General features: G+C 39.1%; 4 protein-coding genes across 4 annotated transcripts in view; 2 read left to right on the forward strand and 2 right to left on the reverse strand.

Moving 5' to 3' along the window:
- Window positions 1-26,590: 26,590 nt before the first annotated feature.
- Window positions 26,591-29,062, reverse strand: LOC139735095 (uncharacterized). The gene has a single exon (XM_071645867.1). The coding sequence runs from the start codon at window positions 29,060-29,062 to the stop codon at window positions 26,591-26,593; it is 2,472 nt and encodes an 823-aa protein (XP_071501968.1).
- Window positions 29,063-41,343: 12,281 nt separating this feature from the next.
- On the reverse strand, window positions 41,344-104,857 carry LOC139735096 (kinesin-like protein KIF14). Its single transcript, XM_071645868.1, has 28 exons — window positions 104,769-104,857; window positions 101,795-102,041; window positions 101,154-101,342; window positions 96,855-97,109; window positions 95,709-95,916; window positions 95,127-95,179; window positions 94,251-94,389; window positions 93,380-93,496; window positions 92,798-92,919; window positions 92,122-92,294; window positions 90,972-91,189; window positions 89,240-89,430; window positions 87,693-87,795; window positions 86,680-86,822; window positions 85,595-85,667; window positions 84,797-84,871; window positions 84,064-84,153; window positions 82,073-82,283; window positions 81,705-81,796; window positions 80,233-80,385; window positions 79,641-79,738; window positions 78,375-78,650; window positions 77,431-77,656; window positions 73,828-73,986; window positions 71,993-72,130; window positions 45,847-46,106; window positions 45,193-45,218; window positions 41,344-41,741 (listed from the first exon to the last, which is right to left on the reverse strand). The coding sequence occupies exons 2-28, from the start codon at window positions 102,022-102,024 to the stop codon at window positions 41,344-41,346; spliced, it is 4,416 nt and encodes a 1,471-aa protein (XP_071501969.1). The 5' UTR covers window positions 102,025-102,041; window positions 104,769-104,857.
- An 8,230-nt stretch (window positions 104,858-113,087) lies between these two features.
- On the forward strand, window positions 113,088-117,561 carry LOC139735097 (proteasome subunit beta type-7-like). The gene is made up of 5 exons (XM_071645869.1): window positions 113,088-113,101; window positions 113,861-114,001; window positions 115,101-115,275; window positions 116,013-116,164; window positions 117,450-117,561. The coding sequence occupies exons 1-5, from the start codon at window positions 113,088-113,090 to the stop codon at window positions 117,559-117,561; spliced, it is 594 nt and encodes a 197-aa protein (XP_071501970.1).
- Window positions 117,562-143,654: 26,093 nt separating this feature from the next.
- The window catches only part of LOC139735098 (dopamine beta-hydroxylase-like), a 22,717-nt gene continuing 22,192 nt past the window's right edge, over window positions 143,655-144,179 (forward strand). Inside the window, exon 1 of the mRNA XM_071645870.1 lies at window positions 143,655-144,062. Coding sequence (XP_071501971.1) covers window positions 143,655-144,062 — 408 coding nt within the window. The remainder of the gene's footprint in view (window positions 144,063-144,179) is intronic.

Genomic DNA, 144,179 nt, shown 5'->3' on the forward strand with positions numbered 1-144,179 from the left:
ATTTCCGCGCAAGTTTTAGATTCCATTTGATTTCAAAAAAAAAAAAAAAAACACCGTAATTTGAGATAAAATAACTCAAATGTATGAAGACATATAAATGATGTGCAATAGCGATTATGAGAAACTAGTAACAAGCAAGGCTTGTAGGATGGGTCCAATATTATAATATAAGCGTTTAGTACAATATGTCAATGACGAAAAATGACGAAACATGCAAAAATATAATACATAGAAAACATAACAAAGTTTACGAAATGTACAGAATATTACAAAAATACTATGATCATGATTAAACTTGTTGAAAATATGACAGAAAATGTATAGAATATTATAAAATGTTCATGATTAAACTTAGGTATCAATGGTAAACAAAGTAACAATTTGATCAAACAAAATGTTATCACCCGAGCGAGGCATCATTGTGACTAAGTACGCAGAGGTTGTATCTAAAGTGATCACGGCAAAATAATTAAACGTGGGATTTTACTTCAAGAAACTTAAAGAACTTGATTGCGACCGAACAGAATCTAACTAATTCCAGAAAGAAGGGCCGTTACAGATATAATTGTGATGTTTCTCTATAATAGCGCCATCAAAGTTTCTCATCGCCGTCACTCGACCAATTTTTCTTCCCCGTGGTCTGTCAGTGAGGTCGTTTGCTGATACCGCGCCATGATAAAAGCCTCGAGTCGCAAATACGCGTCCGTCAGCGGGAGATGATGCGACCGTTCGCATGGCGGCTTGCTATACCGTCATTCATAATTCCAGGACCTTTTAAAGGTGGAATCCTTGTTGAACTGTTATATTTTGTCATTCTGTTGCAGGGCCCCCTAGGATAACAGTGTTTAAACCACTGATGGGGCTACCCTGGGTAAAGAAAACTGAATAAATAAATAAATAAATAAAATCCTTCTCGATGATCAAGGAAAGACTTTCAATAGGGAGCTGTCTGCTGCTAGAAATGTTTTACACCTCATAAACCTTCCAATACTTGAATGTAAGAACGGCCCAAGTCCAAATTCGGCTATCTTCTTTGGAGATCCCTTGCGAAGTAATGCTAATACAGATAGTAATTCCAATGATTGTTTTACCTTTCACTTTGTATACATAACATTCCCATATTTGAAAAATCCATAATATTTTTGAAGTTCTTTGCTGTTTCCTAGTTTTCTCGACATTTTCTCGAATGGACTTGGGTCTTTCTTATATTCAGGTGTCCAATTTCTTTTTTGAAGGAACATCATTAAAAGAAAATGAAATTTGTGGGTTGCCTTCATTTCTCATGTTTATAGCTGAGTAAGATGACACATTGATCTGACATCCGATTTGAACCTTCAAAACTACATACAAAACTATAATACGTATCAGAGATCTTTCTTCCTTCAGGATGCTGATGGTTATGCTAGGTCAGTCAAATGGAATGTCGTGGTCATGGATTGAAAGTTTGTTTTCATGTTGTAATGAATTTCTTTACCTAAAGGCAGCCCTTCATGGAATTAATGACTTGTGTTGAAATCTGACTGGAAATTGCTACCAATTAAGGTTTTAAGATATCCACTAGAGCATAAAGTAAAAACCATATAAACAAATATATGCATAATACTCACCTAACAAACAAACAAAAGGCCTGCAAAACCAATACACAAAACACATTGAACAACAAAATCGAACGATACAAAACAAAAACCAGAAAAGCAAATAAAAGAATACGCACCCATACATACAGCTTATCACATACACAAGACACATACACACACTCATGTAGCACAACACACTCAAACCGGCAGTTCATAATTATATAAACTTTTGAAAAGAACAAAATATGAACACGCATATATACACAGAAACACGAGCGGTCTCATTTATTTATCATAAACAATAATCAAATGTAACTACAATTACGACAACATTTGTATTCAGTAGCTTTGACTGTAATGCACACACAAATTGACATCATCAGTTTCAACGCGTTAATTCGTTTCGATATGTCAGAGCACTCCAACAACGTTCTTCCAATGAATCACATTGTCCTTTAAAGACGAACTGTTAGCGGAGCCTTATCGTTTCGCTGAAATACCCACGAACACATCGACACTCGCTGCTTCGGGCTACGGGTAATTTGTACTATACATCATCCCGTATTGAGCGCGCTAGAGACGGGGAAAATAGGAAGTGTACTTGAACTTTCTTTCGTCTCTAGCGGCAAAGGTCTGCCAGAAAATGACCTTGCTTCTCCTCCTACATGCGCGTTTGCGTTTAAGTTTGTTTGTTTTTTCCTTCAAGATTTCTGTTTTCTTCTGATACCCTCTCACTGAAATGACGAGGGGGGGGGGGGGGTGTTGGAGGATGGAAGGGGGAGGGGAGCTGTCTCATATCGTGACACCAGGACTCAGAATCGAAAACACTATAATCAGGACATCAGCCAGCATTTCATCAGCTTGATCCATAATTTGTTTTGAAGTGAGCGCACACATGCACACACTCACCCCCACACACATGTGACACACCCATCCCACTCCACACACATACCAACATACGCATATTGATTTTTATGTAGCACGAAGGCAAAATCATGATGTGACTTATTTTCACTTTATTCAGTTGTAGTACTGTCACGTGACCCAGCAGAGACCCTCGAATGGCCATGCAATCAGTGAGCCCATAAGAGTACAACTCCCCAACCATCGCCACCCCCCCCCCCCTCACACCCTCTCCCTCTCCATGTTGTAGAGTACAACGCTATCCGTCGTCTGCTCGGCTCATTGTTTCGCCGACTCTTCTTCATTACCACACCCTGATTAAGAAGCTGCCGACTTGTTACCTATAATCTAAAGAGACAAGGCTCGCGCATGAGGCTTGATGAGACCCCCAAGGGACCGGCTCAGAAATTGCGGGCAGTGTGTTTGAGCATTGTACTGTCATAGTAGGAATTTTGAAAGGAAGCACACATTCATCTCCTTACCATGAACTTCCGTGTGCTTGGCCTGTGAAGAAGAAATTGTACACAGCTATGTTAGGTTTAAATTGGTATAAATAAAAATTAGCAGCAGTCCGAGAAACAGCAGACCGCTGCCTAACAGCCATGGATAAAACATCGCCATTTCGTATGCAGAATCTTCAACACAAACACAAAGGTATAAAGGGACATCTGCAATATTGTACACAATACATTTTGTGAAAATGTGATCATCCATTGTCGAATTTGGGGGAGATTACGCTTATTTCACATCCTTTATGACCCCTAAGAGCTTTGACCTTCGACCTCATAACCAACAAATTAACGTTTTCTTTCTTACTTCATTATGAACACAGTCTGCAAGTTGAAAATTGGATAGCCTGTATTCAATTTTTGAGTTATTGGGAGAGTAAGCTTATTTTATGCCATTTATGACCCTATGACCTTCAGCCTTTGATCTCCTGTCCTCCAAGTTTCATAGTTTCTCTCTCACTTCATTATAAACACGTACACCCTGCAAGTTTGGTGAAACGGTCATCTGTTCTTGAATTATTGGGACATTAAGCTTATTTTTATTTTAGGTACTTTAGGACCCTTATAACATTTGACCTTTGATCTCGATGACCTCCAAAATATTTTTTTTCACTTCATTATGAATAGACAATCCAAGTTTGCTGAAAATCTGAACATCCGATCTCGAGTTTTGGGAGATTAAGCTCATTCTATAGCCTTTATTACCCCATGACCTTGGACCTTTTACCTCATGACCCCAAAATATAATTGTTTCTTCCTTACTTCATTATGAATGATACAGTGTAAGACGAAAACAACGAAAACATAACCCACATCAGAAGCACAGTGCTCAGCGATATCAAATCAGAGTTCCGTTCATCTACTCAAGATACTATTTTAACCAGTTTGCAATGCCTTCAGTGCCTTTGCAAGGAGACTGACATGTCACAATTTTTGCGTCTTCTATTCTAAATGTGCTTGTGCGTGTGTGTGTGCGTGTGTGTGTGCGTGTGTCTGTGTCAGCTGGGTCTCTGTCTGTATTTCAAGGCCTAGATTGTTTGAATTGCAAGCTCTGATACGTAAACAAAGATTTAAAACAAGCTATCATTGTCTACGCCAGATTAAAGAAGTGAGAACAAGCTAAATAATGATGTTGATGATCAGTTTTTAAATGCAGTTGCTATACAGTCTATATAGACCTACTCTCTAAAGAAAAATCGAGTGAAAATATTCACTCTTAAAAGAGTGAATACAAAAAGAGTGAATTTAGAGTGAAATTGGAGTGAATTTTTAGTGAAAATGTTCATTTTCGTTTCACTCATTTTGGAGTGACCTCAAGGATCACTCGAAGATTTTGGAGTGATCCCTGAGGTCACTCTAAAACGAGTGAAAATGAACATTGGCACTCAAAATTCACTCCAGTTTCACTCTTAATTCACTCTTTTTGTATTCACTCCTTTAAGAGTGAATATTTTCGCTCAATTTTTTAAAGAGAGTATGGACATCTTTATACTGAAATGACAACGTGATATTTGGACTATTCTGCTGTTATATAGTGTATGCATGTACTTGCTGAATAACAGTTATTGGCTGAGCAAATTCTTTTTTTCGTCGTTTTGAATTCAAATTAACGTATAAAAAAATGAAACGAGACAGACAGTCTTCGACATTTCACTCCTTTTCTGTTTCTTACTATACAGGGGCGGATCCAGGAATTCTGTAAAGGGGGGGGGGGGCGAGACTAATATTTCTGGTGCCACTTCCAGGTTTCATTCAATTTCTTTTTTCTTTTTATTTGTTTTGTTTTTAACGGAAAATAAAGGGGGGGCGTGCGCCGGTTGCCCCCCCCCCCCCCCCCCCCATCTGGATCCGCCACTGCTATATCATATACCTCTTCGGTATCGCAATTCGAGGAGATATTGAGAGGCGCCTAAATCTCGCAGCTTTCAATCGAGAACCAAAAAAAAAAAAAAAAAATCATAGCTAATAGACTCAGCAAGCACAACGTGACACAAGATAGTTATCCACACAAAATGATTTGAATTTTGAAAGGCACTGAAATTTTCGCCAACCTATTAAACAGTGGGACCGAAATGCTTTCCTACGCAACGACTATATAATGTCATCGGACTCAATTTAATTCCAATACTTTAAAGCAAAAGTTAGGCCTAAATGATAAGACTCAAAAAGAGTAATAAAGAATAAAAATAAATAGGTGTTTTGATAGGATGAGGATAGGTGGGATGATTATAGGAAATTTTTTTTAAGACACACATATTTACATCTTGTAGGCCTAGATCACATTCACGATTTCACAAAGCAATATATACGTATATGATTAAGAAAGGGATGAAATTAGGAAAGGAAAAGGAGAAATATCAGATGAAATTACAGAGAGAAGTAAAGAGACAGGGAGAGGAAACCATTCAACCATTGAAAGAACTTCACGCTGACAAATCAAGAGACGAAGCGAAGGATGGAATGATAAACTAGCTGCTCCTCATGCGGAAAACCAAGGCCGTCTCGAATCGTCCTTCGCTGGGAGCCCGAGCACACATCTGCCACAATAAGTGGGACCGTGGAGTAAAAGGGCGCTGCACTTCCGAGGCGGTGATTTACTTGCATTGATTATGGAACGCTTTTGTTCCAGTCCAGTCATTGACTTACGCATATATATAACATATGATATGCATTTTTAAATATTTTAAGCCTATAATGTTTACGTATTATATACAAGCTGTATCTCATTATGCATTTTCTGTGTCTTATTGGATAGGCTACATATTATACATACACACGCAAACACGCACAGACATACACATACACAAAAACAAACACACTACACACACACACACACACACGCACCCACACGCACACACACACATATATATATTATTTATATATATATATATATATATGTAATATAATATATATATATGTAATATAATATGTATATATAATGTATATATATACATATATATGTAATATAATATGTATATATAATGTATATATATACATATATATATATATATGTATATATATATATATATATATATATATATATTCATTTATCTATTCATTCATTCATTCATTCATTCATTCATTTCCGTACCTTTCTAATTATATATCTATCTATCAATCTAGACCCTATAATAGTGAGAAAGAATGGGATGACAAGGGATGTCTTAGGATGTCAACTGGATTAGTTGAAGCTTATGCTTGAGCTAGAAATATTGAACAAAACATGGAATGATAAGATGTGAAATAAAATAGAATAAACATGATGGATTAAACGTGATTTCAACATAACATTTGTGGAGCATATTTGGCGATTTCAATATTTTAGTATTACACTAAGTATACACCATAATACCATGAGAGAGAGAGAATCGAGTAATAGACAAGGAAGTAGGAATAGAGAAAACGCAATTGGAGCATGTGAGAAACGTGATGGTGAGTCCGGAAAGAAAGACTTCTAATGACGTTGACCCTATACCGGCAACTTTAATTGCCATCAAAAAGGATACCTATACCTGGGGGCGCTGTGACATTGTGGATAAGACTCCCTACTCCGGATCGGAGGACCCGAGTTCGAATCCCGCCCAGTGCTTACGTCCTTGGACAAGATGTTTTTACCCACTATGTCCCTGTCGACCCAGGCGCCAGGTGTATAAATGGGTACCTGGCAACGCTAGTTAGGGTAATAATAATGGAAGGCCCTCTGGTAGAGCAGTGGCAACGCTGAAGAGGCTATCTTTGGATAAATAAGACTTCATTATTATTTTTTTATTTTTATTATTATTATTATTATTATTATTATTATCATTATTATTATCATTATTATTATTATCATTGTTATTATTATATTATTATTATTATCATTATTATTATAATAGGTCTTCTAGGCCAATGTCACATTTTTGTCATTCCAAGTCCTATAAATGCTGCATTTGATTTAGCAAAATTTAGCGTAGATGACATGTTCGGTATTTCAATTTTATGATTTCTTCTTTCAAATCAATTTAGAGCATTCAGATTACCTTTAGCCACATTCTAATTAACACTTTAAAAGTTGAAGTTCGTAAACAGCACCATTTCGTTATTCGTTCATTCAATTTAGAATTATATAGTCAAGTGATCACGGACATGCTGCACTCGTTCATTCGAATTCATTTTTGGGCATCCAATTTAACATCTTCTGCAGACCATTTAACAAGCATGTTTATGCTTTGGTTCTTTCTTCATTTTTTTTCCAACATAGTTATTGTTCTGCAAGCGTCATTACATTTCATATTTTGGTATTCATTTCAGAGATTTTGGCAACAGTTCTTTTTCTCTTCAATGTGCTTATTGAGTCTTCCAGTCCGAAGATAGTGCATGTGGCCACAACGTATCTGGCCGTTGAGCGCTTTATTCCGAGTGTGTCGGCCAGTTCTAGGAAGTCAAGGTTATGATCATCAATGTTCCTATAATTCTTTTTCTGTCTTCTTGAGAAATACGTCTGTATCTAACTTGTGCTGTCATGACTGTAAGAAGATGAAGTTAATCTGTAGTATTGGTACATGTAGGCCTAAAATAACATGTATGAAAGAAAAGGGGTGTTACAGAATAACAAACTCGAGTTATATAGGGTCAAAAATATGATACTTTTACTGCTTAACAGTGCGTGGATATAAAACAAAAAGTCACATAGAAATACGCGTTTAAATGTTCTCACCTCTTCAAAATAGAAATAACATGACGTTAATTTGAATGAACATGTTTGGAATTTGACTGCCCATACGCGAAAATGAATGACTGAAATACCCTTTTCGGCCAGTGCTGGCGAATTTGAATGACTGAAGAGCACGTGCCAATTTGAATGCTCGTTTTACGAATTCGAAAGGCACATGTGCAAATTCCATTGATCGAAATGCTAAATTGAACGAACAACTTGCAATTTTGAATGACAGAATGTGCAGTGACGAGGATTTTCGCTAAATTGAATGAACCTTCTATCAAATGGACTGAAAAAAGTGCGAAATTGGCCGGGAAAACCTATATTATTATAAAGATATGTATGTATGTACAGTATGTACTCATATTTGGTTGGAATCAGTAGACAAGACGCAACTCTGTCAGTACTGTATTCCGGTACAAAGAGAGAGTTCCAAAAGTGACTTTAATGCGACAGACAGACAGACAGACTAATGAAAATATCTTCGGGCAATAACACTTTTTGAATGTGTGTTTCTTTGTTTTTTTTTCCCTCCTTCTCCTTCTTCTCCTGCAAACAAAACAAGTATTCCATTCGCATCACCATTGATTCTACATACAAGTATGCCATTTTTGTTTTCATGGGGCATGCACCACATATCAAAGAAATCAGAGAGTCAAAATGACAAGCTTGAACAGAAATGCTGATCGCATGTAATAGCGGAGTACGCGAAGTGGGACAAAACGAGCAGCAACTTGAAAAGCGCTTAGCGATTTTAGCGAGAGAGCGGGGAAGGCTAATAGCCATGGTTGATACCGCGACGATGAATTTAGCTCGCGCTGTCGCATGAAGATGTTCCGCGAAGTTAGGGTCGTTTTATTAAATTACCCTGAAGGTATGTGGGTATTTGGGTTAGTATGCCGGTTGCCACACGTTGATTGTTCCTGCCGGATACTGATTTTTAATGAGTGCTACATATAGGCGAGTGAAGTGGCAATTGTTACGTTACACTCAGGAACAAGCGCCTGTGCGTGATGCTCTATATAGTTCTGTCGCTATTTATACCGACTTTAATTCGAAACAGAGGTCGTGTTCTCTACCTCGAACGCCATGTTGAAGCGATTAAAAAGAAAGAAATTATACTTTGCGCAGCGCTTTGAAAGGCGACCAATGTTATTCATGAATATAGAGGTCAATTGACATTTTCTGCATGAATTGCCCGGTATGACTCGCCCATGAAAGAAAACGTGGGAATAAATGATTAATGTTAAAGAGATGAAAATAAGATAGGATAAAGAATAGAAATGGTTAAATGTAACTCAAGGTTGATGTTGATTTTTTTTTTACTTTTAAGGAAAGTGAATACAGGGTAATTTCTGAAACTATTCCTTAAAAGCAGTGAGCAAACAAGAAATCATATTTGATTTACAGGTAAAACTTCTAACTTTTATTCAAAGAGTAAAAGCAAAATCATCACGCAAAAGCAAAATTATGTTAAATCATGTTAAAGCAAAATCATGTTATTTCATATTTTCACGTTAAATTATTGAATGGTCATTGGAAGAAAAAAACAAGACCATTGTGATATCAGGATGTGATGGCAAGACATAGATTTTATAAACTACAGAATAGAGATAATGATACGGAATGGGTGTTACTGAAGGAAAATAAGAACGGCGGATCACTTTTTCAACCGTAGTAGATGCCTGTGATTAGATACTAGATGCTTTAAACACTTGAGATATTTCTTTTTTAACTAAAAACTTATGACAGTTTTGGTACATTGATTTCGTTAGAATTGGGAGATAGGTCCTCTTCGGAACTTTCGGTTATGCAATGTTGAATGCTATTTGGTTTAAGGAGAAAGTACAAATCTAACGAAAATCAAACAAAACCAATGAGAAAAAAAAGACAAATGCTTACAGAGTTGGTATTTCATTGCAAATCCTAGGTGAGTAACTAGTATCTACAAATTTCGGTCCTGCAGGCGATTTTTCTTTCTGAACTCAATACACAAAAGATGATAACTCTCTTGCAAATAGCGATGAATTTCTCAAGGATTGCAGAAGAAAAAAATGCAGAGTTCGAATGATATACTTTCACTGGTTTGGCTCCATATTCACTTTTGATAATTCACCAAGGAACTAAAAACAGTTGTTGCCTCTAATGACATGGACGATTCTAACCTCATTATCTCGAAAATGAAAAATGCGATTTGTCGTAATATGCTTATCTTGCAAAAGTGACACGTCCTCAAGCAATAATGATTCAATTTCGGTGTTTGTTTGTTTTTTCAAGAGCAAAAGAACAGAGTTAAGAGGGTTTTACATTTTCCTAGATAGGCGCCAAATGTCTTTAGATGATGGACGATCTTCAAATGAAAAGAACTTCACTCGAATCTTCATCTTTTCAGCAAATTCTCGAGGAAGGAGATTCAAAGTTTCTCCACCTGAGATTTGACGGCAAGGTATACTTGAAAAGAAGCAATCACTGGTTTGATGATATACAAAGTAATCATGTTATATCTATACTTTTATGATTTAAGAAAGGGTATATATAGTTTACAAATCATTGACATATCAACATCATGGTTCTATCTTTGATAGTCTACGCTCATTTGGGGTTTTAAAAAAACCACAGTGATTACCAAAAATCACGTTTGGCTTGTAAGGTACCATGATTGCCTCAGCCAGCGATCCTTGCTTGAAACCAGAGAGTCTGCAGGTCAACATCTTTGACTCACAGCTAGGGATTGACAATTCGAATAATTTACTGGCAGCTCGAACACTGTGTTCCCAGACAAGAAAGACTCTTCTTGGGTACAAAACTACCAAACTATAGCAATACAGAAACGGCCGCAACACGACACATACGGATGCGAAGCTGTGTTTCCACCGTTTTCCTGCATCGTGGGAGGGAAGAACGGCCGGGGGGCTCTGACGCCTTCAGCTCCGGCGATGCAAAAGTTCACAACCGAACAGTACGTTCACATTTCCAATCTTAGCCGCGGCATTACAACATGGTATAGGAAAAGAAAACACAAACGCATCTTCAATTAAAAATCGAGTGTAGTCTGCGTTTTGTATCAACTCGCTCACAAGTTCATCGACATGTTTTACTCATCAGATACGCCGCGGCGGCCGTGTTAAAAAAAAAAAAAAAAAAAAAAAAAACAGGAAAAGAAAAAAAACGCATCAGAGAACAAGACGGTAGAGACCAGGTTCGATATGAAGAGATTGGAAAAGCGTCAAAGGAGAAAACACGGGGGTGAAAGCACCGAACCAATGCCTCAGACCTGTGCCCGTGCAACGAGCGAGGCTCTACTCTCTCTTTGCGGAGCGCGCCGGTGGCGTTTTCGCTTCTGCGCACCATATTAAACCGCTGAGACAACATTGCTCATTAATGTTACGAGGCACGGTAAACGCATTAAAATTTCTCTGGCCAATACCTTACTCCGTCCCGTTCCGAACAACTACCTTTCCCTAAACATATGCTCTCTCTCTCTGCCCTCCTCTCCTTCATCCCTCTCTCTCTCTCTCTCTCTCAATCTCTTTCCATATCCATCTATCTTTCTATCCATCTTTCTATCCTCATTATTCGAGCGAGGATGTGCCGTAGAAAAAAAAGAGGGTTGAATGAAAGCGTTTGGTTGAGGAAGTAGAAACCAAGCAGAACATTTTTTTCTTTTGGCTGATGACCGCATCAAATGACTTGAGTTCCCCTTTTCACGGTTTTCTAGCAGCCTTGACCGTGAAATGGCGGTATATGCATTGCGGTCATTAGAGCATAATACGCCTTTCTTTGATGATGACACGACTGGAAATTTCTATATGCCATTGCAATAAACTGATGAGATGAAAATATTTCTTTTAGAAAATTAGTGCGAGCAAATTTTCATTTCTTTAAATGACCTTAATTGCAACCATACACGACGAATAATCAAAATTTTAGCTCCCAATCTTATGTAGAAAGTAGAAAGTACAAACCGCTGACAGAGCTATAAATTACTCTCTCAACAGTAACTAATTATTCTATTTTCATGCTTAGAAAAATGCTTGTAGTATAATACTATATTATTACTAAAACCATAATTGTTAATTACTTTCTGATCAGTAACATACTATTTTATTTTTATACTTCGATTACTTACGCATTGCACTGAAATAAAAAGTCGTTATTTCAAAACTCCTCGATTCATTCACATTTTCTACCGGATTAGAAACTGACTGACATGACCGAAGAGCGACATAATCATTCAAGATTTTTGTTGCTTGTCAATGTCTACGGTAACACAGAGCAAAATCGAGAAGGATGGCCCAAAAGTCTTGGTTTTTGACTACGACTAGAGGAGACGGTCCACTGGCGCGCCGCGGCGTGCGGTCTGCGATATAATATTATGGACTCTCACAATTCCGTATCTCACCTGACATGATGTTTCCATTTCATTTCATCACCATCACCCTAGAAGAGAATGATATACCATATAAAGTGTAACTCTGCTGCCGTTTCCTGTAAACTGTATCTTCAGACAGATAATACGGTGTTATTACAGTTCTCTTGTTGTTGGGTTTTTTTTTTCTCTCTTTTTTATTTTGTGATAATGTTCTAGATATTTCCTTCTCTGTAATATATTGTTGATAATGTTTTGCTTGGTTTTGTTTGTTTGTTTCTTTGTTTGTTTGTCTGTTTGTTTGTTTGTTTGTTTGTTTGCTTGTTTGTTTGTTTGTTTGTTTGTTTGCTTGCTTGTTTGTTTGTTTTTGATGGCCCACCATGGATAAGATTCTTAACTTTCAAACCAAGATCCCGAGTTTGAGTCCTACCAAGGACTTACGTCCTTTTGGACAAGACGCTTTTACCCAAGACGACCCTCTCGACCCATGGGTAAGATTGGGCAACCGTCGATACTAAAGTAGTAATATTGGGGCAATCTGGGAGACCAATACATGTACTGAAGTATATTGAAGAGATAACTTGTTATATTTGAAAGAATCTATCACAGGAAATCTGAACTGAATTGAATCAAATTGAAGAGGCTGCTATGGATGAATGAGACCATTATTGGCAGTGATTGTCGGGTTTGTTGTTAACAAATAAAGATCTAATGGGCCCTGCACAAATCGGCAACATGCAAAAGGGAAAAAAATGGATCACTGCACTGGTATTTAGTTTGCACAGTATAGTTGTAACCCTATAACTGATATTTTGTTTTTAAAGAATTTGTTTTGCATCGCTCTGTTCCGTTCTATCACCATATTCCATGCCGATCGGTCATCTCCGAGTCATCTTAAAGTAGATGAGTATTACATTTAGCAGATAAATACACAGATAACTGAATAATATACTATCTACACTGTAAAAACATCGGTGTTAGATTTAACACCACGGGTGTTAAATCTAACACCGATCAAACTTCAATAAAGGACCACACCCACAGGTGTTAAAAATGCACTGTGATGGTGTTGAAAAGTGTTCACCTGACACTTCGTGGTGTTAATTTGACACTGTACCTGGTGTTATTTTGACACTGTACTGGTGTTAATTCAAAAATGACACCACATGGTGTTGATTTGATATTTGTTGGTGTTAATATCAATGGTTTAACACCCGTCCAGCTTCAATAAGAGACCACACCAGCTGGTGTTACTTTGGTGTAAATTTATTTTCACATTTTTTCAAAAATCTAGTATTTTAATGTCAAATTCTTGATCGTCTTGTTTGAATTAAAAATCAACAAGAAGTGCAGTTACTAAGAAACTCTTCGAAAAACAGTTTAAAATTTGGAAATGACACCCGGAGGTGTTAATTTAACACCATAAATGAGCACCGAAAATTTAACACCAGCCCGGTGTTCACTATTTAACACCGGACTTTTTGCAGTGTATGAGTAAACAATATGGTAAGCCATTTATTGATGTATGTGTGTATTCGATAATGCGTAATTTATTTACTTTGCTTATATAGTCTCACGATTACTTACTAAGGCGTTCGTCAAAGGAATGTGATAGGCAGTGATAGGCATGAAAGACTGTCAAAAGACAATCAAGCAAGTCAATCGAAAGCGACTTGACACTTGCGTACTTTAGAGGATCTTTCCGCATTCTCCATCGTGGATACTACACTTTCTTGTAGAGATAGAAGAAAAAAAAAAGATAGACATCAGCGGCCAAGAAGAGCGGCCATGTCGTACAGGAAAGACACGAAGATCAAGATAAAAATAGCGACTCACAAACTTGAGCATCACGTAAGAGAAACATGTTCAGCGTTCTGTGAGTAATGATGAGTCGTTCGCTGAACCTGTTGTCTCAGACAGGCCATGATGGACGCAATGTATAAGATCCACACCATAAATCTTACATCCCACTTGAAATAGGTTATGACGATGAAGATAAGTGAGAAGCCGTTTAGCATTTAAAGGAAAATCAAGGTAGGAAAAGGCATGTTAAACCGATGTCCATTGTTTGTTTGTTTTTTATCAAAGGTTGACTCCACCGGAATCATCAACCCTCCAACTGACATCTTATCAATGAAATATGTTATCACCAAAAAGCACTCAAGAAAAAAAAAGACTTTCCTTCAGTTTCAAATTAGAACTTTTATACGAAGAACATGTGCTAAGAATACAGGTGCACAATAGCGAAGCGTATCCACATACAACTTGTACTCACTTGTATCTTCGTCAGAAACCAATACGCATACTATATAACTGAACGGGTCGCCGGGATGTTGCGGCGTAACCATCTGCTCTCGATGAATACCCTGTAGCAGGGCATCATGCATATAGGAAGATCTTAGTGATAGAGTTTTTTGAGCTTGTTTGTTTGTTTGTTTGCGTGTGTGTGTTTGTTTTGTGTTTGCTTGTTCGTTTGTTTCATTTTGTTTTCTTTTGTTTTTTGTTTGTGTTTTGGTTATGAATTCATTGTTTGATGACGTTCAGTATATAAGGGCACGATTCGACTTCGCTTCTTACAGATGGATGATCCGGCAACCAAATCGAGAGATTGGCACGGTCTAAAGGAAGTCGCACTTAAAAATCCACTAGTCTGAGTTTGAGTTCGAGTTTGAGTTTGAGTTTCAGTGTGAGTTTATTTCATTTCACCAGCAGGGTTCGCTCACTTCAGCCTGTGGCCACGGTGGTTGTTCCATTGTGAGTAAGTGTAGTTTAAAAATGATAATTCAATTACAAAAATGAAATATTCTGTTCATAGCAAGGCAAATAAAAAAAAGCAAAAGCAAAATATGCGGAATTATATAACGGGACCAAAAGGGAAATAGAAAAATCATAAATTAGATTTACTCAACAGAATCCCAAGAAGAATAAAGAAATATTCGATCTTACAAATCAATTCAGTATAGCTTTCTATATGATCTATTTACATCATTTTATATAAACAAAACGCTTTGTTCTACATCATTTGGAAGACTGCTCTACAGTTTGGCATTGCGATACGTCACACTTTGTTTCTTAAAGTTGGCCCTATAGGCTTGGATGTGGTAAATCTAATTTTAACATTGCTTGTCTCAAGTGTAAGCAGTCTGGTTATATAGAAATGATTTGCATAATCATAGCTGGGGCATGGTCTTATTGTCAATTTTGTACTATCATATGATAATTGTTTATCATTTCTTTCAGCTAACACGACTAATATGTCTATAATTCTGAGTTTAAACTGCGTTTGTTTGTGAAATCAAATTTTTTTCTTAAGATTGGACATGTTGCAGATCTCCACTTCAAATTCATGATAACTGTAAGTGCTCTTTCGATTAATTTCTTAATTCAATTGATACGTGTTTTCTCGCATTTCCCCCAAATCCCACTACGATGATTAATTTTACTCTGAATACTTGTATTATAGAGAGTCAATGCTATAGTACTTGTGTCTGTAAACTAGCTCTTCCATTGCAATTAAGACCTTCACTAATCTAATCACATGCAGCATTACACGAGCAAGTGTAGGCGGGTATAATCGTTTGAGAAACTGTGTTTCATTTGTTTGTTTTTAACACATAAAAGCAAATCTTTACATAAAGTACAAAACGTAAAGAGCCTGATTCCGTCCCAGCGAAAAATTCCACGTGTTATTGTTTGTGGACTAGATTGTACACTGGTAATAAAGATGCTTTGTGCACGATCGGTAACTACGGACCATTCCACAACAAAATCACTTTGTCCATGATTATGAACAAGCGCAACATTTTTAAAGAGGAAAACAGTCATGGTCTATAGTATCAAACGTCTTCTTTACCAGTTGTCTACGTCTATCGCGATTTTTAAATCTATTGTAATTATCCAGAAATTAGATTACCATAAGCATACAAGTATAGCCAATATGAATAAACTTATTTCTCTGTTGGCCTTGAAACATACAAATTTCACGGGGAAAGCAAGTTGCTCAGTGAGGAATCAATTTTGACAAGATGTATTACAGTTCTGGTGGTGTACATTTGCAGGGACACAAATCACTTCCCGATTACGCTGTTCGTGTTACCTCGAGCCTTCTTAAGATTTGATTTTAATTCATTTGTCTGTTTTCATTTTCAACAACAACAACAACAACAACAACAACAACAACAACAACAACAACAACAAAGATAGCGGCATTGTACCTATGCTTTGGAGCAACATTCATAGTACATCGTTAGTTCAATCCCACAATGTGCTTATATATGTTAGAAGATATGTGATGCTTCACATTTCGTACCTATATCTTATTTACGTCAATGCTTTACCGGTTGTTTTTTTTTATATTATATACCTTGTACGTTTGACATGTGCTGTCTCTGTTATTTTGTTTCAATATCAGTCATCAAGGACGAAGATAAAACAATTCGATGTTTCTACAAGAAGGCATGTACATGATGTATTTCTGTATCGAAGAAAGCCTTTGTAACAAACACTCAGTCTGGGCAGATCGCATGCTCCGTGCTCGCACACCTTTGAACTTAATGGACCCTTTTCCAGTCTGTTTTCTGAGATGGCGGGTCAAAACTTCGGTGTTTTTCTTTCTTTCTTTTTTAAGTTATTGACAGTGTTTTATAGAGAGCATACAGGCAACCAAGCGTGTCAGCTGTCCAAGATAAATGATAGGTATAAGGTTGGCTTTTACAATACCATATTGACTTTAAGCGCATACTAAACAGATGATGGTATGACTTTATGTTGGAATCTATTGCTAAAATGACATGAGGTCATAAGCAATTTTGTTTGCAAGAGAAATATAAAAGTAAGTTAGGACTATTCCAGATCGTTCTAAGGGCATTTTGTTCTAGTAGACTCATCTTCTGTTTTCTGCAATCGAGGTTGGAGTTATTCTCATACAATGAAAATGAGACAATATTTACCATATCTCGATATCTAAAACATAGTCAATGATTAGTCACAGTTAAAAAAAAAAAGGAGAGACCGTGTATAACAAAATGCAGACTTCATTCGAATCAGCAAAGAATGTGAAACTGACCGCAGAATTTATAATTTCACACACGCGAACACACACAAACACACACACACAGTCATGTAAAGGAGTATTCGAATGTCATAGAAGTTTCCTATAATTCATATAGATTGCAAAGAAAATTTTCCTGAGTGCCGATTATTCTCTTCTTATTACATTATTCGACATACGATGTATTTTTGAATGTCCTTTTTCTGATATTTTTCGCTTTAACGTTCACATTCTTTTTATTTCAAGACAATGATACGTGTTCATCTGTCTTGGCATACGGCACAAATGTATGGTGCGTAGCCAATGCACATTACATTCTGATTTTATCAGGCTTCTGATTTTACATGGACAGGCATTCAACTTGGGATCATGCAGCTGCTGTGAGTGGTGCGAGGCTGACAATCGTACTATTTTCGTAACCTTTACTAAATTATAATCGTACGGTGTCATAAGGGTTCACAAAGTTGCCAAAATTGAGATATATCATTTCCTTTTGTTTTCTTCAACAAACAGTTGATATACCGTTGGCGTTTCATTAAACTAATTATATTCATAAAAAGACGACCCGTATTGTAGCTGCAAACAAGATAGGCCCCATGTATATGATGTCGGTATATACATGTATTTAAATCTATAGGTTACAGTCGTAAACGTGATTTAGAAAGAAAGAAAAAATGGATATAAGAGAAGGCATGAAGTGAAGTCAGGCGGCAACTCTGATCGTCTGCATAAGTTTCGCTTCCAGACCTCTTCCCGCCAGTGGCCCGATCCTAAACTATTGAAACTTGACAAAGACGAATGAATTGGAACAAACGCAGCTACCACCACGAACGACGGCCAGACGAGAGGGAAGAACGAGTTGTCATTAGTAACAGGACACTCGTTCGAAAGAGACAGAATAAGTCTTTCTTTATTTCGTTCTCGTATTTTTTTTCTACATGATCTTATCCGAGGGGGTAAAAACTCGAATTCGACCAGAAATCGGCGTTTTATTTCTCCCTCCCTCCCTTTCCTCCCTTCACTAGCTCCTCCTCTCTCTCCCTTAGTCCGCCTTGGAAGTGGTCCCCTTCTTCCTGTGGTGCGCTTCGAATTGCCGATGATGACAAATCGCCTGCTCACCAGATTCAAGGACGCGCTTCAACTGACCCACTTCCCGATATATTTGGCGCGGTTTTCGATTGAGATGATTTAACCTATGCCGATGCTTTTCTTTTTCTCTCTCTCCGTCTCCCTCTCCTCCCGCTCAGAATAGGAAGTGGAGCAAGATACTCCACACGAGTTCGGCGTATTGGAAACATTCTTACCGTTGATTGGATCAGATTTTAAGACACGTACATAAAACGTAGAGATTCATCACGGACGGCTCACGTCTGTTTTTCAAACCGCATCGCAGTGTAAACGGAACCAATGGAAATGGCAAAGAAATGAATGTATACACTCTTTCGACATCATTAAAATGTATTCTTGTGGAAACATCGATAGTCACTTACTTCCCTCAGAGAGGCTGAGGAAAAGCACTTGAGGGAAAAGGGATAGACACAACGGCTTCTCGGAAGGATAACAAAGTTGAACTCAATGTCAAGTTCACTTGAAAGTCAGATACATATACCAATAAGCATTCAAACAGAGTGAGATATTTAGTGAATGTCAAAAAAAGGATAAAAAGAAGCACAAGTTGTACAGGGCCCTCTATGGACAGACGAATAGACGGAAGAGAGAGAGAGAGGGAGAGAGAGAAAAAAAAGAAAGAAGTAGATAAAGTAGATGGATATACATAGAGAGATATATAGTTTAACGCAGATTATGTCACGGAAAGATGGCGAGAGAGAAATTATACGACTATGACACTGAGTAGCACACAATAAGCAAACGGCGTGTTCGTACATTTAACTATTCTGGTTTGTATTTGTTCTTGTGTTTGATATGTGCGTATGATTGATCGTAAAAAAAAAACTACATATTACCATTATTGTTATTGTTATCATTATTTTTTTGTTCAACTGTTGTTTTGGTTCTGCCAAGAATTAGCTCGAAGCAAAGACTGGAAAAGAAGCTACATAAAAAGTAGTTAATGATTTTAGTTTATTTTTGGTGATATCATATTCCATACACCAAAAATAACGGACAAAATGAGACAATAATAAGAATAAAAAGAATGCAGAGGTAGGCCTTATAATGTAATTGTGTTAAAGTGTCTGCAGCGCTAGAAATCAATAAATTCCTCGCTTTTTGTGGATTTTTTATAATTATCTACTTCTTTGCAAAATAATAATAATAATGATAATAATAATAATAATAATAATAATAATAACAATAACGAAGAAGCTTAATAACCAAACCAACAATCATACAACCTGAGATTTTGACTCTTGGCATTTTGTTTTATCCAATCCAATCGTTCACTTCTGCCTGAGATAAAAAGGTTCATAAAAATACATTTTTGATATCATCCGTAAGATAAAAGCGATGAAGTTAAGGAGACAAGAATTTCTACTCTTTTGACGTATTCTTTTAAAAAGATGTGTGATGATGATCAATAATTTGATGGCTTGTTTGTAAAATGATAATTGGAAACGTAATTTCAAAGTTATTACAAAATGCCAAAATATTCAGAGGAGGACACTAGAAGAAAACAAAAATTATGTCCACATACAAAAAGACGAAGAAACGAAATTTAATGCTAACAATTTCCAGTGAAAATTAATCTTATTTATATCTTTAGACACGCCCCGCTGATATCGTACTGTCGTGATTTTGAGTTTATTTCATTTCACACTGTTCACTCCTTTCAACCAGTGGTTGCACTTCTGGAGATGAGAATTGGGCTTTTAACTTTTTGTGAGATAACAAGAAAACACTTATGAAATGGTACAGAGCATACCATTTTAAGAGGAATTTAAAGTTTATTTGATGAAAATCGGGTTTGGAATGACTGAAACATCCAAACACAAAGTAAAATAAAGCGATCATGATAAAATGTGGGTCCCACACTATATTGAATCGCTCTGTTTTGGATATCTCAGCCATTTCAAAACCAATTTTCATCAAAGTTAATGAACGTTGATTTCTTCATGGAATTACATGCTCTTTCATATTTCATAAGAGGTTTTCTCATTATCTCACCAAAAAATGTTAGAAACCTGAAATTAGGTCTCAACCAAAACTATAGGATCCCTTTAAAAAAGCAACAACATTACAAAATTATGATGATTAATTAATGTTAGTTGTCTACAGAACTTACGCTTCATTCATATTTTTGTTACTGAATAATAATGGTACTGCAAAATGAAATGGATTATAATCTGGCGCAAAGAGCTTGCTTGTTTTATCATAGCCTGTATTTCTGCACAAGATGACAATAATAATGACCAATGCGAATCATGTCTTTCCTATAAGAAGGCAGCACAAGACTGCAGAAGTAGTTGCTAGAAAGTTGGTGTGAGCCAAGAATCGAGACTTGTCCATCAAAGTCAGCTTGTCTTCTAGGTCTTGACAGCACTGGCTTAGAGCGAGATTTGGTGAATAATCGCATACCGTGTTGCGGGTAGGGTTCGCCCAGCGGGCAGGGTCTCCCAGCCATCACACGCTGAAGCGGTCCCCGCTTTCGGGCTACTGGCGGGCGGGATTAGGCGAGCTGTCAAACTAGATCGCCGCGGGGACGGATGAAGCTGCCGAGCGCGTTGGAGCAAGTCGGCCGCGCGGAGCTCCGCCCGTTTGCCAGGCCCGTCGTGCGTGGGCAGAAAGGCGTGCAAGGAAAATTACGCCTTAACCCTAACAGTGCCACGATGAAAGGACCGTAGTGGCACTGTAATGGACCCCACGTCTGAATGATGGCTACATGGGGTCGATTGACATCTGTAGCGCGCAAAAGAAAGACGGGAGGAACGATCACGGTTTAACATTTTGGGGAATATCCAGGGACTTTTGCTTGGATTTGCAGTGTAAACAAGTGCCGTTTAGGATATCGCGTTGTAATAGATATAGGCTTATTTCTTTGCTCTCACACCCAAGTCCTACACCATGTTGGTTTTCCTCTTGGTTAGGGCCTACTCTGTTTACATAGAATATTCCTCCCAAATACACACTTTGTTCTGTCTTGTTTTGTCTTTTTGCAGTTGTCTATTATCAGGGTGACGCATGAATAGTTCTCGGTCGCTTGAATGGAGAGAGCTGTATATATAGAAAAAGAAATCACAAAAGTCAGAAAAAGAACGCGCTCTAAAACTTTTTACAAACAACTTTTTATAAACATCGACAATGTGTTATATGATACTTTTGAAGTAGTCAGTATTGAGTTATATTGATTGGTTTACAATAAAACATACATACAACCATGATGAAGATTTGCACATAGGCCTATGACCTGTAGGTCTACCATCTTTGGCAGTCGACACCACCAAATCAAAACTTTGGTATAGCGCCCACATAGATGCCGGTCTGTACATAGAAATGCTTTGTTTTAATATCGTTATTGACATTGTTGCTGTCGTTGCTTTGTTTGTTTATTTGTTTATTTCACGCAATTTTACACGCACACACGCAACACACACACACAAACACACACACGCACACGGAACTTGAACAGTAAGTCTGACGAAACACACACAACTGTGTGTCTGACAGCAACAATACATCATTGCAGTCGTTGTTGTTTTCCCCCATCCTTTTTCACGCCAGAGCAGGTATAACTATTAATGGTTAGAGATCAACGTAGAATGATTAACGATCAGCGTGAAAAGGAAAACTTTGTTTGTGAAATATCGGTCGGTCATTAAACTCCCGGGCTGTATAATTTGTAGGCTGATTTCAGTAATAATTATTTATCATCGTGCATTGTTATTGCGCGCCCGTTATAGAATGGCTAGCTGTGCGGCTATAACGATCACAATGAATCCACGTTCCACGAGCTCATATGCTTTTCAGTAGACCACTCTTTTCTGTGGCTATCATTTTTGGTCACTTTTGCAAAGCATGCGTCATTTCTACTTTTACATCAAACTTTATGTTTGTATTTCTTACAGCTTAAAAATATGATTTACTAAGTGTGTAGACCTACTTTGTATTTAATCTGTTTGAATTACATTTTGTTGTTGGATGGAAACAAAGTGCAACTGAATTGAACTCAATTGTATTGAAACTTAAGTAATAACTGCACTTATTGTTATTCTTTCATGTGTACATTAAACGGCTTTAAAAAACTGTATACTTTCTTGTATGATTTTTGTACGCGGTAGTTTCATGCATAACATTGAAAATCTTTATGTAATCCCGCAAACCTCCACAATGTATGCAAATTAGATGAGATGAAGCTATTAGCACACGTGTCCTCCGTTAGCTTGAACAAAAATCATTCGGCATTCATTTTTAAGAGATCCCATACAGACCACACTTTTTAACCTTTCGCATCAAGTTAGCGTTGTATTGCAATAAATTTTTGGGCTAAGGACGATGTTTTCATTAAAAGATTTTTGGTAAATACAATTGAAAAGTCCGTCAATGATGACGTTGTCCCCTAGCCAGAGGTGCGAGTAAGTTTGGAATTGAAATCACTGTTCCATGAAAACAAGTGAAACTTGTGAAATTCCTCAAGATCCGTGTTCATCGAGTAGCCGTTAGGTGACAGAAAATAATAAAAAAGTAAAAACTTGAATAATAAGACAAGACCTAGTCATAGTTGCTGGTTACGAATGGAAGGAATTCTGTCCATCGCCCCCCCCCCCCCCAAAAAAAAAAATGCACCTGTCCATCGATGAGGAATACATGTGTATTTGACAAAAATGAAGCATTAGTTTGCAATAATGGAATAGGGTGATTATCTCATTCATTTACCCTTTCTGTTACTTTTCCTTGCCGTCTTTTCTTATTTTCCTGTCATTATTCACATTTTCTTTTTTTTTATTTCTGTCCTTCCTTCATCTAAGTTATCTCTTTCTACGTCTTATTGTCATTTTATCAATTTTCCTTCTTTCTTTCTTTCTTTATAATTTTCTCCTTCTCAAACCTTCTTCTAAGAGTGTCACCTGAGTAATGAAAATTGATAAAGAGAAATGTGTGGATATGAACAACACTAAAGGATAGTATATGAACACTTCTACGTCGACACAATAAAACTTTTTTGAAATGATTAATTTTAACGGTGAACATACGAATCGATAAGTCATAAAGATGAATTCTATATTATATTTATCATATAATTGTTCAAAGTGCATGATCATTTTCGGTGGCCATGATGTTAAATTTTCGGTAAAATGGTTTGTTTGGGTTTTTTTTCTTGATGTGAAAAGAACGATGTGACTAAAAAGACCTAACCTCCAGCATCACTCATGTGAAGAAACGAATATCTAGATTATGCTTTCCAAATATTTCATTTTAAATTTTCTATTTTTTTTAATAGATTGGATACGCCCACAAAACACCTTCAAAGTCATGTAAAGAAAAATAGCGAAAAAAAATCATAAAACATTTATGGAGCGTATTTAGATATTTGTTTCACCACATAAGTGATGCTGAGGAAACCATGCATCAACACTGTCAAGTCGACATGAATTACATTGCATTGCATTATGTTCTTTGGATAGAAGGCGATGAAAACCTTGATGTCGAAAGAGCGCCCTCTGTAGGCTGTTGGTTATTAGTTCAAGAGGACAAGACTACAAAGTACATGTATTATTTTTACTCCTCTTTCAGATCAATGAGATCGCTGGAATATGGAATTACAGAGTCGGGGTCTTCAAAACAATGCATTTAGGGTGGTTTAAATCAAAACAAAGAAGAACTTTGCTTCCTCAGTATAGTCGGTGTGTTGTTGGTCTTTTTTATTTTACAATAACGATGCATCGAATTCAAATTAGTGTTCTGAAGACGGGAGAAAAAAAACACACCAACAAATGAGCGGGTTCACTTTGCATCCCATCTATGAGTGTTTCAGATTTAATGGATGTCTAAAGTTATGTAAGTGTAAGTAGATTGTGTCATCTTCTCCAACTAACTTCATCTCTCAAACTAGCATTAGTTGTCATCACCTTAAGTTAGTGCCAAAGGACTTGGACTCGGAGGCGCTGACGTCATTGTTAAACAGTACTGAGTAGGACTTGTACAAAGTATAAGAAAAGGCAAGAACACTGTATTTAATTATTTTCTTGAAAACAAAACAAACTACAGAAGCAGGAGGACAAACAGACTGAAGAGGAAGGAAACAGAAAAGAAGAAGAAGAAGAAGAAGAAGAAGAAGAAGAAGAAGAAGAAGAATCAAAACTTTCTACAGGCGTCAATATTGATGAAAATACCAGCAGTGACTAGAAACCATTATTGTTGGTCCGTTTTTCCAATTAGTACTTCAGAACGCGTCATATCGCACTTGCCATTACATATACAAGATAACATAGATCATTAAGAGTCTTCAATCACAAATTATCCCTGGAAAAAAAAAGCGCGAAAGAAAAGAAAACTAGCTATTAAACGAAAGTGTCCAAAACCTGCAATGAGTGATGAGATTGCTGATTTTGCCTGCCATGGTGAAGGAATTCGAAAAAAGTAACAAGGATGTTGCTAAAAACCCCAACAACAACCACCTTGTATGAAAAACAAACAAACAAACAGACACACAAACTAAACAATCAAAAGAAGCGAAGATGTAGCACCCCACAACTCGTCCCGTGAATGCACGCCAGAATCAATCTCGCAACGCAAACCCCGTAAATTGCTTATTAATCTCTGGGGTTCAAGGTGAACACACGGAGGTAATTGAACTTTTATGACTGTAAATGACCCGATAATCAGTGAAGTTTCACCCTTCTCAGCTGCGGATGGAAGAGGCTTGCCTACACAGTGTGTCATAAAAAAAGAGTAATAGAACAACTGTATATCGCTTCGGCCATTAACTAGCATTATAGTACGCACGTGTATACATGTATAATATAGGCCTATAGTCATCTCCTGTTTGCCATGCTTTGTTATATACATGCGCAAACTATGCTTTCGATAATCTTAGTTCTTCCACATGCTATGCAGTTGTGTCATTTATCATTTCATTATCGCTTAGCATTATTCACCATTCACATTATTTACTTTTTTTTAGTCGTTATCTTTAATAATGGTCGCCTATTAAAGGGATGGTATACAGTTTTGGCTGAGATGGAGCTTGAGGTTTCCAATGTTTTTTTTTTTTGATAATTATTTTTTTGAGATAACGAGAAACATCTTATGAAATATTATGAAAGAGCATTATAATTCTCAGAGGAATTCACTTTATTTGATGAAAATCGGTTTTGAACTGGCAGCTGAGATCCTAAAAAAGATTGGACCAAACCAATTTTCATCGAATAAACTTAGAATTCCTCTAGAATAGTATGCATTTTAACATTTCGAAGTTGTTTCTAAGCATCTCGCAAAAAGTTAAAAGCTGAATTTTCACCTCAAGCAATACACCATCCCTTTCAGCATTTTCTTCGCTGTCATCGTCAGCGGTTCCTTTTACTTGGTTTCCAGGTATATATCGTCACCTCTGATGTAATAAAATGAATTGATCCACAATATGTGAGAGAAGTTTTACTGTTCTATTATCCATTACGTCACACTTTCGATTCATGATCGATGTCAAGGGCGTTTACAGATATCCACATACAAGGTACAAAAACGATTACTGAAATTCACTGAAAAGTGTTATTATAACCTTAGTATATGTGTGATGTATATAGCTAGGTTATATGCACGCAAAAGAAAGTAGACGTTGACTCAGTGGCTGCAATTACCGGACTGACTTTATTTCAGTCTATGTACATCTTTTATACAGTGAGTTCCATGGGAACGGAAGGGGTTGTGGTCAGCAGTGGTCAGTAAGGAATGCATCCAGTCTAACCACTGGCGTCTTACAGTAGATAAGAGAAAGATGATAGATAGTGTGGCTTGGGAAGAACAGAGAGTTACTGTTATCAGAGAGGAGAGAAAACAGGGCTGGAAGTAGAGAGGGTGAGAGCAAGAGCGGAAATAATAATACAGTAGTCTCAACCTCAGACTTGCATAAGATCAGTATATCACACTCCTCCCCCTTAGAATTGTTTTTGGTTTTTCCAAAAATGGTTCTCATCAATTTACACAACATTATTCAACCAAAAAGTGAAATCTTAACTTCTTTTAAATAACACTATCTTATTTGAACATTATCCCAAAACTGTGAAATGTCCAAACTTTCCATCTCATACATTATCTTATTAAATCGGTCTGTTCAACTTATGTTGCACTTTGTTATATTTCTTAAGTCACCTTTCTTATATTCTGGGAGGTATAAATGTACAATGTATGTGTGTACCATGTCAAATGTATCCACACACGAAAACCAAAACTATAATGTCCAAATGAACTGTCCATTGAGTTCAGCTGTGAAACAAGGAGTTACAAAATCATGCTTTCTTAACCTTGAACTTATTTTCGACGTTGATTTGTCTAAAGTGTCCGGCATTTTTACAAGTGTTATTTACAACTGCCTCCTCAATGTGGTATTGGCTCCCCATAGCGTTCAGGGTATTTTCGCTGGCGGTTAGACCTGCGAAGTGCTGGTGCTTCGTCATCATGGTCTTGCTGTGCATTGTTGTTCCCCTCCCCACGTGGATGAGGAAGGAACACATCCGCGGCCACATCGTCGTTGTCATAGCGACGTCGTATGTGCTCGATGTGTCGCCTGCAGATGCGATCATCTGCCAGCCTCAGCGTATATTGGACGCCGTCGATGGAAATGACTTCGCCTGGCATCCACTGTGGACCGCTAGCGAAGTTTCTCACGTACAAGCGATCTCCAATGCAAAAATCGCGAGCTTTAGCACGCTGATCGTGCTTCTGCTTCTGATCATGCTGCTTTCGCTGAACGCGCTCCTCCATGTTTGGTTCCACACAATCAAATCGCGAACGGGGAATGCGATTGAAGAGAAGTTGCGCAGGAGGTGTACCAGTGGTTGGATGAGGTGTGATGCGGTATGCCATCAGAAATCGCGACAACTTTGTTTCGATTGTGCCGTTGGTCATGCGCTTCATTGCAGCTTTGAAGGACTGCACTGCCCTCTCTGCCAGCCCATTTGATGATGGATGAAAAGGTGCAGTGCGAACATGACGGATTCCATTCAGCTGTAGGAATTGCTGAAATTCGTCGCTTGTGAACACGCTTCCATTGTCGGTGACAATAAGCTCTGGCAGGCCATGTATCGCGAAGGTTTCGCGTAGCTTCTCAATTGTGATTGAGCTGGTTGCCTTGTAGACTGGAAAGATATCCATCCATTTCGAATGCGAATCTACCAACACAAGAAACATACGGCCCATGAATGGCCCTGCATAATCCAAGTGGATTCGTGACCATGGCTTTCGTGGCCACTCCCATGGATGAAGTGGTGCTGCTGGCGGCAACTTTCGAGATTGCTGACACTCCTTGCAATTTTTCACTTTGCTCTCCAGGTCACCATCCATCCCAGGCCACCAGAAATAACTGCGAGCGAGCGATTTCATTCGCGAGATCCCCGGGTGAGCTTCATGCAGCTCTTCAGTGAGCTGATTTCTCCCTTGTGGAGGTATGACAACACGTGCTCCCCACATTATGCAGCCATCATAGACACACAGCTCATCTCGCCTCCTGAAATAAGGCGAAATTTCCTCATCACACTTTGACGGCCATCCACGAAGAACATATTCGCGCACTCGCGACAAAATTGGATCCTTCGCGGTCCACTGCCTGATCGATGTCGGTGTGACGGGTGTTGACTCCAGGTGTTGCATAACTAGCACATAGTCAGCTGGTTTGGGGATGCGCATACTAGGGTCCAGCTTTAGCCGTGCTAGCCAGTTCCTCCCCAGTAAATTCGGCCCATCACCTTCGACAACTAGCAAGGGAAGTTCCAGGTCCTGGGCGTTATGTCTCACATTTACTTGACATTCCCCCACTACTGGTATTCTGTCCCCTGTATAAGTTCTTAAAACCACATCAGATTGGGACAGCTGGGGTCGATGCTTCCACGCACGATACGTTGCCTCACTCACTATTGATAGTGTGGCTCCTGTATCAATCTCCATCACAGTGTTGTTTTTGGAAATCAACAACTCCAGCAACATTGGAGCCTCCTTTTTAGGTGATGCGTGCGCCTTGTGCATGAAGTACTCTAGCTCCTCCATGTTGTCCCTGGGTGGTGTCGACTGTTCCGCGCTAGTCTCCGCTACGTACTGCGTTTGGACCTCCTTCCTCTGCCCGGAATTAGTCTTACTCCGGCAGACTTTAGCGAAGTGTCCACGCTTTCCACAATTATGACAAGTGGCGTCGACTGCCTTGCACTTGCCCTTCTCGTGCCCCTGTCCACAGCGATAGCATGAGTTGCGGTGTTGAGCTCCGGTTTTTCTGTGTCCTGCCTGCTGCTTGAACACTTTGTTTGTTGCACCATTTCTATGTGGAGCCTGTGTGGATTGTAGATCACACACATTTCTTTCTGCCATCTCCACACTTGTCGCAATGTCAACGGCCTTGGCGAGATCAAGCTTCTTCTCAGCTAGAAGAATACGTTGGATCCGATCATGTCTGATGCCGCAGACTAATCGATCGCGAATCATCTCCCCTAGAGTAGAACCATAATTGCAGTGCTCTGCCATTGACTTTAGTGCAGCTATGAATTCACTGATTGTTTCTGAGTCTTTTCGGAAACGGCTGTTGAACTTGCACCGTTCAACAATCTCACTTGGTGCTGGGGTGTAATGCTCCGTCATTACCTGGACAAGTTCAGCATACTTCTTGTCCGCTGGCTTGGCTGGAGAAACAAGACTGCGGAGAAGACTGTAAGCTGCTGGCCCAATGACAGTCAGCAATGTAGCTTTCCTCTTCTCCTCTTCTTCAATTCCATTGGCTTTGAAGTACAGGTCCAATCTTTCTATGTATTGGCACCAGTCGATTCCCTCTCGGAATTCTTCTATATTTCCTACCAGACCAGCCATTTTACAGAAGTTTAATCCTCGTCGCCAGTATTATAACCTTAGTATATGTGTGATGTATATAGCTAGGTTATATGCACGCAAAAGAAAGTAGACGTTGACTCAGTGGCTGCAATTACCGGACTGACTTTATTTCAGTCTATGTACATCTTTTATACAGTGAGTTCCATGGGAACGGAAGGGGTTGTGGTCAGCAGTGGTCAGTAAGGAATGCATCCAGTCTAACCACTGGCGTCTTACAGTAGATAAGAGAAAGATGATAGATAGTGTGGCTTGGGAAGAACAGAGAGTTACTGTTATCAGAGAGGAGAGAAAACAGGGCTGGAAGTAGAGAGGGTGAGAGCAAGAGCGGAAATAATAATACAGTAGTCTCAACCTCAGACTTGCATAAGATCAGTATATCACAAGTGTTTGTGTGTTTATGAGTGTGTGAGAGATTTTGTGTTTCCTTTTCTATAAAATCTAATTGTTTTTGCGTGGAGATTCTTACTTTGAATTTGTGTTCGGTTTTGTTTTGTTTTGTTTTGTTTTGTTTTGTTCTGCATTGTTCGGGGATATCCGCTATTTTCAGCCAGTGATAAAAAATTCCTGTATTTTTTTCCATAATCAATTTTCATAATCAAAAAACAAATATGTCATGTGCAGTGAATGTGGTACGTCAATAAAAAGAATGATGCCACAATGTCGACGATAATTTTCTATTATTCTATTACTGCCACACCGTATACATGACTGTGCACCAGTAACCACCAGATACTGTCGACTTAAATTTTAAAACGCCATATGGAAAGCAGGGAGATAGGACACCAATTACGGTAGAAATAGAAATGAAGAAACTGAAAAAGGCGACAAAATAAAAGGCAGAGCAGACAGGAGATGGGCAGAATGAAAAGGAGAGAGAGGGAGAGAGAGAGAGAGAGGGAGAGAAAGAGAAATGGAGAGACAGAGAGAGAGATAAACAGACAGACGGATCATAATCATAGAATGAATGAGAAGGGAAAAATCAAAATTGGTGTGAGCGCCATCTGAGAAAGTCATTTGCGTGTCCAGGGTGAGAACGAGTCGAGCTGCGCGAAAATTGGTTGGTCGCTGCGACCGTGTCTCTCCCTACCTCGGCCTTGGGACTGGGGATGCTGGTGCGGACACGATGGGGGGAAAGGTTCGCTTGAAACTAAGTCAAGCGACCAGTCAGAAACTCTATTTGCTGTCTTTTTCCTTATGATTGTGACGGAGAAAAAAAAAAAACCAAATAAACAAACGAGCAATCATTCCTCGCGAAAAGTACACATTCCATCGACTTATTGACATAATTATGTTACAAGGATAATTTTATTCCCCCTGCTTTCTGAAAGAGGTTAAGTCAAGTGCTCTTTCGTTATGCTAGAAAAGGGGAAATAAATAGAAGTTCTTTATACCTTATTTATATTGCTGTCCATATTACGCCATTAAGTGTAGTACACGTCGTACTGTACAGGTGTATTTGTGCTTTCACTCAATCCACATACTGTATATACATGTACACAGTATCTACATTTGGGTTTCGCTATGCTTATAACCACTGCTGCGGCGAATGAAAAACAAACAAAAGCCCAGATCCGCATGCTGAAATGACATCAAACAGTCGTAAAAGATAAATAACAGAAGGGAATGAAGAATTTGTACAGAAATAGGTGATAGGTGACGTTTCGCAGACCACCTAATAATGACTGAAGTGTATAGGACTCTGTATTCGTCTGGGTGACATATAAAGTTGTTGTTTCCCATCTACGCAAGATAGTATCAGGCTTAACGTACGCAGAGCGTCTATATAATCAAAAATATAAAACAAAAAGACAACAGATCACTTCTTCTACGATTAACTAATCAAAGTAAGATTTGCCTTTGTTTCTACCCGAGTGGGGTAGTTTCGAAGTTCGTTCTAGTTCGAAAGGCATTTTCGATGATCTTGAGTCTAGACCGTCATCATGACGACATGAGGTCCACTCGGTCACTGTCGGTGGTTGGTTAACGAGGTACAACTGTAATTCACCGCGGTGCGTACTGCGCAGAAGCACGCACAAGTAGACCTACAAGTGTACACTGTACAAGGCCACCGTATCCATACGACTTTCGGTCGCAAGAAGACTTACCGACTTTGGATCCGAAATAAATCCTAACAGCCTCAGAATAAACAGCTTGTTTATTTCAGATCCAAAGTCGGTCAGTCGTGCGACCGAAAGTCGTATAGTGTGCCGTGGCCTCAAGAGAATGCGTGTATGTGCAAGATAGCGTCATCAGTGCCATATACGTTCACCAAAAATAAAAATAAAATGATGATAATACGCTAATTTTTTGGACTTATAGTATCAATAAAAATAGCAAAGAACTAAAAATAGTACAGTAAGGATTAATGGATATGTAAAAACTGAAATGACGTTGGTACAGAAAAATAATCAAAATGAAGGTCAACTGATGCTGGGAACAAAACAAGAGTAGAAGGACAAAATAGAACTTAGCTGCAGCCCTACACAGTATTACTCTAGGGCTGAAGCACACAACAGTTGTCGATAGACTTCAGGCTTCTTTATCGCACTTGTACAATGTATACAAGTGAGAGACACTACTGGTGTTATACAATTGCATTTGGGGTAAATGGACATGTGTATTGTCCATGGGTAAGCTTGAGTGTTGGGTGAACATCCTTCATTTCCAAGCAGGCTAGTGTTGTGAGTGTGTGTGTGTGTGTATGTGTGTGTGCATATAAGTGCGTGTGAGTTTGTGAATTTGTGTCCCACGTCGTCTGTCTCTGTGAATGGGGAATGAAATGTCCTCGAAATAGCTACATAGTGCAAAGTAAATTAATGAAAAATACCAAAGATTCATTAGTTATGATCCAGTCATGATGGTGATGTCAGACTTATGTGACCAAGATGGGCGAGTATTAAATGGTGCCTGTGCAAAATCATATCCTATGTGGTGGTGTTTTATACTATGCTGGCATCCAAAAGGTCATGACCCTTACCATTCTTCTTTGGCTCATTTTGTTCAAATTTGACTGATCTGTCGACAACGGTGTATTTCTCTTCGGGTTGATGTCCCCTTCAATATGTCACAGATCAAAATACAGTGTATCAGTTGTAGCACACTGGACAGGAATGGACACTGGGAAACAGTTTGAGACATACAGTAGTATCCCCTCCACTTTCTCTTTTATTTTATTTTTTTTCTTTGCTTGATCTAGCAGCTGCAGTGAAGGGGTAAGAAGGAGAAGAGGGGGGGGGGGCTCCTATGAACTGTTGAGAGGTTGCTAGGAGTGGCGACATTGAATTCAGAGAGGAAGTCTATGGGGGTAGCTACGCCCCCTTTCCCCTTCCCCTGACAGGACGAGATAGAAGAGGGACCCAAAGACTCGTGACAGGAGCCTCATGCCAGGGACGGGGCATTTCGGGGGTGAGCGGCTGGACTCCGATGGGCGAGCGGTCTGGGCTTTTGTGATGGACGCAACCATCATGGATACCGACAGAGAGTCTGGCTAATAAAGGGGCGGGTTGAGGCAGGCATGGGGCAAGGATGAGTGGGGGAGGGGATAGGAGAGGAGAGATGAGGGATTGCCTTGTCTGGTAGAACATGAAGCCCTTCTTCTCTACTTACACCCCAAATATGCCCCAGCATCCCCCCCCCCCCCCCCCACCTTTAGATGCCAATGTGTGTGCATCAGCTATATATCAGATATTTTGTTGTATCAAATAAACAATGCAAAACAGGAAGTAAATTCATTGGGACCAGATAAATTAGTTTGTTATACCAGGTATTTTGTATATATCAGATCACTTAGTGTCCACTGTATTTTATGTAGCGCCTGTAATGGGGCGTGAATATACATTGTACTCTTGGTGAAATCCATTGTAAAATACCTGTACATTGAATGTATGCATCATTTGATGAAAGAGTTAAATCAACAAAAAGAGGAGAGCGCCATAAAGTTGTATTCCAAAAGGGGAGTCCCCTACAGTTGAACTTATAAACTGCATAGCATGTGTAGATATTTATGTGTGGATAGAGATGTAAATGTATACAGTATTACGTAAAATATGTGACTACCATTCTTTCATTCTACGTATGTTACATGGTTGCCATTTACTCTGGAGTAAGTGTCTACAAGGTAATTGCTACCTCTTATGTACCGGAACTGTAAGAATCATTGGTCCCCACCCCCCCCCCCCCCCCCCCCCCCCAATGGGAGCAGTGGTAGACAGGCCCTTGGTACCTGTACCTTATCATGTCAACTGTGCTGTGGGGGGGGGGGGGGGAACAGTGGACTCTCGTTAAAACGTCCTTGGGACCGACATTTTTCTTTCGTACAAAAGTTTTTGTATATCGAAATTTCATTATAACCAAACAAATAAATCCAAAAAAGAAAGAAAGAAAGAAACCGGTAATGTAGTGGTCTAAATTTGTATTTCATTGTAACCGGAATTTCGTTATAACCGTGTTCGATATAACCGGAGTGCATTGAATATAAAAGTGAATAAACAGATATATTGATAATTCAATGAAATAAAAAGGAATGACTTGCTGAAAGGGTGTTGATCAAGTGTTTGCATTCATTGTACATTCTATACTTGTGGAAAGTGATTGTATCAAACAGGGCCTTATGCTCCCAGGATTGGTTCTTATCAAACAATGGATCTGAGACATGGCCAATGCATGTCAACTGTAGCATGTATGTACTGTCCTCCTCCCCTCCCCCCCCCCCCACCTCAATTCTAAATCTAATAACCCTCATTGCACAAGTATTGCATTGGGAAGAGGGCAACACAGCACAGAAGTTTGTGAGGATGGGGGGGGGGGGTAGGAATCCCCCTTCACTCCAGTTTGGTTTACATGTACAGTGTATTATATGTCCTATAACCTTAAACTTAAATTGGAGTCTCGTATAATACACTAGACATTATCTAGTGTGTTATTACAGACCATGTTAATGAGACACAACTTCTATAAATAGGTGGGTAGGGTAAAAGAAAAGAGTAAGGTGGTCGCAGGGTAGAGTGGTGATAGGCTGGGGTGACAGTAGGGAGGGATTGTGAGAGGGGTGGATGATGGATGGGTGGGGTCATCATGGGGTTGGGTGGCAGCTGAGGGTGGGATGGCAGTAAGGATCGGTGGTGGTATCATTGAGTGATGGTAGGAGGTGGTGCTGGTGGTCTGGTGGGGTGGTAGTCAAGTGGCATGGTAGCAGTGTGGGTAATGGGAGGATAAGGAAGTGGCAGTTTGGGGTGCTGGTGGGGTGTAGTGGTAGAGTAGGATAATGGTATGGTGTGAGGTACGTGGAAGTTTGGATTATAGAACAGTAAGGTATATTATTGCAAATAAGATGGGATACCAGTAAAGAAGGGTACAGATAAGGTAATACATGATCAAGGAAGGGTAAGAAGGGAGTTGTTGCAGCAACCCTGTGTGACTAGAAGTCACTGGATTGGTGTCCAGTAGTCTTTAAGCCTCTTCATCCACAGGAGAGGAGGTTGTGATGGCAACAAGATTCATATCAGCCATACTGCTGAGCACATCTCATGACTCAAGACTGGCAGAGCCAATGACAGCGAGAAAACGGTAGTGGGAAAAAATTGATGGCACGTTAATTCAGCATTAGTGTGGCATCCTAGGAGTGAGCTCGGCTGAAGAGACCAAGCGCGCAAGTAATCCCAAGATTTGATTGCCCACGTATCATTTCTGAGCGAATCTCTGCAAACTGACATGTGTTTGTTGGGTCCAATCCGGTGCAAAACAAACTAGCACTGTAAGGGTATAAAGCATGTCAGCTCGGGCTGCTCACACTAAGTCGCGGTTGGACGACAATGAGCGTATCTGCAACTCGAAACTTACGCCGGAGGTTTTCCATGGGTCTGAAAGAGAGCGAGAGAGGTTGACCCGCGGGTTAATCCCCGTCACTCAATGGTTTCTGGCTGTCACCTGACCCCCATTCTTGGCCCGACGACTTAGACCCCCGCTGTCAGCACGGAGCGAGAACCCAATTCCATTCCCAGCATGCCGTTGGTTTTCCTCTGCTCCTGAGGTTCACGGCCGACTTGAACCTAGGGAAGACATCTGAGAGGTTGTGGCACCGGCTGTGGACCCGGTTGGCAGGCGGTGCTGGCCGTGCACCTCCATCCCTCCCCTCCACTGGTTCCGCTGATGATGATGTATCTCCACGGTGACGAAGGATGGCATCCAACACTTGCACCGGACCTCCGCCTGCCAGCTCGCACAATGGAGTCCCGGACGGGGAAATAAAATTTTTGGGGGACCAACTGATCCCGACAAATTAGCTTTGGAGACTATTGCACCCACTATTCCTCCACGAAAAGAAAAAGAAGAAGAAAAAAGTCTCTTTCTGGGACAGTACTGAAGGAAGTAATCATTCTACCTCCTTAATCCCCTCTGCACTGACTTGGAGAAATCCACGGTGTGGCACAGCATCCAAACCAGCCTGATCCAGCCGATAATCTGTTTACAACTTACCGTAATCTCCATCTTAGGGGGAGCCAGGACTCATGGGGGTAAGCATCGTATGGTAGAAGGGGAAGGGGGGTTCCCCATCGATCATTACTTCAACCTGGCATTCCTCTGAGACAATGACAAAATACACGGTGGAACATTTTGCCGGGCTGGCCTCCATTTATTCGGGGCGAAGATTCCCCCCAGTCATCCTTCAAACCAAATTACACACGATGTCATGATTACTGGAAACAGTGCCCTATCAACACACATATCACAAACTTTCGCCGTGACATGCCATGGCTTATCACTGCATTACAGTATCATATTTTAGGACACTCAAGGAAACATTTGAAAGATGACTTACTGCCAACTCTTCATCATTAGATTTGTGACTGCTTCAATGGAATCTTAATGCAGTTGTGTTAGGCATGCTAGACCAATAATTCTTGAAGAACTTCATGAATGATGTCTTCATATTGTATCAAGGTACTTAATACATTTTTATCATATGTACAATACAAATATATACAAACATAGACAGTAAGGCATCAAGTGTTCATCAAAATTTCTGTTTTGTTTTGTTTTGTTTTCGTTTTCTGGCACTGGAGTTCATGGGTGGTCATCAACAATTACTGCATCCTAATTATGATATCAATGGAGATCTGTCTTTAACATATACAGTATATCAATTATTGTGCAAGAGCTATACAGATTTGTTAATCTATGGCATGCATAAGCAGCTGGCATTTTCTCAGAGTATTCATGAAAAACCCACGAAATATAAGAAATGAAGGGGTTGGATGTCTAATACCAGAGGAAATACAATTCTTTTTCTTTTTTATACATATGAGCCTATCGTGATTTCAACAGAAACATGGAAAGTTGCTTGTCTACCAGGGCCCTTTGATTTCTGGTGTGTTATTGTGCAATGTCAAAATGTCAGCTGGGTACACCATTGTCCTGCTCTTACAACTATGTGTATCACGCAGTTTGTCACTGAAAAATCCATTCCTGAAGGATTTGGCATATACGTTGTAATTTGATAATTGAAAACACCAGAAGAATGGTCAATGAAACATGTACGCTGTACAGGGATCTAAGCAATATTAACCATAACAGCATTATGGCTGTCTAGCTAGCTACGAAATGTGAACATAAGTCCTATGTCACTAGATGATTGCTGAATTTCAACAAACTAACAAAGAGTAGAATTCTATACAGTGACATTAATGCAGTCAATAATAATTATGGTAAACCTGATGAGATGTTTGGTGTTACGTCTAATGTATTAGTCTGTGGCCACAAACTACACTACACTTAAACTGTGAAAGATAAGCACACTTTTGAACACCCCCCCCCCCCCCCCCAAAAAAAAAACACACACACAACAAACAAACAAACAAAGGAAGAAAAAATCTATCTACTCTCAAATCGCAACAGTTAAAAATAAATGTTGATAATCTTGCTTTTAAAAGGGCAGGGCTGATTAACAAGGTATTGATGTTGGGAAGAAGATGAGAAGAAATATATCCTAGATCTGTATACAGGACTTGTATCATAAGGTATCCAATGCATTTGATTGCTGAATCTGTGTGGTCAGTTGGCTGACCACAGCAGTGGATTACATCCAATGGGGGGTAGGTTGCTCACCAACGGCCAATCACTCGCGGCCCATCATTCACTACGACTCATTACGGGTCCCCGGCTGGGAATCTCAAGCCGGGGTAATTGGACGATTGCAATCCAATCCCACAGTTCTAATCCTGTGCTGATGCCGTGGACATGGCCCAGTTCTCACAAACACACCGGAACGCTGCGATCGGGGGAAATCTCTTTAACCTGTTGAGGACGAGTCCCCAGTATACTCTGACAACTGTCTATGGGAAATGCGTGTTGTAGCAAAATCAGACCATCCTCAACGGGTTAACAGCCATCTCAGTGATATGAGAGTTGTCAAATACCGATCAAAATCTATCTTTAGATTCAAGATGGCAGCCCTCTTTCATACCAAATTAACCCACTTAAACTGAAAAATATTTCTGGATGTCTTATTTCAGCGGAGTGGTTTTTAATCTAATCGACCAAATCTATATATAAACCCAGTTGTCAATTACACAATAGGACTAACTAATGTTTGTCAAATTCAATTAAGTATCCATATTTTTCTTTTCATAAGAAAGGGGTCTTAATTGTACAAAGAGAAAAAGTATCAACAGAAGAATAGACGTCAGAGGTTGAACTTGACTAGAACTCTGAGTGACGTGATAATATTTGATAATTCAATATTTTGTTTGGCTACAATATATTTTTAAAAAGCAATATTCTTAGATTTCAAATGTGGACTTCTGTTCACGTCTTACTTACGTAAAATATATGTGTACGCTCTTTGGATGACTACGAGTCTTTTTCTTTCGGGGGTTGGGGGGGGGGGGATTTTGCTTCATCTGGTTATCTGCTGTCTAGCGTAGGTAGTAGCAGACCAGTGCTAAGTTATCCTGTTTCTAAGAATTTGTTGAAAACTGGGCCATGCGATTTTGTTTCTGTAACGTGCTAGTCTCTTTGCCCTAGACAACAAATCTGTAATTCAGTTTGAGAAACTGCATGGGAGGAAAACCAAATTACATATGTAACCAGTTCTTGTGCATGCTACTCAATAGCATTACCTACAACTCAAATAATTTGCATGTCATAGACCAATGTGAATTACATTATTTATATGTCCACGGTGACTAAGAATTGTTAAGTGAGCATAAAATGATGGAATATAATCCTCTGAACCTTATCTTTTCAATATCAATTTTCAATCATTGTGGGGTAAACAAATCAAGTTTACTACATGTATGTGTATTAAGGTTTTTTTTTTGTATAATACTGCAATAAAGAAAAATTGTTGTATAAATATTTGCTTTCCCCAAATGCTGTTAGTTGAATTGAAAAGAGAATTTCCCACAAATCTCATCTTTTCCTGACGTTTTGAAGGGCAAGAGTTATAATTGAAGATGTAGTCTACATTGTATACCTCATTAGTCATTATCCATTACAAGCAGCTTGAAATTCAGAGTATTACCACATAATATCCATTGCTGATATTAACTATTTTCCTCTATCTTACAAGTCATGTGATAATTTGTATGCAACACAAAATACCACCATAATCTAGAAAAAGTCACAGTCAAATTTTCTGATCCACACTGCAGTGAGGGCTTGCGTTCCATATCTTCAGTAATCACAATATCTTGTCTTGCAATGAAGGCTTTTATACTGTATATTGTGCATGCAATCAACTATATAGTATACAATACCAAGTGATTGGTTTTTCAATGGGACATAAAAGGGGTAGTACTCAAGACTACCACTGAATGAGGACAACAGTCACAATAATCTATCACATCTTTTACATCTTTTTTTTTTTTCAACTGCCATTCCAATATTTACTGGACTCAAAATGGTCACTCAGGCCTGTGTCAACTGATCACATCCCTATGGACATCAGTGAGTCTTTAGCCTGCCTTTGTGACCCAAACTGACCCATACTATGACCTTTGACCCCTAACATCAAAACTGTGTTCATTTTTTATAACCCTTGACCAATTGTACAGCATACTGCTGAACTTGTCCTAGAATTGTTATATATATATTTGTTTTAATCATCATATATCGTGTTAAGCTGTGCCATTGATTGCTTGCCATGTTTGACCCCTGACCCTTTGTTGGGTCTTTATACCACTACTGTAAAGTCAGTTTTCCTTGAAAATTTCAGATTTCTTTGCTTACGGGCAATTTTGCATCTCATTCAGCAAAACACAAATGGTAACTATGATGTGTTTATTATTAAAGCTGATGTTTCAATCCATGACTTTTGCTATGCTACACATTATTTAGTTTCTTTCTGTTAAATACCTACACTGCCACATGAATACAATAGAGTCTAATCTGATGCTACAGAACTGTTTTTGAAAATACAAAAGGCTAGTAAGGTATAAATGTAATCACTGGAGAAGTGATGTAGAGCAGGAATTAGAAAAAGTACGAAACAGGGCAAACTTTCTTTAAAGAACTGATATGATCCTGTAGATGTCCGATGAACGTTGAACACTACGAAGAAAGGGTGGATAGAATTAAAAAGCTTGTTCGAAATGCATTTAAAGCCTTGCTGCCTCTATATTTGGCAAATGCATCTAAATGAAATATCAGCATGTCACAAATGTCACATTTCATTATTCATGGAAGATCAAAAGGTCTCAACTTCTTAACTGATACATTATACAGCAATAATGCCCTTCTGTGGCTATAACGTCCATGATAAAAGAACTTAAGTAGCGACTGAGTCCCAATGACTTTCTGCATTCCTGAAGCGGCAACACTGGATGACCCAAATAAACTTGGTATATATGCAACTATATAAGCAATGTACATATGACATCCCTTTCTATGTGAACCTCCCAGTCACTAGCTAGTGATAACTTATGGTATAAATCTGCACCACTGAGTTTTACAGTATTTACAATATTGTACATGCATATGAGATCAATGAATATATCAAGTGTACTTTATTGTTTGTACGAAGACACCGTCCTTTGCATATATTTGTTCTTCCAAGTCCCGACACACCACTTGGCCTAATATGTGGCAAAATAACTGAGTCTGTTGTACCAAATTAAAGTAATGATGATTATAATGAAGACCTTCCATATCTCTGAACTCTGATAACCTACACCTGACACCAAACACCAACTCCTTCGCTGCATCAATATGTACACATTACTAGATATTTACACCAAATAAAGAGCAAGCTTTAACTTTTTACAAACCATTGTCAATACATTACATTACCCTACACAAAGTCTAAATCTTTGCTAAGGTGCTCTTATTTATCTTGTTTATTCATTTTTTACATAAGTTCATATCTATCTGTAGATAATCATTTTCACACCGTATAATAAAAGAAAAACAGATGCATAAATACATTTTATGTGTAATATTTAGTCTTTGGGGTCTAATACTTGGTTTTGATTGTGACCAAAAAGATCAGTCTTTGGAGGATATTAAAAACAATGAAGTCATTAGCTTTGCACCAGTTGCCATGGCAATCCATGAAGTCAAATATCTGAAATACACCATATTTTGCCGTCGGTGGGACAGCAGTGCTTAATGATGTGGCAGTGAGCTATCATTACTTTTGGAGGACCAACTACCTTGGTCTCTGTCAAATTCTCCCTTTATTTGTCGCCTTTCAGATACACACAGTGTATGGTGTGAACATCATGTCAAAGTGTAGCCGTGAATTTAGGTAACAATAGGCTACAGCTCGAGGCTATTATCACAAGTCATGTTTATATTTTATATTTTATATTTTTATATATTATATTTTGCTCAAAGGACAGCAGCTTTCAAGGCAGAGTGTGCGTGTGTGTGTGTGTTTGGAATTAGCAACATGCAGTCATACAATGTTGCTGCCTCTGCTATTAAAGGCACTTTGTGCATCACTGATCTTGCAGATCAGACTAGAGCACAATTAGGTTTAGACCAATCAAACGATGAACTTTACGCTTATTTGGAAACAAGTTATTGGGTCATATACACCTCAAAGTCATGAGGAGTTATTTCAAACTTCTGCTGCAGCAGAAATGCACTTCCAAGACCAATCAAAATTCAACCAGAATTGCATCATGTTGAGGCAGATACACTTAGTCTGCAAACCTGCAGGGGATCCCTTGTCTCTGGTGCATCATGATATAGATACTCCTTGGAAGACTGATGACAAAGGGGTGCAGTCACTGGGTGTGGTCGTACATTGTAGACCACGCCTAGTTGGAGACTGAGCTGGAGTCTGTGTCTGACGATGTACTTGAATACTTGTAGATAAAAGCTTTCTTGTTGAGATGCTCAGCAAAGCGTACATGCTTGCCTCGCCGTGGCAACGTGCTTGAGTCGTCAGTCGCGACCCTCGACCTCCTGACGGTGACCCGCACGTAGTCCTGCAGCGCCCTCAGGTGGGTGACCAGCTGTCGGCTGGCCAGGCGGACGAGGTCCGTCGGGCGGCACGAGCCGTCCGCGGAGGAGGCTGTGGACAGATCGGAGAGGGTGGATCCGTTGCCATGGCTACCCAGCAGTTCCAGGGTGGAGGCAGCTCGCGGTAGGCGATTGGCCACTGCCAGGAGGGCCTCAGTGGGGAGGCGGAGACTCAGAGGATCAAAGTCGGAACCTGCGATACAAACACAAAGTGATGATTTAACAGCGGCGTTGGTACAATCATCAGCGTGGGCTAGGATGGAGAAAGACAGATGTGTTGTGTAGGAGTTGATGCTGGCTACACATCTTTGGACTGAGATAAACAAATCTAAGTACACCAACATTTGCAGCCTCTGCATTCCGCTGTTGGTAATCAATAAAATTCCAAATATCCAAAAACCTTTCCTAAAAGGTACTTTCTAAAATGTTGACAGAAATAAAATCACTTTGAAAAAAAGAGATTTTCATATAGTGCAATGAATAATGAATGAAATGAAAAAAAAAATATATATAGCACTTAACTTGATATTGTAAATATCTATTGTAAAGGTTTTCGAATGTGTTTTCTCCACAGCAGGTGAGATTACACTTTTTTCATTGGTGTTTACAGCGGAACTACAACAACAGGATGCATTCATCAATACTCACCAAGTTGTGTTGTTAAACAGACCACAATAAAAATGTGTGGCCAGAGTCCTAAATTTGTTACAACCTCCTACCTTCGATGATCAAGACCAAATAAAATCTCTACATACAAATTCTCTTCCCCTTGGTATTGAGTATGCTATTCACTTTGTATTTCACAAGCGCTTGTAATATTTTGCAAATTCGGACACCAGACAAATTTGCGATTGGCTGACTTCATGTTCGAGAAACACAGTGATGTTTTGAGAAATAAGTGTTATTCCTTTTCAAGAGAAAAGTTAGTGATTTCTTACCTCAGAGAAGACACATGTATACTAACAACACTAAATTGTGAAAATCAGAGGACTCACAAAATTCCTGAAAGTACCACAAATCATACTGTAGCACCATACAGAAACTAAAGAATACTTTTTTCATATTGACTCCTCAGCTGGTACTGACGTAAATATTTTGTGCATTCTGAATTCTGTGAATTTGATATTCATTAGCTACTACCTACAAGGTTTCTATTTATTTAGATTTTTATCTATCAAGATTGATATTACAAGAAGAGCCGTATGAATTACAGTCGTAAGAAGAACAGACATTGAACGCCACTTTTGATGGCATTATGTATTTACAAACATGTATTCATAATATCTCAAAGTTAATGAACCAATCAAAATTACTGTGTCACTAGCCCTATTATGTATTTGGGCAAATCTTGAACAGATCAATTCTGATAAGTAACAGAGAGAGGGAAAGAAAGAAAGAACAGAGGAGAACATGAGAAAGAGATGCTTACGTTAGGAATGGGAGATAGTGGTGGAGATGTAAAACAGGTATACATGTACATAAAATAAAGATAAAGATAAAGACGGAAAAAATACATATAACATCAGATACAGAGTTGCTTGAGTTACAACTTGTAGGAAGAAAAGTGCTCATGGATACGTAAGAGAATGAGAAAATAATATAATATCTTTTAATACAAATACAATACAATACAATAAAATACAAAATACAATACAGCAGAATAATAACATTTGCATCTATAGCAGGGAATAATTTTCCTGGTATCGCATCGCAATTTGCTAGGCACTTTTACACCACTGCTACACAAACTATCTTTTGTGTAGCAGTTTTCTTCCATAGAAATGTACAGGATACCATGTGAAATATTGTTCATCAGCTGAAATTGCTAAACAAATTTGAGTTGGAAAATTTTTCCCTGTATAGCACTCTCACAAGGTATTTTATAGTTGTTTCATAGCGCTTTACATCACATCATTTTTACGTAGTGCAACTGCTATAATGCATAATTAGAGAGAGATAATAGTAGTACAGTAGTAGTAGTAGTAGTAGTAGTAGTAGTAGTAGTAGTAGGAGTAGTAGTAGAAGTAGTAGTAGTTGTTGTAGAGAGAGATAGAAAGGAAGAGAAGTAGAGGTGAAGACGAGGTATAGCTAGCTGCCTTTTTTTTCCCTGAAGGATTTAGCGAGCTCGTCGTGACAGACAGCTTGATCTTAGTGGGATGAATGGCTGCTGAGATGCCACTAATAGCTCTCGTCTGCGATTCAAACCCCCGACATTGATTGACACGGGGCAAAATGACGTCTGGCGGCAGGGCTGGTCGCCAAAGGGTTTACCAAAGGGTCTCGGCGAGGAGGGCGGAACACCCCGTACGTCACGGTGCTGGGTTTGCATGTGGTGATGCTGAGGAGGAAAAGGGTGGTGGGGGGGGGGGGGGGTGGGGAGAGGACGACTGCGGTGTTACTGAGTTGCACGGCCCGAAAGGAGCAAAGGCTGGCGTTGACGCAAGAGCGGGAAATGTGAGTGGGAGAGATGAAATGACAATGCCAGCGCAACCAACACATGATGAGGAGTGTGGGATAGGAATGTTTACAAGGCTCATGTCATGATTGCTACCCACGTGCGTACATGCTCAAAAGCGACACTCTGGCATACCGTGCTCATAGGACGAATATCTTGCTCTCATTCATAACTACACATCACCACTCGCATTTATCACTACTGGTAACAGCCTATCTAACTGACATAACAATAGTGTAAAGTAACCAATGGTTTACACGTAGTTACTTCTAATATTGCCCAAGCTACGTGCAGTGATGGCCTTGGAGTAAAAAATCAACAGAAAAGTATGCCACTTCACATCCAATTTTCTGTTTTAAAAAAATTGTCAAGCATTTCAATGACTGTCATGTAGAATCTATTTCAAAGTGTGATTTTGCAATGAGGATACATGTAGGAATGCTGGGCAGGCTTGAAAAACAATACTGAATGAAACCATGTCATCTACAAGGTGTATTAATGTCTGGCAAATTTCATGGTGAAACAACATACTGTACACTGCAGTTTGGAATCTCAAAGTGCAGTTATATATCATATTCACATTGGCTCTAATCTAGAGAAAAAGCTGATAAAACAGAATAAAGAGGTTTTTGAAAATGCACTTCAATGACTGACTGTTTCAAAATTGCTGTTTTGTGTTGGAATGTGTTTATAAAGATTGATATGTAATCCACTCCCCCTTCCTAAATGATTACAGCGGCTTTTAGACTAATTAGCATCTGTGCACAGATAAAGTCAGATTCTACAGTAAGACTTGCTACAAAGTGTATATCACAATGAAATCAGGCTGACAAGAAAACTAACAGAGCATTACAGAAAGATCAGAAAGATGGATAGATGGGCAGGGAGATACATACAGCTGTAGATAAATTGAGGGGACAGACAGATTAATACAAGATACACACATACAGACAGATAATGACCAAGTGAATAAGAAAGTAAGAATGTGAGTCACATGAAAACAAACACTTAAAGGGCAATGCTGAATGTGTTAATAGTTAATCTGAAAGAAAAGAGCAAGATTTGATAAGTGCAACAGTGAAAATTTGATCAAAATTGGATAAAAATTAGGGAAGTAATGAAATTTTGAAGTTTCTTGAAATTTCACATTTATAACAGTTCTTGAATATTTGATACATGATGAATATGCCAATGAGTGAGCTAATGATGTTATTGCTTCACAAATTGTTGTATAGCTTTTTATAAATCTTGAAATATCCAGTTTCTGTGTCAAAAGGCAATTGTGCCCCAGTCTCACATCCTTGATCATAAAGGACTGATGAAATTATTTCCAAGTTACTGTAAAACGAGGAATTTTCGCGTGCACTTTAATTTCGCGAATTTCGCGAGCGCCAAGATTCGCGAAATTAAAATGCACACGAAAGTCCTTGTTTACACTATGTGCATTGAACGCCAGTGGCACTTCGCGAAAATTTCACGCCACGAAAAAGGCTGTCGGCTCCAATTCGCGAAAAATTCATGCAGGAATATATCATGTTTTACAGCAAGGAATAATGATATAAATGCTTTACACTTTTATAGCAGAAAAATTGAACTTTTGCCAGTTTTTTTACACAATTGAAGGAAAACAGTCAGATGAAGACATCATCAGCTCACTCATGTTCAACAACAGTTTGACGAAAATTAGCAAAATTTTACAAGTGATTTGAGGCTGCTTTAATCTTGTATTTGATTTTGATCAAATGTTTACTATTGATGACTGTGCATGTCAAAATTTGCTCTTTTGTTTCACTCCAATTTATAAAAGGTCTGGAATTGTCCCTTTAAAATTTCTTCCAGATGCTCGTCCCCACCTTTCCATCCGCTGACCAGACAGTGGTGGAGCTCCTTGAGTTGGCCCCTCAGTTCCTGGACCTCACCCGACAGGCCCAGGCTCCGGGCGTAGCTCTGGCCAAAGTACCGACCGGGCCTGTCCCCCTGGGTGCCCCCCTGGGTGTCCCCCTGGGTCCCGGCCAGCTCCAGCTGAGCCTCCTGGCACTTGTGTAGGAGGATCTTGGCCGAGGTGGAGAGGGAGAGGACCAGCTCAATGGGCCTCTTGATCTCCTGGGGACGAGAGGAGAAAGAAGGAAAGCTCAATATTTAAAGCCAGTTCGGAATTTTATAGCTCATGTGCACATGGGTACAAATGACCTTTCATTTTTCTCAGTTTGTTAGGCACTTCACTCGATTCAGAGCGACATAATGCATCAGTTTGCCCAACATAGCGATTTATGGAACTTGTATCCAAACAAAGAATGAACCTGCCTAGAATCAAGTGACCAGAATGGTCAGTCAATCAACACTTTGGGAAGCATCTATTTCATTGTGCTGTATTGAATGCATCAACAATGTTTTTCTGTTAACATTGCCAAATGCCAGGCTTGCTGTCAGGTGGATGTACTGAGCAGGCACCATTAATAAGGATTACATGAATAATTGCATCACTGCTGCTTGAAATCTCAGTGAATTTAAAAACCAACCTGTCTCTCAGTACATATGACCTTTTTCTGCTCGTGCGCAAACTGGAACCCCGAACTGGCTTACAAATTCAAGTCAATTTAATTCAACTCAATACATTTCCCCCCCCCCCCAAATCTTGTCTGGCAGCCAAAGGCTGAATTGCACATTTACATGTTTACAATCATAACCATTCATACAAGTAGATATTACAGTACTCTAATGAAATAACAATGATTTCAAGTCATGATGAAGAAACAAATAAATTTAACCTTCTTGGTAAATTATAACTTCAACTGAAAGATGCATGCAAAGATGATGTAAAGATAATATAAGACCCCGTTTACAGTGCGGGGCCGGGCTCGGCCGCAGCTTGGCCGTGGCCGAGCCCGGCCTCAATTGCACGGCCGAGCCTCGCAATTTTGTCCGTTTACACTGCTGGTCTCGGCCGCGCTTAAAACCTTTCAATATTTTGTCGTAGTGGCACTCTGCTTGTAACCAAACACAATTTGGTATTGTCTGGTTTTCAGACCCTTTGCCAACTGAATTCTGTGGCGACGAAGTCGCCGTTCGGACAAAGGCCTTTGCCGATGGAAAAAATCCTTTGCAGGACAAAACCACTTTAAACTATACTAGTTTTCGACGTTTAGGGGGTTAATATCCTGAATAGTGAAATAGTACAGGCAGAGGGTATGCAAGCCAGACTTTTGGCCCAGCGCATTTGGCCCAGTTTGCGTTTACACTGAGAAAAGGCCGGGCTCGGCCGCGGCCGAGACCACCTCCAGAGCGAGGCCAAATGCGAGGCCAATTTTGGCCTCGCATTTGGCCTTTTGCGCGTTTACACTGAAATGAAGGTGGGCTGGGCCATGGCCGAGCCGCGGCCGAGCCTCGCACTGTAAACGCGGTCTAACACACAGTATACACGCAGCTGGTAAAATGTAAAGATACATACTGTACAAGTAACATGTTAGGAATTACACAGCAGAAGGTACGTAAGAAAAGAATTTTCTTATCAAATAATGTAAAATAAAGCATGCCATGGGTCTGATTCTTCCAAGTTTAGCGCTTGGATGCTTTTGCAACTGTAAAATGTGTGAACACAATGGACAGGACTTGGAGGGAAGGGATTCCTGACATGCTCGACAAAACTCCTCATTTCTCTTTGACCACTGAAGCAAATCGGATGGGGTTTTCTGTAAGATGTGGGTAGTAAAGTTCTTAGTTTCATACCCTGAAATTGTATTTGGTTTGATTCAGTATCTTTTAAAGTTTCATTGTGGAGGGTACTGTTGTAATTTTTTAGGGACATGCGGTATGTCAATAGCCATATTGTTCACATTGTGGTCCTAGAGATACTCTCTTGCCTAATAAGTGGTGCTCAGAAGTGTCAGAGCATCTACCCATCCCACCCCCTTCTGTTGTCAGTAAAATAACGGAGAAGTTGTTTGTTTAAAAAAAAAAAAATGTTAAAGTGATTTCTTCACTTTTTTTGCCTCTTTCTGGAGAATTATAAGGATATGGTTCCTGAATGGTGAGCTTTAAAAAAAAAAAGAAGCTATTTTTAACATTGGCAAACAACAACAATAACAATGCCAGAAAGGGAGATACTGAGGGTTCTTTTCCCATCCAACATTCACCCTCCTCATCATGAAAGACCCAATTACCAGGTACATGTATCTTCACATAGGATTTTTTTGTTTTATGATATTCTTTATTTGAGCTTCATTCAATATAAAATCCATATTAACAATAAAATTAATACATCCTTCAACAAAAAAAAGAAAGCAGTTCTGTATTCTTCTTTCTTGTGCTGCTAAATCATTTTTCAAACATACAATACGATATATTTGATTCTTTTTACCAAATCATACCCTGTTTTTATAAGAGAAATGACACACACACACACACACACACACACAAACACACACACAACAACGCAAGTACATTGTAAAAAGCAATATCTCTGTGACATACATGTATATTTGACACATTTGAAACATCCTCAAGACTAGACACAAACCACTACATGACATCATGACAAGTATGGCCCGAAATATAATTTATGTTCTCTCGTCATATCAATGCGTCTTATGACTCTGCAAGCCGTATTTCACCGGCTCTAATGAAGAGTGCTTGGTTCCTAGGCCTTTTAGATACAGGGGTGTGACTCTGTCCCACTTTGTTTGAGGGCCCTCTAAATGCCTGTCCTAGTGAGAGCGAACCGCTATGATGGGACACAGCTTTCGCAGCAGGGGAAGCAATGGTTTGTTCACATCGGGTAATAACTTCATGGTGAAATGTTCAGGTTTACAGTGTGTTATCCTGCAGCCCGGAGTCACCAGACTGCATTTGGGGATAATTGTACTGAATAGAATACAAATTCTTAACATTGTTCTAGTTTACAAGTGTATATCCAGACCAACATCATCAACTTTTGTTTTCTAGAACAAAAGAGTAACTGCCCTTGGCTGCACATTGTAAGGGTAATAGTCCAGCTAGCCAATCCTGGAGGAATATAGAGGAACACACGTGTAGAATACAGTATTGTTGGCATCGTAGTTATTACAGAAATATATAAACAAAGCAAACAAACAAACAAACAAACAGAAACTTGATGCATCAGATGTGGAGGATCCCTGGTTGAACGAGGCCTCCCGAGGGAGCTACTCGCTGGAGATGTCCAACAGTTTTACTTGCTTCAATTACTCTCAGAGAGGGAGGGAGTTGCCCAATCTTGAAGTTTCATTAATATTCCTATGTAATATGCCATGTATTTACTTCTTGCTCATCATGCCTTTACCTGTGCCACTTGTGGCTACCATACAGTGTACCTCGCGTGACGATCATTATCACTGTCAATATTTTTATCTAAATAATAGCTGCTGATTTCAGCTAGGCTGCAACTGCTGCTCTGCTTAATTAGTGTAGCAAAATCCTTTCAGTCTCTTCATAATGCTTGTGAAGATAGCAGAGAGTATTTGATGTCAAACATGTACAATAAATCAAACTGCATCTGAAAATGGCACTAAAACACTAGTTAGTGTTTTAGTGCCATTATCAGATGCAGTTTGATTTATTGTACATGTATGCTAACATACAATTATGGCACCCCCCCCCCCCCCTCCCTTAAATTTCTTTCAAATTATTTGACTGTACTGTGTTGAAGGGCATCTTTGTTTGGCAGACACAACTAAGTATCTTTTAACTACAAACTGTATCTTTGCCTTTGGTCTCAATACTAAAACAAGGTAGTGACAGAAATCAGACGTACATGTGAATCCCCATTCTAAAGACAGAGAATGTCCTCTAGTGTGCAAGCATGATTTACTCTAAAGATTTGCAGATGTACACAAAATGTAGATTATTTGTATGTACGTGTTTCCAATTTTAAAATACTTTTAAAACCTGATTCAGACGAGCAGTGTACATAATAATAATATTAGTTTTGGAGACTGATGAATGTATGGAAGCAAGCTACAATGTACTGTAGTTCTTCAGTTAAAACAAAAAAAGAAAAGAAAAACTTGGCATTATTCTTCCATACTGTGTGGATAAAAAGAACCAGCTATAGGTCAAAACACCACCACCACCACCAATAAAAAAACCCAACAACAACAGAAATGCATTTTTATATAATTCTATGTTTACAATGCCTTTTAGCTGTTATGTTCCCAAAAAATTGTATGTTTGCATCTTGCACCAATTCTTTTTTTTCTCTCAGACCCACATTTGTGCCATGCAATGTCTCCTTAATCACTGTAGCTTGAAAGGGAAACGCGAATTGTATGTACTGAGTTCTTCTACAACAAATCTAAACCTTGGGTTTAGAAAGCTAAATCCACATCCCTACAGGAGGATTGGCCAAAATGGATCATATCGAATATGCGATGGTGCTGACTCGTGCCTTAAGTCCTCTTAGTAATCCCTCCCGAGAGTCCAATTAACAACCTGGCAAATTAATTTCAGAGGTGCCTTGAACTTTCACCCAAAATATGAAACTCTCCCCCCAAGAAAAATGCTGCCATGGTGTTTTTCCATGTATTTCGTCATGTGGGAGATTGGCGAGGAACATATGAGAATGGGCTTTCCAGAAATGCTGATGAGAGTAGCAGGGGCCGCGGCTGTCGAAAAGTGTTTTGCGCCGGGAAAAGGGGGAGAAAAATGCCTAATTGCCGCTTGGAGGGAACTTTGCGATCCACGGCACAACACCGGTGAGAGAATGGTTAAACACGTTTGAATAACTCGATTAAGGAAAGCTTGATTAAGGGCTGTCTATTCAGGGAGGGGCTATTTCATCTGCTTGATCTTTCTTGTGGGAAGCTGAGAGACCACAGGGGGAAAAAATCCACAAAAGGTAAACATCTTCATAATTTAACCCACTGCATCCTAAATTCTCTAAGATTGCATGTTTTCCAGTTGTTATACATTGTACATCCATGAAGAAAGGACAAATACCTGTTTACAATGTTTTTAAAAGCATACATTTTGTATGATACATTGTACATACTGTATGATAACCCTGTCTTTCTAAAGTGTGTTTCTCTTTTGGAATTCTAAATGATGACATACCTTGAATATATATTTGATTGCTGACAAGGACATCATTCTACACTCTCATACACACAACCTATAAAAACTGTATCTCTTGAAAAAAAAATGGACAAAAAAAAAGTGAAATATGCAACTGAAGTTTGACAATTAATCATTCTGTGGACCCTTCAATTATTTAGGTCATGAATGCATTCAATGCTTGCATTTTATTCAAAGTTCTGTCTGATTCGACAAGGGAGCAAAAACACATTAAAAGGTTAATTGCTGCATACATCGATCTACATACATGTACAGTGCATCATGATTTGAAGTATCAGTCACGTCAACAGTACACATGTCACTCACTGTACACTCTCATTACCACTGTAATCATGAGGTTTGAGTTATTATGACAAGATTGTTCACTACCATGTAAAAATTGTATCGTGGAAGCTAAATACTGTATCTCGTTGAAACCAATGGCTCCTTTTAATGTACAGTTCAGTAAACCATTCTGGCATTTTAAAGCATAATTTCCCATAAATCCTGACCACTTCGTCTTAGTGGCTTCACTAACTATTAAAATGCACTGAAGGCCCCCTCCACGCACTACTTAATGCCAAAGGCGTCAATCAGAAGGTAAATTTGTACCTGTAACACACAAAGCCTTCTAGTGGCGACACTTAATGTGCTGAACCTTTTCCAATATCACAGCATTCAAAAACCTACCAAAGAGAAACATGCTGCATGGGTTTAAGACGCTCTTTAACACCTAATGACAAATCGATCTATGGCAGGAAGTCAGAAGGGGGGAAAAAGTGATCTAAATTGTGTGCACTCATCCTGCCGAGATAACGGTTTGGCCCCGGGACATAATTGCCAGCGACTGCACCTATCTGCCATGCCTTCCAAGCCCGATCGGCGCTCAGTTGCGCCATTCTGCGTTTGCCGCGTCTTGACAGTCTGCGGCACAGGTGAACGATGACTGTCTAGATTTCGCACCACGCATCTGTCCGACGAGATAACGGCAACGGCATTTTGATGTGTAGAGTGGGGTGAGGATTGTTTGTTTGTTTGCCAGAAAAGAAAGAAACTAAAGAGAAAAGGGAAAAAACTGTGGCCATCTCGGCAAAGCAACACGTGTGAGCTCGTAAAATTAGTGTTGCAGCGATAAAATGAACCTGTGCAACAGTTTTGGGTGTTGATCCACACGATGGCTGATTGGAGATTCATGTAGAGATAAAACTTATGCAAAAAATATGGTTTCACCTTCTTGCAGCTCAGCAATCAAGAGCTTGGGTAGATCAGATTACAGCGAAACGAAAGCTCCAAAGCACTCCCTCTCTTGCCACTACTCTGTCTCTGCCTTAATTATCTCTACAAAGAAGACACGTGAATCAGACATTCAAGATGGTATATTGTGAGTGTGAGTTTCTTTGCTATCTTCTACCATCCCCATTTACGTATTGTTCTCTGCAGATGTCCCATTTAGTGTCGTCTGTGTAGTAAAGTACACGCATGTACATTGTACGTGAATAAATGAGACCCATGGGTGCGAATTCACAGAGCTAGTCTAAATCAAATCCACATTTAAAGTTATTTCATGTAATAAAACAAGCGTAAAATTAGCACACCTTACTATTTAGCATGTGCATGTCAGTGCATGTTCAATGTTGTCAGATGTCTGTTGGCATACGTATACATACAATTTATGTTTTATGCACATTTACGCAGTCAAAATTTGCATAATCTATCTGGACAGATTCTCAGCCACCTTTGGGAATTCCAGTCATGGCACAATTGACGCTAATTTGACGACAGTCTTCTGCATTTACACTCCCAATACATGTGCCATAATTCTGTCTGATCATTTGATTCACTTTATCCCGAGTGGTTCCCAAATGACGTGTTCTCTTATTCTTTTCTTTAATCTGTACACATCTCAGTTTTATGTTCGGGTACACACTGTATGCTCTATTGTCTTGTACACAAAAAGAAATGACTGTCGATGCAGTATATTCCTAATAAATTCATTTGAATTTGAATTTGAATTGCATTAAAGGGTGTGTACAGTTCTGGTCGAGGTGAAGATTTAGCTTTTAACGTTTTGTGAGATATTCAGAAACCACTCTATGAGATGTCAAAGAGCATGCAGTTCTAAGGGGTATCAAAAGTTTATTCGATGAAAATCGGTTTTGAAATGGCTGAGATATCCAAAAACAAGGTGAAACAAAGAGATACTAATAAAGTTGGGGCATGTCGCCTTTTATTATTATCACTTTTTCTGATATCTCAGCCATTTGAAAACCGATTTTCATCAAATAAATGTTGAATCCTTCTTAAAATTACTTGCTCTTTCATATTTCATAAAAGGCTTTTCATTATCTCACTTACAAATGTTCAAAACATGAATCCCTACCTCAACCAGTACTGTACAGTCCCTTTAAGACTTTAAAGCCATACCTTCAACCATCTCTCCTGTCTATCCTCCTCTCTCTCCATCCCATTCCATCCCTCTTTCACTTCTTATCAGGTGGGTTTATGATTTTTTTCTCAGCAGCATTTTCTGCTTTAAAGGTCCTGTTTACAGCTGTACCTTTGGGAGCAGTGATTTTAAATTTTTTCAAGATATCACATTTGATGCATATGTGTACTGTAGGTCTGTTGTATCACGAAACATCCTACAAATTTTTGCAATAATACCTAAAATACAAGGAGATATCAGTATTTTTCTCAATAAACCATAACTGTATACAGTTTAGTCTGGAAACATTTTTATAATTGTTCACATTTTGTGTATTCAACAATACTTAACATCGATTATATGCGGATTCAAATTTTTACAATGATTGTTTCTTTCTCTAACTCACATTTTCGAACTATTTTATAGTACTAATGCTGGATTTTTCTTTCATCTGCAAATGGTAAATTATGCCTTTAAGATGTTGCACGTGTATATTTTTTCAGAAGCCTTTCTTGTGGTATGCTATCTATGACAGGATTTATTCCATCTCTCTTTATAGATGGTTCTGTTGTTCATTTTTCAATATTCATTTCTCCGCCTTTTGCACACCCAAAGGGCTGTGAGCCGACATAATACCCACTCGCCACGTGGGAAACTAAATCATTCTATTGGGCAACCAAATCAAATTGGAACTTGCCCAAACTCTCATTCAGGCAAAGACGCGAATATACTTCTTGTATTGCCTACAGTCGTAGCATTCCTCTGTATTGCCTACAGTCGTAGCATTCCTCCACATGACAACTTACTCACTCTGTTTGATAAGTTGTTTTCTTTTCTTTTCTTTTTGTTTGGGGGGGGGGGGGGGGGGAGCTGGATTTTTTTTTGTCCGTCATGTTCCAAACTTTCTTTTTTCCGCACACCTTCTGTCCTGTTGACCTAAACCATTTTACCATCATCACACCTGCCTTTCAGCTTTGATTACCTGTGACCCCTCCCCCCCCCCCCCCCCCCCCCCCTCCTCTCTCCTTCTATTTACTCTTCTCTTCTCTTCCAGTCTCTGTCGCCCTCCCATCTGTGCGGCCGCTCTCTTCCCATTACCACCGACGCTGGCTGACATATTTGCATCACTTTGTGTCACTCCGTGGAACACGCGCGGCAGCTGCCGGCGCGATAAAACGTCACACCCAGACCCGGCCCCTGGCAAACGCTGGACCAATTAGCGCGGCCTGCAGCTTAATGTGTACACATTGTCCAATCAAAAAGGGAACCACTTTGTAGTGATGTCGACAGAGTCACTACATGATGCACCTTTAAAATCTGGTCCAAAGAGCAATTTCAAGCGCTGTGATTCCGCATTTCCTTGGTGAAAAGAAGCATACTAATTTGCATGGCTCTCGATACACTGTAGAGCAGAATTTCACGTCAATTTGTACTACGCAGACCTAGGGGAAAAAAATATCTAGGGATATCAGGAGATTAGAAAGGGGCTTTTAGAGCTCTAATCTAGACCCAACATCAAAATGAAAACGACAAATCATATTTACTTTTTAAAAGAAATTAAGTATGATGGCTGTAAATTCAGTCGACAGACTTTAGATTATAAAATTGTGATGGGCTTGAATTTTGAAAGTTGGACCATTATTCATTGTCAGGCCTGTGTGTATAAGGCACTATCAACTGCGGTCAATCACCGTTTAAAAGTTGGTGAGCATAGGCAAAACAAAAAGAAACAAAAGAAAATTACAAAAGAACATCAAGGGTCCCGAAAGCATCCAACAATGAACATAATTATTATCTACTCTTGAAGAGTTGTCCCTGTTCAGTAGTGGGTAGGCAGAATGCTAGGTGATTATTAATTGTTCTCTAGCAACCATATTTCCCAATTAGCAGCATGCTATTCATTCTCACACAGAAGATCAGTGGATACTGCTATGGCCCAATTTGTTATAACTAACTCCACCAAGGGAGGAGGTTATGTTTTCATCGGCATTGGCTTGTTTGTTTGTGTGCAAAGTAACTCAATGAATAACAAAAAAGTTTTACACAGATTTAGATAAAACTTACAAGTAATGTTGAGAATGGCACAGGAACAGATGATTAAGTTTTGGTAGTGATCTGGGAATTTTTGTTTTGATATTTTGGTAGGTAGGGTCAATGGACTTGGGAGTTCAAGGTGCACATTTTCAAGGTTTTCATACATGCACTAAAGTGCGTGCTCTAGTTTCTGCTTGGGCGAGGTGCGTCGCGCAACTGGATATTAATGACGTAACAATAGGCTTCTACAGTATATTGGGAAGTCGGGATACTTTCAGCATGCATGTACATGTGGGTAGAAATCACTGATCTCCATGGAAGAACAAGAAAGTGGTGGAAATGAGCTACTTGGCAGAGGTCTGCACTCTCAGAGTGCTTCTCTACTTAAATCAGTAAACTGATTACAAAACATTATGTACGCAGTAACTACGATCAGATATGTTCTCAGACTGCAATACTATCTGTGTACCTTTTTGGATTTTTTTTTTTTCGCAGTTCACATTTTCGTCATTACCAAACTAAAATTGTTTTATCACAGCGTTATTTCACAAGTTTCATATGCATACGATGTACATTTTATGAGTCCATTTAAATGGCTAATCACACTATGCACCATCCAACATAACCACACAGTAGCACAGTATAGGTAATGGTGTTATCATGGTTACACACATCTCAAACTGCTGCAGGTTTCAGAAAGAACAAAGTGTGCAATTCATTTTTTGGCATTTGAATGATATAGAGCAAGGTATACCAAAACCCGCACATATGTATTCAAGGATGCACTCAAACTCATATACCGGGTGTCCCAAAAAAAGCGGAACGGTGGATTTTCAGTACCTTGCCGTCTAAAAGGTATATATCTTTTGACATCATTAGAAAGAGCATCTTCAGCAGAAGACTATGATACCAAAATCATTAAATTTGGTTCAGTGCTTTTTATTCTACGCCAATTTCTGAAAATGCAGTCATTGCCAAATTTCGCCGGATTTTTGCGACTTATGAGATAATAATTTGAGTGCGACACGCGATCCATACGGTGAATATTGTCTAAGCTCGGTGATCCATGTCAACAAAAGATACAGCTTTCACATTGGGCACGGGCCAGGAAAAAAACAGTGTGTGTGTGTGTGTGTGTCTGCGTGTGTGTGTGTGTGTGCGCGCTCCCAATATGAAAGCCTTTTGTTGACATGGACCAACAAGCTTACACAATTCACCGTATGGAACGCCTTTATGTCGCACCCAAATTATTATCTCATAAGTCACAAAAAATTGAAAATGACTGCATTTACAGAAATTGGCGTAGAATAAAAAGTACTGAACCAAATTTAATGATTTTGGTATCACAGTCTTCTGCTGAAGATGCTCTTTCTAATGATGTCAAAAGGTATATACCTTTTAGACGGCAAGGTACTGAAAATCCACCGTTCCGCTTTTTTGGGGACACCCGGTATATGCACTGTGTCTGGAAGGAAAGAGCGGTCAAGTGCAGCCACGAACATGGACAAGACCTCTCTGTCCAGTGGTCTTTGCAGTGTTGCAATGGTCACCCAAGTGGTCACAGGATGGACTTAAAATAACGGGGGGGGGGGGGGGGGGGAGAAAAAAAGACAAAAATGAAAGAGACAGGAGCAGTCTACACAATGCGCTGGATTGTTTTTGGAGATGTCATCATAATATGCATTGCCCGTGGGACTTAAGATAGCTGCGGCGTGACCCACGAGCGAACTCTCAGGCAAGTTTCCACTCATCAAATTAGCCCATGATAGCTGGTGAAACGTGCTGGGCTGTGACAATGGTACCGGATGACACATGTCTTGTCTCCTTAATTCTCCCCTCGTCCTCCTCCTCCAAAGAATCTCTGAGATACACATTGTAGACCCCTCTACCACACACACCCACCCTCCCTTGCCCCCCCCCCCATTCCCCATTTCTCCAACACTACAACAAAAGTTTTAAAGGAGAAAGCGCTCACAAATTGCTGCACCACATACTCGCATCCGTGTGAGCAGCCCTCTCACTGCATGGTTTTTGGTTCATTTAAGGTACATAGCTCTGCTTTTTGATCTAGCGGAAAACTCTAACATCTCCACATAAAATACAACCTCATATCCTCTACCAAACCCATACAAGGAATAATGTCGCTTTCTTTTATTTTTTCCTCATTTATATTTAGACCTTGAGGAATGGGTTTTACAGACAGCGCAGCTGAACAAAACACACCTTAAGAATACAGGTATGGCCAGTCAAGCAAAATGTACCTGGTCTCTTCTTTAAAAGGTCTCTTTTGCATGTTTCATTATACGTACTCATGCATTATTTCCTTTCCTTTATGCCTGATTCTTTCAAAAAACAACAACAGACAATTGCATTAAGACTTTAAAGCCAGACCTTCAACCATCTCTCTCTTCTATCCTCTCTCTCTCTCTCTCTCTCATTCCATCCCTCTTTCACTTCTTATCAGCTGGGTTTATGATTAATCTCAACATCATTTTCTGCTTTAAAGGGATAGTACCGTTTTGGTTGAAATGGGGATTCAGGATTTAACTTTTTTTTTGCAAGAAAATTGGAAACCACTTACTTGAAATACTATTTAAGAGCATACCATTCTTAAAGAGGAATTCAAAGTTTATTTGATGAAAATTGGTTTTGAAATGGCTATTTATATCCTACAACAAAGTAAAACAAAGTGGTCCTGTTAAAAGTTGGATCCAACTTTTTATATGGATCACTTTGGTTTGGATATCTCAACCATTTACAAACAAATTTTCATCAAATGGACTTTGAATTCCTACCAGAATTCTACGCTCTTTCAAAATATTATGTCATAAGAGGTTAATTCTCATCATCTCAAAAAATAATCATCAAAAAACTTAGGAAACCTGAAGCCCCATCTCCACAAAATCTGCATCATTCCTTGAAAACCTGAATCCCCCATCTCAACCAAACCTTTATCATCCCTTTAATCTTTTGTTGAAGTCAAGACAATGGTATGTCCTTTCCTATTCTTTCAGTCTCTCTTTCTTTCCTCTCCTTCATGATTGATGCAGGATGAAGACGAATTACTCAGAGTTCCTCAGACATATTTTTATCTCAGGAGGCGAGTTGGAAATTCCTCTGGATGTCCAAGGCAGGTGGAGAGGGGGTGAGGAGTGTTACCCTGGAGGGGCGACGAGGGGCTGATCTTCTATCAGCTGTTCTCACTGGCGGAGTAACGGGGATGGAGGTCAGGTGCCAGCTCCGGTTTGGGTGACTAGCTTGGAGTGCTCTTACTTTTTAATCACCCCTCTCGCTTAAAGCTGAAATAACGCTTCTCATAAAAATTCAGGAGCAATCAGAAAGAAGCATTAACTTTCAAATTTGTCTTATCTCAGCAAACTACATTTGCATGCTAAGGATTTCTACTTATGCTGCAAACTATACTTTTACATACACTCTATTAAACAGTAACTACAGTAACTGATTTTTGAAAACAACTTTGATTCCAATTCTACACGATTTGTAACAACGGTGTATGCGTGCCTACAGGCCTTATTGGCTTTTTATGACGTACACCATTTTCCATTTTACTTGTTGCCTTTTGTATTCTGGAACAATTCATGACTGTAATTCTGATGTTGTTGTTGTGGTTTCTTTTACATGTCATTGTTGTTTATGTTCATCTGTAACACCGAATGCTTCATGTTGTTTTATTGTGATTGAAATGGAAATAAACAAATTGAATTGAATTGAATTGTTTGTTTTTTGTCTATACAATGCATTGAATGCAAGTAGCCACACACACGAAATTTTGCGAAAGTTTCATGCTGTGAAAAAGGCTGTTGGCTGTAATTTGCAGAAGTTTCACAAATGCCAAAAATGTTCCTGGTTTTAAACTTACAGTATCAGTTACTGTAAAACATGATATATTCGCGGCATGAATTTTTCGCGAATTGGAACCGACAGCCTTTTTCGTGGCATGAAATTTTCGCGAAGAGCCACTGGCGTTCAATGCAAATAGTGTAAACAAGGACTTTCGCGTGCATTTTAATTTCGCGAATCTTGGCGCTAGCGAAATTCGCGAAATTAAAGTGCACGTGAAAATTCCTCGTTTTACAGTATATCCGGCCCAATGTCAGAAATATGCACACACAGACACACACAAACACACACAGTGTACGTAAGTGTTTCAAAACTTGTGAATCTTTCTCTGCCTGGGTCATATCATTTCAGTAACATCATGCTCTAATTTAAAGGAAACCAAAACCCAAAGAGCAGTGTGGATTGAGTGAAAGCAGCAACATCAGCAGAACAAATCAGTGAAAGTTTGAGAAAGATCAGACTAAATCGATGCAAACGTTATGAATTTTTAGTGTTTTGTTGTTGTAATGACTGGATAAGAAGACAACTAGAGTTTATGACGTCATGTGTGGACAACAATATAAAGAAAATAAAAGAAGAATTCCACAAAAATTCATTTTTCATGAAATTAACACACTCCATCAACTTGTTACTCACATATGTCAAGGGTAATATCATTCCCCCTGCTTTCTGAAAGAGGTAAGTCCAGTGATCTTTCATTAAGGTAGGAAAGTAAAAGTACGTTGCATTTTCTTTATATTTTCTTTATATTGTTGTCCACACATGATGCACTAAACAGAAGTAGTCTCGAATTATCCAGTCATTACAACACCAAAACTTTAAAGATTCATAACTTTTGCATCGATTGTCAGATTTTCCTCAAACTTTCACTGATGTGTTCGTATAACATTGCTGCTTTCACTCAATCCACATTGCTCTTTGGATTTTGGTTTCCTCTAATCTCCTACATGATGAGGTGGACCTACCGTTTCCATAAGTGTGAATAGACAGTGCCCGAAACCTCTTGGAGCTAAAAGATTAAAGGCATAATATCCATTTGCAGATGAAACAAAATCTCAGCATTAGTGCTTCAAAATAGTTCTAAAATATGAGTTAGGAATAGAAACAACCAACTGATGTAAAAATTTGAGCCAGTATAATCAATGTTAAGTATTGTGAAATATACAAAATGCAAACAACTTTATGATAAAAATGTTGCCAGACTAAACCGTCTACAGTCATGGTTTAATGAGAAAAATATGATTAATACACCTCCTTTATATACATTTTAGGCTTTAGTGCGTAAATTCATATGGTAGGATGTTTTGTGATACAACAGACCTACATTGTAAATGCATCAGATGTGATATCTTAAACATTTTTTAAATCAATGTTCCAAAAGGTAAACAGGACCTTTAAATCATACCACTGTCCTAAAGGCCCAAACATTATGCTAGAGATGGCACTCGATAAAAGTGAATTTCCTCTTTAAGCACCCAGCTGAGCTTCTGTGGCGTGCGAACACCTCCTCCACTCAGTTACTTAAACAGGTGGCCACTCTTCCACCTGCCTCCGTTAACAAGGAGGGGTGGAAGGAGGGGAAGGTCCATCTGCTATTACCCTTGGGTCATCAAGGGTCACAGTCAATGACTCATTTTAAAAATATATATATGGGGGGGGGGGGGGCGGCTATAAAGAGAAGAAGGCTCTTGGAAGCCTGATTAGAGTATTTACTAATCCACACAACAATGATAACATCTAAATACTTTGTAGCTTGCACTGAAGGTAAAAATCATCTTAAACTGCATCTGCAGTGACAAAAAATGTGTTGTAATGACAGGTGACAAGAAAATGACTGTTGTGATTAGAATTTGTCGCTAATTATTTGTCGCAAATAATTATACATTGTAGCTTGCACTGTAGGTAAAAATCATCTTAAACTGCATTTGCAGTGACAACAAATGTGTTGCAATGACAGGTGACAAGAAAAGGACTGTTCTGATTAGAATTTGTCGCTAACTTGCGTATTAAAATTATGCACAATAAAAACATATCAGTACAGAGTCACTCATCCTGAAATACAGCACATTGATAACATCCAATATGGGGACAGCTGTTTTGATGGTGAAATCATCTGTTGAAAGTTAGAAAGCATTCCAAGTGACAAAAAAAAGATGAGATGAACTTGTAATGAATAGCGGTACCAGATCACCTAAGAAGAACACAGCAAACTTGGGGGCTTGCCGTGGGGGAGGGAGAATGTTTATTTATATTCTGTTACACTGTTGGTCAGGGAAAACCATGGATCCTATCTTTCTCATTCTCACATTCTAGTAAAGTCTTGTTGACCAGTATTGGGTAATTCCGTGAAGTTGGGGCACAAAGTGTGACATTTTAGCATATAACTCAATACTAATTATGCTATACATATATTGTTTATAGGCTTTACATTTGTATTGAGACCATACATTTTCCTGGAAATTTTGTGCCATTCAGACTCAATTTTGATGAAGTTATTAAAACGATATGTAACGGTGTCCTGTAGCATCGTGACATGTCCATGTAGCATCGTAATAGTTAAAATCTGGTCCTAAAAGACAAATTAATGCAATTACAAATTGTAGCTTGACCAAAATTTGATATATAATGCATAATTACTAGATTAGTCAGATAGCTAAATATCTTAACTCTCCTTTCCACAGTTTTACTTTTACAAGAAAATTACACAATGTGTCACTATGCTACGCGGTGTCCACCAAATGTCACAAAAAAGGACACCGCATAGCATCGTGATACATTTTGTAATTTTCTTTTAAAATTAAAACTGTGTACAGGAAATTTGAGATATTTAGCTATCTCATTCATATCTTGTAAATGCATATTGCATCAAATTTTGGTCAAGCTAATTGCCATAATTTGTCTCTTAGGACCAAATTTTAAAATATCACGATGCTACATGGACACGTCACGATGCTACAGGACACTGTTACATATTGTTTAATAACTTCATCAAAATTGAGTCTGAATGGCACAAAATTTCCAGGAAAATGTGTGGCCTCAATGCAAATGTAAAGCCTACAAACTATGTAGCATAATTGATATTGAGTTATGCTGAAATGTATTTTTAAAATATCACGATGCTACATGGACACTGCCCCAACTTCCTGGAATTACCCTATTACATTGCACACGATTCTCCTTCAGGGTTCCGTCACGGATTTAAACGTAAAACTGACACAAGAGAGTACTTTCTGGTGTATATCAACTCTGATGAGACATTGTCTGGTAAGATTGCAAAGCCAAACTATAAAAAGTACTTGTGTAGCAATCAAACATGCTGCAGTATTTTGTAACTTTGTGATGGTCACAGAAATGATTTGTATACGATTGTGACATCACAACTTCTGAGTCATGCCTTTCAAAGTGATGTGGTACAATGCTGATATAACTTTTTATTATCTGTGAAACAATTTAACTGAATCTTCACAGCTATGTTAGATACAAAAAAGAAAAAGAAGAAACTTTCTGGTGTGCCTTGAATGAAGGCTAATTGAACAGGGCATTGTGGGTGTTTTCCATCCGCTGTAGGGGGGCATGATGGAGGAGATGGGGCAATGTAGTGGCACCACAGCCTAATTGGTTGCGGATCTCTAATGAATTTGATCATCATGGATCATCGGGAACAAAGAGTAATTATAGCACTGCCTTACAAGCCATGTAATTGAGCCATTTGTCACCGTAATTGGCAAAAAACAACTTCCCAGCGCCGGTGGCGTGGGCTAGCACCGCCAAAGGTGGTGCATAGTGGCGCCAAAGGGCGAGGGGGGGGGGGGGGAAGCAGTGAGGCTTCTTCATACATGTGGGCAATACCAGTAGGGGCTGAGTGGTTTTAGATCTACATGTATACGCCTTGGTTCTACTGCCAAGGTGTGTATAGCGAGGTGAAGTCAACTTCAAAGATGCTAACTATAGCAATCCAAATCATGAACAGGGAATTTAATTTCTACAATTCATAGCTTTGTACTTGAAGATCATGGGCAGTTTTGTTATCAAACATAAGTCCCAAGGAAGAAATGCAACTGTAACCTACTGTAGGCCATATCTTCAGTGTCATTTTGCAGAGTGAAGACAATGAAACCTTGCAATGGTACTCAAGCCCTACACTTTCCATTAACAGTAACAAATGTTAGAATACGATGTAGATCAAGGTAATGTTGTCAGATCAATGATTGTGAGACAACAATGTGGCACTGAAATGTGATTAAATTTATCATCATTTTTTTTTCATCCAATGATACCCTTACTCTGTCATATCCAGGTCTACATTATACACAATAGTCTACTATACATTAAAAAAAAAAATGATTTCTTCTTCTAATTTACAGCTGTTGCTGCTTCTTAATTTAACCCCTTGAAGACTAGTCCCGAGTATACTCACGCAGGTGTCTGGGAAACGTTTGTTATACTTACATCAAAATCAGTTTTTCCTCAACGGGTTTAATAATAATCGCCAAAAAAAAAAAAAACATACATATATGCAGAGCTCTCCTTTTGTGATCTGATTTTGATTTTGATTTTGATTGAAAAACTATGCAAAGGTTTTTGCAGGAAACAACTATATGTAATCACACATGCACATAAATGATAACTTCTGCACTGCTGCATGTGTTGTAATTATGACCATTTTCCCTGCAGTATTTCTGGTTAAAAATAAAAAGCTATAAATACAAAGCATTACTAAAAAAAGGGGGTAGCACTTGTGAAAATGGGTCGCCATTGGTAGTCAGTTCGGGAAAAAAAAAAGAAAGAAGCTAAACACATTTTATGCCTCATTTCCGTCTCCTCGCACGGTGGCGGAGCGGGGAAGCGTATCCAATTTTGTGTGCAGCCATTTATTAAATCAAATCAAGAACGGTTACTGGAGCTGTATGTAACTCTGCGGGTACTAACATACATAATACGCAGGGTCCTTTTTTAAAATTTGGTCTACAGTATCAGTCTTATTCACACATCACACCTCATATTACAGACATGATACCTCTATTTTATTTCTCTTTAAAAAAAAACCAAAAAAACTTTATTGCTCTATCTTTTTCTCAACATGCTATACATTTTAGATGCACGTTACAGATATATTTTGACAGACAACATTGAAGTACATTATGTTCATGCTTTGGATTTCATAGCTACACATGATTTATTAATTTCTTGTATTACACTTAACTGGGAAAATCATCTTATTTACTTTAACAAAGGAACAATATCATGAAGTAAAGCATTAAAATCTTTATGTGAATCTTATATTTCAGTAACCTTCATTTTCAGAATGCGCAAAGATCACTCCAACAAGATGGGTATACTTAAAGTCCTTTTTTTTTTAGCTTCACATTAAAGGTCCAGTTTACCTTTGGGAGCAGTGATTTAAAAAATGTTCCAGATATCACTTTTCAGTAAGTTTTGATGCATATATGTGTAGGTCAGTTGTATCACAACACATCCTACCTTATGAAATTTTTACAATAAGGACTACAATAAAAGGATATGCATCACTATTTTTCTCATTAAACCATAACTCTAGATGGTTTAGTCTGGAAACATTTTTTATTATAACTATTGTTCACGTTTTGTATAGTTAACTTAACAGTACTAAACATCAATCATACTGATTCAAATCTTTACATTGGTTGTTTCTATCCCTAACTCAGATTTTAGAACTATTTTGAAGCACTAATGCTGAGTTTTTGTTTCATCTGCAAATGGTAAATTATGCCTTTAACATAATATTGGGGAACTGTTAATACAATACGGATGCAGATGCTGTGGTTAGGTTTCAGTGAATGGCCACATGCATGGTTATGGATTCAAGTCTCAATGTTGCTTCCCCACTCTCCATCCAAGAGAGATTAAAAGAGGACAATAGTGGAACAGAAAATTGCAAACTACAGGCGTAGTACTAACCGCCTAAAGCAGAACTGGCGTAGCAAAAACTAAACAGACCAATTGTAGCTGGAAAATTGTTTTCAAGGTATCTACACCTCTAGTGTTCCAGAAGTGACTGAATAGACAACTTGAGATAACCACATGTATACATAATTTGTAAAGTGAACACAATTTATTCAGACTTAAAGGAAAATTCATCCAGATATGATGTTGCTTTATGAAAACAGATAAATCACAGACAGATCAGTGACAATTTGGGAGCAAAAAAATTGGACTATGCAAAAAAGTCATGAACTTACAGGCATTATTTACCATTTGAAGATGAAACAAAAATCCAGCTTTAGTGCCTCAAAATAGTTTTAAAATTTGAGTTAGGGATAGAAACAACCAATGTTAAAATTTGAACCAGTGTAATCAATGTTAAGTATTGTTAAATAAACAAAATGTGAACGATAATTATAATGAAATTGTTTCTACAGTTGTATACCTAACCATCTACAGTTACGGTTTATTGAGAAAAATTGTGATATCTCCTTTCTATATTTCAGGTTTTATTGCTAATTTTTTATTTGGTAGGATGTTTTGCGATAAAACTGACCTACATATTTGCATCAAATGTGATAACTAGAACATTGTTTAAATCATTACTCCTAGTGGTAAACAACACCTTTAAAGGTTAGAGAGAAAGATAAATTGTAGGTGATGAGCAGGCCTCCATTCAGTTTGTCAACAAAAAGTCATACATTTTCATTTTTTTTTTAAATCTTGAGATACAATTTCTCTTCAGACCTGTTATCAGTTAAAAAATAAGATTAATTACATTTTTACATGTCCTCCTAGCAAATAAATTCTGTCTGTGCCCAAATATTCAATAACAATGAAAATTAAAATTCATTTTTTGTACAAAACAAACTGGGAGCTGCTCAACACCAATATAGATTAAGAGCTTCATATTTGTTTTACTCTAAAACTCTTTGTTTTACTCTAGTTGTAACTCTTGAATAACTTTTTAGTGTGTGTGATTTTATCCCAAATTTTCACTTACAAGTTTATCCCAAATTTTCACTTACAAGTTTGTACCTACTTCTCTGATATTTCTGTTTTCAGACATACCAACATAATAATAATGATAATCACTGTATCAGAGTGCTCACTCTCAACTCCCCAGGGAGTGGAGAGAGTGCTGGTTAGAAATAATGTATCTATTGACTGGGGTAATAATAGTCTGTAAAGCGCATTGAGATACTTAGCAAGTGTGAAATGTGCTATACAAAACCAGATTATTATTATTATTATTATTATTATTATTATTATTATTATTATTATTATTATCATTATTATTATCATTATTATTATTATTATTATTCTCATTCTTCTTCTTCTTCTTCTTCTTCTTTTTATTATTATTATTATTATTATTCCTATTATTATTATTATTATTATTATTATTCCTATTATTATTATTATTATTATTATTATTATTATTATTATTATTATTATTATCATCATTATCATTATTATTATTATCATCATTATTATTACTACTATATTTATTATTTATTTGAATTTCCCTTTAGGCCGGTCACACCTTATCACAACCACAACACACAGCTGCAGTGACACAAAGTTGAAGAGGCAGGCAGTGTCCAGAGATGCAGGGAGAGAAAAATACTGGGCCAATCAAAACTCAGCGACAGAATGAAAGCGACACTCGCAAGGTTGGAAGGAATGGTTCTAGCATATTGGTGCTTTACCCCTCCAATCTCTTACTGCTCTTTCTCTCTCTCTCTCTCTTCCTCCCCCTCTCAAATTGGCTGTCTGTCCCTTTCTCTCTCTCTCTTCTTTCTCTTTTCTCTCCGTACAGAACTCATTTTGCAGGGCTCATTACGTGCATGCTCATAATATAGTGGTCCACCGCAGCATCGCCACAGATCCAAGGTTACCAACAGAACTTCTTCAACTCTCTCTATTTGTGGTGCTGACTTATTCCCCATCCCTCCCCCCCCCCCCCCCCCCCACCCTTTAGCCCCCTATTGCATTTTCTTTTTCTATACGGGGGCGGGGGAAGGTTCACGATAATTTAAGGGTGCATATTTACACCTGAAGTTGAAAGTCAAAGCAAAGACAGCCCTTGAACTAGATTTTCAACTCAACTGATACAGTTTTGCAGGCAGCTCTAAATTGCTAAATGTGTCCTAATACATAATCCATTGCCATACATACCAAATATATGGTGTGAAAGGCGCGACCACTAAGACTGACCCAAACATCCTTTTTTTTATTATCTCTTTCATATATTAATACGAAAATCACAATATCTTCCTTGTTAATGCAGATGCTCTAAAGTATAATAATCTATTGTGTGCGTCTTTCAAGTACATTTTTTTTTTTTTTACCCTGGCGCCATCTTCTAATCAATCTTGCTCTGCTATGCCCTCTGGTTCTATGACTTGGTAATGTCTTGATCAATGAAAATTACATCAATTATTTTGCTCTTTTGAGCAACAGTTTAACAGTCGGTTTGTCCACAGTATGTTAGCTTTTTGAAAAAGCCCCTTTCAGACACTACTATTGTATTTGTACATTCTTCCACAATGTTTTGTCTGTGATGTGCTCCATTTTCACAGTCCACATTTTTAGCGCAACCACAGCTAGGGGAAAGTCATGTTACCGAGTGAAATTTGTGTTGCTTCTTGAAACAGAGGGGTTTTTTTTTATGGTGGGGGGGGGGGGGGGGGGGGGGGAGGAGGGGTAGGAGGGATAGGAGGGGTGAGGGCAGGGATTGTTTTTTTGTTTTGTTTTTTACTCGAAGCAATTTTGTTTCCATGTATCTGACATGGTTATTTTCCACTCCTTTGCAGCTCTGGATACTTTGAATACTGGAGCAACCATTGCCATGGAAACCCATCCGGCAAGGAGGGAGGATGCGGACAGTGGTCTCTCTGATTCAGTTTTATTTTTTCTTTCTTATAAATTTGTTTCAGTGTATCTGACATACTTTGTTCTCCACTGCAATTGCAGCTATGGAAGCTGATTGGAGCAACCATCGCCGCGGAAACCCATCCGGGTAAGGAGGGAGGATGCGGACAGTGGTCTCTCTGATTGAGCTGGGAAGAGGCGCTCGAACCGTGGCGGAAGGTGATGACGGACAGGAGGAAATTAACCACCGAAATGAGAATTCAAACACCATGAGGGTACTGCTCGCACTCACACCCGGAAAGAAGACTGCAGTGCCTCTCCAACTTCCAATTCCCATATCAAATTAGATTGGGCAGATAGCTATCTAAAATATTCCGATTTTTTTTCCCCCCCATTTACACTTTTTCCCTCCTTTTCTCTCCATCTCATCAGATGAACTTTGGAGTGATTAGAGTTGGATGGACGGTGACATCGGGGGGAGGAGGGGTTAATGGATGGACATCTGGTAGGTAGCTTGAGCGCTCCCTACCAATCCTCATCGAAAGGAATTAGAGAATGAACGTGAAGCAATGTTTGTTTATCTGGCTGATAGAATGCTAGAATCACGGAAGTCATTCACCTTGTGCCGTTTGGCGTAGATGGCCAAGTCGGGGTCGCGCTGCACTTCTACGCCAACATTTGCAGAGAGTAGGAAGAGATATATATATCACCTGCCTCTTTCTCTCTTAAAAGTGAAAGTAAATCCCATACTTGGACAGAGACAATAAGTTATGTTGTGCTGACTTGGAAAAAAATGGAAAAAAAGGACATGTGACCTTCTAGCTCAAAACCAACAAAATACATAGGCAAAAAGTGACTTTTCTACATAGTGTAAAAGAGTAGCTGTAAACTTTTAAATGAATAACTTCTTGAAATTGAACCATTCTAACCCATTCAAAAAGTGACTAAAATAAGAGAGAGTTAGGAGGTGCGGTTTCAAAGAAAAGGGTCACTCAGGTATGCTGTGCAGCAGCGTCAATAGAAACAAGTTCTATTTCATAGTGAAAGCAACACTCCTGTCCAAAAAGATATGGTCCACAAAAGCTGCTCATATCTTGATTTCAGTTTTGTTTTAATTACGTCATCTAATTTTGATAGTAGGTAGAAAAAATGTTATTCTCCGAGGTAAGACGAACTCGAAAAGTTTGCCAACAATTACAGAAAATCATAATCTGTGACTTTTTGTGGGTCTTGAGTCGGGCGGTCACATATGATGTGAACAAATATTTGAAAAGGTTTGAAGTATGAGATATGCTCACTTGTGATGTTGACTCACATCAACACAAACTAAGACCAGGCTTTTCCAGACATAACGTAAAAAAAATCAATCCCATAATTCATCCTGCTTTGACGGTCACTCATGAGCAAAGTACCGCCAAATCAAATTCTGTGTCAATCTCATTATCTGCAAAGTTTCACGCTCACGTACCTCAGCATGCGAACTACCTTGCCAAAATGAGCTTCAGATTCAGCCATCTTTGTACTTACACATGTAAATGAACAGTTTATCTTACCTACTGTCTCTATGTACATGTATTTACCTATTTATTTATCTACTTTGCCAAATACAAATTACTGTAAAACACAATATACAAGTACTTGCGGCATGAAAATTTTGCGAATTTGAGCCGACGACCTTTCTTGCAGCATGAAATTTTGGCGAATTGCCACGGGCATCCAATGCATAGTGTGTAGGCAAGAATTTTCGTGTGCATTTTAATTAAAATGCACGCGAACATTCCTCGTTTCACAGTTAACTATTGAAGTGTAGATGAATAAGATTATATTGCAGACATAATGCCCAGGCAATGAGAAACAGAAAAAAAAGGGGGGGGGGACTGATGGACAACAAAAAGAGAAAGGAGTTGTAAAGTGAGAGATAAAGGAGATAAAGATAAAGATAAAGAGACAGGGTAGAGGGAGACAGATGGAAAGAGAAAAGTGAGAGATCTATACAAACTGAAACAGGGTGCTGAAAAGATCCCTAGCTAGCTACATTGTACCACAGACTTCGCTGGAAGAAGACAGAGGAGTATCCAGGCAAAATAGAGAAACCACACAAATAGGCCAATAAATCAGACAAGAAGAAGTGTAATCAAATGCGTTGTGTCGCAGCGGCACGATTGGTTTATCAGGTGTCGGGTCCATTCACCCGGCCGAGCGAATCCAGGGGCTGTCCCCTGTTTCGGGCGACTCTACAGCACTTGGCACCTTTTGGCCATGAACTCCCTTATTAGGATTTGACCCAAAAAGCGTTTCCCTTGCCCGAAAAAAACAGTCTGACCACTTTTGCAGTGGTGAGGGTTGTCACTGAAGTGTAAAAGTAGATGTACTTTTTCATTTTGTGATATCAAGGTATTAAAAAAAAAAGGATCCACAACTCTTAAAGCACACCATAGTCTTGAATTTAAAGTCAATGTCATGGTGAGAAAAAATTTTGAAAAATAGCTAAAAGAGAATAAAAAACAAAAGATATTATTACATTGAAGAAATTGAATAAAGCTAATCAAATACACAACATGAACACATATTTCACTCTAGGTTACCTTACTCCTCATTCATAAAGCGTTCATGTTACAATCATTAATCTGACTTGGTATGTCTGTGTTTGACTTTGTATACTAATGTGAAAAGCAATGCATACTCAACATCTTGCAATTATGGGCAAATTTTAGTTGTTTTCTCCTGATGTCAGTAATCACACATCATCGTCACCATCATCATCAATACCACAGAGACTCCAACTCTCCCGTTTTCGACAGGAGATCTCCCGCCGAAAGCCCATTTTTGCAAAATCTCCCGTTCTCCTGCTTGAGATTTGATTTCTCCCGCCCTGGCTCTGTGTCTCCCAGTGGAAAGGATTTCTTACTTATTGCTATCGTATGTTGAAAAAACAAGCCTTAGATAGCACCAGAGAACATCTAGAACCCTAGGAACTTCGCGCTTTGCACACATCAACTTGGAGTCTCCCGTTTGCTAGGGGTTTCGGGCGGGAGAATCTCCAGATCAGAAGGTGCTTCGGGTTGGAGTCTCTGATACCATCACCAATATCATCACCCTCATCATCGCCACCATCAACACCATCATCATCATCATCATCCTTATAATCACCATAATCATGGTCAAATGCACAATCATCAAAATCGTGCCCAACACAATCACTGAAAACATAATCATCCGACAATCAATGTCATCATCATTGTCACATCACAAAATATATTTTTTGTTTACTGAAGATGCATTGTCAGTCTGCACACGTAAGAGATCTATGTCTCCCCATGCAACGCTTGCTTTATTTAAAGGGTGTGTACAGTTCTTGTTGAGGTGAGGATTTAGCTTTTGACGTTTTGCAAGATATTCAGAAACCACTCTATGAGATGTCAAAGAGCATGCAATTCTAAAGGGTATCAAAAGTTTATTTGATTAAAATCTGTTTTGAAATGGCTGAGATAACCAAAAACAACGCGAAACAAAGAGATCCCAGCCTACAGATCGTGGCCTGTCGCCTTTTATTATGATCACTTTTTGGGATATCTCAGCCATTTGAAAACCAATTTTCATCAAATAAACGTTGAATCCTTCTTAAAATTACATGCTCTTTCATATTTCATAAGAGGTTTCTCCTTATCTCACTTGGGAATGTTATAAACCTGAATCCCCACCTCAACCAGTACTGTACAGTCCCTTTAAGCGGCATGAACAACTGTGGAGCTCCGTTGAGACTTACCCCTTTAAGATTATGATCTTGGAGGGCAGAACGCAGCTGAATCTCAAGCTGGCCAATGGCGGTGAGGCTTTCCTGGATGGTCTTGTCAACAAACACGTCGGCCCCTTCCAGAAAGCCCTGCTTCAGCCTCGTGTCAACCTTTGGGAAAATCAGAATTGGAAAACAGTGTTTGTTTTGCCTGTTAATTGATCTCTAGACAACACTCTAACCTCACTTGCTTTCTCAGAGTAAAAACAACTGGATTGACAATATGAATACCGTACTCGCCGGCGATAAGGCCGCACCAGTTTTAGCAAAATTAAAGCTTGGGGTGAGGCCTATACGCCAGCACAAGCAAATTACTGTATTATCTTTCCAACTGAAGAGTATCACTTTCCTAACGGACAAACATAATCATGTATGAGATTTTGCAATGTGCCGATTGTTATGGTTAGAAAACCTGTGCAAACACATATAAATAACAAAGTTTCTCACAAAAAAGAATAACATAGAAAGGTAATTAAGTTTTGATCAGAACAAAATCCCTCTGAATTCTTTTTTTCCTGTTTTTCATCACCAAAGTTGGGGTGCGGCTTATCCGTCGTTGTGGCCTCATCGCCGGTGAATATGGTAGATTAATGAAAATAACACCCCAAACACCACAATCGACAGCAATTACTACAGCAATCATCATCATAGTTATCACTGCTCTCCTCCTCCTCCTCCTCACATTTAGCATTATTGTCATCAGAATCATCATTACAATCTTCATTCAAGCAGAAACATTTCAATGAACGCATGAACTGAAGTAAATGTTTTCAAACAAAATGGAAGATGGTAAATTTCTCATAGTGAAATCAAAGAACAAGATGATAGCTTTAGCTTTTAAAAACTTTGAAATGTCCTTTTTTTTTTGAAGGAGACAGCTATGTACCGATATTGTAGAAACTCCTGAAGAGAACTTGCCAAATTGTAGATTACTTCTACAACGTCAAGTGCAAGACCATGCAAATTACAAAAGCATGAGGAAGAGGGGATAATTTCTAAATTTTACCGGTATCACGAGCCAAACACAGAGCTGCAAATTTTTAAAGATGAAAGTCCAGGTAAGAGCAGTCAGAGAGATACTTGTGTGTTACATGTATCTCAATCTGCAGAAATGATTCCCAAATTAGGAAGGCTTTTATGTTATCTCAATAGGACATGAATATAAAATTGCTGGCTGTTTTTATTCTTTTATTTGTTAATCTTTTTATTATTATTATTATTACTATTTTTTTTTTTTTTTTTGGGGGGGGGGGGGTTTCCCGCAGAATCAATGAGACCAGGCAACACTACATTAATGATAGCCCCGAAAATCAAATTCAAGAGGGAAAAAAAAGCAAACTAAATCCATTTTTGTTTATGAAAAATTGTTCTGTTTCTATTTTTGTTTTATGTAACTTTGTTGTTCATTACATCACATTTCACTATTCGTTCATCTTTTTATTATTTGGAAGGCAATTTCAAACTGCCTCTTGTTAGCCACTTCTTGCATAGGGGAAAATCATTCAAGGGATCTGTACCACAGTCAATTCACTTTGTGCACCATCTCCCAAACCCATATCAAGACAACTACCCCCAAGGTCAATTACACATGTACCTCCCCCCTCCTAAAAAATAAAAATAAAAATAAAAATAAAAATACTGGTTAGAGATAAGGTTAGGGTTAATATTACAGTTAAGGTTAGGTTTTGGGTTAGAGTTTGGGTTAGGGTTAGGATTAGGCTCAGGATTAGGATTAGGGTCAGGGTCGGGGGAAGCATCTGGGGTAATTGCCAAGGGAGGTAACTGCCATAAATCCCCCGCGCCCTCACCTGATCTGCCTTCTCGTTCTCATCCCCGTCTCCGATGGCCCAGCAGGGCGTGTCCGTCAGGAAGCAGAGCTCCCCCAGGAGTCTGCTGAGGAAGGCTAGGCTCTTCTCCACCTGACCAGCTGCCTGTCTCCCGTCGCCATGGTTACTCCTCATACTCTGCTGGTCAAACAACAACATTGATGAGCAAATCACATGTACACAGCCTCTCTGAAAAACAATCTCTCACCTGATACCGAGCTTTATAACTCTGTGACTAAAACAAAATAAACAAACAAACAAACAGTCCGACCTCAGTTATCTAGCCACATCAGGACCGGTAGGCATCAGTGTAAGTGATTTGACCTGATAAGAGAGCCATGCTCATATGTACGGTAATTTCTAGCATGTTCTGCTGGCATTTACCTTCTCTTCTTTCATTTACTCTTTAAGGTGTCAGAATGGCATATCAGCAACATCCATGCCATTTAACCCCTTGTGTGCTTTGATTGCTGACTGGGACAGAAAACTCCATTGTATTGTATACCACTGTAAAGTTTATGGCAGTGAAAGGGTTAAAGACATACTAACTAGTTAGGTACTTCCTTTGCTAATCATAGTTTGCTTTGTGGGTGACAAAATGTTTCTCCAAACTGACAACATCACAGGAAGCAAGAGAATATTAATCAGAGGAGGGAAGGTTGAGGTGTGAATTTTCTTCAATTTGTCTCCCTCTATGAATGAAATCTGTAAGATCGCAACTGCTGATCTGTAATTTAACTAACTTACATGTCAGAAAAAAGGAACCACAGAACCACAGGACTTAAACCAGTCATCTGCAGGAGATGACAGGTTTGAGTCTGACGTGGTTCCTTTTTTCCGACATGTTTTTTAATTACAGATCAGCAGTTGCGATCTTACAAATTTCATTTGAAGAGGGAGACAAATTGAAGAAAATTTACACCTCAACATCACAGGAAGTTAGAAACATTGCTCTCCTTAAAAGTTTTCTTCTTCTGACAACTGTACGGTAAATGTATTGAACTCAGTCTCCAACATTGCTACTGACTCCACAGACGAAGGAAGTTGACATGATGCATGAGTTACTGCCAAACCAGAAGCATTCCTGGCATAAAAACCCTTGCAAATTGGAGCTGACAGCCTTTTCTGGAGCATGAAATTGTCACAAATTACCAGCCAAGAAAAAAAAAAATATGAGTATACTACATGCACTGGATAGTGTACACATAAAATGTTGCACGTATTTCAACTTCGCAAATCATGGTTCCTCACAAAATTTGCAAGAGTTTCTGGTTTTACAGGTCTTGAGTGTTCAGCAAAACCCACTGAGTGATAATGAAAATGTCTATGGGTGCAGGCCAGTAATGGTCAATGAAGTGTCACTTATTAGTCAAATGGACACAAATCCCTTTTAACATCATATTTAAAGACACTCATTTCAAAGTATTTTCCTCGTATCTGGTGATAAAGTACTTAAATGTGAAAGATGAAAAAAAGAAAGAAAAAAGATTGAAGTTTCACTTGATATTGATACTACATGAAAAGAGGAAAAATTCAAAAACTGTGTCCAAAATACTAAAACGAAAATTGGACATTGATCTGTGAGTATCATTGTAATGAGTTGGATTTAAAATTGAAAAGTATAATTCTCATTTCCCAAGGCCTTCATGTGGTGGTGGTGGTAGTGGTGGTGTTGGTGTTAGTATTGCTGCGCTGCAAGACGCAGGTGAAGGAGAAAACAAATTAGATGACACTCTTGGTGACTTAATTAAACGGGTACTGAGGTAAGTACTACACCAGACCGCGTTGTTGTTTCACGTTCGTCAAAACCCTCAACGTGCAGCACCACCACTCCATCTCCTGAGCGCCTTAACAAGCGAGTTGATTAAATTTTCGCCGACCAGTAATCGAGTTAAAAGGGAAGTAATTGAATCACTTGGGGCTCATTAAGCCTGTCATAATTTTGCAACGCACCGCATCGCGTGGACGGATCGGACAGTTTGCCGAATTAACATTACTATGCCAAGTCTAATCGCTAGCCAGGATTGGTTCAGGCCTATTTTCAGACAATGCGAAGATTCTCTAACAATGCTATCATGCACATTTCATACATATCCAGCCCTAAAGATGAATATTGGTAGAAACTAGATAGTATATAAATACTTCTTAAGCTACACTAACACCACCTCTCCATAGTCAGCTAACATAAAGATTTGCTAGGACAAATTCTTGGACAATAATCAAATTACCTACAAAAATCCACTGAATCCTAGAATAACATGCATATGTGTGATGAACAAACCTGTTATTTATTTAAAATCACTATATATCAGCGTCGGTGACAAAAAGAGCATTGCGCCCTTTACTACAATGCCAAGATTAAATCACAATTCCCAGAGCCGAAAAAGATACAAGTTATACAAGGTAAGGGCAGTTGGGTGACAAATATGACACTTCACTTTGAAAAAAAAAATGAAAGCTTAATATCTTACCTAATATATCAGAGCATACCTCTCTCTATGTTTCAAATGATGTGATATTCAAGGGATGTGATTTTCACAAGTTCTCGGCAGAAATGGTAACGGGGCCAGCGTGCAAGGGAGGGTTTGGGCAAAATAGCACTCAAGTGGAGTTAATTTGAGCTGTGACTGCTGTCAGTGAATATGAAATAATTTTTACAAAACTCTGGATAGGTTCATCATTCACCATCATATCTTTTTAGATCTTCCAATCCCATTGCAGATAGGAAGAGGGAAGAGTATCACAAAGAATAAAAGTCACTTTTGTCAGGACATTTGAAGTGAAAAAGACTCGATGTAGCGATACGGTCTAAAAAATGCATTATAATTAGAGTAAGGAACCAATGAACACCACTGAAACTGGGATAGGTAGGGCATCTTGTTTTCTTTCTATTTGTTTTGTTTGGGTTTTTTTGATGGAAAATGCATACAAGATGCATATGTTTCACTGAGCGAGATATGCAACAACATTATAGATGTTGATATCGCCCAAACATGTGGCACTGGGCGTGCTCACGAAAAAAACCAACAAAAAAACACAACAAAACAAAACAAAAAGGTAAAACTCCAACTTGGTTAGATACTCTAGAACCAGGCTTTTCAACTTTTTTCAACCCGAGGACCACTTTGGCTCCTACAAACTTTTTGGAGGCGCACAGTTAGATTGAATATGAATCTTTTTTATTCAACTTTCAGCCAACACCGTAGACCTCCTGCGAGAGCTTCATGGCCAAGTACGGCTCCAGGTTATCAAACTCTCTCTGAAACCACACGAACCACGTATCTTATGAAAGGAAACAGTCTGAAACACTTTCAGGTTTTCTGCATAGCAAATTTGATTGTGACTGCAGCATGATCATACACAATTTTGACAACCACATGTAAAACAAATTGGGGTCGGATATATTTTTAAGGTTAATAGGCCAGTTAAACTCCATGTAGATCACACTATTCACCCACTGGGCTGCCAAGTTTGATAATAAATAATCCCCTTCAATTCAATTCAATAGCCTTTCTTGTCTTTCTTCAGGGGGTTAATCATTCTTCTCGAAAAAGACGGAAAGGCCGACTTGGAGAAGGTGCGTACCTGGAGTAATTCGTAAACCTGGGTGGTCAGCTCCTGACCGCAACTTTCAAGGGGATGGGCCAAGCTCTGGTCAGAGTTTGGCGAGCAGGGGCGCTCCTCCTGCCTGTCCGCGTCCATTCTGCGGACCAGGGATGACCAGACACCGGTCAAGCTGGTCAGGAGGTCAGCGGACGTGGCGGCCTGAAGAACAAAGGCCTCGACATCGATGGAGCCTCCTGGTTCAGCAGCACAAAAAGTACAGGAAAATGTGAAGAGTTTAAATGCAAAAATCTGATACATCCATTTTATCAACTTGAGATATTTGAAATTGTAGCTGCTGAAAAACAAAGAAAATAGTTACAAAACACATGTGATACTTTTAATGATATCTTCAAGAATATTTCTTATTATGCGCAGTGCGTTAACAGTGAAAAGATTTAAAATTTCTCTATTTGATGATGACCTTACTTTAGAAAAAATAAATAAATGAAAATAACACTTCCTGCTTTTCTTATTCAAAACTCTGCATATCATATGATATATTATATTATATACAGTTGTATATTATATCCAGCCTCTCAGGAGAGGCTGGATTTTCTTTGTAAAGTCAATACAGCATAGCACAGTGCAGTGCTGTACAAGCAGAAATGTTCATGCTTGGCTCAGTAAGGTGAATCATGCATGCTTTTAATTTTGCCAAATTAAATATTTATAAGTTAGCATTACATATAACAAACAAATGATTTGCGTGATTTTTTTTTCACTAGTTTCATGTTGCATAAAATGCACTTAAAACTTCAACACCACAAAAATTCCCACTTTTACAGCGCTTGATGTCATAGCATTTGATTCCATTACATGTAACTTCACTACAGACTGTATATCATAATAACATTCTAACGTAAAATTGGCATCAGTTGTCCTTCGTACCAGGTCTTTTGAAGGCCTCATCGCGCTTCCCCGCCCACTCCCTAATGGTTGTCGTGGCAACTAGCAGTCGATGCATGGAGTGGATGGTCCTGTCCGCCAGGGTCGGCTCATCCCCGCCGACCTTCGACCCTCGTCTCATCACGGACGTCTCCAGGTGGCGGAGGCAGGAGGTAGTGATGCAGTCCAGGGCGTCGCCCGATGCGGAAGGGAGACGCCCCTGAGAGGAGGAACAGGATGATGCGGACGTCGACGCCCTTGAGGATGATGTGGAAGATGTGCTACCGGATGGAAATGAACGCTCGCTGCTTGTGCTATCAAGAGGAGGACACAAAAGTGACAGCGAAAATAATGAAGAAATGGTCTTGTATACCAAGGGAAGCCTCTTCAGCACTGCCACTTCTCTCCCAGAGGACGCTGCTTATATCGTTTTACCACCAACCACTGATAAGTAACCATGTGTACACCAAGGGTCCATAGGGACATCTTGGGTAAGAATATCTTACCCACAGATACAAGTACTTGGTAGGAATTGAACACAAGGCCTCAGTTTGAAAGTAAAAAATACCATCCCCCCCCCCACACACACACACACATTTCAATAATTTAGTTGAGCAAAGATAAAATGACAGGTCCAGTAAGGCATTAGTTAGTCCATTACTTTGAATAGAATTAAAGAGTGCTGTACTCAACAATGACAATGATAACAACAATGATAATAATAATAATCATCATAATAACAGCAACGAGTATAATAAAACCAATAACATATAAAGCTAGACAGATTGTAGATATAGATATAGCTACATTATGTTAATATGTGGTGTCCCATGATGACGTTACCCTAATAAAATCATGAAAGGAAGAAAAATGTGCATAAAGCCGATCTTGCCAATATAACCTTTTAGGTTTTTCTCATTTTAAATTTTGGCTTTTGATATTCCCTCGCAATGACACAATACAGGCCAATAATGTATCGATTTAAATCTTACCATCTGGTCTATTTATATCTGAACCCCCCCCCCACAAAAAAAATAAATAAATAAATGAATAAAAATTATTCCTGACATTATATGGCTTTTGTGGGGACACGTCACATATATGTGACCGTGCATCACAAAACCTACAAAAAGTCGCACCCCCTGATTTCTTATGCGAGGACTCAAAAAAGGTGAAACGGGTCAACCTAATCAATCTTGGGTTTTTCATATTTTCTGAAAAGAGCCATTCTTCTTCTACACTATTCCTAATTTATGGCGACTTTTTGTTGGTTTTGTGATGCAGGGTCATATATATGTACTCACTGTCTGTGTGCAATGGGTGAATCCAGCTTGAAGTCTTTTTCCCACTGTCCAGCCTCGGCAGAGAAAATCCGATCTATCTCCCGGTTGCTACAGTTGCCCTGGTAACAGAAAAAGAGCGGACTGGTCAAAGTCACCCGTACTGTGATGACTCTGTCTGCACAAAGAACTTTCAGTAATTGACAGGCAAACAGAAGAATGTAAATATTCATTGTTTGCCAGAAATAACAATTTTGCATCAATTAATCAGTGTTTTAGTTGTAGTCATGATAACAAAAAGGGTTTTTTTTTTTTTAAGTCATGGCTTCTGCTAAAACACGGATTAATCGGTGCTTATATTTATGTCAATGTAAGGCAATCTGTCCAACAGTTGCAATAAAAACAACTTGATGCAAGAATTCATTCATTTGAAGGAACAAGTAAAGTTGTATAATTTTTGATTTAATGACAAGTATCATGTTTCTGATTCAGCAGCCAAACAATTCAACACATTCAAGAGGGATACAACTTCATCAGAGTACTGTGATGTCAGATAATGTGATTTTAATCAAAGGTGACTGAAGAATAAATAATCCAAAGAACTGAATATGCTTACTTGAAAGGCCTCCCTCATCTGAAGTAACTTCTCCTCAAAGACATCCAACGACCAAAACGTCATCAACCCTTGCCTCGTGTCATTGACCCTGACAGTGACCTTTGACACTGAGGCATTGACCGCTGATGTTTCTTCATCATGTCTGCTGAAGATCTGAAATGGAGACAGAAAGCGCTGCTTTACAGAGATCATTTGGTTTTGGTCGAGACCTAACTTAAGGTTACTAATATTCTTTTGTGAGATCATGAGAAACCTCTTATGAGATATGAAAGGACCCGTAATTCCAAGAGGGATTCAATGTTTATTTGATGAAAATTGCTTTTGAAATGGCTGAGATATCCAAAAACAGAGCAATCCTAATGAAAGGTGGGACCCTACTTTAATTAGGATCGCTTTGTTTACTTTTTTTGCTGTTTCAGCCAATCCAAAACCGATTTTCATCACACAAACTTTGAATTCCTCTTAGAATGCTATGCTCTGTATCATTTCATATGTGGTTTCTTGGTATCTCACAAAAAGTTAAAAGCCCAATCCTTTTCTCCACCAATACTATACTATTCTTTAAGCACACACCTCAAATAGACTTATCTTATTTGGACTGCATGCCTGAGGGTGGGGGAAAAAAAATCAACATGTGAGGTTTAAGGTATTTTGCTGATGGATTACCTGCATGAGCCGATCATAAGACGACAGATTTGTTATCTTCATCTTTGTCTTTTTCTTCAAATCCTCACAACTTCTGCTGCCATACCATGTCATAAGAGAACACAACCAGTAAAATGTATTGCAAGGAAGAAGGGAAAGGAGGCACACAATTATAAAAATGTTCAGGGGCTCTGATAGTGTAACCATAGTTTATAACAACCCAATAGTGAGGGGCTATAGAAAAGTTAAGGGGGTGGAAAGTACACCGTCAGGACATGCAAAGTGGTCAGTATGCTGATGCTATAGTTGATTTTACTTGCCTGAACATTGAGTGGCAGGAGGGCATTGATGTTTCTCAAATGAAGGTGTGAAAGTAGCTGTATTGTGGCAGGCTTTCAGATGTGAGAATATCTGTATAGTCGTACCACCTCGTCAAAGTAGAGACATTAAGGTTGAAGAGGAGAAGTGTAATTGTGAGTGAGTGTGTGTGTGTGTGTGCGTGTGTGTGAGTGTGTGTGGGGGGGGGGGGGGGGGGAGTAGGAAGTGTTTGTGTCATGACATCAAACTCACATGAAGTTACTAGAGTGGAAGTTTCCAGGGGGCATTTCATGTCATCTAGCACTGAACGAGGGTGGAATTTACCATCGGTGCAGCATTTGCACAGTGTAAACGACATATGTTATGGGAGGAAAAATCACTTTGGTAAAAATTTTGGCAGGGAGGTTTGGAAGGTTTAGACGGGGTGGAGTGTGCCGGAGGTAAGAATGCTGGCAGAGAGGAGGGCATTGTGCTCTCATCGCCATGGTGACACAACGATTCAGACTCACCATGTTTCTCCCAAGTTTGGCACTGATGTTGTTGGCTTCTTGCAGCCACATGGACAGCTGCAGCAAGTCTCGCCTGTGCTTCAGCGCTGAATCTGCAGATGAAACATGTTAAAGCTACAGGATCATGATGATTGAGAAAAAAACGAATAAACAAAAAAATTTAAAACAAATAGGTGTGACACACAAACATGTAAACAAGTTAATCAATTGCACTGCAGCTTGTCATAGTATAAATGTCAAGTGCTTGCTTTGGCTTTCATATGACCATTAAAAAAAATCCAACATTACAATACAAAAAGGTATAACCATTTATAAATGGGTCAGTGTGCAGCCCTGCCTAGCATTATGCCCTCCACTACTCAACCTACCAACTCTAGCCAGGCCTTTCTCTCTCCTCTGTCTCCGCTCCCTCTGGGCTGCTTGCAGCTTCTCCACACTCCTCATCAGCCGCCCTTTCTCCTTCTCCAGCTCCCGAAGGATCCTCATCTGGTGGGAGCTCCCCTTCTCCAGCGCCCGGCGGGCGGCCTGGGCCTCTAGCTCCACCCGCCTCCTGCTAGACTCCAGCTCCTGCTTCAACATCTGCAAAAAACCATGGCAATGCAAACAACACCGATTCATTCAAATTCATAAAATTTTTCCATTGAGATGTTTTTATTGCGACCGATTGACAAATTGCCCTACAGCGACGTAAATTAGCACTGAATTGATCAGTGTTTTAGTAGTATAGCCATGGTAAAAAATCATGGGGGTACATAACAACACTTGCTGTCGGGCGGAAGCTCGGTGGTCTAATGGAGATGACGCCTGTCTAGAGATCAGGAGGTCGTAGGTTTGAATCCTGCTCGAGTATGTACGCCCATGATTTTTTATCATGGCTACTACTAAAACACTGATCAATTCAGTGCTTATTTACGTCGATGTAGGGCAGATCATCAATCAGTTGCAACACCATTTCATGTTCCATTGCTCCAGTACAATGCAATAAATTCTGTTGCATCACACAAAGCTACGAGATGTTGAAGTTGGAAGGTCCAGACAGTCTGCCCCATCCATTTTTTTTCTAATGATAACACAATATTGGCACCAACATCAGCAAGTGAAAAAGGCATAATGCAATGTCTGAGTACTGAACGAAGTTGTTTGTAAGCAAAATTGTTTACCTCATTGCTGCTGCGCAAATCATCAAATGACAAATTATATTTTGAAAATGCTGATAAATCAACTTAAAAGTCCCACACTTTTATGTATGACAACATCTAAACCTGTTTTTGTGTTTCAATTTTAATCTGTGTGATGATTTACACCAATCTTCCATGCCTCCCGGCCCGCCCTGTTTCAGATGCATTGTTGGATGTCGCGGTAGCAAGGTTATATCTGGTCTGTGTTGCATCTTGCTACAAACCCAACCAGCGCACAAAGAGTGTTTGTATTCATGACCAGGATAAGTGGTGGAAGAAGCACTGTGATTTAAAGCTTGTAAAGCAACCAACCCAGGTCACGTCTTTCATTACGGGTTTTTTTTTTTGGAAGATTTCTTTGCTTATCATCATGTGACCAGCAAGTTGCAGCATCGCAGTGACAACCCTTGACTTTAACCCATCGAGGACGAGTCCCGAGTATACTCGGCTAGGCATCTATGGGAAATGCGTGTTGTAGCAAAATCAAACCGTCCTCAACGGGTTAACGGCCACAAACCAGTCAAATTGAAAACATGACTTGTATTCCTTAATTACGCCAGACTGAAACATCGGACAAGAGCAGTAATGGACAAAATGCACACTTTGATTGCATTGAATCAGTATGTAGACAGCGACGCGAGCTAGACAACAGCAAGCGACATTACAGAGCTATCCCACAGAGTATAGGTGATAGGGCTCTATAATGGTATATTGAATGGGTTAGTCAAATACCAATTAGTGATTCGCTCAAACACAGTCACGTGATGGAGGCACATTGGTTATGTTCGCCCATGGGCAGAACAATTTTGTAATGTTCTCAAATGGAAAAACGTTTTCACGTCACAAATGACAAAAGACACCAAACGATTGAACGATCATAGTTTTCACGCAATCGATAGGATAAATTTGCCTATTCCATACAATGTGAAAAAACAGATTTGACTACCCCATACAATATAACAGACGATGACTTCTGTTGTCGGGAACATGTACCAAACGTTCCACCCTCAGGGTTTGAAATGCTATTTTGGGAGGTTGTAAAAGTATTTCAAATCCTTCGGGAGGAACTTTCGGTATGTTCCCTCCCTCGCCAGTCATCATCTATATAATGTTGCATTGTGGCTGTACCCTAAATTGGTTGAAGTGAGGAAATGAGTGAGACAAAATGTTGGAAAACTGACCCTGTTTTCTTGCTGCAGTTGTTCCACCTTGCTGTCGGCCTTCTGCTTGTAGTTGTCCTCCTTCCGATGGCCAAGCATGGACTGGTTTCTCTGTAGTCGTAGTTAAGATGTGTTGAAAAGTTGCCATCAACATAAGCAAATAAGCCTTTGACTGGTGCTTGTTATCTTTGTTGTATTGTGTAATCCCAATTTTTGCATGACTAATGTGCTGTCCCTCTCCCCCCCCCCCCCCAAAAAAAAGCAGATATATGTCAAAAGTTTGCAAATAAATACCCGTATCTGGCATTAGGTTTTGCAATAAAATAGGTATACTGGAAAAGGAAAAAAAAACTTCAGTCACAGACATGATTACAGTACATGACAAAGTATTACTGCAAGTAGTTTACAAAGATATCAAGGTTCTGAAAACTAAGACAATTATCTCCCTGTGACTTCGTAACTGCATGAATATTTCTTGATCACTCACTATGGGCTGATTGCATTTTCAAGTAGTTATAGATATAACAATCTATGATCAGGTGTAATTACAATATTGCCTAATCAGCTCATATCTTGAATTTTATTGATATATGAAAGTAACTGAATTGTTGTGTTCATGCAAAATATTTCTACACGTGCATAAATTTTCGATACACTACCACAGTCCCTCCCTACATCCATGTATGCAGACACATGCACAGAGTCAGAAAGTCTATCATGACTCATGTCAGAGTGTGTCCAACCATAATCTCACCAATTCACTCTCTAGCTCCTTGATCTTCCTCTCAAAGTTTCTCCTCTGCGTGTCCAACTCTTGCTGGGCAGCTTTCTGTAAGCAACACAGAAATGAGGGTAAATGAATGTGAATGACTGCTTCTGTAACATCACTGAGATTTACACAAATCAGAAAAAGTTTATTTGTAACTTGAGAAAAGAGGAAATCTTTGAAGGCTTCTATGGCAGTAGAACGTTTGGTGGTAGAAGGCTTAACCCTGCTTTGGCTTTGACCAGGGCTTTTGCCCTGAAAAGGGCCTACCCAGTCGCGAAGTCCAGGCAAGCATGCTCTCGCCTTGAGAACACATACCCTAGAAAGAATATGTGGTGCCCCGTTAAGAAATGAGGCAACACTGCCTGTATTAAATTGAAGTACAGGCAAAATCTACTTGCACGTTTTCTACTCTGGAATGACATTTGTTGATTTCATGCAGAGATATTGTTAATATGCATAAGTTTGTTTGTACTGAAGAGTTCAAACTGCCAATCAATAATAGAGTCACAGCCAGACCATCCCCTCCAACCACCCCCCCCCCCCCCCACACCTAAATTTACCCACATATCTCATGATGACGATGCGCTTTCAATAAATGACACTGATAAATGCAGGCGTATTTCGCATTTGATGCAGAAACATACAGGGCCATTTCATCATTCTGCAACCAGTCGTCCTAAACTTCAATCACACCATAGTCCTGAATCAAGAGAAACCTTCAGATGGGCCAATATGACATGCAACAGTGCTATTAGATGTTTGTCATGGCAACGGTGAGCATACCTTGGCCTCCTCGATGCCTTTCAGCATCTCTTTCTGCGTCTGGAGTCTGGCCTCTTCCACCTCCGCCTCCAACCTGTTGGCATGGAGAGCACGCAGTCAAGAGACATAGATGTTAGGACTCAGTTGATTGACAAAGATAACCGTCATTGTAAAGGTGGTGCACTTTCAAGAATGGAAAATCTCGACAAATTTTTGCATGCTTGGGGCTATGAGATGTCAGTTTGAAAAAAAAAAAGTGCATACTTTTTTGCTGCATTTTTTCCACTTTCTTGTGTTATGCCTGCAAAGATGTCAACAGTCAGTGAATTGAAACACATGTTAAATTAAAAAAAGAACATGTATGACTTCTACTACATTGAGAGACACAAAATAAAAAATCCTGGAAATCTTGGCAAGTGCACTTGAGAAGAAGCACAATATAGTCACCAAAGCAAAAGGCATGGTTTGTTTTGTTGTCTCTGTTCTTCAGAAAGTGAAAGCAGTGGCGGATCCAGAGGGGGGCGCAATAAACCCCTCTTTATTTTTCGTTAAAAACAAAAGAAATTTTTAAAAAAAATGAAATGAAACCCGGAAGTGGCACCAGAAATATTAGTCATGCCCCCCCTTTACAGAATTCCTGGATCCGCCCCTGGAAAGCTGAAGCTGACCTGATTTCTCCAAGTTTGTATGAGGTTCACGACTAGAAAATCAAATATTTTTCATAGGCCATTCAAAGATTATTGTTGTCTTTCTTTCTTTCATTTTGGCCTTACTTTATTCTACTCTTCTGCATATATGTCTCATATACAAAAACAGCAGAGGACAAAAAAACAAACAAACAAACACTGAAATATACTTTGAAACAGAAGAAAATTTAGGTTTACATGAGAAGCCATAAGATGAAACATGTTAAAATTTCACAGCTTCAATCTTTTCCAAGCATTCATTCCAAAAATTTTGAGGAAAAATATGACTTCCTCACTGTTCAATGCTGAATAATCATTCAAGCATTTCTCAGATGTTTGCACAAACCCTTATCAAGACAACAAGGGCGAGAAAATAAAAACAAGGTCACAATGGTGTCCCAGGATGGGATGGATAGTCACCTTGCTCCCTGAGAACTGGCCAGCTCATTTCTCGCATACTCAAAGTTGTATTTGGCCTTGTGTCTGGTCCTAGGGCCCGACGACTGGACCTCCCTCGGGTGGTTGAAGCGGAAGTAATAGTTACCAACTACCACACGATCACCCTGGGGGGAGACAGAGAGAGAGAGAATAAAAGAAGCAGCAAAACAGAGGAAAAGAGACAAGTACAGGAGAGAGAAAGACGGAGAGGTTGAGAAATGGAGGAAAAGAGGGAAAAAAAGGAGGAGACTAATTAAAAGGGAGATGCAAACCATGTTAACCTGTTGAGAAAGAGTCCTGAGTATACTCTGGCAAGTGTCTATGGGGAATGCGTGTTGTTGCAAAATCAAACCGTCCTCAACAGGTTAATATTCGTGCTTAAACTTGCAAAGGCAATGTTAACCTGTTGAGGACAGTTTGATGTTAAAACACAGATTTCCCATAGACACCTGCCCGAATATACTTGGGACTCGTCCTCAACTGGTTAAGAATTAGATAAGATTGAAGAAAAGATTCTTAAAAGGCAACATCATAGTACAAGAATACCAACTTCGCAAGTGAAAGACGATTGTGAACAACACGCTCCATGTCCCGGAAGATGGCTATTACGTATTCTTCATCCTAGAACTTATCAGACACATACAGCAACATGTATGCACTATAGACACAACACTAACAAGGAATTCTGATTTTCTTTCTATGACTGGGTAGGGAAATCCACCTCCACCAATCCTATCCCATATTTGTTAGAAATAGCTAGATTCTGCCAAATGAGTTTACGGAATCACAAAAATCCCATCCTAAATATTAGACATCTCACAACAAACAAGAAACTTTATCAAGATAATAATTCAGAAGCGACCATGTGCTGTCCAATACTACATGTAAGTGAAGTATAGCAAAACCGACAGCGAATTGGATTATTCAGCAAGAGGACTTAGAAGGAATGTAGGAGGAACCAATGATGAAACCATGGCAACGTCATAGTAACATACGTGATGCAGTCTCCTGGACCGATGAATCCTGTCTCCATTGACGTAGGTCTCCGCCTCCTGGACTGGTCTCACTGTAACGTACGACCCGTTGTTACTGATCAAACTGCAGATGAGACAAGACATGTCAGTACATAGCAAGTTTCATGTCAATGAGAAAAGTGTGCTTCTAGATAAAAGAAGCAAAATGAACTCAGGGAAATTTTTCAGCCAGACACTGGTCAAACAGCTCCCAAAATTTGATCACCTAAACAGCATCAGAGTAATTTTTGTGGACGTCTCAGTCATGTGATAATGACACATGAGTAGTTTTCTTCTTTTGCTGTCATCAACAAACAGACCAAGTTATCTTTTATATTTCTCCTAATCAGCATCAGGGGGTGCTAACTTCTGATACACTCAACGCACATGAAGAACTGGGGGGTGTTTCATCGACGTTTGTCAGCGCTGACAACTTGAATCACCATAGTAACAGTCAGTGACCAGAGCATCTCAGCCAATCAAAACCAAGGATTTTGCTGAAATTGTCAGCGCTGACAGTTGTCGGCGCTGACAAACGTTGATGAAACACCCCCAGAGCTAGCTCTTTCTTCCTTGCACATGAGAGACATGTCTTGTGCCTACCCCAAAGGCATCATCAGCGACTTTCATCCAGGGCTCCACATTCAACCCATGATCAACATCAAATGTGAACAAGTTTATCGCCTAAATAGATGTAAAATCCTAACATCAGAGGAACCCAAAGGTTAATCAGAAGCAGCTTGTCCAAAATGACTAAACCCATTCCCAAGCATTTTGGATTCACATATTCCTACCAGCAAACTCAAAATGTTTGCAATGTGTTGTATGTCATTATCACCAACTGTAACAATATGTCACAAAACAAACAAAAAGTCACACCCCTTGATTTTACGTGGGGACTCAAGAAAGGTGAAACGGGTCAACCAAGTCAATTTTGAGTTTTCCATATTTACATCATTCTTGAGTTTGATATCATAAATTGAATGGGAAAGAGGGTTTTCAGCAATTTTTCTACAACCCCTTTCTTGGTAGAGTACTGTGATCACATTTTTCTTAGAGGCCCCTTTTGATTTCCTGAAAATCCTTTGAACACTTTTCACTTTCAACTCTCATAACTTTTGAAAGGATGATGCTACTGCTTTGAAAGTTAAAATTTATCATGCACAAAATGTGTTAATAGAGCGTGCTCAATTTCAGCCTAATCTGATAATCCCTTCATTGTTGTTGCTCCAGTGGTTTACATCATGTTTTTTGTCCCATTCACGGCACAGGTAGCACGGTTTAGTAAAGATTAAGTGCTTGAATAGACTCTGAACTTCAGAGCCTCTTTTCTCTGTTCAAACTTTTCCATAGTGTGGGCTTTCTTTCCAATATTCCTACAGGTTAGGACAATCCATTCGAATTGAGTTATATATCATTTTAAAGCTCAGAGTCTGCTCTTTGAGAATTTACTCTTAACTAAAAATCTATGTCTGGCAACTTTTTGTTGGTTTTGTGATGCAGGGTCACATATAGTTACACAGACCTACCAGTGGTTGTCAGCAATGAGGGCGCTATTGAGCTGTATGTCGTGGGTGGTGGCAGCACTCTCCTTGCCGCGGCCGATGTGAGTCTCTCCCTCCTTCAGGATGTAGAGGAGGACCTCGGAGAGCTGTGGGTCCTCGTTGAGGTTCACCAGGTTGGGCAGGGTGTTGTCCACTTTGAAACTCTGGGCAGATTTCTGGTGGACACAACAGTCATGCTTTGAAATTGACATTTTTGAATTAAAACAAACTTGACAAAGTTTTGTTGCTCTTGTTGTTGTTTGGGTTTTTTCCGGAGATCCTGGAGGAAGTCGTATGGTCGATAGTCCTCCAAGACCTGACAAGTGCAAATCTAGTCTCTATGTTTGCCGTATAATCCATGTATTTCTACAAACTACTGTATAACTTAATAAGACACATATTTACCAAGTCTCATTTATCGCAAATCGCGACTTTCTGGCAATCTCGCAAGAGGTCAAATTGGCAATCCTGGATTATGGCATTGAACTGAGAAATGTTTATGTGCAGATTGTTTATGTCATTTATGTCAGGATCAGATTTGATATTGTCGCATGTTGCTAACTTCATGAATAGCACCCGACTCACAAAATTTGCAAAATTAAGAACCCTGCAAAATATACAATATACTGTGGACTCCCATTATAACTAAGTGCTCAGGATCGGCAGTTTTCTTTTGTTATATCAAAATTTCGTTACAACCGAACAAATAAACAATAGAAATACATAGAGTGGATAATGTAGCGGCCTGAATTTTTACTTTGTTGTAACTGGAATTTCGTTATAACCGTGTTCGCTATAAGTGGAGTGCACTGTATACAGTATAAGGCAGCATTATAATGCCCAGTTATATGAGCTTCTTCAAAAGTATAATGTATTCCCCCTTTTGGTGACTACTAATGTTGAAATTCTTGACTTTCACCCACACTGTGCATATAGGTTATTGATCATGTTGCGATGGATAAAAGTAAAAAAAAATGAACTAAATGAACTGACAAAAAGAATGGGCATCATGCCGTCAAACCCCCGTTTGAGACGAGACCCCACTGGCAAACGAAGCTGATGGGGTGCTATACCCCCCTAACGAGTCCTCGTTTGAAAGGTGGGAGGAAATGTATTTGCCCATTGCAAAATAACTTTCTATTCAGGCGTGGCAAACCTGGAGGCCAAGCCAGGGTTTCATGACTGAAACAGCTGTCATATTACGTAAGAGCATGATAAGGATATCTGCCAGTGGCAGACCATTCAAAGTGAACTCAATTTTCTCCATTCTTTCTAAAGTATTAAATTTTATATTCTATTGAGAAATTTTATAGTCATCCGTTTTGAATTTCAAACGAAAAAATTTGACCCAAAAATAACGAAAATACAGGAATAAGAAGGAGAGCATTGTAAAAGTTTGTCGACACACACACGCACCATGGAGTTACATAGCCCATGCCAAAACCAAAAACAATCTCCTCCTCTTGCGGGTGCCCCCCCCCCCCTGTGGCAGTGACTGATGCTTAGATTAGGCCAGGGTCAGAACAGGTGTTTTATATCTTTGGTTTTTAATTCCTTGATTGCCAAGATATACACTAGCATTGTTTACAGGGGTATAGCTTCTTCAAACGAGAGATTTGCCTCATGATAGTGCTCTATGAGAACAGATGCAGCCTTGCTCTTGGTTGGAGCAGAATTTCATCAAGTCTTGTTGCATCATCCAGCCTCATTCTCTCACCTCCTTCTCCAGGGACTCCAGGGTCCTCCGTCTCCTCTCCGCCTCCTTCATCTTCTCCTGCCACGCCTCCTCCATCTCCACCATCCTCTGCTGGGAGTCGGCCAGTTTCTCCTTCAGTCGCTCCACGTCCTCGCTCCTGGCCCTCTCCGCCTCTTGGTGGCGCCCTCCTCTCGTCGACAAGCCCATGGATTTCAGCGCCTCAATCTCCGCACGCAGTTCTGTCATACAAGAATGTACATGGTTTCATTTGTTTTCATACATAAGTTCCCAAAATTTGTATTTTGTTTCATCCATCGCTAGCACTGGACTCCAGGACTGGAACACTTGAACACAGTATCTAAAAACTTAATAGCGGAATAATGGTTTGATTAATTTGCTATTGTACAAATGCAGCTAGCAAACTTTGATGAAATTCACATGACACCCTTAATGGATTTTTCAGGGTCGTCAATCTATCCACGCTATTTTTTCATTAATCATTATTTGCAAACTCAAGGAAGAAATAGGGTGGCTTATCATTCTGTGACACATTATTTGTGACTGTAATTTCAAATAAGCAGGACACCTCATCTATCCACTACGTGTACACGGACAGTGGTCCACGTAATAATCACGAAGACAAAAGGTGTGTTTCATCAAACAAGGTTTAGCCAAAATGAGCAAACATGAAAATCTTACACTGTTGACTGCAGTGAAATGTCAAGCAAGCCATACGCTTTCTCAAAGTGACTGATTTTATAGAAATCATTCCAAGGCAGGATCTTGAATAAAGAACAAGATGATAATGATGCACCACGCGATATCCCAGGATACCGTCCCACCCAGGTAACAGGGTTTTGTAGTGCCGTATTGTCTTCCTAAGATGTACAGTTACACTGAACACACTGCCATCAAGGCAGCCATATTTTAGCAGTTGACAACAGTGATCCCAAAGCCGATTCAGCCATTTATTTTTTTCTTTTACCATAATTACAATAATAGTAATAATACATTTTATAATTGTGTTAAAACATGCTATCAATTTTTAACAGTTAGTCAGAATGAAGTCATTTCAACAACAGAAACTGTCATATGATTACTTATTTCTATTTGATACCCCAAGGCACAAAAAACTGCATCAAAAAATGCTAAGGCCAGTAGAATATCTCACCTCTGATGAGGCGGGCGTTGGAATCCTCGTTGACCTTTGCCACATTGATGATAGAGCGTGCCTGCTTGGCGTATCTGAGCGTGCTCAGCGTCTCCTCGCTGTGTGTGCTTGCGGGGCTGATGGTGGCGATCATGGCCGTCTTGGAGTTACCCCCCAAACTCTCCCTCAGTAACCTACAACAGGAGACAAAATGTTACTGTCAGCTGAGAGTCAGAAGGGCAATAGGCAATAGAACAGCAACACCCTTCTGGTACTTACTTGACAACTTCGACAAGGAGTTACAAGAAAAAAAAATTCACAATAGCATACTGTAAAAGTGGAAAATTTTTTGCGCATTTCGTGCAACCAGAAACAAGGGCGAAAATAACAGCACTCAAATATTTTTGCATGCCATATGTTCCAGTAGTTGATGTCTTGATTCCGCAGAATTAAAAACACGCGAAACTCTTCTTACCAGGCCGAGTGTGAAAATTAGTCGTGCAAAGATATCCACTTTTACAGTATAAGTAATTTACGTACCAAAAGGTAGTAACGTTTGGAATGTTCACACAAACTTTTGATCACTCTTGTCCAAACACACTTTACTGCAGCAAAGCGAAAGCTTAATTAATGTATTTTTGTTTCTAAGAAGGTATGTAATTTGTTTCACTGATTTTTGTAAAGAAAGAGGACTGACCAGGTCAAGACACTGTCTCTGTACGGAATGAAGACCTTCTTCTTTGGGTTCAGGGATTTCTCGGACAAACCAGAGATGACCTTTCCCAGGGTCATCAGAGAACGGTTGATGTTTGCTCCTTCCTGTGAACAAAGAGGGCAGCATAACACTATCAAATTAAATCAATCAAACAGCTCAGCGCAAGCACAGCTGTACAAACCTAACTTAGGGTATTGCTTTCACTAAAACTTATAATGTCACAAGAAAACGTTTTCTACCAAAATCTTTGTTGCAATATCTTCTTTAATAGCAGGTGATTCCAGCAATATTTTGCTGTGATTCATTCCGTCACATGCATTCCTGAAGATTCACATAAAATTTTGGAGTGTAATGTGCTAGTGTGCCAAGGAACATGGTTTTTACTGAACTCTCTGTAAGAAATGAATCATAGGATGTGATTTTTTTTCCTTCTCACACAGTGTTTCTGTAGTGCATTGCTGTATACTTCTCATGGTGAAATAATTCACACACCATCAGTTTTCACATCTCAAAAATGATGCACAATACATCATCTCTAGACTGATCAAAAAGTGCTCATTTTACCTTCAGACGGTCCCCAGTGGTGTTGGTTGCCGAGCAACGCTCACTTCCTGCCAGGTCAATGATGTTGATCTTGGAGGTCACGATGTGCGAGTGCTCTTCGCCTTCTATGAACTCTTTCTGTGAGGTCAGGGTGGATGAGACAGGGGTCAAAGTTCACTTTTAACAACAATTGCAATATCTATCTAGTTCTGGGCCCCATTTCATAAAACTTGTTATCAGTGACAAGTTGTCATAGTTGTTATAAGCTACTGAAATCTTTGCATCTGATTGACTATGAGCAAATTTGTCACAGAAATGTGGCAGTTGTCACTGATAACAAGTTTTATGAAATGGGACCCTGGTTCTGTAATGATACTGGCCTATGTATTGTGATTTATCTACTCAGGGAATATCAAAGTTAAAGGGGAAAATCCTCGCTTTGACGGCGGGGCCGAGTTGTCCCCGAGTCCGAGTTAGCCTGACCCCTATTGGGTAAGTTCTGAGATGCGAATCTTTTTGGTTAATATTTCAAATTTTCGTTGTTACCAAAGTAATATCTTGTTCTTACAGCATTATTCCACACGGTTTTTAGGCATATGTGTCCATTTTGGAGCAAAATTTGATAATTTTGCAGGCATGCTAGAACTTTGTTTTGCCTTTAAGCAGACGATCATGAATATTGGGGGATATCACATTTGATACACTTTTTCTATTGTGGAAAAAAAAGGGAATATTTCTGAGAAATAACAGTTTGTCAGATATGTTCATGGCTTAGAACCATAAGTAAATATGCAATTTCATTGTTTACTCTGAGAGAACATCAGCATTATCATACATCAGCCTCTTAAGCAGGCTAAAATGACAGTGATTGCCTGTTTGGACATGTTTCTACCTTTGTTTTTGTCATCATGATGATGAAGACAGAGTGGGAGCGGCTGGACTTGTCGTTCATTCCCGTGGCTGCCGTGGCCCGTTGCTTGTTTCCCGTCTCAATCCAGGAGTGGACGTCTGCAAAGGAGCTGGCTTGGAAGCTGGACAAGAGGTCAAAGTTCAGATTATAAGATGGATGAACTTCACAGAAGAAAATATGTTCTTAACTTGTAGTAAATATCCCATAGTTATCACAATCACAGTTTGCTGAACAATTCTGATCAACATTCAGTTTGCCAAAACAAAGTACAAATACCACATGTCCAAAGAATTTCAAACTGTTTTAACCAATAAAACTATGTTCATTCCAGACATGATTTTGTTAGATTAGAGTTCTTAAACCATGGCCATACATGACTACGTCCATTCTCATCTCTAATAGCTGTCACCTTTTCACTCCTGCATAATTTAGGTTTTTGTCAAACTAGTTATTTTCCTAAATCACACTTGTTCAGCTGGTGATTATCAGGTGATAGGCAGAATGCATCCACAGAGTAATTCTCTACAATGTATTTGCTCTAAAAGAAAAGAAAAAATCATAACAACCAGCTGATTTTGGAAACATACGAAACTTTGAGTCTTAATTACCAGATCAGGTCACTAAAAGTTAACTTTTTTAAGTTTGGTGGTCCAACATCAATTTTTAGTGGCCCTGGGCCACCACTAATGTAATGTCAAACTGTGGGGAAGACATATTGAAAGTGCAGTAATGACCACCATTCAAAATATGAGAGCTTTAACTCTATGGACTCAAAGTGCATAGCAACCCTTCATTGGTTCTTAGGAGATATGTTACATAGATTTGGTGATGCCACATATAAAATGTCAATGTACTTACGTAGAAAGACCCTCCACATATGGGCCTTGAGTTGGATGCTCTCTTACTCTGAGCTGTTCGTTTCAAACAAGACAACAAAATGAAAACAAAAAGATAAAAATGATATCTCAGATGTAAACGTTTTTCACAACATAAAACCCTCATTATTTCTAGATATTTTGCTCTTTATGAAATGAGAAAGGACACTACAAAACAGGCATAGTAAACACAAAATGTAACATCTGTCATGGCAACAATGTATATTGTTCTGTTTTCTTCATATTACTGTGATATGGTCTTATGATGACTTTACAACACAGAAACAGGCATACAGGTGCCAAGTTAATAATATCTCACGTACTGGTATTCCTAGTGGATGCATCTCTTCGTTATGTTTGGTTAGTTTGTGTGATATTACCCTTCTCAACTCTCTTTTCTACTCAATGTCAATGTGATGTCTACATGTCCTGAATGTGCTGGTCACTAAATAAGAAATTAATGGGCCTTTACATTATATTATGTGTTGTCTAATAATTGCTTGATAATTTAACAATATAAACAAATCGAACTCGTCATTACCAGAAGGATGAGATGTGGACCTACCGTGATTTTCTTGGGGGTGGATCGATCCCACTTTTCAGTTTTCTCTGTGGTCTGGGCCAGCAGGTCGTGGATCTTCTCGTTGTAGATCTCAAAGAAGCTGACCTCCACCTTGAAGGAGACGTGGGCCTCTTGCGGGTCCTCCACGCGCCGAAAGAGGTCCTTACAGAACCGGGGAATCACCCCACGCTCCTCTGGCGAGCCCATGATGCTGTGGGTTAAGCAGGCAGAAACAGACAGTAGGATGAATTTTTGATGGTATTTGCAGGGGCAAGGTAGTATTGTGGCCAAGGCAATCAACAGGAAATTCTGAGTTGGATTTCGGTTCCATACAAGCATTCTTGGGAGAAGTGTTTCACCCAACAATGGTCCTCTTGGCCTTGGGGTAAAATGGAGACACCTGGCTCTGCTGGCAAGGCAATATTGCAGAACTTCCAAAAAAAACAAAGTGCTGGCACTGAATATGCTGTCTAAAGGTATATAAGGCTACACTATCATTGCTATTTTTCCCCTGTGATCTAAACTAAAAACCCCACAAAGAAGCTGTAGATTCAATTGGGATCGCTTTTGTAGGGCTGAATCACTCTCATACAACTCACAACAACAAATTAAGGACATCAAACCAACAACAGCATCATAAACAACAGCAAGCGTAACTTATGAGCATATAGAGCTTTACAGCCTTGTCAGTTTTTTAAGTTACTTTCTTACCCGAGATTGAGTCAAGGATGTATGACTTTATTGCAGTTTTAAATGTCAAACCTTGTTGTGCATGTCTATTCCTAATTGACAGTGTTGTCCTAAGCACAAAAACTGTTCGTTCTGTCTCAAAATCATGATGTTCATTTGCATTTTTCTCCATCCTCTACACTTGTCCTTCACTGCAATATTCATAACAGTAACAAAAATGAATATGAAATTGATTTAAATAATGATATTCAAAAGGCAATGTGGAATGCACAATCTGCTTATGAGTAAAGTTCAGCGATAACAGTGTTGTTGAAAATGCAAAATAAAATGTGCTCATCTGAAATGTTTTAGATCAACACGCTAGAATATTGATACATAGTGTATCTTTTAGTTCATTTTGAATGCTCTTTAAATTTGTTTACAAAATCAAAAGTTACAGCAACAAACTACTACACTCACGTGTATGATTTTCCAGAGCCTGTTTGTCCATAGGCAAAGAGGCATGTGTTGTAGCCTTCAAAGGCATTGGTCAGCAGTGGTCGTCCGATGGCCTTGTATACTGCCTCCTGACTAGCGAAGCTGGCACTGGTCTTGTTCGCTGACCAGAAGCAATGGTCATAGCAAAAGAAGGCCGGCTGGCCGTAGCGCGAGGACACTGTGACTTCATTGCCGTTCATTGTGACCACACATTTTGTATCACTGTCAGCTTTCTCTCTGAAAAAGAGAAGCAAATGTCAGACATTATGATACACACAAACAATAAACATAATGTATCATCATGTTACCCTTAACCCTAACCAGGCCGGGCTTTTTTGGGTGTTCTGTAGCCGGAGAGGGGTTGATTCAACCCCCTCCCCCCCCCCCCCCCCCCCCCCCCCCCGAGATCTCGGCCATCGATCACGCAATTGCCATGAAATTTGGCACGTGCATTGCCTGTGGCGTATTCTACCACGCTATACAAAAAGAAATGGAAATTTTCGTCATTATAATTAATTATGCTAATATATGCATAAAATCATACATTTTGCTCTAAATCAGAAATTAAAGCTCCTAGAATCCTAATTTTTGGTGAAAACATTCTTTGCAGCATTCCTAACAATGTACTTGAAAAAAAAATTTGGTATCAAAATCAATTTCTTATGTATTTCATTGCTTTATGAATTTCTTATGTATTTCTTTGTTTTTTCGACTTTTGTTTTATCATTTTTTTCAGCAAAATTTATGACAGAACCTATTTCAAGCATAATTATGCAAAAATTAATTAGTTTCAGCCTATGAAAGTGAAAATAATCATATCTTTATGAATAAGAAGAGAAAACTCCATTTGCATAGACTTTATACACAAAATCACGTTTTTGAGTCATTTTTGGCCTGACAGGCATGTATTAAACGTCATGCAGCGTCATAACGGTATGCGCGATTTTCGCGAAAATGGTGTCAAAAGATGCGCGAAACTTGAAAGTAAAAAGTCAGCGAATGGCGCGGTCAAAAAATTTTGCGCAGCAGAGAAGTCACAAAAAATGTCGAGGGGGGGGTTGATTCACCACCCCCCCAGCCTTTTTAGGGTTAAAGAAGTAGGAGATCATAATATATATATAGTGCATGAGGCTGAATGCACTATTATATATATAGTGCATGAGGCTGAATGCACTATTATATATATAGTGCATGAGGCTGAATGCACTATAACAATATAAGCACCGACAAATTCTGAATTTGCCCCGAAGGCCAGTTATATTCAATGAGGCCGCAGGCCCAACTGAATATAATTGCCTGAGGGCAAATTCAGAATTTGGAGGTGCTTGGTACTTGTTATAGTGCGATAAGATGCCATGCACTATGTGATATATAAAATAGCATACATACCCAGGCAAGATAAGCCTAGATCATTTCTAACAGTTAGTTACACGTGTCTACACAAGCAATACTACCAGTTTCTTTGAACCTGTGTAGACAAAATCCTGAAGATCCAAATTCAACTATAGAGTCTAGGGTCTACGTGGTTATATCTAACGTTTTCTAGGCCCTACGATAGGTTAGGTCTAGGGGCCCTGGCCTAACGTTTTTATACTAGATCTACGTACACTGTACTGTACAATGTCACTTACGAGCGACAGAGCTAGTTAACACTTGACCCTACAATATTAGGTCTACCATGGCTCTAACAGTAACACTAACAGTAACACGTTAGACCCCCTACTTACTGCACTGTGGGTCCAGGACCAGGACTAGATGATGTTTTGTAGGATTAGGGATCTACTGGATTTAAACACAAGGCTCGTGCCAGGCTCCATTGCTGCACATGCGGATTCCGAGAGTGTGTTGTGAATGTCGTAGTAAAGTTCATAGCGTAGCGTGATCAAAGAGCGCTTAGCGTATACTGTACACACCACACGCTGCCCATTTCCACGGCGCACTTCCGCGTAGAATGTACGGAGAAAGCGGCACAAATCTTGGGTTGACTTGCTCAGTAATATACGTCGGATTGATTCCTTTTTCAGAACAGTAGGAGTCCAAAATTCGTAGGGCGTATTTGATTGCATCCTTTGTGTCCTTATTGTCTAAGATACTGTTTATATAGATCAGTCTCTCTAAAAGTAGCGAACCTGTTCATTTCAGCTTCCATGTTTAAATCTACCGCTGAAAGTCCCACACAGTAAGTTGCTGGCATAGCCAGACTGCGAGAATTGAGAATAACGATAATATCGAGCAAAGCATATCGCGGTTGTGGCGCAATCGCGTTGATAAGGTGCGGGATTCAAGTACTCGATGATTAAAATGAGGGAGCAAAAACCGATATCAAATCGATAGTGGGTTATCGTTTGCAATCGTTATATTTTGCGTGCACTATAACTTTTGTCATGCACTGCCGGCCTGTATCATAAGTATGTATGCTATTTTATATAACAATATAAGCACCGACAAATTCTGAATTTGCCCCGAAGGCCAGTTATATTCAATGAGGCCGCAGGCCGAATTGAATATAATTGCCTGAGGGCAAATTCAGAATTTGGAGGTGCTTGGTACTTGTTATAGTGCAATAAGATGTCATGCACTATGTGATATATAAAATAGCATACATACCCAGGCAAGATAAGCCTAGATCATTTCTAACAGTTGCACGTGTCTACACAAGCAATAATACTAGTTTCTTTGAACCTGTGTAGACAAAATCCTGAAGATCCAAATTCAACTATAGAGTCTAGGGTCTACGTGGTTACATCTAACGTTTTCTAGGCCCTACGATAGGTTAGGTCTAGGGCCCTAGGGGTCCTGGCCTAACGTTTTTAATCTATACTAACGCTAGATCTACGTACACTGTACTGTACGTCACTTACGAGCGACCGAGCTAGTTAACACTTGACCCTACAATAGGTCAACTAACAGTAACACGTTAGACGCCCTACTTACTGCACTGTGGGTCCAGGACCAGGACTAGATGATGTTTAGTAGGATTAGGGATCTACTGGATTTAAACACAAGGCTCGTGCCAGGCCCCATTGCTGCACATGCGGATTCCGAGAGTGTGTTGTGAATGTCGTAGTAAAGTTCATAGCGTAGCGTGATCAAAGAGCGCTTAGCGTACGAGTATACTGTACACACCACACGCTGCCCATTTCCACGGCGCACTTTCACGTAGAATGTACGGAGAAAGCGGCACAAATCTTGGGTTGACTTGCTCAGTAATATCCGTCGGATTGATTCCTTTTTCAGAAAAGTAAGAATCCAAAATTCGTAGGGCGTATTTGATGGCATCCTTTGTGTCCTTATTGTCTAAGATACTGTTTATATAGATCAGTCTCTCTAAAAGTAGCGAACCTGTTCATTTCAGCTTCCATGTTTAAATCTACCGCTGAAAGTCTAGTCCCATCACACAGTACAGGTAAGTTGCAGGCAGAGCCAGCCTGCGAGAATTGAGAATAACGATAATATCGAGCAAAATATATCGCGGTTGTGGCGCAATCGCGTTGATAAGGTGCGGGATTCAAGTACTCGATGATTAAAATGAGGGAGCAAAAACCGATATCAAATCGATAGTGGGTTATCGTTTGCAATCGTTATATTTTGCGTGCACTATAACTTTTGTCGTGCACTGCCGGCCTGTATCATAAGTATGTATGCTATTTTATATAAGGAAATAAGGCGTGTGCAAAGTACACTTTGGTAATACCTTGTTTTATGTAATCTTCACAGTTTTCTAACTTTTTTTCCTTGCAGTGAAGTAGGTAAATTATAAATACATTAATTGAAAGCTGCCAAAAAACTATACAAAAATATTTTCCTGACATTTTGTGATGATGCGTCACAGATATAATACCATTATGTAGACATTCCTGTACCAGTGTATTAAACAGCAAAACAAACGACACAGAAAATGCTGAAACCACTGGACCACAGCTGTTATATACATTGTATATTGGGGATGGCAGTAGTACAGACATGGTGTAAAATAGTTTACCTGAGTTTGAATTTTGAGTTACATTTATTGGCATCATGTCTGGTCATCAAAATAACAACCCGTTACTGGATGATGGAAGTAGGACTAAGGCGCTTTCATACTTCCAATCATCTTCAAAGGACTGGGTATTGTGGATACATTGTAAGCATAGTGCAGTCCCAAGAGCACTTATACATACTGATGCCAACAGACTGTTTGTATAAAGATAAAGAATCTGAAGTCGTGTCTAACGAGCCATAGCTCCGGAGTTAAGGATAAGGAATGATATTTTCCACTGTTCTGAGGTTGTACTGCCTCACCTGTCATTTAGCGGTCTCACTCTCACGCCGACGGTCACGCTGAATCCGTCTCCGTCTGTGCTTACATCACTGTCATCTGACTTGAAGTTCACGGCACTGCTTGACTCCCGGCCAGCCTTGAAGGGTGTTCCGATCTCAACTTTGCTGAAACATTCAGGGGTGCTTTGGGCCGTTTCTCCTCTAAGAGGCCTGCCAAAATATTGATGTGGCATTAATCTTAATCTTAAGCTTTGATATTCATGAACCAAGAACAGCCACACACGAATATACTTCGCAGTTGTGGTGGATCAGAACTAAAAACTAAAGTTTTGCCATAATTCTTGACATTGCTCTGACAGTTCTAAATTGATGTACTACTTTTATGTAGGTATGATAGCTAATTATTTTGGCCCAACATGCTATTCACTGTCATAACATCTGAAAGCTGAGAGCTTCAAAGAATGCATAACATGGAAAACATTATGAAGGGAATTTGGTTGTGTGGCAGATAAGACATTGTTCATACTTTTGTAAGCTGTTTTGCGATACACAAACAATGGTCAGTACGATATGAGCTTTTTTGCTTTTCAAGCTGCTTCTGCATTTCAGCAGATTTGATCTATCTAGCATTTAAAAACAGTTACAATTAAAGCAACAATTACCTCGTTGGAGTCTTGAACTGATGACGAAAAGGGCTGGAACTGACTAGTTTGCCGGAGGGGCGTCTTCCCACACTGGGACTGGCATTGGTCAGGTGACTGGATGGCCTTCTGTTCTCTTTGCTCCTCGTGGGAGTCCAGGTGGGGGCATGTCGTTTTGGGGTGGGTTGGTCCTCACTCGGTTGGTGGTCTGTGAGAACCCGCTTACCAGCAGGTCTACCTGGACCAGGCATGGTGATTTGGTCACAGACTGTATGTAATGAAGGATATGACAGAACAAAATCGTAAAAGCAAAGATCTCTCAGAGTCTTTACCTGCATTAATGGGCTAAAACACAACAACTAAATTCTTTTCTTATTAGTCGATAAAGATATTGCTAAGACCAGCTGACAGACAGACAGAAAAAAAAAAAAATTGTCTGTCCGGAGGACTAGGATTTTAGGAGGTTGTACAAGTTTATCATTCTTTTTTTTTTTCTTCTTTTTTTTTTTTTTTTGCTCTTACGGCTCTTTTCCATAGCATAGACTAGAACTCCAGCCCTAACTAGATTCTAACCTTTTTCTAGACCTATATCAAGTACATTGTGTTGATCTACTATTTGTGACCCACCACAACAAAAGGATCCTAAAAGTTGCTGACGGCTGAGCTGAGAAAATTGGGTTTGAAGTCAGATCATCAAAATTGGTCAAAATGATCGGATTTCCATTTTTGGCATAATTTTGTAGTCTATAAAGTATCGTCTATCATCTGCCGAAATTTTGAAGGTAAATGATAAAAGGAAAGGCAAGAAATTAGCGTTTTTCTGGGCCATGACATTCAACGCCATCGGGACTGAAATGTGTCAGAAGATTTGGATTTACATTGTAGCACCGCAACTATAATCCGCCTACTAGCATGATTTTAGCAACGAGGGAGTGATCTTATTGGTCAGTGCGTGGCATCCTGGTTACTGATTGGTAATGCAAAGTTCGCTGGAGCTAAGCTAACACCAGCCCGGGGCACTCCTAAACAAAGTTAGATCTAACGTTAGTACTGTAACAGGTTAAGTTAGACTGCAGTGAGTGTAGAATTGCTAGTGTCAGACATGGCAAAATTTTTGTACAATTTATTATTTGCCATCTGTAAATACACTCTGTCCGTCAGCCGTTGATGTCACCGTGTACCATCCCAGTATAGCTTACCACGAAAAGCTGCAACAGGGATTACTTCTTCAAGGTTCAAGGTCATGACTGTGAGAGCCTGAACGCGAAGAGTTCAGCCCCATTACGCTACGTGTTTGGGGCTGCTGGTCGCAATTAGTTAGCGCTAAGCTTGAATGAACATCGCATCATCTCAGAGGTTGCTAGGAACATGGACCCTTTAATCTTAAATCTTAAAGCTTTAATCCTATCTGTTTTAATCAACCGATGCAGAGCGCCCATTAAAACACACATGTTTTAATGGGCGCTCTGCATCGGTTGATTAAAACTCGATTTTTGAAAAAAAAAACAGATAGGATTTTTTCTTCTTTTCATCATGGATAGTGGACATGTGTGTGTAACAAAAAATCACCGTGCAAAGTTGCGACAATTTATACGTCAGATGTGAGATGAATAGAAATGAAAAGGGGGGCCTCATGAGGCATTCCCCCCGGGCCTCATGAGGCATGGGGGCGGTCCTCATGGGGCGGGGGGGGGGGGGGGGGGGGGGCGGTCCTCATGAGGCGGGGCAGTCCTCGTACGCGGGAGCGGTCCTCATGAGCGGGTGGACTACTGTAGTTTTGAAGTTGGTTTGGATAAATTCTGGGACAATGAACCCATACAATTTAAGTTCGACGCCACACCACCTCACCTCAGTCCGGGAAACCCGCTCATGAGGACCGCCCCCGCGTACGAGGATGGTCCCTCCTCATGAGGACCTCCCCCCTCCTCATGAGGCCCCCCGGGGAACGCCTCATGAGGCCCCCCCTTCACTTCTTATTCATCTCACATCTGACGTATAAATTGTCGCAACTTTGCACGGTGATTTTTTGTTACACACACATGTCCACTATCCATGATGAAAAGAAGAAAAAATCCTGTCTGTTTTTTTTTTTTTAAATCGAGTTTTAATCACCCGATGCAGAGCGCCCATCAAAACACGGGCGCCAACGCGTTCGCACAATGCAAGACTGCCGCACCTAGCGGCCTGATCCGACTAAATATTTTCGATGCTTTTTTCTGCGGCTCTCACCTCTCCGCGCACGAATCAGCCTCGTGAAGCTGAAGTCTGACATCTTTTTACACAAATTCGTAACGAGAAAAATTAAATCAGTACTAACCTGATCTTGTCCATATATTCCAAATTACTATTCCACACTGATAGAGTAGGTGGGTAGATGACATACTCCAGTTTGTTAGCAAAATAATCACTTTGTAGGTATGACGAGTTCACTTTCTTCGTCAATTCCGCCCACGATTCCGCCGTTTGGGCGCTTTCTCTGGAATCATCCCGCGACGCGACGTACGTCGCATACATCACGCATCCAGCACATACTAAGTACCAGACTGGTATGTGCTGGATGCGTGATGTGATGCGACGTACGTCGCGTCGCGGGATGATTCCAGAGAAAGCGCCCAAACGGTAAGCGGGCGGCGGAATCGTGGGCGGAATTGACGAAGAAAGTGAACTCGTCATACCTACAAAGTGATTATTTTGCTAACAAACAAAGCTTAGTCTGCGTTCAGAATCTTCAATGCAATAGGTATCCATAGGTACATTGTAGGTAAATCCAGCTGAACTTTGCCTGAAGTTTTACTTGGGTGCACTTTTACAAACACAAATGTCAGCATGTGGGACTAGTAAATCTGCTGCAAACGCTATTGCAACTGGCCTTGCTATTTCACTTTTAAATTAAACTTATCAGATTTTCGTGCTGCACAGCAATTGGAGAATAATATCACTTCACGTACAAATGCTTCATCTATACCAAATACAAAAAATACATTACATAACTTACATTTTCTTGGACATTCGTTTGGCGTAAGAAGTGCAAACAACGGCTCGTCGCTCGCGGGAGAACGATGTTTTCGAAAACGCTACAAAAACTCGGGGATTTGATTGGTTCAAATCTGAGAGTTGCTGTAGAGCGCCACTTACGTTACTATTTGGCTAAATCTGCATGATACAGCAGCAATTATGTCGACTCCTTTGATAACTGAACCACACTCTGGTGGATTTGTCTTCGAAAATGTCCGGAGGTTCGTAATTTTCTACTTAAGCTGGCAAATAGAATTTATTCCAAAAGTGTATTACGGCTAACTTCGTTGCATTGATTAACGCACATAGTCATAAACCGGTGCTATCATTCTGCACTACGTGCATTCTCGCTCTCGTTGCAAAGATCCTGCACAGTCCCACATATTCAAAAATGTGTTTTCTTCTTCTTCTTCTTGGTTGTTCTTCCTCCGGTAATTTACTCGGAGATCAGCGGTTATCCGCGTCAAGCTGTAAAGTAGACTGTTATGTAAGGTCTAGGCGTACTAACTACAAGGTGAATTTTAAGATTGTATCGGAGGCAGTGGATCGTAATATCGGCAGAGAGAGAGGTAGGTAATGAGAGAAAGGGGAACAAAATGCTACAATTGCTAGTGGTAAAGTAACCCCGGGACGCTCCGTGTACACAGTTACACACTGTGGGAGCGTCCTGAGTCAATAGAGTGCTGTATCGGTAAGCTTGAAAAACATACACAGTCTGTCACAGATTTTCGCGCCTCCCTAAGTTTCGAATTTCACTAGAAAAAAAACTTACTTTTACAGTATACATAAGATTCTTATCTAATTCCTACCATCCGTTCACCTTGTTCTTGTTCACACTGGTCCAATGATCTTGAAAAAACGTTTTTTTTACAGGTCCATCACCTAGCTCCCCATCCCATTCACCATTTTCGAAATCAGTATGCAGTACACTGCGCACGTAAATATTCATGTGCTGGCGGAGTCGCAATGCTTTTAGCCTTCTGACAAGGCCTGCGCGCGCGCACCCACCCAGAAAGCAACGCAATACAGCGAGAGGGTTTGCCACAACAATATGATACGGCCTTGCCATAAAGCTACAGCTGTACAGATGAATTGACGGCCAGCGCATGCGCACAAATTTCAAATCTATTGACTGTATAAGATGTCGTTCTCCCAAGTTCCTCTCGACCGCGTCGTATTTAACTCATCAATTCGAGCAGAAATGGAATATTGGCAGAACCAAAAGTTGAACGCAGTCAGTCTTCAACATTATAACTTCACATGTAAGTCTTCATATTACAGAATTTTTGCGATTTCATATTGATATTTAGGCGCTATACTTCGCCTGTCATGATCATGTCTGCTACAATGCGCAGCCCCAACACTGCATGTTGGGGCAGGTCGCAGTTAGTGGTAAAGTAGCCCGACCAGACGCAGTTTTACTGAGTGTTTCTGTGCGAACACAGCTGTCGTCGTCTGACAGTCCAGGCATGCACCTTCAAAGTGGGGAACCACAACACAACTACAAAACTTATGAAAATTTAAGCTTTTCTTTTAAAAAAACGTATACTTTACTCACGTTTAGTGCATTCTTATATTACAGAAGGTTCATAAGTCCATAGAGAGCCCTCAACAGGCTCATGATACAGTAAGTCCATTGAACAAAAAATGACACTTTCTAGCGCAGTAGAACAGCGCAGGAGTCCCCGACCGTCGGGGATCATCATTGCAGAATTCAAAATGGCGAGTTGACAACTCAGTAAATTATGCGTGCGCATGCATGGCTCGAAGTGCAGTGCAGCAATCTATTGGGTGCGTGCGCTCTTCGGTAGCAGCACGCATGGTAGACAGCGTGACCTTTAAAAGTGCATGCAAGTCGAGTGAACTGCCGATTATCAGATGTACCGTTCGCACATGCTGCATATAATCATCATTTTCGGTAAGTTGTAAAATGTGCATTTCAATATTGATAGCATAGATATGAAGTCTCATTAATGAAGATTTCTATTAGATGAGTTTGAGGTGACGAAAAAATGATCTATAAAAGTATCAAAATTCAAAGCGATCGCATGCAATCGCTGAACTCTCTTCGTGTTGTGGGTCATGACGGTACAGCCCTGTCGCTACTTACAGCGACTGGGCTGTGTATAGTTAGTGGTAAAGGTGGAGATGTCATTTGCAGTGAAATCCTGGAGCTGGGTCACCTGGTCTGGAGGGTTGAGTGCACTGATGTGCTGGATCAAAGCAGCTCTATGGCCTATGGGTGTGAAGGGTTGGACAGGAGGCAACAAAGTGGCTGTGTTCTCTTCCTCCGCTCCACAGACTGACAGAGTCTACAGATGGAGGTGGAGGACTTTCCTATGGTCATCAGACGGCACTGTGTTGGGTAGGTGCCAGTTGCAAGCTGGGAGCGGAGTCTTGAGGCATTACAGAGGTGTGGAGGCAGGGAAGCTGGAAACAGACTAGTAGGGGTTGGCAGGCTTCTACATTGTTTCCATAGAGCAAGGGAGTGCCTTGTATCCATGGCAAAACGAATCTGTGCAGTGTGGTGATCGTGGACAGCTCGACGACACAGCCTTCTCCAGCTTGGGTAGTCGACGTTCGAGGTGTCTGAGAGGAGAGGGGGTAAATTGAGCTTGGCAAGAAGTTGACCGAAAGATCGGTCTGTATCTGTCCGTCGGGGAATGTTCCGCGGAGACTGCGTCTGGCTTCACGGATCCCCTCCGTATACAGACCGAAGTCAATGATTGCGGCTCCTGTGTGGAGCAGTCGCGCACAGATCAAACGTTACGATAAACCAAATTTCAGACAGCTTTTTTACATTCAAACAAGTTTGACATGACATGACACATTATGCAGCAATATTTGGGATAAATTTCTCAATTGCGCAATCGAAATACTCACATAAACTCAGTTATAAGGCAGAAATTTTATCGATATCGCAACATCGCCGTTCGCAAGCTGTAAGTCGCCATTTTGAATCTGTAAGCCAATCACATGCGAGGTACGTGTTTTAGTAAAACAAACACGTAGAAACTACCTCGAATGTGATTGGCTAATAGATTCATAGTGTATGTTTCTGCAGTTTGAACGTGACGACGCGACAGGCTGTGTTTTACGTTGAAAATTATACTAAAATGTTGGATTATTCATTAATCTGGTGAGTGTAATGTATTCTTAAAAAGCTAATTTCACTATACAAGCTTGAATTTGCCGACCTAGGGCCGTGAATTAGACGCTATTGAGAAGGGTGAGGTACCTCACCCAATTTTCCATAGAGACAGTGGTTAAGAACATCCACACAGCAATGGGTACTGCAACCTTCCGTCTGTCTACGGAGGACAGCGTTAATGGCAAAATATAAAAAGAGTCCTCCGGACAGACGGATCTTTCTGTCTAGGCAAGAAGCTGCTTCCAGTAGGGGATGGAGGGGGTGTTGTATGCCAGTACATGAAGGAGGATCCTGTGCTCAAATTTGTCTGAAGGCAGTGTGACTACAGTGTAGTTGTCCTAGGGAGAGGATAGTGAAGAGCTCAGCATGAAGGGAGAGAGGAAGGATGCCTGTCAGAAGGGACACAGCTTCATTCACAACACTTATGGGGAGGCCAAGGAGTTTCTTGAAGAGGAGAGCCTATGCGGAGTCAAGCTTTTCCCGAGAACGTTTGTTGAGCGTCACAACGGCAATCCCATACAACATCCTGGGGATACAGTATGCGGACCAGAGCTTTGCAGTGATGGGAGTATAGTGTATTATATCCCTTGGTGATGATGTTAGGAGCTGGGTCTAGATGTTGTATTGACTTGGTGATGCCTAGGTGGGGGTGTTGGTTGACTTCCTGAATTTGTTCATTGTTCAGATGCCAGGTGTGAGTATTGTTGCATTTGTGGCTGAATACTAAGATAGCACTCTTCGTTAGGTTAATCCTGTATTTCCAGGTGGTGGCATACAATTGTAGGTTTGAGTAGTGTTGAGCATCCTTTGCAGCTCCTCTGCTAACGAGGCAATCAGGGCAACGTCATTTGCTAAAACGACTACCCCAGCGTACAGATTCTGAAAGTGGCAGCCCAGGTCTTCAGCTCTCAGCACCTTTAAAATTATGATGTTCATATCCATTTTCTCCATCCTCTACACTCGTCCTTTACTGCACTATTCATAAGAGTAACAAAAATTAATAAGAAAATGATTTAACTGATGATATTCAAAAAGCAATGTGGAATACACAATTTGCTTAAGAGTAAAGTTCAGGGATAACAGTGTTGTTGAAAATGCAAAATGAAATGTGCTCATCTGAAATGTTTGAGACCAACACAACAGAAAATTGATATTTTTTAGTTCATTTTGAATGCTCTTTATTTCTTTTTTTTTTATAGATCAAAAGTTCTGGCAACAAAATAAACTCACGTGTATGATTTTCCAGAGCCTGTTTGTCCATAGGCAAAGAGGCAGGTGTTGTAGCCTTTAAAGGCATTGGTCAGCATTGGTCATCCAATGGCCTTTTAAACCGCCTCCTGACTAGCGTAGCTGGCACTGGTCTTGTTCGCTGACCAGAAGCAATGGTCGTAGCAAAAGAAGGTCGGCTAGCCATAGCGTGAGGACACCGTGACCTCGTTGCCATTCATAGTGACCACACATTTTGTATGACTGTCAGCTTTTCCTCTAAAAATGAGAGGCAAATGTCAGACATTAACATACAAGCAAACAATAAGCATAATATGCAGTATAATCATCATGTTACCAATATAAAAGCAGATCATAGCAAAAGGAAGAAAAGTGTGTGCGAAGCACACTTGGGCAATGTAATTGTAATCTTTTCAGTTCTATTTTTTTTTCTTTGCAGCAAAGTAAGCTTTTTATATATCAATTTAAAACTGCACCTTTATGAGCCCATCTATGAAGACATTGTATAGAAGAGGGGAGAGGATTTCTCATTGCCGAACTACATGTACTTTCTGTAGTGGGAAAGTGGAGCTGACATCACCTTTCCACAGGACCCGACTAGCTGCTCCTTTGTACATTTCCGCAAGAGTGCTTTGGGCTTCAGATGGGATTGGTGTGGTTTGAGAGCTTCTGGAATAAGCCAGAATGCCACACACAGTCAAAGACTTTGGCTGCATCTAGGAGTGCTAGGTATGTTGGCTTTTTTTGGACAGAGTTGAGTTCTAAGATCAGCTGGAGGGTGATTGATGTTAGCACACAGAATCTGGTAGGTTGGAATCCAAACTGGAGTTCATCTGGGATATTGGCTCCTGTTAAAGAGTCTTCTATCCTCGGCTTCAAAGTTGTTTCCAGTAGCTTAGACAGCATTGGGGTCAGCGAGATTCCTCTGTAGCTGGACAGGTCATTAACCGGTTTGTTTCCTCCTTTGTGCAGTGGGATTGATGAGAGCCTCTTTCAGAGATACAGGAAGATGTCCTAGTCTGATGGAGTTCTGGAGCAGAAGGAGAAGTAGCCTGCGGAGGATCGGACCTGAGTGGACCAGGTGCTCAGTGGTAATGCTGTTGAGGCCTGGAGCTTTTCCGGTCTTGAGCTTTAGAATGGCATCATCAACATGGCTTGAAGTGAGAGTGAGAGTGTCATCCCCTGTGCCTTGTATGTTGTTACTGCAAAATGTTGCATTTGTGAGCTGGGAAGAGGAAGATGGTTGAGTATCTGTGCCCTCTTGGTGGTGTGTAGGTGTAGGTGGAGGATGTGGAGCATCTCTATTGGCATGGGATGAGAGGTCTTAGAAATATCGTTGATGCTTGTAGCTGGCTGTCTGCCACACGTCACACCGTGGTAGTAGGCCGTAGGCAAGTAGGGAGGCCTAGCGATCAATTGGTTGTTAATAGTTCTATTTTGTTCATCTCTCTTTTCCATGCAGGAATGCGATGCTTGAGAAGAAAGGCCTGAAATCCCCCACTGCAGTGAAAACAGGAACTACCATTGCGGGATTAATATACAAGGTAAAGTCTAAAGAGTGCTAACAAAAAGTTGCACTGACTTACACCCTCTACTTTTGACTTGTCTTAAAGTTAAACTTTACAGAAAGGAATTCCAAAACTTCTCGTAGAACCTAATTCATAGTGTCCTAGCGACTCCTAGTAATAAATCTATAAGTTCAACCAATGGCAATGCAATGACCATCACAATGACATGTCAAACTCAAACGACCCGGAAATTGGATCAATTGGGCTTTTTATGACTTGGACTTGCCAACCCAGCCCGGCGGCTTGCTTTACAATAGTTACAAAATAAAAGTGCCTGCACTTTGCAGATATGATTTATGAGCTCTTATTACCACACATGGAGGCCCTCATCTTGCATATGATTCGTCACTGATAATATTTACTCACGGTTTTGACATTAATAACAACATGATCTTTCCAATAATTTGATCCTTTACAGCTTTGAATTTGATGATGAGATGGAGAAGTGAATTTTATTTTACTTGTAAAATTGACACTGTATTTCTGAGAGTAAAACGAGATCTTTAATCTAAGGACATATGTTTGATAATGTGATAATGCTCTTTCCTTTTTACTCCTTCAATATTCCATGATTCAAGAGTTTATGGCAACTGCGGTGGTGTAAATACATTTGTACTACAAAGATATGATGGGTTTTTTGGTGATAACTTTTTTCCTTTAATTTTACATTTCTGCCTTCCAGTGGAATTTAGCTGCCTTGAAGTATGGCTTTTGATGTTTGTATCTTTTCCTGTTTCTGTTCTGTACAACTCGAATGTATCATCCACAATTGGTTTTGTTGGTTTTCACTACATGTACCCTCTTTACTCCTCAATTGAGCCTTTCCACTTAAACTTTGAAGGCAGCCAGTGACAAGAAATCAACTTTTTAGATTTCTGTGTTCTTTTTTTTTTATCTCAATAGTTTGTGAGGACAGCTCTTTAGATTTCTTTACACTCTGAAAGCTATTATACCGGTATCAGTTCTTTATACCTTCTTTACATCAAAAGGGATTGTTACCTCACTGTCAAATACAGTATTCACATACTGACATGCACACACATGCACACACACACACACACACACACACACACACACACAATACACATACAGTACATTTGTACATAATGCAACAAGAGAGAAAAAAAAAGAATAACTAAGAAAAACCACCATACAGGCTGTACCTTTCAGGTGGACCTGTTTCTGCAGTCAGGAAAAGACAACTTCAACCAATATATGGAGTCCTACCATGTTGTATCGTCAGTGCACGCAGAGTTCTAAGCATAGCAACTGCGTTCATCAACATGCATATTTTCTTCAGCTATTGCTACTTTTCTGCCAATGTTTATTTCTTTTGTCGGGGGGGGGGGGGGGAGGAGGCCAAAAAGGTATCCAAAAAAGAGAGAAAAAAAAAAATTTGGTGGTTTCTTTAATAAGGCGCTTGATATACAATGTATCAATGTTGTGTACATGAAAGTACATATGGCTGCACATTTACCCAATTCATATCAATCTAGATAGTCTGCATATTCATGGTAATCTCCAAAAGCTTAAAGGGGATGGCTAGTAACTGATCTCAGTGGGAATGCTGGAGGATGATTGTTCCAATCCTTGTGGGATTCATTTAAGAGTACATTATATATCTATTGTTGTGTGAAAATTATTTGTTTCAGAATGGTCTCATATTCAAGTAATATACAGTTTAATGTTTCCAGGTAAGCGTGCCTGGTCAGTGACGGGGCATTAATCTGCACATTACTTGAATATGAGACCGTTCTGAAGCAAATAATTTTCACACAACAGTAGATATATGATGTTCTCTTAAATGAATCCCACAAGAATTTGAACAATCATCCCTCAACATTTCCACTGATTCCCACTGATCAGTTACTAGCTATCCCCTTTAAAGATTGTGAATAAAAAAGTTATCATTTTGATGTGACTGAGCACACAAGGTTCTGTCTCATTTTTGCAATGTACAATATGTAAGTAACTTACTTTTTTTCTGATACTGGTACTTAACTTGTTAGCACACAATGATGTTTTTGCATTTTGTCAATTATTCAGGATGTAGAAGATGATGCAAGTACATGTGTGATTATCTGTATTATATGTTGCTCTATTCTCAGGATGGTGTCATTCTTGGAGCAGATACAAGAGCCACGGAGGGTACGATTATTGCTGACAAGAATTGCACCAAGATTCACTTCATTGCCCCTAACATTTAGTAAGTCTATACTGTATACTTACTCTTTTAAATATTTAAGATGATTTTGGTCAAAGGCGTCTTTATTTAAACTACAGTTTGAAGGTGAATCAGAGCATCAGATCAATAAGTCTTACTTGAGAAACTAGGACTTACTGTCTATATCACATGTTATGTGCAATGTAAGTATGATAGTTTGCAAATTGGGACTTGTAAGATAACTCTGTGTTTTTATTCACAATTGAGAACCAAATGACAGAATGAGAAAAAAGTTCATCACTTCTCCGAGAGAAATATTCATAAATTCCCACCTTGGACACAGCATTCAAGGCATGTACAGCTGTATGTGACAGGAGGCATTATTTCACTAGATCGAGATGTCAATTTTGTGAAAATTCGTGAACTTGAGAAGTTCATGATGACAAAAACACCACCAAATATACTGCATGCACAGTAGTGATCACCCTGAGCCCATATTGTGTGTTTTTGGTGTGTGTTTTTTTTTCAGATTGTGGTCCGTTTTACAAAGAGTCACTTCTGGTCACATGGCTGTGCATACAACATCAGCGTAATGTGACCAAGAGAGCCACATGTACATTGTATTTTGGAGTGCTTATTTAACACTGGCATTTTGTTAATACGATGTATTCTAAATGATTTTGGTTTTTTTTAAATGGAAAAGTTTGTTGCCATGACTCAAAAATAGATGTTACAGGTGAATAGGTCGTAATATCAAACAGTTCACTGGCACATACCATCTTCCTTATGTTTGTTTGTTTTTGTCTCTTTTTCCTTTTTTTTTTGGTGGTTTTTTTGTTTGTTGTTTTTTTTGTTTGTTGGGTTTTTTTTTAACCTCTGGAAGGTTGCCAATTGTCGTGTGTCATAGTACATGTAATTTGAAATACAAAGAATTGATAATGAGTCCTCTTATTACCTCACAGTTGCTGTGGAGCTGGAACTGCAGCGGACACAGAGATGACGACCCAGATGATTTCCTCCAACCTGGAGCTTCATCGTCTCTCCACGGGGAGGGAAGGGCGTGTGGTCACCGCAAACAGGATGCTCAAGCAGTTCCTGTTCAGGTCAGTCCACAGCTTTTATCAGGAATACCTGTAGTCTCAAGGTGCAGGCAGAGTAATGTGTATATACAGTGGACTCCCGCTGTATTGAAGTCATCGAGACGGGCAGTTTTCTTTTGTTATATTGAAAGTTCGTTATAACCCCAACAAAATCAAGAATAGAATACATAGAGTGGATAATGTTGCGGCCTGAATATTTACTTCCTTGTAACCAGAATTTCGTTATAACTGTGTTTGTTATGATGGGAGTGCACTCTATGTTAGTTCTTGTGTTTCCGACCAATATTTGGAAACCATGGAATCGAGAACCCTACACATGTTATCTTTGTGGTTGTCACACCCAAATGAGGAGATATATGTGACCCTGCATCACAAAACCAACAAAAAGTCGCCAGACATAGATTTTCAGTTAAGAGCAGATTCTGAAGCTTTAAAATGATGTATAACTCAATTCAAAGGGACTCTCCTAACCTATCCTTATGTTGGAAAGAAAGCACACATGCTGGAAAGTGTGAACTGAGAAAAGAGGCTTTGAAGTACAGAGTCTATTCAAGCGCTTACTCTTCAACAAGCTGTGCTAGCTGTGTGATGAATGGAACAAAAAAACAGGATGTAAACCACTGTAGCAACAACAATAAAGGGATTAGCATTATCCTATCCAAAGTTAGTAGAATTGGAAGTGAAGAGTATGGACAGGGTTTTTAAGAAATGAAAAGGGGATTCTACAAGACACAACTGATCACACTATTCTACCAAGAAGTGTTCAAGAAAAAACTGCTTAAAATGCAATTCCTTGTCATCTTATGATCCCAACCTTAAGTATAATGTGGAAGAAGACTTACTCTTTCAGAAAATATAAAAATCTCAATATTGGCTGGGTGAACCCATTTCACCTATTTTCAGTCCTCACACAAAATCAGTGCATGCGACTTTTTGTTCGTTTTGTGATGCACGGTCACATATGATACTTAGGTTCCTATGTCTGTTCATCTTGCACAAATGCTTGTGTTTTCAGCTCTGTAGATTCAGAAGGAAAGGGATGAGAGGTATATGCTCATGATACAATGTACAGCTGTATTTCTTTTTCTGCTCCAATGCTCAGATACCAGGGGCACATTGGAGCCGCCCTGGTGCTGGGTGGGGTGGACTACTCGGGCTCGCACCTCTACAGCATCTACCCCCACGGCTCCACCAACAAGCTCCCCTTCTGCACCATGGGGTCGGGATCCCTAGCTGCCATGTCGGTCTTTGAGGACCGGTACCGTCCAGACATGGAGGTGAGAAAGCAGTCTGCCACGTCAAACTTTGCCCTGTTTTCAAATCCTACACTGTATGTTGGCTACAGCCACAAAATCCGTCCATGGTTATATTATGGTGGTGATCCTGATTTAGGTCTTCGAGTCTGTTGTTACCATGGATGTGGAGTCCTTGGTAAGTAACCAGTCACTGAATGTGAGTGCTGTCCATTTGCAGAGGTAGGAAAGCATCCTGTAGATGATACGGCAGCAGAGACAAATTTCACAATTTCAGCAAAGCAAAAACAAAAACAAACAAAATCAGTGCAAAAGGATGTGTCATGTTAATGTCGACGTTGGAAAAAAAAAAGTGGAAATTCTTTCATAATTATAAGTAAATCTTTGCTTCAAAGTGTACAGTCACAGAAATCCATACTTCTGAAACATTGTTGGAAAAGTGATGGGATCACAAAACTTGATAATTATGACAAGTAGCTGTCATTCATTTCTCAAGACCTCAGATTTGATGACTTTTATGCAGTCATGTTGAGCAGTCTTGTTAAAATTTGAAAGTTCAAACCAGCATTGCAGTTGTGTTGGTATTCTGGCAAATATGTATTACCGCCATCCCTAGTCTGTGTACAGCATTCAAGTCTTTGTTTTGATAGTTGTACAAACTGCAGTTTTGATAGTAATGTAGACGAACTTAGATTGCAATGAATGAACTGCTGTTCAAGAACAATGTGAAGTATTCATGCTCTTCGTAATTCATGACACAGGAGGAAGAGGCTAAGAAACTTGTCAGAGATGCGATCGCAGCTGGAGTTTTCAACGATCTTGGCTCCGGCACCAACATCGATCTCTGTGTCATCAAGAAAGGCAAGGTGGACTTCCTGCGGCCGTATGATGAGGCCAACAAGAAGGGTGTAAGGTAAGTCATTACCAGGGTCATAATATCACACAGAATATGCCGGCACCAGTAGGAAGTTAGATTGGCAAAGACAAATATGTGCATTATCTTCATATGAATGTTCAAAAACCTTTGGACTTTTGTCACGATAGGTTGCCTTAAAACAAGCAGTGCTCCTCAAACTGTTGCGAGAAATGTTAGGTTTAAAAATGCATGCCAATCATTAGCCATTACACATTAGCCAATCAAGTCTCAGGAACATATTTGTGGCATGATGATTACCTTTGATTTTAGAATTTTTCTATTGTTGTGTTTCATGAGACAGATTGAATGAAAAAAAAATTAATAATAATAATTAAAAATAATAATTAATTTTGTTGTTGATATAATTATTTTGATTGCAAAATTTACAAAGTCCTTTTGATCGTTACATTCATAACTCTTGTATTGACAAGACATTCTAGAGGAATTAAGTTCATGTTTTTCCCTAAAATTAGCAACTTTTTGTGTACTATATTGTTTATAAAATGCAGATCTCAAAATTTTAACAAGGCTTCCTCCACTCTTTCACCTATTGGTTTATATCACATGCAGTGAAATCCAGGTGTTCCAATGACAAAATTTCCACCAAAAAAAAAACAAAAGAAATCCCATGACTTTATGGGTTAGAGCACACAGATTAATCATAGGACTTCTAGAAAGTTGTGTTGAACCGAGTTCGCTGCAGTGCACATTTGTATGTGCAGTGCCAGCTAACTGCAGTTGTTTTACGTTGTCCCCATTTTTTAAGAACATGATAATGATATGTGATGTGGCATTTGAAAACTATGTGGATTACATTTTGAAGTCGAGTGAAAATACTTATGTAGTAGACCCGTCGTATATATTTAGTAACACACAGCTTTGAAATTGTGTTAGTTAGGGAAGGCAGTATACAGTGCACTCCTGTTATAATGAACATGGCTATAGCAAAATTCTGGTTACAACAAAGTAAAAATTCTGGCCACAACGATATCTGCTTTATGATTTTTATTGTTTATTTGCTTGGTTATGATGAAATTTTGATATAATGAAAGAGAACTTCATTATAACGGGAGTCCACTCTACCAGAAAGACACACATTTACATGGGTGCAAACACATAGCTTAGATAGCTTGGTATGCCCAGTGCATTTCACATTGATGTACAAAATGCTTGTCATAAAACCGGGACTGCATTGCCTCAACAAGCATCTGTGCATCTACAGCATGCAATGCATTTTGACAGTCTACCTCATGAAATACACGTTCTTCTCTTTCTCTTACAGACAAGGAAACTACACCTACAAGAGGGGTACAACAGGGGTACTGAAGAAGACAGTCACACCCCTGCCTTATGAAGTTGTAACCACGCGTGTGGAGTCAATGGATACCTCGTGATCCCCTAACACAGTATCCTGTAAAGTTCAACCACTCTTCTAGGACCCTTCTTCTGTATTGAAAAGTCATTTTACATGTTGACATGACGGCATTTAATGTCACAAGAGTAGAATTGTTCCGGTGTAAATAATGATGCAAGTACCTTAGTGTAAAAACTTTAACCATTAATGAAGTTTCACTTCCTCAGAGAGTGAAATCCGTCTGCATGTCTACCGACAGTGTAGGAAGATGTTAACCCTTTAGCAACTGAAGATTCCGTACATAATGGCCTATTGTTCCTTGGAAAGTACAGTAATATTACTCTCATTTTGACAAGTTTCTAAATTATGCAAAATAGATCACTGCATGTTTATTTTTGTTTTTTATAAGTTATGTGTATTGGAAGGCTATCAAGACTTTACCAAGAGACTTGTGTCACAGAAATAATTGACATATTTTTGTTGACCTTTGACCTCTTTCAAATAAATTAATTACATATTCTATATGAAAACAATAAAGAATAGTAAAGCATAAAACTAAAAGAAAGCAGACAGGCGGTTTAGGGCGTTTTAGGGAGTAATATGAGTGGCAGTTTCGGTCGTTTCAGTTACTTATGGGTTAATACAACATGTAATTTGAGGCGAAGCAAAAGCAGATGGCTCTGTCATGTGTGGTTATAATAGTCAAATGTAATATCTCTTTGCGATAACGTTTCATGACGCGACCATTCAGGTTCAAAATGGATTAATAAAACTGAAGTGAAATTTATATCGTCAACATTTCTACGAGTTTGCAATTGCAAGTGTTAAGTCCTCAGCCCAATATTCTGCGATAAGATTTTGTTTTGTTTTTGTTTTTTTGTTTTTTTGGACATGTTTCATTCCACTATTCCCAGCATTCTCACCTCAATGTCTATTCTAATGGCCGCATTGTTAATATGGACTTGTAATGAAAGTCTCTATGTGTATTATGGTTGTAATGATAGATTACTTGGCTTTCTTGCTTTTTTTCAGCAGGGCCCAAGGTCAGGATTAATTAAGGACTACATCCTTCAATGTTTGATTCAAGGATACCACAGATCGCAAATAAGGTCAAAATGAGCATTAATTTTGTTGTAAATGCTCACAAAGCTGTACGTGTATGACTGACTAAAGATGACTTTCTCATAGACCAGTTCTCTAATGTATTCAGATTTTATGCAAGCTTTGTTCACAGAAGTTGCCCTTTACAACCACAAAGCTTGTTGGAGGCTTGCTCTACCCATCAACAACTGAGTGAATTCCTGCCTATGGAACATTATGGAAGGGAGCAGGTGAATGAAGTGCTTCGTTTGATACTAGGCTGTGGGAGAAAGACACTTCTGTAAATTGTTATAGACCAATTCGGTTTGGGTACTGTTTTTTATGTTAATTTCTAACTGGGGGCTTCAAGTATGCCTAACAAAAGATAGTGTATCCACAGGCATAGCAACACAACTGGCTTATTGCATAACTTATTGAAAGTGCTTTTGTTTTTCTTTGGAAGCCCTCCAATTATCCCTGCCATAAGTTACGGCGCTCTGAAGTCGGATTCATCTATACATTGCAGAAACTGTCCATTTGGCAAATGGAGAATTTTAGAATACTCGTTACATGTGTAAACTGAATTTTAGATTCATGAAGACACAAGTCACAGCTGTAAGATTTGTTCCCCACCCTTCCCGGTACATTATATCATATCTTGATAGGACTTGTGAGAATCAACTTGTTGTGGTGGTTTTCTCTTAACCCGTTGAGGACGGGCTGATTTTGCTACAACACGCATTTCCCATAGACACTTGCCCGAGTGTGCTCGGGACTTGTCCTCAAGGGTTTAAAGCCCAAACAAAGTTCTGGTACGCCTGCAAAAGTTGTCAAATTTCGCTCCCAAATGTGAACGTATGCCTAGGAAATGTGCAGAATAGCGCTGTAATAACAAGATATTCGATGGGTAACGACGAAAATGCAAAATATTAACCAAAAAGGTTCAGTCTCGGAACTTACCCGAAAGGGGTCAGGCTAAACTCGGACTTGGGGATAACTCGGCCTCACTCTGACAGCGGGATGAACTCATCATGAGTTGTATAGTCTGGATTGTACAGTGTTGTATGATGGGGGGTTGGGTTTCCAGACACTTAAGTTCGCGCATGAAAACTTACCTATTTTACGTAGAATATGCACCCTTTACCTCAAAGACTTGATATAGACTCCTTATATACTAGACAACATACTCTGAAAACGACGTGAGAATTAACCTGCTAAATCGTTGGATTTCCCCTTCAAAGTGACTCCATGTACACGTCCGGTCCCACAACGCTTGGTCATACTATGGCAGCGGCCTGTATAAAAATACATTGTAGCACTTCGCGTTCTGGCTACTTGCAGTAATGGTCCGAGTTGTTACAACACGCGCATCAAAAACCTCTTTGGCGCGCATGCAAAATTAGTGTGCGCCTATCGAGCACCTCTAAAAACAATCAAAGACGATTGATAAACAACAAAAACTTCAAAGACCGCGCGTCTCAGCAACTGAGGTGATGTGCGTATAGGCTTGAGGACCGCGTGCAGTCCATTTGTTTTGTACAGGATTAGCGCGCACTTTCCTGTCTGCAGGCCTCATTTGGTATTACTTAGTATACAGTAGAATATGGTGATCACGAATTGGGTGTAAATTGTCTGAAATAGGGTCGAGGTTTCCCTGAGACCGAGTTAGTCTGGAGCCTTCTGGAATAAAAGTTGGTTTTCCAACTTTTATTATTTTTCTCAAAATACTCCAAAACGACTCATCATTCCGGCAAACCGCGTCAGCCAGGTAAGTTTCTTTGTAGACTCTTTCGATATATTGCAAGCAAATATGAAATGGTGCCAGACGGGTTCTCAAGCCCTTACCAGAACTTTAGTTTTCACTTTAAAAGAAATTAAAAATTAAAAATTTCCATATCTGTATGGGATAGATAGGTCCACTGCCTCAAATCATATTCCTCACATTATAATACGACTGCAGCATTTCAATTCACATGCTGAATACACATGTATCAGCTGTGCCTCTCCAGATACTGCACTTCACATGGAAACCTATGCTGATGTGATGTGGAGAATTGCAGACATTTCAGTAGGGAAGAATAATCATGTCCACTGTATAAAGATTCGCAAGCTGGTTAGCTTGGGCAGTTACCTGTACAATTTCCCTTAAAGGAACAACAGATTTGTTTTGTTAGGCAGTTTCAGCTTAATGTCATTTTGTTTGCTGTAAGTACCCTCATTCTTTGTTCAGATTTTGTGTATTACTAGGTCAATTGAAAGCGTAGCAACTGCTCATTGTGATTTTGGAAAACAAATGCTGTCAATAAAACATTAGTATTGTCTCATCAAGAGCAAGTATTGTGTGTACATTGTCTTTTCTGTTTCAAGTGATTGTATGTCACACAAACTTGAATGCCAGTGTTTTGTCATACAGCGAATGTCCTGCATATTTTGTGGTTACAATACCTGACTTCTATTCCGCAGATGAAATGCTTTAAAACACAAATGAGTACAAGCAAGCACGAAAACAAAACATTAAAGAAAAAAAGTCAATCTTGTTGCTTCGCTGAAATAAATACACAAGATTCACCAGTGTCAACTCTTTTATGTAAAACAAATTTTATTTCAGATTTCTAAAAAAAAACACACACACAAACATCACAACTTTGGAACGATCTTAACATTGCACAGTACTGTTTAAAGATTTAACACACAAATGTCAAAACATTCAGCAGTGCTCAAAGCACGCTTTCAAATAGGAATCAACAATATACAAATAACATCTGCCATAATGTATGTATATATGTACTGTGTCTATGATTTGTGTGTGTGTATCAAATATGTTAAAAATAAACAAGATAAACATGAAGAATACATTAAATAGGGTAGTCACAGTGCATGATGTGGAGAAAGGTAGACCTTTACATTGTGGAATGAGTCAAGAAACCAAATAAATCCGAAGTTATGTTGTTTTTTTTTTCTTGTATCGCTGTCTATAAATTTAATTAGGTGTAGTCACAACTGGTTTGCATTATTGTTTTGCTGATGTTTTCTCATACTTGTAGCTGCAATGTGAATTCCACAGGACATTCAGCTATATAGAGTTATATATATTGGTATTTAGCACAGTGAGTTGGCTAGTCAAAATGGTGTACTTAACAATTGTATCACTCCACAGGTTATGAACCCAGTTTATGAAATGTTGGCAGACTTTGTCCAAAATATTACACTATGTCCAGTCTTTGGTACAGATTTTTCAAAGCGATAACATTTTTTCATAGCATGATCAGCTCCCGAACAGTGATTTGCTGCGGACAAGGTGGTGCTGACTGCAGGGGAAAAAAAAAGTCCTTGTTGTGCCCCTTTCTCAGTGGCCTGCAAATTTGACTTTGCCGTTGCGGAGGCTCATGCGGGTGATTTGGGGTGAGGTTTCCTGCAGCTCTTTCTTCAGCTGCCGAGCGAGGCGCGCCACGGTGACGTTCTTTGGCGGGGTCGCGGCCTTCTTCCTGCGGCCCGGCTGCTGTCGGGAAGTTGGCATTGGTGGCGATGTCGGACTACCCAGGCCATCCAATCTATCTTGAAGTTCCTGAATGGATGAGAATACGTATACATGTATGTTAAGCTTGTGCGGCCATCATAACACCAGATTTGGCAGTGCTCAAGAAGTGCATGTATGTATGCAGGGACGTAATCAGTGCAATTAGCCAAATATGAACGTTAAGTCACCAATCCAATGAGCAGAAGCATGAAAGCATGCCATTGTTTGTTTGTTTGCTTGCTTGCTTTTAAAGCTTAGATTAGTCAGCATTCATATTTTAAAGACCAGATAAGTGCCACACTTCTGAATTAGGAAAGAGTGGGCTCAAAAGTAGATGGTGAATGACTTCTTTGTTAATTGCCAGTTACACACTTAATGGTCTTGTTTTGGTTGCAAAAAAACAAACAAACAAACAAACAGAAAATGGTTTTATGGCTTAAATTGCCATTCTTTCAAAACTCCTCAATTCAAACACTTCACATAGCAGATCACAGATTTTAGAAATGTACCATTATAATCATGTAGTTGTATACGTCTGTTTTGAGGGTTTTTCTTTTGTTTTCATTTTACAGGAATTCCACAGTTCAAGGCTCCCTAAAGATGTTTCACTAATTTGTCTCAGCGCGGTGAAGTTGAGCAGAGAGAGACAAGAAATAAAAAGTGAAATACTTCAAAAGAAACTTTCAAAGTTTGCAATTGTTACAACAACAGTGCAGCGAAGTGTCTTGCCTAAAACCAGATAATGCTGGTTAGGACCACTTGAAGTCAATTTCTTTACTCTGAAAGCCAATTACAAGTAGGATGTGGTTCTCAAATTGTACTGGCACTGTCAGAATCATTGGCTTACACAAAGCTCAGCTCACCTTGAGTATAATGAGTTTTTTCGAAGGCGTGATGGTTCTCGCTGTGGGAGTGACAGTTACAGGGGAAGGTGCAATGTCGTCAAAGATGAGCTGGCGCTTGACTTTCTTCATGGTTACATTAGCTTTCTTCAGGGGCTTTGCTCTGCAATGGGGAGAAATAATTAAATTCTCAATCTTGTCTCATTTATAGTAACCATACTGGGTATTACACTGATAGCATACGAATGTGAAAAATGTTAAAGATCAGATAATTAACATTCTGTCTTTATATGTTGATAAATCACGATTGAGCATTGATTTGGTCATGCAGCTGAGCAAATTGAATGAAGCCCTTGCCATATTAGGTATATTGCATGAATAGCAGTGGTACAGCAGTATAGGCTTGACCTTTCACCCTGAACTTTCACTGTATTTTGTCCAAATATATTTGAAATCAAGAAAATAGCCATTTGGGCACACAGCGATGTTTCACATTAATAGTTGGTCATTGACCATTGGTCTTTATGTGCTATCCCCAAGAGTCTTGTTATGTGGAACATCTGCAATTCTTCACCTTCATCTGATGGAAATACAATCATTTTTCAGGCTTCTGTGCGAATATTCAAATTGGCAGTATGGCATTTGGACATGTACCTGATTTAATTACTTGTGAATCCTCGATAGGAATGAACAAGTAAGGTAGCAATAGGCAGTGCAATCAAGTAATGTACTGTAAAAGTGGATATTTTTGCGCGACTAATTTTTCGCGCTTGGCCTGGTTAGAAGAGTTTTGTGTGTTTTCAATTCCGCTGAATCAAGACATCACGCATAGGAACGCATGGCAAGCGAAAATATTTGCATGCTTCTATTTTCACGCTAGTTTCTGGTTGCGCGAATTGCGCGAAAATTTCAACACCGCAAAAATTTCCACTTTTACAGTAACCCTCGGCAGAAGAGCAGGAGAGTCATATAATCATACAACGATACAATTATCTTACTTTGGAATCATTTCAATAGCAGGAGGAATTTTGACAAGGTTAAACTGGACACTCTGTAGTTTGGTTGCCGTGGCGGTCTGCGAGCGTCTTCGAGGCGGAGTTGTCTCGGCAACTGGTGGTGCCGATGATCTTCTTCCTGCCGCTGCTCTTCGAGTCCTTGTAGCCTGTGGAAGTATCATTGAACAGAGTATGCTTGTAAAGACCTTCTTTACATAACGCATTGTCAATTTTCACACAATTCTGCGGTCAATGGTGGATTGATAATTAATTCTCCCTGGTTTGCACGCTAGGAGTAACAGCCTATACTTGGAGGATTTTACATTCATCCTTCTTAACCAATTGAGTACAGACTGATTTTGCTACACACGTATTTCCCACAGACACTTGCCCAAGTATACTCGGGACTCATTCCCAACGGGTTGAATCTCACAAGTCAACTCTGAAATGTCTCAAGATAGCAAAAGATTTATTTTATTTGATATTTGGGTCGTGAATTTGGCAGTTTTGGGTTGGAACATGTTGTGGATATATAGCATCATTTTGCTAAGCTGCACATTACATTCCATGACATCCCCCCCACCCCACATGCTTAAAAATGAAAATTATGCTTAATCCCTTCCATACTGAATTCTGAAATGCCCATAGGCGTAATATGCTGGCCACCATAATACCACACGCAACGGGTTCATTGTCATGACAACTGCAGTATGCTTAAAAATCTATGTGCCAGTAAAATTATATATTGTCGTGCACTCTTGAATTCCAGGAAGGAGCAAAAAAATTAATTGAAGGATGCGTAAAGGACATTATTATGTCCCATTTCATTATGAAAGCAGCTAAATCAAGGAGACAGAAACATTTGCTTTAAGATGTCCCACAAATAGTCAAAAAGTGAATTTTTCATAGAAAAAAAAAACACAAAAGAGATTTGCCTTCTACTGTAGATTAAAACTCACAGCTTTACAGGGTGTGTACAGTTCTGGTCGAGGTGAGGATTTAGCTTTTAACATTTTGCAAGATATTCAGAAACCACTCTATGAGAAGTCAAAGAGCATGCAATTCTAAGGGGTATCAAAAGTTTATTTGATGAAAATCGGTTTTGAAATGGCTGAGATATCCAAAAGCAAGGTGAAACAAAGAGATCCTAATAAAAGGCGTGGCCTATCGCCTTTAATCATTATCACTTATTTTGATATCTCAGCCATTTGAAAACCAATTTTCATCAAATAAACGTTGAATACTTCTTGAAATTACATGCTCTTTCATATTTCATAAGAGGTTTCTCATTATCTCACTTAGGAATGTTCAAAACATGAATCCCCACCTCAACCAGTACTGTACAATCCCTTGAAGGCATTCCGCACATAATTTATCCCATTTTTTTAGTTGCATCCTTCCTTTAAGTCTCACTGATTTGTCACTGTTTTTGCAACCAAATGATGGCCGAGAGCTTCAACGCACTCACCTTGGTCTCCACAGACGCACTCTGGAAAATTGGACTACTGCCATCGCCTGACCTCCCTCGTCCATTGCCCCGGCGTCCTCCGGACCGAGTCCGAGGGGGGCTGGGGGCACTCTGATGGACGACCCCAGGGGTGGACTCCAGGTGGGGCCTGACTGAAGACTGCTTGGCCGCTGGACGACTTTTCCTGCAACGATACAGATAAGACACCATGTACATATGTACACAAGGGCTCTACACACTTTATAGACTTGATTGGTTTAATTGTTACATTCATGATTTACATATATACAGGTAGAATGCATAGCTTGCATGCTATGTGTATTGTCATTACACTCTTCCTAGCAGGTGGTTACCACCAATGATTTAAATTTCTATTATCACATTTTCCTGAATATTGTGTATCACTGTGATAAAATATGTTGATCTTATTGTTCATCATATTAAGCTTTTTTGAAGCATAATTCTAGGAGAGACCTTACTATAGTATTACTGCTTTGCAAATTGCAATCAATCTCATCATAAATCTCAAACACTCCGAGATAATTCCTTTGGTTTAGGCATTATGAAACAAATGCACACATTTTTCACACACACACACACACACACACACACACACATATCTCATACCCAGACCAGGTCTGGGCATAAGCAATCTATAAGAACTTTTTTCCTAGTTCCTTACATTGTGCATAAAAACTATACAATGTACCAATACTATCATATTGACATCTACATATTGACATCTACAGCATTGAGTTCAGTCATAGTTACATGTACCAGTTATCAAAACCATCCTTGCATTTAAATGATGCACAAAATTACTAGTAGAGGAAAAGACTACTGTATAAGCAAGAAGACATCAAAAACATTCCACTTCTCAAAATTATGGAAAAGGTAAATTAATCCTGTTCCATGAAGCTACTGAGTGTATTTCTGCACAGGTATCAGAAGACAGACAAAGAGAAATTCGCTTTGCAAACATTGCACTCACAACTGCCGGCAATTAAGGACAATGGCTCATACTGTAATACAGCAGACTCCCGTTATAACAAAGTCCTCCGGACCGGCAGTTTTCTTTCGTTGTATCGAAATTTTGTTATCACCAAACAAATAAACAATAAAAATACAGAGAGCTGATAATGCTTTGACCTCAATTTCTACTTCGCTGTAACCAGAATTTTGTCATAACCGTGTTCATTATAACGAGAGTGCACTGTACAAAGGTCTCCAATAGTTCTATAACATCAAATATTGATTGATCAGACTCTGCACTATGTAAAGAGGATGTTACTCTGTTAACATGAAAAGGCAATGCCCTCGTTCCAATGGGTCAGTAGTACTTATGGACACCACTCAGTACTGCTATACGGGAAACAATTCATTGATACCTAATTAAACCAATCAAACTTGTTAGTAGTGATATATCATGCGCAAGCACTACTTCACAGTGGGTTCATATCTACCTGTGATGTCAGATACCACTGATGCAGTATTCCGGCTGTAACAGTTTGCTATGATGTAAAACAATAACATCCCTTTCAATTATCTGATGTTCGGTTGGTCCATTGACAGCAAAAAAAAAAAGTGTTCTTTGATTTGCCTGACATAGCAAAGATTTACAAAGTGTAATGAAATCTTGAGAATTTGAACGTGCAACATCTTCGAAGCAGATAAATGAAGACAATATTCAAGGTCTTTTAGGTCTTTCGTTTCTTTTTGCTTAAAATTAGGGAGAGATTTTATGGATTACCCTTGTGGGCACCTCTAGTCAAGACCATGTCTTTGAACCACAGACAATTGAATAGAATAAGATGAAGGTACTTCTGCCACTGCAAGCTATTACCTGGCGCACGCTTCGTAGCGGCACACAAATAAAAAAACAAAACAAAACAAAGCGGCACACTTTACAACAAAGCTCAAAACACTGGTTACTGAGTTCAAATGGACAGTTTTCCAAGGCTTGGACTTTAATTAAGTATGAATATTTCTTGGTGTTGATGTCGTTGTTTTGCTATGGCCATTGCAACTCCTCTGCAAACTGAAAGAATGGCACAAGTTAGTAGCAAAGTACAGTTAGTACTCAAATACTATTTTTCTGATTTGTAATCTAATTGTGTTTAGTTGCTTGACTGTTATGTTTGACTGTAAATGCTTGAGTTGGTTTGCAGCTAGCTCACCCTTTTCTGTCAGCCACTTTGATGCTGCTCTGGTTCAGCCGTTGAGGAGAAGCCTTTGGTTTCCTGTACGCTCTCCAAGATGTGCCCCCAGTCTTGTTTTGAGAAAGCCACTTCTTTACATCTGTCCAGTACAATTCAGTGTCGTTAGAAATGAAAAATAAATGTCTAAGGAATATCTGTCACACACAGATTTGCACTGCTAGATTCTTATCTCTACAATAATGTTCCTTGCTAACAACACAAACATTTGAAATATTCAAAGCAATCATGACAAGCCTTGTAAATAGCTGAACTACTATTAGAATTCTGCATACTTGTATTATGCACGAGAAATACACCAACTCGCCTACATACAAGTACTCACATCTAATGCATACAAACTGCCAGACAGCTTGTCAACATAGCACCAATGTATACATAGAAACTGGATTCCAATGCTTTTTTTCATATGTTGATGTAACAGACAGGAATGTTAAAACTTCTGGATCCCCCCCCCCCCCCCCCCATACACACAATCCAAGAACATTTCACCTGTTTAGAAACAACTAAATTCCTGGAATGCAACTTCAATAGCATTAGTTTTGGCTCTGTTGGACTTCAAGATATGTGAGCATTGGCAGGAATGACCATTGTTACAATCACATGCATACAATTTAAGTGAGTCAGTCAATTACACAAATCTTCAATCTAGAGAGAATACAGTACACTCATGCTGCATACATGAACACTGAGAAGATCTATTGACTATAACACAGATTTATGCATTTCCAACCTATTCTGAAAAGCCCATTTTAATGAGAAAAGGAAAGTTGTATAGATTCTCTGGGTATTTCCAAAAGATACCCTAGCCCTATTACCCGTTCCCAATCTACAGATCTCTAAACAAACAAAGTATGCCCAAAGGCCACCTAAAGGTTGCTAAAAGCTGCTAAAAGCTTGCCTTGTTCAGCCAACTTATGAAGGCAAACAGACCAGCAATTACTCAGCAAGTAAATACAATTGAACAGATCATCAAAAAATAAACAGGCCAGGAATTAATGAACGAATTGACTATTTGATAATTGAATGAATGAATGAATGAATGAATGAATGAATGAATGATTGATTGAATGAATGAATGAATGAATAAATGAATGAATAAATAAATACATTAATAAATGAATAAATAAATGAATACAAAATGAATGAATGAATCTGTGAATTACTAGGTAGAGGTAATTTCCTTCAAATTACTTGATGCTACATAATTGCTTGCTCCTGCACTGGACAAGACTTTGTTTTGCATAGCTAGAACACAATTCCCAACCCTATTCAAAAGATAAGTCTAGTTGATGTATGATGAAGATTGTGATGACCATAATGATCAAAAACTTGTTTTATCAATATCAGCACATCCATACTTGCTAAAGAAATGCAGAGCTGGATGAAACTGAAAAGGAAGAGAAACAATGAGATGAAGAGAACCCAACACACAGGATGGACAAACAGAAGGAGACCACCAAGAAAAGGACAAGAGTGAAAACAAACTGTGGAAAATATGCTCGGAAGTACTCTTTGCCAGCATGAAGCTCATACAACATGACAGACTCTTAGTCAGTTCCATCTCACCTTCCAAATCATGGACTGGAATTCCCCACTTTCTGGCCAGACCAACTGCATAAGAACGAACTTGAGCCTTTATTTAAAAGAAAAAGAAAGAAAGAAAGCAGCTCTCAGCACATAAATAGAATTTGGTTCAACATCTGTGCCACTTTCATTACAGTGTATTACTTCAGACCATCTTGTTCAATGTATCTGTCCATAGACTGAATTTGCAATGTAATGTTGAGAAGGAAAATTATTTTATGTTGCACATAGCTGCTAACAGTCTTGGCTCGCAACAACTGCCAGTTTTATTTCACAGAAGTGATGACACAGCATCAGCTTTCGAAACAAGATGCCAATTATTTCAAGGAAATATTTACTCTCTCTCTTAATACTGCTGATTCTTTTTTTCTAATTTCATAATAAAACACTGACACAACAGTTCAAATGGAAAACAAAATTCCAAATGTACTAAGATACAATAAAAAATGGATAAAGGTGCCATTAAACTTCACTGGTTGATCAAGGATTTGCAGCTTTCATGCTTTAGTACATGACCTGAGGCACATGAAAATTAAACTAGAGTAGAACCTCAAATTAAAACATACGTTCATGCAAACAGACCTTGAAAATCACCATGTCACATGTATTTTGACAAGAATCATATTTACTACTCATGCAGTCGTGGCAGTACCTCCAAAATTTTGAATAGGTTTTGCATTACAAATTTATAAGCAGAACAGACTTTTAAAGAGAGAACAAAAGAAGAAAAATTTGACATCTTTGTAATTTCTGTTTTGTCAATTACCCTATCTGCTAATGATCAATTACAGGCAGACTACTATACATACCTTGCTAGACCTAGACCCGTTTGCTGCCTGTTGCCTACTGTCAGAAAGCTTGCCCCTTCCCGCTCTGGGTAGTTGCTGTATTCTGCACCTGATGAAATATGTAAAAATACACAGTCAAAAGATCATGCATCTGTACCTACATGGTATCAAATGTCATCCTTTATAACGTTACAGTGTACCAAGGTACATCATGCCTGATGATTTGTCAGAATTTGATAAGACTAAAATTAAAAGAGAGAATCACATGATTTGTCAAAATAGAGTGCCTAGTCAATCCCACTTCAGGAGAAGACGCTCATATTTCTAATGAAAATAATGAAGATTTTGGATGCACTTTTTTATCATGTAGCCATTGATAATTAATACAAGATAAAATTCAGTACGGCCTAGGATTAATAACAACTTGAAGTGGATGGTGAAAGGCTGATAAATTGAACAAGAAAAACAGTGCGCAGTGGCATACACATAGGCCTAACCATAATTTTTAGTCACTCTTAAAGTCTTAGATTTTAAGATCAAATTTCCTTTGTGAAACACTCAGACCCCTCCTTCCAGTACAGTAGCCTTGTAATTTAAATCTAAAATAAACTCTTAAAGGACAAGTTCACCTTCAGAAACATAAGGATTGAGAGAATGTAGCAATATTAGTAGAACACATCATTGAAAGTTTGAGGAAAATCAGACAATCCGTTCAAAAGTTATGAATTTTTGAAGTTTTTGTGCAGTACCCGCTGGATGAGAAGACTACTGCAGTGTATGAATAACTTAGATGTCACATGCGTACAACAATATAAGGAAAATATAAAGAGAATTTCACAAAATTCCATCTTTTGAAAAAAGTACACATTCCCCTGACTCGATACCGACAAATGTTATGGGTAATATTATTCCCCCTGCCTTTAGAAAGAGGCAAGTCAAGTGCTCTTTTATTATGCGAAAAAAGTGAAAATATGTTGAATTTTCTTTTACATTTTCTTTATACTGTTGTACGCATATGACTCACAAGCTGTAGTAGTCTCCTCATCCAGCGGTTCCAACACAAAAATTAAAAAAATTCATAACTTTTGCATCGATTGTCCAATTTTCCTCAAACTTTCACTGATGTGTTCTACTAATATTGTTGCCTTTTCTCAATCCTTATGTTTATGAAGGTGAACTTGTCCTTTAACTGTTAGTCTAGACTCTAGGCCTGGAACAGGTGGTTCATGAGTGAGTGACGGACATCCGAGGGCCCTGACCCTCCCCTTGTCGACCTTGTATTTCTTTGCAGTCCGCCCGATTGGTCGCAGCACAAGCAAGGACTTCAGTAAATATGGCCTCGCATACTGTAATACTAGTACATGTACTAACATTAGTAACTTCCTTTTTAGGACCTTGACTATGTTAAATGTGGAACAGTACACTCGTCTACACTTCATGGACGGTGTTACTGAGTACAGTGTGAGTAAGTGACTTAAAAAGCCTAAGGTTTAACGTTGATACACGGATGGACCTGCTAGCTGGCTAGACATTCGTCGACACTGAAAATAACACCACAGTTCCATTCACAAACAACACCATTCAAATTGCCTTCAGAATAACACAGCTCACAGCACACGGCTTTTACCTGGTGCTTAAAATGAAAATTTAGGTAACCTAGATCAGCAGTAGATGCAGTACACTTTCTGCAGTAGCCATGGCCCAGAGCGCATACAACGTCGAGTCAGTGCTACCACGATACCAACGCAACGGACGGTTAGTCGGCGGCCGGCTGCGGGCTGCACTGCTACAACACACCGCGCCCGACGGCGGGTCGCCCGCAAACAAAACGAACTGTGGTATTTGTACAATCACCTGTGTGTAGATTCTACATGGCATCGCATTGTGATGGGATGCATAGCGCATAACTACAGTAATGTTGTTATGGTTGTTTTTTTTTTTCAGGTTTTTCGTTCTTTTTTTTTTATGGCCCATGTTTAGTTAGACAGGATACAACTACAGTAACTTCTTGGTGCGATGCCCTCATCTTGCGTTACAGTTTTAACCCCTTAGTAAAATCTACTGCTGTTTATAAAGATAGCAATTGCCTACATTATATTTGGTCTATGAATATAGATACATCATAATTAATATCTGACACAAATGCAGTAAAATGAATGTTGAAGGGATAGCACAGTCTTAGTTGAGATGGGGTTCGAGGTTCCGAATGTTTTTTGATGAATTTTTTTTTAGATAATGCAAATCCCCTTCTGAAATATGAATGAGCATATAATTCTAAGAGGAATTCAAAGTTTATTTGATGAAATTTGGTTTTGAAATGGCCGAGATAAAAAACAAAGCAATCCTAATAAAAGTGGGACTCAATTTTGTAAGTATTCTCTTTGTTTTACTTTGTTTTTTATATCATGTCAGCCATTTCAATACCAATTCTCATCTACTGATGAGAATTGGTTTTGAAATGGCTGACTTTATATAAGAAAGTAAAACAAAGTGATAAAATAAACTTAAATTCCCCTCAGAATTGTGGGCTTCTTAAAGGGACTGTACAGTTCTGGTTGAGGTGAGGATTTAGCTCTTAACGTTTTGCGAGATATTCAGAAACCACTCTGTGAGATGTCAAAGAGCATACCATTCTAAGGGGAATCAAAAGTTTATTTGATGAAAATCGGTTTTGAAATGACTGACATATCCAAAAACAAGGTGAGACAAAGAGATCCTAATGAAAGACGTGGCCTATCGCCTTTTATTATAATTGCTTTTTTTTTGACATCTCGGCCATTTGAAAACTAATTTTCATCAAAAGAACGTTGAATCCTTCTTAAAATTATATGCTCTTTCATATTTCATATAGGATGTTTCTCATTACTTCACTTTTAGGAACATAATAAACCTGAATCCTTCCCTCAACCAGTATATGTACAGTCCCTTTAGCCCGCTAAAAATGCCGGGGTGGGGGGGGGGGGGGGTTAAATCAACCCCCGACATTTTTTTTGCGACTATATTCTGCGCAGTTCACTGACTTTTACTTTCAAGTCTCGCACATCTTCTGACACCATCTTTTGACACCATTTTCGCGAAAATCGCGTATACCGTTACGACTCTGCACGACCTTTTAATACATGCCTGTCAGACCGAAAATGGCTCAAAAACGTGATTTTGCGTATAAAGTCTATGAAAATGGAGTTTTCTCTTCTCATTCATAAAGATTATGATAATCTTCCCTTTAATTTATTATGCTGAAATCAATTAATTTTAGCATAATTATTATTAATCAATAGGTTCTGTCGTTCATGTTGCGAAAAAATGATGAAACAAAAGGTCGAAAAAAAACAAAGAAATACATAAAGAAAATCATAAAAAATACAAATGGGGTAACTGGGACACTGGGGCAAATGGGACACTTACGGATTATGGGTACGTAAATTGTAATAGGAGAAGGCATTAGTGGAATAAAAGTTTTCGTACGAACAAACAGTTATGTAGAAACAAAATGGGTGCCTTCATTGTGATAGAAATTAGAATTATCAGAGCTAAAATCATCAAAAATCCTGAACATCCCACAGCCTCACTCCAAGATTTTGCGGCATAGCTATTTTATGAGCAAAAGTGGATAAGATGTGGTCGTGTTTGGTGTCCTTTTTGGTTAAAAAAAGCGTATTTTATTGTCGTGACTGAAAGACTGTACGTATCTAGGCGTTCAACAAAACGTAAGTAGATTTTTACTATCTTTATTAGTTTAATTTCGGGCATTTTCTCGTCAGATGAAACATTGATCGATAGCATGTTGACAGCAACGTCATCATCGAGATGATAGAGGTTCTTGTCAGTACTTTGTTTGTATTCAGACTCATTCTAGTCTTTTTTTTTTCCTTCAAAATATGTCATTGACAATTCACAGGTCCGAAAACTCCTGAAAAGGCTCTTTTTAATCTTAAGAAGATTATTTTTAAGTAGAAAATGAAAATTTTGTGGACTGAATTACTCATGGAAATTTCATCTTGTTGGCCTGTATGAGATCATTCCTTGATGTTAGGGCGGTAAATTTGAAAATCGAAATAATGCACACGCAACTGAAATTGATTTTAAAACTATTTATCGTGTTTATGGTGCTACTTTTTTCCCCAAAACTTCTTGTAGGGAACTATTTATTCAATTAACTATCAAAATAGGGGGGAAAATGTTACATTCCTTCAATTGCAGCATTAAAGCATTTCCTGTTCCACTATCTCCATGGGGTTGGGGTAAGTGGGACGCACGTAAAATGAATGGACATTGGTGACTTTATCAGTTCCGCGTACTTTCACCTTTCTCATTGTTGTGTAGACAATCCTATGCGTATAGTGCTGTCCCACTTATACCCCAGTACGTCGGGGCAAGTGGGACAATGGAGTAGTTATGATTAAAGTGTAATCTTGAACTTGATTATGAATAATGTTTACCCAAAACAATATTACATATTCGTATTGTGTTAATGGTCAAACTGTGATGCTTGAACATTTCCTGGCACATTTTATCATATTTACAAATATTTACAAATAAAGTCTTAAGTGTCCCACTCACCCCACTTTACCCTACATAAGAAATTGATTTTGAAACCAGATTTTTTTCGAGTATTATTGTTAGGAATGCTATAAAGAATGTTATCACCAAAAATTAGGATTCTAGGAGCTTTACTTTCTGCTCTCAGTAGAGCAAAAAGTATGGATTTTATGTAGGCAATTCACTTAAAGTTAGATAACCTGTCTACAGCGGCCACCTGTCTATAGCAGCCGCTCTTTTCGTTTCCCTTGGGTGGTCGCTGTCCCCTCTCTAAAAAAAAAAATCGAATGAAAATATTCACTCTTAAAGGAGTGAATACAAAAAAGAGTGAATTTAGAGTGAATTTGGAGTGAATTTGGAGTGAAAATGTTCATTTTCACTCGTTTTAGAGTGACCTCAGGGATCACTCCAAAATCTTCGAGTGATCCCTGAGGTCACTCCAAAATGAGTGAAAATGAACATTTTCACTAAAAATTCACTCTAATTTCACTCTAAATTCACTCTTTTGTGTATTCACTCCTTTAAGAATGAATATTTTCACTCGATTTTTTTTTTTTTACAGAGATAGACAGGTTTGACTGTAGATGGATAGTTTGACAGATATGCATGATGGATTGACAGGCAGAATGGATAGTTTGCTGGACAGGTATCACGATGGATGTATAGATTGACAGACAAATTCATGTTGACAGAAAGAAGGGGACATTAATGTATCATAAGATGAGGGAAGCAAATTCGAGAAGTGGGATCACGTTTCTTAAACAGCATGGACATTAATGGGTTGATATAGTTTCAGTTGAGATGGGACTTTAAGGGGCCCGTTGCTTAAAACTCCAACCGGATTTTTTTCCGGTTGAAATCACAAAATTCCGGTTGGAAGCTCCCAACCAGAGTTTTTATGCAACGGATTTTACATTCTTAGATTAGCAACCTTAAAAAATTCAGGTTGGGCAAATCCCAACCAGAATTTTCTAAGGTTGCTAAAAAAGTTTTATGCAACGGGACCAAGGTTTCTTACTTTTTGCGAAATAATTTGAAACGTCATATGAAATATGAAAGAACATTCTAAGAGGTATTAAAAGTGTATTGAATGGTGACAATATGTTTTGAAATGGCTGAAATATCCAAAATAAAGCTGTCTTAATGAAAGGTGGGATCGCTATATATTAGGATTGTAGTTGTTTTACATTGTTTTTGGATATCTCAGCCATTTCAAAACCAAATTTCATCATATAAATTTCGAATTCCTTTCAGAATAATTGTAAAATACTTTTTAACATTTCTTCATGCCAGAGGTTTCCAAATATCTCGTAAACAGTTAAAATCTGAATTCTCATTTCTACCAATACTATACCATCACCCTTTAAATTTTGTATTTGGTAATTAGAAGAAATATATACAAAATTGAGTGTGAAGTTAAGTGATTTCACAAAATCAAGTGGTATATATTTGCTGGGTTAAGTGTTGTTTCTCCTTTTTTAACTTGATAGTCTATTCGTCAGGTAACGTTTCCTTTTTATGGATCCTCTTTACGTAAATCGGAGTAATCATGCGGAATGTGGACAGACGTGGACAGGACAAAGGGAATGAGAAAACATAAAACAGACCTCTAGACGTATACCAGCAGTAATACTTGAAGCAGGGGCCTCCGGACATAAAGAATAATGATGCCGTGACTCTGCCATGAACCACCAGGAAGAAAAAACCCCGACTTTTTATGAATGGCCATAAAACTACAAACTCTTAATGGATCATTCAGATATATGATTTAACCTGTAATGTGTGATTTTAGTCTTATCGTTATTGAATACTACTATATTGTCTTTTTTTCAGGGGGGCATTGATCATTACGATAATGTTTGTCCCTATATGTCTATCTATATTTTTGATGTTATAAACCGTTCTCGTTTAAGGGGGCGTAACGAAACAGGCAGAATTTTATTCTATTATTAGTTTCCTTTACTTAAAATGTACCGTGCGAATATGCAGTTACGGCACGATAGTTATGGTGACGGTGTTGAAATGGAGAAAAAAATAAACAAATTAATCTGAATATATATCAAATACGATATTTCATATACAAAGATAGCACAAGTTGGTGATCAGGAAATTTCCTGGACTTGCAAACAATAAAGGCAACATCGCCCATTCACCCATCACGGGTGGAATACTCGCTAGCCAGATAGAGCTGGAGAAGTGACTTGGAAGAGTCACGGAACTCCTCTCTTTGTGATTCTCACAAGTAAGTCCATGCAGTGGCACAGAACTTAATTACGCTCTTTCGTCGGCTTGAACGCCTTTAAGTATATCTCTGACAATGTCATAAGTTTTCAGCCACCTATAGGAAATGAAAACCATTATCATTGCACCTCATATCCCATTCATCACTAAATTGTCTGACACAAAACACCATCCCCAATTAACTCTGCATGGCCATATCAAATTATCATCAACATTCGCAAACGAACCTGCATTTTTTCCCTCCGGTTCAGTGAGTTATTGTCTTTCTGTATTCTTTTATTCTTTCAAGGTTTTTTTTTTCAAAGTTGTCGTTGTCTTTGTGCCGATAAAGAATATGATGCGTTTCAAATGTCAAAGAAGAACAGTGTTCTTTCAAAAAAAAAATATATATATATATATGAATAAAAAAATAACTCAGACAAGGAAAGGTATGAACGTTATGAACTCCTTTTGCGTGAGAAGTAAACCACTGTCCTCGCAACATAATACTGTACTATAATTCTATCACATAGTATAGAGTATTACATCATAGTATAAAATTGCTCTCTTTTCCTCACGTCCCTTTCCTTCCTCTCATAGTTTTCGTTACTGGGTTGTTTGTTTAAGAAGACCAGCATTTTCATCTATGGGGACCTATACATTATAAGCTCTGCGTTTTAGTAGGTCCCCCACATTTCATGTTTTTAAAGTTGTCTTCTCTTGTATTCTTTGTAATTACGACGATATGTCCAGTCTTATGTTCAATCGATTGTATCATGTTATTTCTGTTTGAGATGTGGAACAATAATCAAAGCAAATAATATCAAAGTAGATAGCTGTTAAAGCTACATCGTCATCAACAGCACTTTTATTCAATCCAAAAATAAACCTGATATATCACCTGTTTGTAATGACGAAATCGACGTTTCTGCCGAGGGATGGCTCGATTTTCCCTCCGAAACTTTTTAGCTCCCTTTCGATAGTCCGGGTTGGTCCTCGGACGTCGAGAAAGACGGTCTTTCTGGCCAGAAGTCGTCCACGATTTGGTTTGCGACCTCGTCCCCCTTATTCAGTGAAAAGGGAAATAATAGAAATTATGCCGACCTAACATCTTGTCTTGTGAGAGAGGTAAAGTTGACTTGTTTTTATTTATTTTTTGTTGTTGTTGTTTTGTGTTTTTTTTTTTTTTGGGGGGGGGGAGTGATGATCATAGTCATTATGGCATTATAGCTCTTAACGAAGTGTAGTTTTTACCGTTAACAAATAATAATTAAATTCATGAATATTTCTAATGGCCGAATACACCAGCTTATCATGGCTTTTACACCTTTTACATACACAAAAGGTTATCCTCAAATGGCACCACTCGTGTGTGTATATTAATAGCATGAACTATAATGTAAACGCAAACTACACGTATTATAGATTATTGCGTGTTTTAGAAACAGGTAGAATAGTGGTTTTTTTTTTTGAATTATGATTAATGCTCAGATTGGCACTTATATCTATCAAAACTCGGACACTTCATCATAGTAAACTATTTGGGTAATAATTTACACTCATGTTTCATTAGACAGCTATAGGTTATGGAAAGGCCTATACTATAGTAATAATCATAATTATGTAATACTCATCAACGAGAAATAAACGACTTTCTACTCAGTATTAAAGGTTTAGATTCTACCTGGTACTATAATTCGATAAACACGAAATCTGTTGTATTACTGTACTCAAGATCAACATTGTATAATAACTGCTGTTGCTATAGATATGTCGGTCAACATTGGACAAGTTCTTTTATGGTTAGTATACAACTAAGACTGTATTTTATACCCTTGATGACGGTTTAGATATGAAATTTGAAACTGACGGGCACGAGTGCATTGCAGTTGGGTGCTGTTCGTTATTCCGAAGGTTCGCTATTCTGAAGGGTCATTATTCCGAAGGGTCGTTAATCCGAAACACGCAATTCCCTATACCTAGAGGTTCGTTAATCCGAAAATGAAAAAGGGTTCGTTAATCCGAAAATTTGTGGCGTTATTCCGAAGGTTCGTTATTCCGAAGATTGGTCAATCCGAAAATGAAATTCGGAACAATGAACCTTCGGAATAACGAATCTTAGGAATAAAGAGCCTTCGGAATAACGAACCTTCGGAATAACGAGCTGTAACCTATTTAGTTTATACAACGACCAGTGACGTCAGTTGTTGCACACAAAGGTCACTCCCAGACAAAGAATTCGATTAACTACGCACTTCAAAGAGAAACGACTGAATTAGTAAGAATGTCAGTTGGTCATGGAGAAAGTGTATGCAAGGTGAGAACAGATTGATATAAAGTCAACATTCTACCCAAGCAACTATCTGAATTGTGAAAATGGCAGGAAAATAGTAACATAAATCTTGAACTTCCTTCGCTCAAGCAAAACTGCAATTACGTATATCTGTTTCTGTACCTACCAGCAACCCTGGTTGTAAATATATCATCCATCGCGAATAAAAATCTTGATGTTCGAAATGGATATAGAGCAGTCGTTTCAAGAGTTCATCGGTACAGACGTTGCGGTTTAATAGTGGGGGGTGACATGACACATGTACTATTGACGTGAGGACATTCTCATACATTTTATTACGTACAGACCTTGTTGCCATGTTCAAGTATCTACGCACGCATAATCTTTTTTGTGACGCAATAACTGACTACGCGCTGACGTGGTAGATCTTTATCACAATGCACGCTTACGCGCATTGTGGTTTGATCTCTCGAAAAGGAACTTCATTCCCCGTACCTGTTGAAATTTAATGCATGTCATGTTGGCATTTTGAAAGTTCTCTTTCTGGTTTTTTTTTTTCGGTCCCCTTCCCTCCCACCCTCCTCACTCTCTCTCACATACAAACTCACTCACTCGCTCCCTTCTTTTATGTCCACCACTCTCGTTTCGTGTCAAATACAATGTAGACTATGATAAAGGAATTATTAAGACTCTTTACCATTTTTTTTTTTGGGGGGTGGACTCTTCGCGGGAGGAATAATCGAGCCGCACGACCACGATGGTCCTCTTTCGATTACTGTAAACCTCTTTCTATTCTTCGGCGAATATCTCGAGAACACTCAGTTGGCACGTGTCGCTTATCACGACTTGTTTGTATTTCTGTCTATCGCTGTCTCAGTCATCTTTTTGTTGAAGGAGTCTCAACGCAAATTTCTTGATATGGAGAATTAAGTGGTCGAATTCCCTAGTTAATGTATGTTTGATGTATGTATGATTATGAAGACATGTAGGCCTACTTTAGATTTGAATATTATGTTAACAAACTGGTTTGATATTGATTTTTCTTCATGAAAACCTGATAACTTTGGCATGGTTGGCATGCATGAGGCGTAGACGATCTTGTTCGACAGATTTTTTTTTTTCTACAGTCACTGTCAACATAAATATTTACCGCCGCGGCGCAAGAAATGATACCTGCGCTCTACATCTACTGCATGGTATTTGATGTAAGCAATAAATGAATAAATGAAAAAAAAAGACGTGTTGATCACTTCAAGTAAGAAAAAAAAAATACCTGACGTCAATTTACCGGAAGCATGAAATACAAGTTGATCAGTAAAATCTGACCAATATGAGCGCAGTTATAGTTCTCAACCGCATTTTTTTTGTTCTCAACGGATAAAATTGTAGATATTTTTGTTTGTGTCATCGGTACTATAATGAGCAATGACGTAGAATCGATTGGCTATTTATAAGTAATCTGAAACCACACAGAATGTTTTCGATGGAGAACGGTACCAAACTTATCGATCGACCGCTGCTGTCAGATTGATAAATTCCATTTGGTTCGTCGGCGTATTCTTCATTTCATCTCTTGGCACCATTAAAAATAGTTTTCATTATCGTTCATTTTGAAGTGCATTACCTCTCTTCTTTTCTCTCTATTTAGTTATGCTTCCAAAGTTTCATAATCTTGACGTTTTCCTTCAAACCATGTTTTGTAAGGGAGACGTTCACACCTTACACATTATGATCGCACAGAGCTGCCATGTGAAATAATCCCACGACTCAACCATCAATAAGTTAGCCATGTTTGTTTAGAAGTGTGTTTTGAAGACAGACTTTCATGTCTTCTTTTTCATCTTCTTCTATTATGGTGTATTTATTTTCCAGTCTTTTTGTTTTGATGTAAAGCGCTTTGAAATAGCATTTTATCAAAGTGGAGAATGGCGCTTTAGAAATTGTATGTATGTATGTATGTATGTATGTTACGAATTATGCATTATTGTTGTAATTATTATTATCATGCAAGTCATTCGAATATAGAGTACCATTATGATGCTGCTTATGGGGCATGTAAACTCCAATGATTTCAATCGCTATATAGCATTTAATGATTATATTTAGACCGCTGCCTTGTAATGTAACATCGTTGTAATTGAATTAAAGGGGTCTAGCTAGACACATGAGCAACATAATATAGGTTACCAATATAATATGTGAAACAGATGCAAAAGTTTTACAAGTATGAACGAACAGAAAAAAGTACAGTAGCATAATGACAATTATTGCAGAAGCAGCGAAAATGATTTGTAATGTTTCTATGGTATTGTTTCTATGGTATAACGGACCTTTTCAGTATATAATATACAATGCTTCTCTGTCTTCGTCGGTCGTCTATACCCATTTGGGCGTCTGGATATGGTGTTGATAGCAAGACATGTCTTTCTACCCATTAACAGGCTAATAAAATTGGCGCCAGCAACGGTGTGAAAGACTCATATAAGACTAGTGTAAACCACGCCCATTATGAGATAGGCAGTGAAAAGGAGATAGCCCACATCACCAGTTTTGGCCCGCACGTGATGCGAAGTGACGGAAGCAGACATAATAAAGGAGTAATATAGGAAGATGCATAAAAAATTGACATCACTAAAAGCTTTGGGAGTGGTAACGATCGAGACGTGACCAGAAACAGTTGTGCCTGATGGCTATCGGTCAACGCGAAAAAAAAAGAAATAACTCTCCTCTGATTTCAACCATGAAAACCATTAAAATCAACCAACCATTCAAAGTTCTCTTATACTATTTATGGGCTATTTGATGCAATTTCAGTCACAGAAAAGAACAAGGAAACCGCCTTCTCTTTTTTAGTAAATCATGATCTGCTCTAAAAATCACATTTTGATATCACAATACTGTAATCTCCTTTCCTTTTAAAAAAATCGTCGCAATAAAAGTTTGCACTAAATAAGCACAAAATTTGGCAAGATAATCCTCACTTCGATTATATAGAGGGTGAGAAACAAGGAGGTACTGGATGGGATTACAAGTCATTATATACCCCACCCCGACATAGTGGGTATTTCATGATTGTTTAATGTCATTTTTCCCCCTTTGAACTTTATTTCAACGACTGCAGCGTGTAACAACTGTGTAATGTAACCAATAATGCTACGCGTCTATCGATTGATTGCGATTCGCTTACGACTTATTAATCTATTGTGAGCGATGTTTGCTTCGGGATGTTTGGCGAGCAAGGCAGCCTCTTTCTGTCTCTATATAAAGGGTATAACTCTTGTTAGCGTTAGAGGATCGCGTTCTGTAATAATCCACCAATTAACATAGGGAACTATAAATCCATTGTACTGATGTCATCAATTTAAGGTTCATTAAATAATGATTACACGACTAAATGACTTGTGAAAGGGCATGTACTTAGTATAAAACAAAGATCGATCATTGCTTGACGTTTTATCAACTCGTTGTCATGTGTACATTATAGCTCCATGATGTTCTTTATAAAACATTGTATACATTACGGGCCTAATCAGTCATTCATTCGGGCATTCTTCAAAGATATCAAGGCCTTCAGTAGGCGTTTCGTTGTTTAAGTATGTATACAATAATGTCCAAAAGTAGTATGCAATATCTGAATCCAGGTAATATTATCCATCACTTGCACGTGACAATTTATATTAAAACACAATAAAGCAAGGTTATACAAACTTATAATTATTTCATGTATGTTTGCTGAATGCACGAGTCCAAGATAAATATAGGGCCTACGGAAAGACATGGAGACCGAGTACGTAGTATAATCACATTGCAATTAACTTATTATCGTGCATGGGTACATACAATGATGACGAAGTGGTCATTTTCTTTGTTGAGTTGCGATTTCGAACAACATGAAATAGTGATGTAAAAAATCTCTTCGAGAAAAAGTGGAGAAAGCCTGTCCTATAATTAGCAAACTTAGCCAGGTAACGCAAATATATCAGAACATTTTCTTAAAACTGCCATAAAGCCTTTTTGCTAAGATCACGTGTTATAGCAAGTCTTTTGAATAATGAGATATATAGCTTCCAAGCACGTGCCGTTGACGAGAATTTCATCCTGCGCTATTTCAATTATAGACGTATACTTCTCCTAATTCCGCAACGTCATCTAATTTGCAGCACCGATTGAATGTACGCCATACGCCTTCAGACTCCGCCCCTATTTGCAGCTCGCATTGGCCAAAAAAAAAAAAGATCATTAAATGGCGATGCTGTTAATCCTCATGAATATTAATAATTTCCGTGGCCTGACTCCGACTTCAGCTCTTCTCATTGCTAGGAGAAGGCGCTCGAATAAGAAGACTTGATTTTGTCGATGCTCTCCACAGTCTAAGACACAACGGGAGTTCCACCACAGATCACGCTGGTTGCAAAAGCTGCACTACACGTGGGGAGAAATGCTTGTACAATTCATCGAGTTGCAAAAGACACCGTGCTCGATTGCCTAAAGCATTTCTTTAAAAGATTGTTGTAGAATTTATTTCTTGCGAGTCACTTTTTTTGTGGTTAAGAAGGGGACAAATATTCGCTAAGCTTAGCAAGATAAAATGAATAAAAGATGCGATTTTTATTCAATATGCATGTTTCTCTTCCTTGCGTTCTCGACCTCCCGTCCGATGCCGATCAAAGAAGAAGCACCTCAATATGACCGCGCTCACGCCTACCGCTACGAAACCGACTTCCTCACCCCACACAACGACATCGACGAGCTCGCCAACCTGAAATGGTCCGTCGAACACACGACGTCGGCTCTCCGCTACATGCTCAGCGTGCCAATCTCCGATGTCGACGATGATGACGACGGAGGGGACCACGGAGTAGGAGCTGGACCTGATGAGTATCCCGCATTGTCGGGTCGAGAATGGGTAGCGGTTGGCATGTCACCTTACGGGGCGTCTGCCGGGGCCGACATGGTTATCTTTATCACAGGCGCTCATGGGGAGATCACCGTCCTGGTAAGTGACCATCACTAATTTTGGGGGTGGGGAGGTATGTTTGATTATAAGGATGTAAACTGTATCATTATGATTGTACAACTATGTAAAGTATATGATGATAATGATATCTAATAT

The sequence above is a fragment of the Diadema antillarum genome, unplaced genomic scaffold, assembly GCF_040938485.1.
Source record: "Diadema antillarum isolate AM-2024a unplaced genomic scaffold, OU_Dant_1.0 seq00000563_RagTag, whole genome shotgun sequence".
Taxonomy (NCBI): domain Eukaryota; kingdom Metazoa; phylum Echinodermata; class Echinoidea; order Diadematoida; family Diadematidae; genus Diadema; species Diadema antillarum.

Coding starts and splice junctions, on each gene's coding strand:
- LOC139735097 (XM_071645869.1), top strand. Junction 114,002..115,100: donor CTCAAGCAGTTCCTGTTCAG/GTCAGTCCACAG, acceptor TCCAATGCTCAG/ATACCAGGGGCACATTGGAG. Junction 115,276..116,012: donor GGTACCGTCCAGACATGGAG/GTGAGAAAGCAG, acceptor TTCATGACACAG/GAGGAAGAGGCTAAGAAACT.
- LOC139735096 (XM_071645868.1), bottom strand. CDS start 102,024: ATGCCTGGTCCAGGTAGACCTGCTGGTAAGCGGGTTCTCACAGACCAC. Junction 95,917..96,854: donor GGCTCTGGAAAATCATACAC/GTGAGTGTAGTA, acceptor CTTAACCCACAG/CATCATGGGCTCGCCAGAGG. Junction 91,190..92,121: donor CAACGCCCGCCTCATCAGAG/GTGAGATATTCT, acceptor CTTGTATGACAG/AACTGCGTGCGGAGATTGAG.
- LOC139735095 (XM_071645867.1), bottom strand. CDS start 29,062: ATGGCTGGTCTGGTAGGAAATATAGAAGAATTCCGAGAGGGAATCGAC.